This window comes from Beta vulgaris, chromosome 1 (genome assembly GCF_026745355.1).
Source record: "Beta vulgaris subsp. vulgaris cultivar EL10 chromosome 1, EL10.2, whole genome shotgun sequence".
Taxonomy (NCBI): Eukaryota; Viridiplantae; Streptophyta; class Magnoliopsida; order Caryophyllales; family Amaranthaceae; genus Beta; species Beta vulgaris.
This window is the reverse complement of record NC_079202.1, coordinates 60002838-60129169: the sequence shown is the minus strand read 5'-3', so window position 1 is coordinate 60129169 and position 126332 is coordinate 60002838. Positions and strand designations below refer to the sequence as shown.

At 34.6% G+C, this 126332-nt stretch overlaps 10 protein-coding genes and 4 non-coding genes across 25 annotated transcripts; 5 read left to right on the top strand and 9 right to left on the bottom strand.

The window, feature by feature from the left end:
• The first annotated feature begins 15725 nt into the window (after positions 1-15725).
• Positions 15726-20246, top strand: LOC125499385 (nicotinamide/nicotinic acid mononucleotide adenylyltransferase-like). Its single transcript, XM_057392378.1, has 4 exons — positions 15726-15879; positions 18998-19096; positions 19327-19412; positions 20088-20246. Exons 1-4 carry the CDS (start codon positions 15726-15728, stop codon positions 20244-20246), a joined length of 498 nt encoding a protein of 165 aa, XP_057248361.1.
• A 7468-nt stretch (positions 20247-27714) lies between these two features.
• Positions 27715-34112, top strand: LOC104886858 (nicotinamide/nicotinic acid mononucleotide adenylyltransferase). Of its 4 annotated transcripts, none has more exons than XM_010671388.4 (10): positions 27728-27982; positions 28344-28476; positions 29121-29194; positions 29425-29510; positions 30184-30267; positions 31721-31805; positions 31956-32035; positions 32230-32331; positions 32421-32479; positions 32564-34112. In XM_010671388.4, exons 1-10 carry the CDS (start codon positions 27943-27945, stop codon positions 32664-32666), a joined length of 846 nt encoding a protein of 281 aa, XP_010669690.1. In that variant the 5' UTR covers positions 27728-27942; the 3' UTR covers positions 32667-34112. The 4 variants fall into 4 exon arrangements, with proteins under 4 accessions (XP_048493960.1, XP_010669690.1, XP_010669696.1 ...); XM_010671394.4 differs by having other exon boundaries at positions 27729-27982; positions 28340-28476; XM_048638002.2 differs by having other exon boundaries at positions 27729-27982; positions 28321-28476.
• On the bottom strand, positions 33140-33949 carry LOC104886848 (nuclear transcription factor Y subunit B-9). Its single transcript, XM_019247990.3, has one exon. It carries the CDS (start codon positions 33947-33949, stop codon positions 33161-33163), a length of 789 nt encoding a protein of 262 aa, XP_019103535.1. The 3' UTR covers positions 33140-33160.
• Positions 34113-39744: 5632 nt separating the features above from the next.
• On the bottom strand, positions 39745-41774 carry LOC104886867 (delta(8)-fatty-acid desaturase). Its single transcript, XM_010671397.4, has one exon. The coding sequence runs from the start codon at positions 41342-41344 to the stop codon at positions 39992-39994; it is 1353 nt and encodes a 450-aa protein (XP_010669699.1). The 5' UTR covers positions 41345-41774; the 3' UTR covers positions 39745-39991.
• Positions 41775-52012: 10238 nt separating this feature from the next.
• Positions 52013-52896, top strand: LOC125499386 (probable membrane-associated kinase regulator 6). Its single transcript, XM_048648112.2, has one exon. It carries the CDS (start codon positions 52150-52152, stop codon positions 52777-52779), a length of 630 nt encoding a protein of 209 aa, XP_048504069.1. The 5' UTR covers positions 52013-52149; the 3' UTR covers positions 52780-52896.
• A 7878-nt stretch (positions 52897-60774) lies between these two features.
• On the bottom strand, positions 60775-60858 carry TRNAL-CAA (transfer RNA leucine (anticodon CAA)). Its single transcript has one exon. It is a non-coding gene; the product is annotated as a tRNA-Leu (tRNA).
• Positions 60859-60900: 42 nt separating this feature from the next.
• LOC104886871 (U11/U12 small nuclear ribonucleoprotein 59 kDa protein) lies at positions 60901-68614 on the top strand. 4 transcript variants are annotated; one of them, XM_057395472.1, is made up of 11 exons: positions 60928-61086; positions 61179-61335; positions 61447-61801; positions 61902-61985; positions 62885-62950; positions 63712-63784; positions 65204-65586; positions 66773-66813; positions 67450-67621; positions 67753-68088; positions 68407-68614. In XM_057395472.1, exons 2-9 carry the CDS (start codon positions 61181-61183, stop codon positions 67523-67525), a joined length of 1233 nt encoding a protein of 410 aa, XP_057251455.1. In that variant the 5' UTR covers positions 60928-61086; positions 61179-61180; the 3' UTR covers positions 67526-67621; positions 67753-68088; positions 68407-68614. The 4 variants fall into 4 exon arrangements, with proteins under 4 accessions (XP_010669708.2, XP_057251458.1, XP_057251455.1 ...); XM_010671406.4 differs by having other exon boundaries at positions 60901-61054; positions 67753-68614; XM_057395475.1 differs by lacking the exons at positions 67753-68088; positions 68407-68614 and adding an exon at positions 65661-65768 and having other exon boundaries at positions 60927-61086; positions 67450-67562.
• A 6779-nt stretch (positions 68615-75393) lies between these two features.
• On the bottom strand, positions 75394-75540 carry LOC125494574 (small nucleolar RNA snoR145). Its single transcript, XR_007270813.1, has one exon. It is a non-coding gene; the product is annotated as a small nucleolar RNA snoR145 (small nucleolar RNA).
• Positions 75541-76222: 682 nt separating this feature from the next.
• Positions 76223-76367, bottom strand: LOC125494575 (small nucleolar RNA snoR145). The gene has a single exon (XR_007270814.1). It is a non-coding gene; the product is annotated as a small nucleolar RNA snoR145 (small nucleolar RNA).
• A 42-nt stretch (positions 76368-76409) lies between these two features.
• Positions 76410-76503, bottom strand: LOC125494569 (small nucleolar RNA SNORD24). The gene has a single exon (XR_007270809.1). It is a non-coding gene; the product is annotated as a small nucleolar RNA SNORD24 (small nucleolar RNA).
• A 3277-nt stretch (positions 76504-79780) lies between these two features.
• Positions 79781-92154, top strand: LOC104886879 (golgin candidate 4). 6 transcript variants are annotated; one of them, XM_048638006.2, is made up of 16 exons: positions 79781-80272; positions 80560-80658; positions 83341-83469; positions 85391-85570; positions 85902-86040; positions 86121-86185; positions 86499-86663; positions 86774-86851; positions 86953-87099; positions 87735-88031; positions 88141-88206; positions 88860-89062; positions 89826-89880; positions 89975-90160; positions 90261-90624; positions 91044-92154. In XM_048638006.2, the coding sequence occupies exons 1-15, from the start codon at positions 80057-80059 to the stop codon at positions 90573-90575; spliced, it is 2340 nt and encodes a 779-aa protein (XP_048493963.1). In that variant the 5' UTR covers positions 79781-80056; the 3' UTR covers positions 90576-90624; positions 91044-92154. The 6 variants fall into 6 exon arrangements, with proteins under 6 accessions (XP_048493963.1, XP_019103546.2, XP_057251451.1 ...); XM_019248001.3 differs by having other exon boundaries at positions 91032-92154; XM_057395468.1 differs by lacking the exon at positions 91044-92154 and having other exon boundaries at positions 79782-80272; positions 90261-90845.
• Positions 91505-94104, bottom strand: LOC104886894 (reticulon-like protein B4). Its single transcript, XM_010671426.4, has 5 exons — positions 93651-94104; positions 93061-93241; positions 92812-92953; positions 92644-92713; positions 91505-92229 (listed from the first exon to the last, which is right to left on the bottom strand). The coding sequence occupies exons 1-5, from the start codon at positions 93943-93945 to the stop codon at positions 92060-92062; spliced, it is 858 nt and encodes a 285-aa protein (XP_010669728.2). The 5' UTR covers positions 93946-94104; the 3' UTR covers positions 91505-92059.
• Positions 94105-114646: 20542 nt separating this feature from the next.
• Positions 114647-115723, bottom strand: LOC104886898 (RING-H2 finger protein ATL67). Its single transcript, XM_010671431.4, has one exon. The coding sequence runs from the start codon at positions 115448-115450 to the stop codon at positions 114827-114829; it is 624 nt and encodes a 207-aa protein (XP_010669733.2). The 5' UTR covers positions 115451-115723; the 3' UTR covers positions 114647-114826.
• Positions 115724-124400: 8677 nt separating this feature from the next.
• Positions 124401-125424, bottom strand: LOC104886903 (uncharacterized). Its single transcript, XM_010671444.4, has one exon. The coding sequence runs from the start codon at positions 125232-125234 to the stop codon at positions 124572-124574; it is 663 nt and encodes a 220-aa protein (XP_010669746.2). The 5' UTR covers positions 125235-125424; the 3' UTR covers positions 124401-124571.
• Positions 125425-126332: the final 908 nt, after the last annotated feature.

The following is a 126332-nucleotide window of genomic DNA, read 5'->3' as shown; positions in this document are numbered from 1 at the left end:
ATTCTCTGAAACATATAAGATTGTTAAATGGGAAAAATAATAGTTTTGGATTGTATTTGCAAAGGATGGATGCCTTTGAAATTACCTATAATTGTTACTCTAGTAACCACTTTAGTGAATGCATTTTGATGAATGTGGATTGGATGTTGTTGTGCACTGTATGACCGTATCTAGACTTCTATAAAAGTTTGTCTATTTCTTTTACTTGATGAATGTTTAAAAGTTTTATTTTCAATCGTGGACGATTTACTATATATTGATTGGACTCGTGTAATCTCACTATTAACATTGTTGGCCAAACTTACTAAAAGTTTTTGATGAATGTAGAGTCTGGTTAGTTGGAGGAATATCCTCCTGATGTCCATGCTGCTGTAATTGCAGACATTACCTCAGTTGTTTAATAAATTGGTTGGAGTTTCTCGTCAAAAAAAAAAACTTATGAAAACGATCTTTCCTAAAACAAGATACTTTCGATGTTTTCTATCTATCAAATTTATTTATGATTATAGAACATACACTCAATTAAGCTATTTTGTCTTACAACGACTTAAAAGATATGAAAAACTAATAGAGAGAAGATTTCATTATGCTACGTTTTAGAATAATGAGGTAAGAGTACTCTCAACAACTTCAATGCCAAAGACCTTTTGTGCATAAGTATAAATAAACTTCATGTTATCATCTTTGTTAATGTTATACTGTATTGGTTTTAAAATTTGGAGATTCTACACATATGTGGAGAGAGCGCAAATCAACCAAAACTCTTAAGTCTTACCATGTCCCCTCTTGAACACTTTGATAAAAGTTATTAGTATCGCATAGCTAAAAGTTGTACATATAATTTGTTAGAATTAGATGAAGATTAATGTAGACCTAAAGCAAAATTTGAACTCACAGACTAAGATTTCATGGACATTTGACAATATAACAAGATCCTTGTGTGCTGGTCACAAGCTCAACCACAAATACTTTCTGTTTTGTAACTATCCTACTAATATGGAGTTCTAATAATTTAAGGGTCCACTTTATGGAGTTCATCAACCATGTAAGGACATTAACAAAATTTGGTCCTATCACAGGTAATTTACAAGAAAGCAAGGGTCACCAATTTTGTGGGGGCTAGTTCTGGATTTCTCTAAGCGTCTTCCTTCATATGCCAAATGATCTTGTTGCCATTCCATATTGGAGAATTAGTTCGGAAGAATAATTAGAATATACTACTCTTTTCAACAAAGAAAAATGAAAAAGGGATAGAATATGCTCTTCCTAGCTATTGCTGAACAAACAGAATAAGGGTTTATCCGGCATAAATTTTGTTGTTATACTTGGCGAATATGCTATTGTATTGGATTTAGGAGTCGTGTGGTTCAAGACATGGAATGAAAAGGAAATTGACACAGAAGAGGAGGATAATGGTAGCAAAAATGATCACATTTATTTATTTTTTGGTTCAAGTCAATGAATAGAAATGAATGGTAAACCATTACCACCAAGTAATGATTTTTGTTACTTAGGGGAGGGGTAACAAAATGGTGAAATCCATGATCATCAAGTATGGTAATATAGATTGATGAGGGGTTGAACTAGACAATAGAAAAAGGGAGCTGTAATTGATTCCGTTTATGTTAAGGTTTATAACCATCAATATAAAGTCTGAAATTAATATTGTTTAATAAAATTCATGCTTGGTTGGTATAATATAAAACAACAAAATTCAAACTTCTTGGAAGTGAGGGAGAATGATAACATAATCTCCCTTCTTAAGGGACCCTAATAATAGGGCTAATCCCACAAAAACTTATCATAAACTCAAGTGTACAATGAGCATGGTATATCCAAGACTATTTTTTTTTTACTCATTGCTTATTTGAAATCATCCAAATAAGCAAAATGTACAAAAAAAAAAGGATTTTTAATGAGCAAAATGTACAAAAAAAAAAAGTTTTTAATGAGCAAATGAACAAAATCTATACAAATATATTAAAAGGCGTGTGAAAACAAGAAACTGTGCCACGTGGCACTCTCCCTAAAGAGTTTTAGTTCATGTAATCCACGTACAATAAAAAAAAATTAAGAAATTGCATAATATAGGATTTGAGCCCAAAACCTCAAGTACATATACTAAAGTTTTAACCACTAGGCTAAGTTATATTTAGTGTTATTATCATAAAGTATTATATTAATAAATGAAATTTTTTCTTACCCGGAGAATAGCCCGGGCCTAATAACTAGTTAGTCTTCATTAAGTTTATCATGCACATCTTACACTAGTTACACCTATGTGTATGATGAATGAACTTTTAAATGTCACGAGGCCAAACTTTTACTACAATATGCCATGGGTTCCTAACAACTAATCTTAATAGTTGTTACAAGCCAATACTTTAACCATTATCTTATACTACCATCGTTTCCTAAAGATCTTCCTTGTTACTATTACTACGGATACCAGTGAGAATCAAGTTGTGTGGGTGGGTAAAGTAGGAGAGAGAAAGGGGTTAAGATACATAAACAAATAAAAAGGGGTTAAAGTAAGAGAGAGAAAGGGAGTAAAATTGAATTAATAATGTAATAATGGACCATGTGATAGGGACATGAGAGGGTAAAAAGGAAAAAAAAATTCCAAATAAGAAATAAAATAAAAAAGGGAAGATCTTTTGGAGACGCACTTAAACGGAAAGAGGGAAGATCTCTAGGAGACGGAGGGAGTACTCCATTTGTTCTTTATTAATTAGTTTACCCACTTTTATTTTAGGTCGTCCCTTATTATTTTATCCGTTTCTTGGGAAATTGTCCCATAAATTATTTATTATTATCTATACCTTTTCTATTTTTCGTGACCCACATTATTAACTCCAATATAATATGCAAATAAAATAATATTTTTTCTTCTTTCTATAACCCACATATTTATTTCTCCTAAAACTTTGTGCGAAAATAAGTTGATAAGGAAAATGTTTGAGTAACCCTTAGGGTTGCCAACCCGCTTAGATACATTATAATAAAATATTAATATGTATGTAATAAATGAGGAGATAAGAGATATAGAAATAATGTTTTAATGTATTCCTAACCAATGAAAATTCAATAATAAGAGGGTTGGCAACCCTTAGGGTCACTCAATCAATGTCCAGTTGATAAACCATATAAAAATCAAATGGAGTACTATTGTTTATGATATTTACCACTTCCTACGTCTTCCAACGGATTTGTTGAATCCCATTGATGAGCACATGAGTATCCCACATTGGAGAAAATAGGATAGACTAAACTACTTTATAAGCGTTGAAGTTACTCATCATATCACCAATTGGTTTTAAAGTTGGAACCTCTGTAAGCTTGTAAGTGGGCTAAACACTTCTCCTACTTATTGGAATACCCAAACCCATTTCATATAGTTTGAAAATTAACATGGTATCAGAGCTTGAGTTGTGAGTCTATTCTAAACCGGGCTTTTGATCAAGCAACTGGATAAGGGTTTACCTCGACAGGATGTCCAGTCCCTAAGAGGATTATTCCTAATTACCTTTCCAATTAGTTATAAATTCTAATGACACTCGCATATAGGGGTGTGTTGAATCTCATGAATGAGGACATGTAAGTCTCCCACACTGGAGAAAAGAGGAGACACTAAATTACTTTATAAGCCTTAAAGTTTTCCTCCTATCACCAATTGGTTTTAAGATGGAACTTCATTAGACTTGTAACTGGGCTAAGTTCTCTTCCTCGTTATTGGGTTACCCAGACCCATTTCGTGTAAACTGAAAAATAGCAGGATTTTTCATTTTTCCTTTTCAAGTATACTAATGCACGTTTTATATCATTAATATATTTAGTTCCATATTAATGAAAATTATAAAAGTTTTTTTTTGTAACATAATCATCGAGACGAATCAAACAAGACCCGCATAAGTTATTCCCCTATCACCAATTGGTTTTAGGATGGAACCTCATTAGGCTTGTAACTGGGCTAAGCTCTCTTCCTCGTTATTGGGTTACCCAGACCCATTTCATGTAATCTGAGAAATAGCATGATTTTTCATTTTTCCTTTTCAAGTATTAAATGCACGTTTTCTATCATAAATATATTTAGTTCCATATTGCTAAAAATTATAAAAGTTTATTTTTTGTAACATAATCATCGAGACGAATCAAACAAGATCCCGCATAAGTATTTTTTCTTACATATCAGAAAGAATTCTAAAGATTCTCTTTGCTTTGTATGACGCCGAAATAACAAATAGGAAATCGTTCTTGAGAAAAGGAAGAAGTATTAGAGTAGGAGTGAATGAAAACAATCTGAGGTTTCCTGTAGCATTTTTCCTTGCGAGGGTTTTTTTCACTCTAGGATTTTTCCTTAAAGGGTTTTTCACAGGGCCGTTCCTAAACATTATTAGGCCCGGGGCGAGATTAAAAATTTGGGCCCTTAAGGAACGAGAAATGGAAAGATATATATAATATAAAAATACTAATGAAATTTTTTCATTAAATAAAATCAATAAGAATAAAATCAATCTTAAAAATAATATTTAACCATACAATTTATTATAAAAAACATTGTCTCCGTGCATTTTTTTTTTGCCGCAAAGTTCCTTATGATGATTATGTAATCTGTATGGACGGTATGTACATATATATTGATGAAACCTGAAAGAAAAAGTTTTATTTTGATTTTGATTTCAAGTTTTGCTCTTTCCTGTTGTATGTTCATAAGTTCAAGTGCTCAACAAATTCTATGAAAAATCAAATACAAATATAAAAAGCTGGCCAGAAATAAATGATCAAATAATCAAATTACCATACGAAATTGAGATTTGAGAATTCAGATAAATTACCAAGTTCCCTAATCTTTAAAATTTAAATAAATCAAATTAACATATGAATTCAAAAATAAAATTGACAAATCGTCAAATTGATGAAGAAAAAATAGAGAATGAAATTACAATTTACAAACCTCATGAACTGTTGAAATCTGAATTGTTATTGTGAATACTACAAAGCCCAAATCACAAATCGTCGAAGTGCAATTACTAAATATGAGAAATTGAAAATTTAGAACAATGGATTCTTTGGATTTTGGAGATTATAATTGGAGAATAATATATTTTCAGTTAATTTGCAAGAGATTTTAGGGAGAAATAATCGGAAAAAAATTATAGGAAAAATGGTTGAGTCTGCCATTTTTGGAGGATGGAAAGAAACTGAAAGGGCGTGATATGCGGGATAGCGGGAGGTTAGGGGAAAGTTTCAGTTGTATTCTTCCTTCTCATTACTTTGTGCGTGTGTTTCTAAACTTTCCTTTTTTTTTCTTTTTTTACAAAAGCTAAGAGGCAAAACTAAAAAAAAAAACATTAAAATTTTTGGGCCCTGGGCGAGGGCCTCGCCTGCCCTGCCCCAGGGCCGGGCCTGGTTTTTCATAACCATGTATATCGCTAGTTTTTTTCCTGCTCTTTTGAAGGTCTTTCCTTATTTCTCTACCCTTCTTTCGCTGTTTTTAATGGGATTCGGCTCCAACCCTCTTCCGACTCGGGGTCAAGACGTTTTAAACAGAGTTGGATTTTTTTCAGAGTCTGCTCAACTTTTCCCTAAGGACCGATGTGGAATAGGGTTGGACCCGGATTGGATTCTCATCCCGTACGTAATACACAATATATAAGACCAACTACAATGTCGAGCTATAAAGGTTGTAGCATTGTTTGCCACATCATATTTACAAACTATAACATTTCTAATGTAAGCCACAACAATTTCTGATTTTGGTAAGTCCCACATGTCATCACCATTTCAACTATTTTTTGCATACAATTCATACAATCCTCAAAATATTACTTTCTATAAAAGAATATTCTCAAGAGATAAATCAAATGAAAGCTTGTTGTTTTCTACATCAACAAGTCTCCCAAAGCAACAAGGTAAGTTCTTGTTGCAAACTTGCAATGGTAGAGCTACTAGCTCCAAAAGTTGAAAAGTTCCAAGCAGTTTTAATTTGTACATCGCTACGGTTGCTTTAATGCGCGCCGACTTGAGTGCTTCCCTGTACTTCACCTAGTCCTTCAATTTTCAATTAGATAATGAAACATTTCTTAATTTACAGCCGCAAGAGATTTAACAAACTACTCTTAAATAACAAGCGACATTTTATTTTTCTACAGCGCTCATTTCCTAAATCATTCCAAAATTTAGCGTGTTTGATCAGGAACAATATACAGATGGGTGATTACATACAAATTCCTTATTATTAGAATGAACAATGATTTTTTTTACAAATATACATACAAATTCATTCACATAACCACTATCTATAGCCAACTACTAAACGAACCGATAGGGATACGAGCCAATAGACATAGTACCTAAAAGGCTAAAACCTAATATGGAGTTTTCTCCCCCTTAGAGCATCTACAATGGGTGGGTGGGTTTTTGTTGGTCTTTGTATTTTTTCCATTCTCTCTCCTTTCCTCCTTCTTACACCTCACATCCCACTAACTTCCCACAACTCATCTTTTTTTTTCCTCACAATGGCAGACTAGTTCTACTTGGCTTTTCTAATTCTCTCTTACTTTTGGTATATTCCATCATATACTCTCTTTCCTATTGAAAATGTTCTTATTCTTATATAGAGTAGATAATTTTTATTCATGTTTTAATTAGTGATATATTAATTAATTTATATACATTTTGAATAATTTAGGTAGGATAAAGTTATTAGAAAGAAAAGTAGGTTGTGAAAAAATATGATAAAATATATCAAATTTAGGCTCAATTTATAGATAATTTTTTTTATAGTTGTAATTTAATTTTTTTTTAAAAATTATAAGCTGATTTTATTTACTCTAAAACAAAAAAACAATCTTGTAAAAAAAAACAGCAACAATAAAGCAATATTGATACATATGGCAACACCCCATTTGTTGTTATGCACACCATCCAAGGCATGGTTGGTCTAGAATTCCAGACCAACTAATTCCAAGGGCCAATTGCTCCAATGGTAAAGCTAAGTAAAACTAACTTTACTTTTTGCTAGACCAACCAAAACCAACCCCATTGCTCATGCTCTTAGGCCCTTACAACTTACTGGGCTATTACATTCACAGAGAATTTGGACTCGTAAGTCGTAATTATGACCTCCATACTTCCAATTTTTCCCAATAACCAACGTAAACGTAAAGTACGCAACGAATAACTTTATTGGAAATAATGGCTTAAACAGTTTCTCTCTCCTCTTCGCCCATCAGACGACAGTCCCAACACCAGTTTCCGGTCGCTAATTACGTCGGCTCCTCGTCTCGCCTTCATCTCGCCGGTGCCAAGCGTGGCTGTGGTGGAGCTCTGCTCTGTGTGACAAGTTGTCATATTGTTAGTTAATTTTCTTTCTTTCTTAAAAGTTCTTTCAATTCGTTTTCTATTTAGCTCTAAATTATAATGATCTGTGAATTTATGGGTTTATGAATTGTGTGAATTGGGAATTGACAGAATTGTGAATTTAAAAATCAAAAGGGCGAATTCGTAATCAAAAGAGTGAATTTTTTGAATTGGGAATTTACAAATTTGTTAGTAAATTATAACTTGTTTAGTTTCTTTGGATTTTTCTTTTTACGAAGTTATTCCATAATTATGTAATGGTACCCCTATAATTATAACCCCGGAAAAGTTTGGTCTATAACAATTACCTCTTTTCATTTCAGTTTAAGCCTCCTTTTGGTTTCCATCACCTCATATTTGCGATTTATGTAACATGATGTGTGCTCCTTTACGAGTGTAGGAAACATGGACATTCCTCTGCCCCAGCCCCGTTTCTGAGATTTTGGAGGCCAAGGGCGAGCCTACATATTAGGCCCTGATTAAGTTCAAGTTTTTTGAACGTTTTATTTTTCGGTCTAGACCAAAAAATTAATTTTTTGGTCCGAAATTTTTGAAAGAGACGTTAAGATAAGGAGGTAAGTACTTGATCAGTTAATATGTCAATCAGAAAACCCAAAAAAAAAATTGAAAAGATGCACAATTAAATGATTAATAAAGAAATTTCAAATAAAGTTACAACCATCGAAAGACAAAGGCGGAAAAATTTAACCTGGACCGAAATAAAGTGATAAAAAATAATTGAAATTTATATTAGATAATATCAAAATTTTATTAAAAAAATTATGGATTAAAGGTCTATTCTTTTTAATTAATTTGCTTTGCATTATTTTAATAAAATATTATGAACTACTCTAAACTTATTCAGAACAAAAAACAATAGGGTAAAATTAAATTTATCATTTTGTTAATAGTTTAGATTACACTTATTGATTAGAGTAAAAAGACCGTTTCTCTGTGGATTCGACCCTACTTCCCTATCTACTTTAATTAGAGATTTAGGTTATTACTTTTGATTGGGTGATATGACTTTAGCCTGTCAGTTAGCAATCTATATTTGCTACATAAACTGTCTTATTCACGCCGCTTAATGGATTAAAATTTTTATCAACTCATAAGTGAGACAAGTAGGTTGCAGTTGCTTTTTTCATCACTTAACAAAGACAATGGAGGAAGAATATCAGATTGGACAACGTTGAATATTTCTTGTCCAGCACAAGTGCATACTCACTCTCTAACTATCTCAATAAATCCACAATCTAGTGGCTGTTTTGGCCTCCATAGATTAGAAACTCTATGAGAACTACTCACCAAGTAATGGCTTAAGGAAAACTAATAGTCTAGATATTGCAATTTCACAAATCAATCTGCTAACAGAAACCTTCTCCAAATCAAAATAAGATTCCAACCAAACTCTAAATAAAACCCAATCTGAAGATAAGCCCTCAAATTATCAACAACAACCCCAGAATTACTTCGAATTATTTATATTATTAAATTAAATGCACAAAACAATACATAAAAACAAGATTTTACAAGAAATTACTTCGAATTTGTGTTTATAACAACCAAATAAACTACTACCAACAATATCAAATCATCATAAACTGCATTTTTGAACAATTTCAACCAAAAATTTCAAGCAAATTAATGTACTTCAATTTAATTAATGTACTTCAAATTCGAACAATTTCACACAAATTCACAACAATTTGACCCATTTCAACCAAATACAGCATTTTCGAACAATTTCAAGCAAATAAATGTACTTCATTTTCGAACAAATTTCAAGCATACATATAGCAATTTCGTTCCAACAATTCAATAGGTAAACCCGCACTCACAATTTCGAACCACCAAAATTCACCTTCTTCAAATATAAAGGGCTGCCTGCTTTCCACGACCTACTTCTGAACGCCACCAGTAGCAACGTCCTTCGCCGGCGTCAATTACAGCAGCAGCAACAACGACCACAAGCCCCACGACCGCCGGCGGGAGTGATTTGGGCCGTCAAAATGTGGGAGGGTTTAGGTATGAAATTTGGGAGGGAAGAAAATTTGGGTTTTTTTTAGAGCAAAATCATGGATGAGGAGTATATTGAATTGAAATCGAGAAAGAGGAGGAAAAAAAAACCCTGACATTTCATTTCCAATTGGGGCGGCGGTTTGATTGGGCGGCGATTCAAACCACCGCCCATATCCTACGTTAGATATGGGCGGCAATTTGAACCGCAGCCCAATTGAACCGCCGCCCAATTATTTATTTATTTATTTTTGAATATTTTGGGGTGCGGTTTGGTTTGAACCGCAGCCCATATACAATTTCGAACCGCAGCCCAAATGCTTTTTTCTACTAGTGGACTCACACCGGAGCTGGACTGTCCCGCCTCATAGACTGAATCAGTGAATAATCTACGAGGTAATGGATGAGTAGGAGTCCAAAAAAAAGGAGGCACAAAAGACATGCTTGAAGCCAAATTGTGTAAACCATTTGTTGATATGGAAAAACCAGATACGGTAGGAAGAGAAGCAACGATTGATGCTGTGACTTGAGAAGGCACAACTGTACAAATAGGAACCATAGAAGGCTGTGAAACGCTGCTAGGTACATCAATGGTTGACACCGATGGAGAAGAAGACATTGAATCAAGCACGTAAAGGAGAACGTAAAAAAAATTAGGGTTAGGGTTTTTAGAAAAATTTGTTGGCTCGTGATACCATGTGAAAAATAATAATATGAGGTTCTACCCAATTAGGGAACCCTGACACTCATATATATATTAGAGGTGATCATGGGCCGGGCCGGGCCGGGCCTCGGCCAAAAAAATTTGCCCATTGGCCGGGCCTGGTCTGGGCCGGGCCTAAATTCGGGCCGAATTTTTGTGTCCAAAGCCCGCTATTTCGGGCCGGCTTAGCGGGCTTTTGCGGGCCAAAACGGGTCGGGCCAAAAAATAGACTGAAAAGTCATTTTTAGCTTGCCTAAAGCAGCCCAAAAACAAAAACAAAAAACGACCGGGCCGAAAAGTATGCCCAAAAATCGGCCCAAAAACGGGCCAGGCCAAAATGATCACCTCTAATATATACTACCTCTGTTTTTATTTAGTTGCAACGTTTTGACTTTCACGCTTGCCAATGTGCAATTTCAAATCGTTTTATCTCTAATTGTATGTAAGTAAAAATTATAAAAATTTGATATTATGAAAGCTTACATCGAAACGAATCAAACAAGACCCCAAATGACTATATTTTATTTAACATATAAATCAATAAATGTGGTCAAATAAGAGAACATGAATAGTGCAATTTGTCAAACGTTGCAACTAAAAAAGAACGGAGGTAGTATAAACGAGTAATAATACACAATTACAAGAATAACCTTAGGGTTACACTGTTACCAACCAAAACCCACCTTAACTCCGACCCAAAACCACCGAAGTTATATTCTTTGTTGTTTCCTTCTTCGTATCTTAAATCTTCTTCTCTTTATTGTTTTTATAGAAATTCTTTCTCAAATATGAGTAATTGATTTAGGAGGATGAAATTTATGTTGATGCAAAAAGTTGAGGTTGAAGGAGGAGAGAGAAAATGAAATTGGTGTTGATAAAAATGGTTGAAGTTAAAGGAGGAGAGAGAAAATGAAATTGGTGTTGATGAAAGTGGTTGAGGTTGAAGGAGGAGATAGAATGAATGGAAAAATCTGATTTTCTTGGTGAAATTAGCAAGGAGATTAGTTAGATTATAAATTTGATTGATGTTGGATGAGTATACTGATTGTTGGTTTAAGTTTTATGATAAGGGTACTTTGGTCTTTTTATTGAATTTTTTTTTACTAAATAAGGATAGTTTGTAACTTGTTTCACATAATTTTAACATCCCTTTATAGTTATTGTTGCAGATAAAAACTAACGGAGGTAGTATAAAACTATATTAGCCATTCAAATGAAAAATCTGCAGTATAATATTTATGTTAAAAAACAATTAAAAAAAATACAAACTACACATTTTCAATATCTAAAAAACTTGTAATTGAACAACCATATTAAACAAAGCACCACAACGCATAAAATACATATATTTTGGGTTCTGATACAAAATTAATAAAGGAATATTTTGCCATTGTGTTATATAGAATGGACATACAAGATACAAGATACAAAACTTTATTTTTATTAGGTAGTTTTTCACAAAATTTTGATTTTAATAGGTACTTTTTTCCAAAAAATTAAATATTGATTACTTTAGAGTTTAAATTGACTCATTACAGCCTCATTATTTATGGTCTTCAGGAAACTCCCATTGCCTTTTCCTACCAGCTCATTTTTAAACTAAAGAGATTTTGTTTATAAAACCTTAGTTTTATTGCAAACCATGAGAAAAAACGACTTAGATGATGAAAACAAGAACCTACTCCCAAAGCTCTTATTGGCAAAGCTCTTGCCATGGATAATTTGTTGCATAATAGCCATAAAAGCGAAGTAGCTGAAAGGTGAAGATTAATAGCAAAAGCAAGTTAGAAAATTTTTTTTAACAACAACAACAACGCCCCAATGCACATGTAAATTATTGTTCATAAACCACCTTTCCCACTCTTAAAAGGGTAGGATGATGCATAGTTTATAGTACTACGTACATCTTTTTTAAGTTGATACTCCTTGCAACTATACAAACGTTGTTCAGTCCGCCTTTTTACGATCTCCAAACCATCATATTATTGTTTTTTATTAGTAACTGATAACATCTGCAACATAAGAAAGACTTAAACAACACATTTGAGTATGGAGGTATTATCACTAGTCTAAACAAAAACTAATAAGAACAGTAGAGGAAAATAGAATCAGATAAAATAAATTGACAAAAATTTAGAAGTTTGCAAATTAATAACTATCATCAATGTTAAAAGGCATACGCACCTAAGGATTGCATCTACCAACTCCATATATCCGCCTAAGATTAGATAAGTAAGGTAAAAATAAGATAAAAGTCATAAAATATTTCTAGAACCAAAATTATCCTTTTATGCATCAATCTGATTTATATTGCCTCTCTTTTTGACTCTAACTATTTGACCTTCACCTGGAGCAAATGGGAATCATTGGGATGTCCTTCTATAATACCCTCAGGGGGTGTTTGTTTAGGGGGATTAGAGGGTGGGAATGAGATATTATATCCCCATGGGTATATATCCCATGTTTGTTTGAGGGATATCTAAATTTTCATGTGAAGGGGAATGGGATTAAACCCCTCTTATCCCACCAAAATAAGACATGGGAGGGGGCAGGTATTAAGGAGGGGGATTATTTCTAGTTATGTTAAAAGACAATTTACCTTCATTAAAATATACTTCACCAATATTGTTTGCTCTTCTTTTACTATCCTTCATTAAAATGGGTAAATTTGTAATTTAGCAATATATTCCCATTAAGTACCTCATACCAAACATGGGATAATAATATCCCAACATAATCCCACTAACATACCAAACAAGGGATTGGGATATTTTAATGAATTCCCACCTTCTAACTCCCATTCCCAATCCCATCCTCTAATCCCCAAACTTCAATCCCTCATACCAAACGTCCCGTCAGATTCACCAAACTCAGTAACAAACCAACTCATGGAGCCCGTCACAATGGGTTTTCCTTCACAATTCTTCAAAACACCTCAAGGATTAGATAACCACCTACAGGAATTACACTCCTTAGCATAGCAAACAACGGAAAATGAGAGGAAAAGGAAAACTAATTTTCATGGAAAATATTTTACACACTACCAAACGGAGCATGAATCCAACTGATTGTAACTGAATTGAAAATAAGATGGAGAGAACAGGCTAGGAATAATATCTCATTCCCACCCTCTAATCCCCCTAAACAAACACCCCCTGAGGGTATTATAGAAGGACATCCCAATGATTCCCATTTGCTCCAGGTGAAGGTCAAATAGTTAGAGTCAAAAAGAGAGGCAATATAAATCAGATTGATGCATAAAAGGATAATTTTGGTTCTAGAAATAATTTTATGACTTTTATCTTACTTTTTACCTTACTTATCTAATCTTAGGCGGATATATGGAGCTGGTAGATGCAATCCTTAGGTGCGTATGCCTTTTAACATTGATGATAGTTATTAATTTGCAAACTTCTAAATTTTTGTCAATTTATTTTATCTGATTCTATTTTCCTCTACTGTTCTTATTAGTTTTTGTTTAGACTAGTGATAATACCTCCATACTCAAATGTGTTGTTTAAGTCTTTCTTATGTTGCAGATGTTATCAGTTACTAATAAAAAACAATAATATGATGGTTTGGAGATCGTAAAAAGGCGGACTGAACAACGTTTGTATAGTTGCAAGGAGTATCAACTTAAAAAATGATTACGTAGTACTATAAACTATGCATCATCCTACCCTTTTAAGAGTGGGAAAGGTGGTTTATGAACAATAATTTACATGTGCATTGGGGCGTTGTTGTTGTTGTTAAAAGAAAATATTTCTAACTTGCTTTTGCTATTAATCTTCACCTTTCAGCTACTTCGCTTTTATGGCTATTATGCAACAAATTATCCATGGCAAGAGCTTTGCCAATAAGAGCTTTGGGAGTAGGTTCTTGTTTTCATCATCTAAGTCGTTTTTTCTCATGGTTTGCAATAAAACTAAGGGTTTTATAAACAAAATCTCTTTAGTTTAAAAATGAGCTGGTAGGAAAAGGCAATGGGAGTTTCCTGAAGACCATAAATAATGAGGCTGTAATGAGTCAATTTAAACTCTAAAGTAATCAATATTTAATTTTTTGGAAAAAAGTACCTATTAAAATCAAAATTTTGTGAAAAACTACCTAATAAAAATAAAGTTTTGTATCTTGTATCTTGTATGTCCATTCTATATAACACAATGGCAAAATATTCCTTTATTAATTTTGTATCAGAACCCAAAATATATGTATTTTATGCGTTGTGGTGCTTTGTTTAATATGGTTGTTCAATTACAAGTTTTTTAGATATTGAAAATGTGTAGTTTGTATTTTTTTTAATTGTTTTTTTAACATAAATATTATACTGCAGATTTTTCATTTGAATGGCTAATATAGTTTTATACTACCTCCGTTAGTTTTTATCTGCAACAATAACTATAAAGGGATGTTAAAATTATGTGAAACAAGTTACAAACTATCCTTATTTAGTAAAAAAAAATTCAATAAAAAGACCAAAGTACCCTTATCATAAAACTTAAACCAACAATCAGTATACTCATCCAACATCAATCAAATTTATAATCTAACTAATCTCCTTGCTAATTTCACCAAGAAAATCAGATTTTTCCATTCATTCTATCTCCTCCTTCAACCTCAACCACTTTCATCAACACCAATTTCATTTTCTCTCTCCTCCTTTAACTTCAACCATTTTTATCAACACCAATTTCATTTTCTCTCTCCTCCTTCAACCTCAACTTTTTGCATCAACATAAATTTCATCCTCCTAAATCAATTACTCATATTTGAGAAAGAATTTCTATAAAAACAATAAAGAGAAGAAGATTTAAGATACGAAGAAGGAAACAACAAAGAATATAACTTCGGTGGTTTTGGGTCGGAGTTAAGGTGGGTTTTGGTTGGTAACAGTGTAACCCTAAGGTTATTCTTGTAATTGTGTATTATTACTCGTTTATACTACCTCCGTTCTTTTTTAGTTGCAACGTTTGACAAATTGCACTATTCATGTTCTCTTATTTGACCACATTTATTGATTTATATGTTAAATAAAATATAGTCATTTGGGGTCTTGTTTGATTCGTTTCGATGTAAGCTTTCATAATATCAAATTTTTATAATTTTTACTTACATACAATTAGAGATAAAACGATTTGAAATTGCACATTGGCAAGCGTGAAAGTCAAAACGTTGCAACTAAATAAAAAACAGAGGTAGTATATATTAGAGGTGATCATTTTGGCCTGGCCCGTTTTTGGGCCGATTTTTGGGCATAATTTTTCGGCCCGGTCGTTTTTTGTTTTTGTTTTTGGGCGTGCTTTAGGCAAGCTAAAAATGACTTTTCAGTCTATTTTTTGGCCCGACCCGTTTTGGCCCGCAAAAGCCCGCTAAGCCGGCCCGAAATAGCGGGCTTTGGACACAAAAATTCGGCCCGAATTTAGGCCCGGCCCAGACCAGGCCCGGCCAATGGGCAAATTTTTTTGGCCGAGGCCCGGCCCGGCCCGGCCCATGATCACCTCTAATATATATATGAGTGTCAGGGTTCCCTAATTGGGTAGAACCTCATATTATTATTTTTCACATGGTATCACGAGCCAACAAATTTTTCTAAAAACCCTAACCCTATTTTTTTTACGTTCTCCTTTACGTGCTTGATTCAATGTCTTCTTCTCCATCGGTGTCAACCATTGATGTACCTAGCAGCGTTTCACAGCCTTCTATGGTTCCTATTTGTACAGTTGTGCCTTCTCAAGTCACAGCATCAATCGTTGCTTCTCTTCCTACCGTATCTGGTTTTTCCATATCAACAAATGGTTTACACAATTTGGCTTCAAGCATGTCTTTTGTGCCTCCTTTTTTTGGACTCCTACTCATCCATTACCTCGTAGATTATTCACTGATTCAGTCTATGAGGCGGGACAGTCCAGCTCCGGTGTGAGTCCACTAGTAGAAAAAAGCATTTGGGCTGCGGTTCGAAATTGTATATGGGCTGCGGTTCAAACCAAACGCACCCAAAATATTCAAAAAAAAATAAATATAATTGGGCGGCGGTTCAATTGGGCTGCGGTTCAAATTGCCGCCCATATCTAACGTAGGATATGGGCGGTGGTTTGAAGCCGCCCAATCAAACCGCCGCCCAATTGGAAATGAAATGTCAGGTTTTTTTTTCCTCCTCTTTCTCGATTTCAATTCAATATACTCCTCATCCAGATTTTGCTCTAAAAAAAACCCAAATTTTCTTCCCTCCCAAATTTCATACCAAACCCTCCCACATTTGACGGCCCAAATCACTCCCGCCGGCGGTCGTGGGGCTTGTGGTCGTTGTTGCTGCTGCTGTAATTGACGCCGGCGAAGGACGTTGCTACTGGTGGCGTTCAGAAGTAGGTCGTGGAAAGCAGGCAGCCCTTTATATCTGAAGAAGGTGAATTTTGGTGGTTCGAAATTGTGAGTGCGGGTTTACCTATTGAATTGTTGGAACGAAATTGCTATATGTATGCTTGAATTTGTTCGAAAATAAGTACATTTATTTGCTTGAAATTGTTCGAAAATGCTGGTATTTGGTTGAAATGGGTCAAAATTGTTGTGAATTTGTGTGAAATTGTTCGAATTTGAAGTACATTAATTAAATTGAAGTACACTAATTTGCTTGAAATTTTTGGTTGAAATTGTTCAAAAATGCAGTTTATGATGATTTGATATTGTTGGTAGTAGTTTATTTGGTTGTTATAAACACAAATTCGAAGTAATTTCTTGTAAAATTATGTTTTTTATGTATTGTTTTGTGCATTTAATTTAATATATAAATAATTCGAAGTAATTCTGGGGTTGTTGTTGATAATTTGAGGGCTTATCTTCAGATTGGTTCTTTATTTAGAGTTTGGTTGGAATCTTATTTTGATTTGGAGAAGGTTTGTTAGCAGAAGATTGATTTGTGAAATTGCAATATCTAGACTATTAGTTTTCCTTAAGCCATTACTTGGTGAGTAGTTCTTATAGAGTTTCTAATCTATGGAGGCCAAAACAGCCACTAGATTGTGGATTTATTGAGATAGTTAGAGAGTGAGTATGCACTTGTGCTGGACAAGAAATATTCAACGTTGTCCAATCTGATATTCTTCCTCCATTGTCTTTGTTAAGTGATGAAAAAAGCAACTGCAACCTACTTGTCTCACTTATGAGTTGATAAAAATTTTAATCCATTAAGCGGCGTGAATAAGACGTTTATGTAGCAAATATAGATTGCTAACTGACAGGCTAAAGTCATATCACCCAATCAAAAGTAATAACCTAAATCTCTAATTAAAGTAGATAGGGAAGTAGGGTCGAATCCACAGAGAAACGGATCTTTTTACTCTAATCAATAAGTGTAATCTAAACTATTAACAAAATGATAAATTTAATTTTACCCTTATTGTTTTTTGTTCTGAATAAGTTTAGAGTAGTTCATAATATTTTATTAAAATAATACAAAGCAAATTAATTAAAAAGAATAGACCTTTAATCCATAATTTTTTTTAATAAAATTTTGATATTATCTAATATAAATTTCAATTATTTTTTATCACTTTATTTCGGTCCAGGTTAAATTTTTCCGCCTTTGTCTTTCGATGGTTGTAACTTTATTTGAAATTTCTTTATTAATTATTTAATTGTGATCTTTTCAATTTTTTTTTTGGGTTTTCTGATTGACATATTAACTGATCAAGTACTTACCTCCTTATCTTAACGTCTCTTTCACAAATTTCGGACCAAAAAATATTTTTTGGTCTAGACCGAAAAATAAAACGTTCAAAAAACTTGAACTTAATCAGGGCACTAATATGTAGGCTCGCCCTTGGACCTCCAAAATCTCAGAAACGGGGCTGGGCAGAGGAATGTCCATGTTTCCTACACTCGTAAAGGAGCACACATCATGTTACATAAATCGCAAATATGAGGTGATGGAAACCAAAAGGAGGCTTAAACTGAAATGAAAAGAGGTAATTGTTATAGACCAAACTTTTCCGGGGTTATAATTATAGGGGTACCATTACATAATTATGGAATAACTTCGTAAAAAGAAAAATCCAAAGAAACTAAACAAGTTATAATTTACTAACAAATTTGTAAATTCCCAATTCAAAAAATTCACTCTTTTGATTACGAATTCGCCCTTTTGATTTTTAAATTCACAATTCTGTCAATTCCCAATTCACACAATTCATAAACCCATAAATTCACAGATCATTATAATTTAGAGCTAAATAGAAAACGAATTGAAAGAACTTTTAAGAAAGAAAGAAAATTAACTAACAATATGACAACTTGTCACACAGAGGCAGAGCTCCACCACAGCCACGCTTGGCACCGGCGAGATGAAGGCGAGACGAGGAGCCGACGTAATTAGCGACCGGAAACTGGTGTTGGGACTGTCGTCTGATGGGCGAAGAGGAGAGAGAAACTGTTTAAGCCATTATTTCCAATAAAGTTATTCGTTGCGTACTTTACGTTTACGTTGGTTATTGGGAAAAATTGGAAGTATGGAGGTCATAATTACGACTTACGAGTCCAAATTCTCTGTGAATGTAATAGCCCAGTAAGTTGTAAGGGCCTAAGAGCATGAGCAATGGGGTTGGTTTTGGTTGGTCTAGCAAAAAGTAAAGTTAGTTTTACTTAGCTTTACCATTGGAGCAATTGGCCCTTGGAATTAGTTGGTCTGGAATTCTAGACCAACCATGCCTTGGATGGTGTGCATAAGTTTACACCAACATCACCCGTTTCACTGATATTGGCAAAAAGTTGTTTTACATTACTATTGTGCTTATCACTTGGATTGTTTCTATGCAATTAAAAACACATGGCAATATAAGCCAAAGGTACTTGGTGTTATTAATAGTTGATAACTTGATATTTGACCAAATGTAAGGCTTCGCATATTGGACCTGTACTGAGCTCCTTTCTCATTTTTTTCCACTAGGGAGAAGACATATGTGGTTTTAGTTGCAACTGGAAGTTTTAATCCTCCCACTTTTATGCACTTGCGGATGTTCGGTAATGTCTTCTATGATCTTTCCATGTTGCCCTTGTTGATCAATCTATTATGATATTGCACCATTTTCTTCTTACGAGTGCCTAAGGATTTTAAAGTAGGTGAAGATTAGATTAGTTATGTGAAGACTCTACATTGTTCAGATTAGATTAATTATGTGAAAGATTCTATATTTTCTTAAGGTTTGAATCTCCTATCCTTTGTATACTGATAACCTCTATATTTTCTTTAGAGTTGGCTAGAGATGCACTGAGTTCTGAGGGTTATCATGTTATTGGAGCCTATATATCACCTGTGAATGATGCATATAAGAAGAGGGTATGTATCATTTTCTCACATGTGGTTGAGTATGTCTTTGGTAGAGAATCTAAATAGGTTTTCTATTGTATATTTGTACGTCTGATGCATCGCTTGGTGGCGTTTTGAAGTGTTAGGAAGGGCCTATGAGTGATACTGCCTTTCATGCTTTGGACAAAAAATAGTAGTCTGTTTATTCAGCAAAATGCCATTTAATGTTGTATGTGCACAACTGCTTTGATAGGACAAACTGTGAATGTGCAGATATACTTATTGAACTTTTCTATATTTTTTAGGTTAAAAACTATAAACATATTTGACTATCTTTAATTCATGAGCATCATCTATTTCTGTTACTATCTTTAATTTCAGAAGAGTGCTATGGTACGTATGTGACTCTGGAAATTTAATTTTGTAAAGCGTTAAAGATTTCTTACTGGATTTACCTCAAAAAAGTGTCTTCCAAAGGCTATCTTTTATTGGATTCAATTAAGGTATATTGGTAAAAATATTAAATTAACCATAAAGGTAAACGAAGCTCATTTCTTTGAACTGCACAATAAACTAGGAATGGCAATTTACAAGCAAACTTTTGTGGGCAATAATTAAGAACATTGAAGGTTCCTGTTTACTATTGCTGATCACTGGACCAAAGACTTTAAAAGAAGTTCTAATGTAGCGTTTGTTTTTCTGTAGGGCCTGTTATCTGCTGAACATCGTATAGAAATGTGTCAACTAGCCTGCAAAAGTTCAAACTACATAATGGTGGATACGTGGGAGGTAATCACCCTTTCAGCTCTTTTTGTGGTGCCTAATAATCCTACCCCTCAGCATATTTTGCACGTACCCCTATAATTATAACCCCGGAAAAGTTTGGTCTATAACAATTACCTCTTTTCATTTCAGTTTAAGCCTCCTTTTGGTTTCCATCACCTCATATTTGCGATTTATGTAACATGATGTGTGCTCCTTTACGAGTGTAGGAAACATGGACATTCCTCTGCCCAGCCCCGTTTCTGAGATTTTGGAGGTCCAAGGGCGAGCCTACATATTAGTGCCCTGATTAAGTTCAAGTTTTTTGAACGTTTTATTTTTCGGTCTAGACCAAAAATTTATTTTTTGGTCCGAAATTTGTGAAAGAGACGTTAAGATAAGGAGGTAAGTACTTGATCAGTTAATATGTCAATCAGAAAACCCAAAAAAAAAATTGAAAAGATACACAATTAAATAATTAATAAAGAAATTTCAAATAAAGTTACAACCATCGAAAGACTAAAGGCGGAAAAATTTAACCTGGACCGAAATAAAGTGATAAAAAATAATTGAAATTTATATTAGATAATATCAAAATTTTATTAAAAAAAATTATGGATTAAAGGTCTATTCTTTTTAATTAATTTGCTTTGTATTATTTTAATAAAATATTATGAACTACTCTAAACTTATTCAGAACAAAAAAATAAGGGTAAAATTAAATTTATCATTTTGTTAATAGTTTAGATTACACTTATTGATTAGAGTAAAAAGATCCGTTTCTCTGTGGATTCGACCCTACTTCCCTATCTACTTTAATTAGAGACTTAGGTTATTACTTTTGATTGGGTGATATGACTTTAGCCTGTCAGTTAGCAATCTATATTTGCTACATAAATGTCTTATTCACGCCGCTTAATGGATTAAAATTTTTATCAACTCATAAGTGAGACAAGTAGGTTGCAGTTGCTTTTTTCATCACTTAACAAAGACAATGGAGGAAGAATATCAGATTGGACAACGTTGAATATTTCTTGTCCAGCACAAGTGCATACTCACTCTCTAACTATCTCAATAAATCCACAATCTAGTGGCTGTTTTGGCCTTCATAGATTAGAAACTCTATAAGAACTACTCACCAAGTAATGGCTTAAGGAAAACTAATAGTCTAGATATTGCAATTTCACAAATCAATCTGCTAACATAAACCTTCTCCAAATCAAAATAAGATTCCAACCAAACTCTAAATAAAGAACCCAATCTGAAGATAAGCTCTCAAATTATCAACAACAACCCCAGAATTACTTCGAATTATTTATATAATTAAATTAAATGCACAAAACAATACATAAAAACAATATTTTACAAGAAATTACTTCGAATTTGTGTTTATAACAACCAAATAAACTACTACCAACAATATCAAATCATCATAAACTGCATTTTTGAACAATTTCAACCAAAAATTTCAAGCAAATTAGTGTACTTCAATTTAATTAATGTACTTCAAATTCGAACAATTTCACACAAATTCACAACAATTTTGACCCATTTCAACCAAATACGCAGCATTTTCGAACAATTTCAAGCAAATAAATGTACTTAATTTTCGAACAAATTCAAGCATACATATAGCAATTTCGTTCCAACAATTCAATAGGTAAACCCGCACTCACAATTTCGAACCACCAAAATTCACCTTCTTCAAATATAAAGGGCTGCCTGCTTTCCACGACCTACTTCTGAACGCCACCAGTAGCAACGTCCTTCGCCGGCGTCAATTACAGCAGCAGCAACAACGACCACAAGCCCCACGACCGCCGGCGGGAGTGATTTGGGCCGTCAAAATGTGGGAGGGTTTAGGTATGAAATTTGGGAGGGAAGAAAATTTGGGTTTTTTTTAGAGCAAAATCATGGATGAGGAGTATATTGAATTGAAATCGAGAAAGAGGAGGAAAAAAAAACCCTGACATTTCATTTCCAATTGGGCGGCGGTTTGATTGGGCGGCGATTCAAACCACCGCCCATATCCTACGTTAGATATGGGCGGCAATTTGAACCGCAGCCCAATTGAACCGCCGCCCAATTATTTATTTATTTTTTTTTTGAATATTTTGGGGTGCGGTTTGGTTTGAACCGCAGCCCATATACAATTTCGAACCGCAGCCCAAATGCTTTTTTCTACTAGTGGACTCACACCGGAGCTGGACTGTCCCGCCTCATAGACTGAATCAGTGAATAATCTACGAGGTAATGGATGAGTAGGAGTCCAAAAAAAGGAGGCACAAAAGACATGCTTGAAGCCAAATTGTGTAAACCATTTGTTGATATGGAAAAACCAGATACGGTAGGAAGAGAAGCAACGATTGATGCTGTGACTTGAGAAGGCACAACTGTACAAATAGGAACCATAGAAGGCTGTGAAAGCTGCTAGGTACATCAATGGTTGACACCGATGGAGAAGAAGACATTGAATCAAGCACGTAAAGGAGAACGTAAAAAAAATTAGGGTTAGGGTTTTTAGAAAAATTTGTTGGCTCGTGATACCATGTGAAAAATAATAATATGAGGTTCTACCCAATTAGGGAACCCTGACACTCATATATATATTAGAGGTGATCATGGGCCGGGCCGGGCCGGGCCTCGGCCAAAAAAATTTGCCCATTGGCCGGGCCTGGTCTGGGCCGGGCCTAAATTCGGGCCGAATTTTTGTGTCCAAAGCCCGCTATTTCGGGCCGGCTTAGCGGGCTTTTGCGGGCCAAAACGGGTCGGGCCAAAAAATAGACTGAAAAGTCATTTTTAGCTTGCCTAAAGCACGCCCAAAAACAAAAACAAAAAACGACCGGGCCGAAAAATTATGCCCAAAAATCGGCCCAAAAACGGGCCAGGCCAAAATGATCACCTCTAATATATACTACCTCTGTTTTTATTTAGTTGCAACGTTTTGACTTTCACGCTTGCCAATGTGCAATTTCAAATCGTTTTATCTCTAATTGTATGTAAGTAAAAATTATAAAAATTTGATATTATGAAAGCTTACATCGAAACGAATCAAACAAGACCCCAAATGACTATATTTTATTTAACATATAAATCAATAAATGTGGTCAAATAAGAGAACATGAATAGTGCAATTTGTCAAACGTTGCAACTAAAAAGAACGGAGGTAGTATAAACGAGTAATAATACACAATTACAAGAATAACCTTAGGGTTACACTGTTACCAACCAAAACCCACCTTAACTCCGACCAAAACCACCGAAGTTATATTCTTTGTTGTTTCCTTCTTCGTATCTTAAATCTTCTTCTCTTTATTGTTTTTATAGAAATTCTTTCTCAAATATGAGTAATTGATTTAGGAGGATGAAATTTATGTTGATGCAAAAAGTTGAGGTTGAAGGAGGAGAGAGAAAATGAAATTGGTGTTGATAAAAAGGTTGAAGTTAAAGGAGGAGAGAGAAAATGAAATTGGTGTTGATGAAAGTGGTTGAGGTTGAAGGAGGAGATAGAATGAATGGAAAAATCTGATTTTCTTGGTGAAATTAGCAAGGAGATTAGTTAGATTATAAATTTGATTGATGTTGGATGAGTATACTGATTGTTGGTTTAAGTTTTATGATAAGGGTACTTTGGTCTTTTTATTGAATTTTTTTTTACTAAATAAGGATAGTTTGTAACTTGTTTCACATAATTTTAACATCCCTTTATAGTTATTGTTGCAGATAAAAACTAACGGAGGTAGTATAAAACTATATTAGCCATTCAAATGAAAAATCTGCAGTATAATATTTATGTTAAAAAAACAATTAAAAAAAATACAAACTACACATTTTCAATATCTAAAAAACTTGTAATTGAACAACCATATTAAACAAAGCACCACAACGCATAAAATACATATATTTTGGGTTCTGATACAAAATTAATAAAGGAATATTTTGCCATTGTGTTATATAGAATGGACATACAAGATACAAGATACAAAACTTTATTTTTATTAGGTAGTTTTTCACAAAATTTTGATTTTAATAGGTACTTTTTTCCAAAAAATTAAATATTGATTACTTTAGAGTTTAAATTGACTCATTACAGCCTCATTATTTATGGTCTTCAGGAAACTCCCATTGCCTTTTCCTACCAGCTCATTTTTAAACTAAAGAGATTTTGTTTATAAAACCTTAGTTTTTGCAAACCATGAGAAAAAACGACTTAGATGATGAAAACAAGAACCTACTCCCAAAGCTCTTATTGGCAAAGCTCTTGCCATGGATAATTTGTTGCATAATAGCCATAAAAGCGAAGTAGCTGAAAGGTGAAGATTAATAGCAAAAGCAAGTTAGAAATATTTTCTTTTAACAACAACAACAACGCCCCAATGCACATGTAAATTATTGTTCATAAACCACCTTTCCCACTCTTAAAAGGGTAGGATGATGCATAGTTTATAGTACTACGTACATCTTTTTTAAGTTGATACTCCTTGCAACTATACAAACGTTGTTCAGTCCGCCTTTTTACGATCTCCAAACCATCATATTATTGTTTTTTATTAGTAACTGATAACATCTGCAACATAAGAAAGACTTAAACAACACATTTGAGTATGGAGGTATTATCACTAGTCTAAACAAAAACTAATAAGAACAGTAGAGGAAAATAGAATCAGATAAAATAAATTGACAAAAATTTAGAAGTTTGCAAATTAATAACTATCATCAATGTTAAAAGGCATACGCACCTAAGGATTGCATCTAACCAGCTCCATATATCCGCCTAAGATTAGATAAGTAAGGTAAAAAGTAAGATAAAAGTCATAAAATTATTTCTAGAACCAAAATTATCCTTTTATGCATCAATCTGATTTATATTGCCTCTCTTTTTGACTCTAACTATTTGACCTTCACCTGGAGCAAATGGGAATCATTGGGATGTCCTTCTATAATACCCTCAGGGGGTGTTTGTTTAGGGGGATTAGAGGGTGGGAATGAGATATTATATCCCCATGGGTATATATCCCATGTTTGTTTGAGGGATATCTAAATTTTCATGTGAAGGGGAATGGGATTAAACCCCTCTTATCCCACCAAAATAAGACATGGGAGGGGGCAGGTATTAAGGAGGGGGATTATTTCTAGTTATGTTAAAAGACTAATTTACCATTCATTAAAATATACTTCACCAATATTGTTTGCTCTTCTTTTACTATCCTTCATTAAAATGGGTAAATTTGTAATTTAGCAATATATTCCCTAATTAAGTACCTCATACCAAACATGGGATAATAATATCCCCAACATAATCCCACTAACATACCAAACAAGGGATTGGGATATATTTAATGAATTCCCACCTTCTAACTCCCATTCCCAATCCCATCCTCTAATCCCCAAACTCTCAATCCCTCATACCAAACGTCCCGTCAGATTCACCAAACTCAGTAACAAACCAACTCATGGATCCCGTCACAATGGGTTTTCCTTCACAATTCTTCAAAACACCTCAAGGATTAGATAACCACCTACAGGAATTACACTCCTTAGCATAGCAAACAACGGAAAATGAGAGAAAAAGGAAAACCAATTTTCATGGAAAATATTTTACACACTACCAAACGGAGCATGAATCCAACTGATTGTAACTGAATTGAAAATAAGATGGAGAGAACAGGCTAGGAATAATAATCCTATTTATATGATAATATTTAGAATTCTAACAGATTATCGATGTACAATAAGCTAATACTATTCTCATATGCATATTTATGTCAATGTATAAGTTCTTACTTTTTAATTGTTTGAAATTGCTTTAGTTAGATTAGTTTCATTTTCAATCAAAAATATCTCTTTTAAGCATATTATTTGGAAAATATTTTATGTGTACATTATATCTTATTATAAATTAAACAATCTTAAGTTTCCTTATTAGTTATTACACATAAATATAGATCAAGAAAGAATTGAATATTTTATAGTTAGCATTTTTTTAATAAGTAAAGGGTAGAACAGTAATTTTACGAGACGACACCGTAGCTCATCACTTTGCTTATATAATAGAGATAAACTCGTCAATTTATGTTACACTTTCGGGTGTTATGCATAAAAAAAAAATGAGTTTTGCTATTTGACGCCCTAAATTTTTTTACTAACGCCCTAAATACATTGTATTCTTATACGGTATTAGTACTTTACCTTTCGTGTTCCTTACTCGCATATTTTTTTTTTGAAAATAACATTAATTCATTGATTCAAAGTCATACGACATCTACAATAGAAATAGAAACTAGACAAATACATATGAAATTGAATAAATACAATTCTAATATGATAAAACCACGATCGTTGAATAGATCTAACATTTCTGAACACCCTCGTCTTTTACATCGTTGTCTGATGCAACCTTTTGCGAGGGGGTCTGTCGATCTTTTGTAGTTTTGAAGTAGAACTGGATTTAATTCAATTGATTGTAAATGAAGTCTTGACATCTGTTGCAACTCCGCACAAATTTCGATCAACAAATTAACATCTAGAATTACATAAAAACCCAAAAACAAAGTCTCAAAACTCTCACATGGAGAGAGATAAAACCCAATATATGGGTAGATATAACCCAATATATGGGTAGAAAAACTCTCAATTAGAGAGAGACTAAAAATTATTAGAAACATAAACATAAAAAACTAGTAACAAATGGAGAAAAGGGGGCTTACGAGTCCACTCATGGTACACCCGGGTGTACCATGAGCATGGTACACCCAGGGGCATTTTTGTAATTAACTAAAACTTTAATTTCCTAATTTGTTCTTTCCAGCAACTTTCACCACTATCATCATCTTCTTCCTCCATTTCTTCATCTGAATCTCCATGAAACCTTGAAACATGAACTGATTAACCGCAATTCGTATTAATCATCATCATCAACGGATCAATCTCTTTCTCTCTCCTCCATTTCATCTGCTTTCTAGTTCCAGTACTGTTCATTAATGGCGACGCGAGATTTTCGACTTTTTATTTTCATTCCAGTACCTCCCCTTATTCTCATGCTTCTTCATTTTCTCTCTCATGATTTTTCCCCAATTTTTTTTCGCCATTTTTCTTAATTTTAAGAAATTTATCATGATGATTGGGGGTTTAGGATTTTCGGACGCCATCGTTGCACATTTGTTCTATGTTGTTGTTTTAATCGTTGCTTATTTGTTCAATTGTTATGTTGTTGTTGTTGTTGTTGTTCGGTTGTTGTTGTTTCAATTCTTCTCTCTCCTCCTTCCAAATCTTTCAACAATGGAGATTTAAAATTCGCAAAATAAAAAAAAAAAAGAAATTTCCAGATCTGAAAGTGAGGAAGATGATGATGATCAAATGACAAAGATTGCTCATTTGGGTAAACGTGTTTGCTCATTTTCTTAAATGAGTAAAACTACTTGCTCATTTTACTCATTTGCTCATTTGCTCATTTTGCTCATTTGATCATTTGTTCATTTGCTCATTTGCCCATTTTGCTCATTTGGCGAAAATAGCCTTAGGTGTACCATGAGCATGGTATATCCGGGTTTACTATAAATATTTCCGGGGGCTTACCACCGCCCAAAAGGATGATGGTAGCCCTTAAATTGAAAATTAGGGTTTTTGTGGGGAGGAGAGAGAAGAGAGAAAAAGAGGTTTCCTTACTCGCATATAGTCTTAAACTACATAGGTATATAGCCTATATGCGAGTAACACTCCAAAAAAGCTCACGGTGCCGGTGCCCAACTCATAAGCAAATTGAATTCCTTTAGAACCTTTGGAATCTGGAACCTCTCATATGTCATACGCAAAGCTCGAATTGCAGAAGCTTGTTCCAGGTTCTTGTTTTGTTCCTTAGATGAATCTACTTGTTTTGTTGCGGATTTTGGTGTGGAATTGCGATTTTTGAGATCTACTTCATGTGATTATTCATGCGATTGGTTTTATGCTATTTGTTTCATGAATTCAACTTATTTTTTCTTTCTCATACATGCTATCTCATGTTTTTAGTGATAATTTACATGTTATAAACTTATGACTCGAGTTTCTGGTTTAACTTCTTATCTCATCTTTGTTTCATGGAAGTAAATGATAAGAAAATTTATGTTACAATTTGTAGATGCGCATATTTGTGTTCACTTGTTGTTGTTTAATTTCATGAGATTAATTTTTCAAGTGTTGTGGCTGGAAATCATTAAGGAATGACCTGTCATCCCCGGGCCCAGGGCGGCCGCCCCACTTGCCCTGGCTCAGGGACGGGCCTGCCTCTGCCATTGAATAAATTGAATGTGACCTCAAGTATTTTGGACGTTTCATCAGCCGGTGCAACCAAGTAAGCAAATGCTAACTTTACTAAATTTAGTACTCCCTCCGTCCCATAATATAGTGTCTACTTCATTTTTTGTGGGTTAAACTTTAAAATCTTTGACCAAAAATTCGATCTTGTTAGATGCGCCTCAATGTGTAGTTTCATAAATCAATTTTTTATATTTTTTATTAATACGGAATCGAAGATATTAAAGGTTAAAGTTACGTCTTGGAGACCGTGTAAAAAAGAAACAAGCACTATATTATGGGACGGAGGGAGTAATTTACTATGTTCAATTTCTTTTGTATTTCCTTCATTTGGTATGTGGTAATAATTTTTCTGCCATCAGTTACACATAGCAATGCAAGTCTTTCATAACTACCTCAATAGTAGGGGGAAGTTTTGAGTATAATAACAGAATAAGATGATTTTTTGATTGGTTGAGACAGTTACACCAACATCACCCGTTTCACTGATATTGGCAAAAAGTTGTTTTACATTACTATTGTGCTTATCACTTGGATTGTTTCTATGCAATTAAAAACACATGGCAATATAAGCCAAAGGTACTTGGTGTTATCAATAGTTGATAACTTGATATTTGACCAAATGTAAGGCTTCGCATATTGGACCTGTACTGAGCTCCTTTCTCATTTTTTTCCCACTAGGGAGAAGACATATGTGGTTTTAGTTGCAACTGGAAGTTTTAATCCTCCCACTTTTATGCACTTGCGGATGTTCGGTAATGTCTTCTATGATCTTTCCATGTTGCCCTTGCTGATCAATCTATTATGATATTGCACCATTTTCTTCTTACGAGTGCCTAAGGATTTTAAAGTAGGTGAAGATTAGATTAGTTATGTGAAGACTCTACATTGTTCAGATTAGATTAATTATGTGAAAGATTCTATATTTTCTTAAGGTTTGAATCTCCTATCCTTTGTATACTGATAACCTCTATATTTTCTTTAGAGTTGGCTAGAGATGCACTGAGTTCTGAGGGTTATCATGTTATTGGAGCCTATATATCACCTGTGAATGATGCATATAAGAAGAGGGTATGTATCATTTTCTCACATGTGGTTGAGTATGTCTTTGGTAGAGAATCTAAATAGGTTTTCTATTGTATATTTGTACGTCTGATGCATCGCTTGGTGGCGTTTTGAAGTGTTAGGAAGGGCCTATGAGTGATACTGCCTTTCATGCTTTGGACAAAAAATAGTAGTCTGTTTATTCAGCAAAATGCCATTTAATGTTGTATGTGCACAACTGCTTTGATAGGACAAACTGTGAATGTGCAGATATACTTATTGAACTTTTCTATATTTTTTAGGTTAAAAACTATAAACATATTTGACTATCTTTAATTCATGAGCATCATCTATTTCTGTTACTATCTTTAATTTCAGAAGAGTGCTATGGTACGTATGTGACTCTGGAAATTTAATTTTGTAAAGCGTTAAAGATTTCTTACTGATTTACCTAAAAAAGTGTCTTCCAAAGGCTATCTTTTATTGGATTCAATTAAGGTATATTGGTAAAAATATTAAATTAACCGTAAAGGTAAACGAAGCTCATTTCTTTGAACTGCACAATAAACTAGGAATGGCAATTTACAAGCAAACTTTTGTGGGCAATAATTAAGAACATTGAAGGTTCCTGTTTACTATTGCTGATCACTGGACCAAAGACTTTAAAAGAAGTTCTAATGTAGCGTTTGTTTTTCTGTAGGGCCTGTTATCTGCTGAACATCGTATAGAAATGTGTCAACTAGCCTGCAAAAGTTCAAACTACATAATGGTGGATACGTGGGAGGTAATCACCCTTTCAGCTCTTTTTGTGGTGCCTAATAATCCTACCCCTCAGCATATTTTGCACGTACCCTCTGATAGCAATGTGAGATCTTGAGCAACTTCCTTTGTTCAGTTTGCCACTTATCCTACGGGTATAAACCTCCATAGAACGTCTAGCATTTGGTTATGAACTTTGATGAATTTCAGTTTCCTTTTGTAATCAACTTACAGCACCATATGTGAAGTAGGAGACTTTGCAGGGGCAGGTGTTGGTCAACAACTTCTGTTCTTATGTGACCACTAAATTGCTACGTAAATACTCCTCAAAAATTAAAGTCACTATGTTAATACATATTTCTCTCCCTTGCTCTTCCTCTTTTTTTACTCTCTTAGAAAAAATACCCCACCCCTTGGTCCTGTACTTGTGGTGGCAGAAAATGTGTATAAATTATAAAGAAAGGGAATGGTGTGCTTATGCCTTTGAAGAGTCACTTGATCTTTTGCTTGTATTGATGAATGACTGAACTACTGAAGCAAAATATTTATTTTCCAAGGACAGACAAGGAGACAGAGGAAGAACTAGAAGATCCTAATATTGACTGGATTTTCGCCTTTTTATGTCTAGACGAACCTTGATCCTATATCTAATAAAGAACAAAAGATAACGAAAATGTCTAACCGTTTTCTGGAGAGATCTTGGTCTTACATCTGAGTAAAACATTAAATCCTTTTGAAGTAGACGTGTCAATGAAAAAAAGAGGAGAATGGTTGAGTAATCTGCTTGAAAAATAATATGTTATGCTTACGTGATTGGCTGAAAGTAATTTTTACAAGAAACTAAACCAGTTGAGAGAAGAAAGTTTTGAATCAAACCCAATGTATAAGTCAATTCGTATGAAGTAGAGTTGTTAAGATACTTTTATTGAAGTATTGCCTATGTTAATTGTTAAGTAAACCAAATCAAGGCTACCTTTTGTTCATCTGATCCCTCTTGGGCTTTCCCCTTCTATTGTGCTTGTTCTGTTTAATGCTTCCATCCCGAATAACTTTCTTACACTATTGAAATCTTATGTAGTGTTCGATTAGATGCCAACTATTTTAAATGGTTAGTTTTTTAGGGGGTATGTACATGAGACTGGGTCCTGCCTACATTTGTGGTTCCCAATGACACTGCCTCCTAAAAATCAAAGAAAAAGAAAAAAAAAATTACGAATAAGTTGTACTTGTTCGCCACTAGAGAGTCTAACTTCTGGGGATCTTTTTCCTCTGTAGTTTCTTGAAGTATCATAGACTAATAACTGTGAGACCGAGGCTATTGTTTTACTTTGGCGACTGGCATCAACTTGGAAATTTATTTTCAATAACCCATATAGTTTTGTATATGGCTCTAGATATTACTTCTTAATTGAAGGAGAGGGAAGACTGCTCAACTGCCTTAGGCAATCAAATGATTTTGAAATTCTAAACTGTTACAGGCAAAACAAGCTACCTATCAACGGACATTGACGGTTTTATCTAGAGTGAAGAGCTTTTTGTGCGAGAATAGTCTTGTTTCACCTGGTAAGATTTCACCTTTTGCTTTCTTGCCTTGAGCATTTGGCAATCGACGTGATTTTTTGATTTCTTGATTGAAAGGTCATTACCAGTTTGAATCTTTGAGCACCGTTCTCCTCTATAGCACCTGTTAATATCGTATCTTTTTCTATCCAGGATCTCTTCGGGTTATGCTTGTCTGTGGTTCGGATTTATTGGAATCATTTGGCATTCCTGGTGTTTGGATACCGGAGCAGGTATCTTTGGATGCCAATTTCCATTACTTGAAACAGAATGCAATGCTACTTGCTTAAGATTATTTGTCATTATGTGTACTTAATTCAAGTACCTTTGTGTATGTGTATCTGTATGAAAACCTTTCAGCCACTATGACTACAGTTGATGGCAATGCATAAATGACTAGCCTCTACTAACAAGATTTTAAATACAGGTCCGGGCCATAATTAGAGACTTTGGCGTGGCTTGTATTCGTAGAGAAGGGCAAGATGTTGACAAGATTATATCGAGCAATGAGATATTGAATGACAACAAGGTATGAAAAACTCTCTAGTTCAGTGCACTTCTATGGACGGACGTCTAATATTAATTTTGTTTCTTATTATTTCAAACTGATTGTAACAGAGTGGTATTAAGGTTGTGGATGAACTTATATCAAACCAAATTAGTTCAACACGAATAAGGTGAAATGATCTGTCTCAGTGACCCTTGGAAGACAATCATATTTGGCATTTTAAGAATCTTACATTTGTAATTATATCTTACAGGGACTGCATCTCGAGAGGGTTGTCCGTGAAGTACCTAACAGCTGATGAAGTGATAGATTATATACGAAAACATGACCTATATCTGCACCAATCAAATATCTGACTGCAACCCAAAACCACAAAATATACACCTTCATTTCTGCTTACATCCGACATGATCAACCAACAAGTGCTTGGGATTAGCTGGTAAGAGGGTTATTCCAGCTCGATAGAGGTCTTGGATTCAAGTATTTGGAGCGCAAAGCACTTGTTAGGAGCTTTACCCCCAATTGGACATGTTCTTGCTTGAATATGGATTTATCAGAGTCAAGTAGGCTTTAGATTACAGGTTGTTTCTTCACCATTCCACACGTGACATGATGGTTTTCAATAACTCATTAATTTGTTGCAGAAAGTTTTGCCTCTGAGGTTGTGCTTGGGACTAATTCTGAAACTTTTTGTTTTCCCATGCTACACATATTACGAAAGAGAACAGAAGATTGAAAATTATACACTGTAATTAAACGAAATATGTCACTTTATTTCAAGCATTGGAGAGCGATACGAAAGGGTCGAGATTGACATGAGGAGTGCAGCTTCTCCACCATCCAACAGTTTTTACTTGTAATGACCATATGGATTATAGAAGTCCAGCCCAGCCTGAGGAGATCCAGATGGACCTAAACTGTCACTGCTACTTGGATCACCACCGATTCCGAGAGCCAAACTTGGACCACTACCTTCACTGGCAGTAGCAGTGTACAGGTGACTCATACTAATTGGGCCAGAACTTGTGCCTGATCCATCATGGTAGTTCCCACCATTATTGGCAGAAGTACTAAACATAGCAAATTGAGGATGAACCACAGCAAAAGGAGGCAAAACATTAGTTGTAGGAGTAACTAAAGTAGCCTCAGTGCCTATGTTCCCGACACCACGCCTAGGGATCAGGGGAAGCATCTCGCTCTCACGGTATTTTTGGAGATATATCGAAAGTGGCTGAACATAGTGATCAAACCCGAGCCTGGACATTGCCCCTATAAGATCTTCAGCTGTTATGGTCTTGCGATGCTCGAGTTGACAAGTCTCATTAGCTTCACTGGTGATGAAGCTAATGAACTCAGAGACACATTCCTGTAGCATCTCCTTGGCCTCGTCCGCCACCTTTGCGTGTGGGGGTAGGGCCCGCCTCATGATCCGGACCACATTTGCTATGGGCATGTAGAGCTCATGTTCGCGAAATGGGGCTAACGAGGACTTGGAGCGAAGGATTGGGGTTGAATGATTGGTGCGTAAAGTAGGGGCCTTGTTGCCAATGTTATCCTGGATTTGAGAAGGGTTTGGCATTGAGCCTTGAATGTTGTTGGTTGTCCTGTTGAGTCCATTAGCATCACCCACCAACGGCATTGGACCTGAAAATTAACATTCAGAGAAGAGGGAATTATCTTCCTATAGGATAGCCTAAACACACTTGCCCAATTCCATACAACATGCACAAAAATTTCTGATTTGTTCAATAATAAACAATTGTTATGATAATAATAAATATGGTAGCTGAGTATTACATGCATATGATGTATCTTGTGTTTGTTGTCCACATTTATTTACATGCAGATAATTAAAGAAATCTTTAGCAATTAATTAATTTTTTAATCGGTTGAAGACATATTCAAATATGTTATTTACTGGAAAAGAAGGATGGTTCATTACTGATTTACTTTTTCTTGGTCTGTATGCAAAGTTCCAAATATTTTTCCACTAAAAAGCTGTTATGAGTTATTTCTTTGATATATATGAGCCACAAAAGCAATACAGAGTACAAAGAAGGGGAGGAAAAATTCGAACATGTGACTTGTCGATCACAACACCTTAATTTTATCAATCTTAACTATTAGGCTAAGACATCCTTGATTGTTATAACTTATAAGTTATAAGTGATAGATAACATTGAAGTAGTTTCTAAAAGTCGATACAATTTACGCTGGCAGTGCTTTTCATTAAGTAACGTCTCTGTAGATAAGGTCAAAGAAAGAGAAAAGAGTGTTTAATGAAACAAGTGAGAGATAAAGTAAGTGCGTGAGATTGGCGTGGACAAATAATGAGGTGTTGCACCTGAATTAGCTCGGTAATTAGTAGTCAGATTGGCGCAATCTGTCGTAATTAAGGATACGATTATATTCATAATCATTTATGATAGCTATGTCATTAAACTATTAGCCAAATTTACAAAATAAGAAATATAATTCAATTTTATTTTGAAATATAATAAGAACTCTAGATTGATTAGTACAAAAGAATTGGATACTCATTGACACCTTAAAAAAAGGAAATTGCAACGAAATCAAATGGACTAATGTTTTATATTTCCTCGAACATTATTATAAAAAGTTGCGCGTTTATTTTACATTACTTGGTTTATAATTCAGGGGCCATAAGAAAAATGTTAATTTTTGTAATAATTTATACACGCCTCGTTAAATTACTATAGACGCCTTCTTATATATATTTAAAAAAAATTACTAGATATGTCTAATAAGTACTTCAATAATCTCAATAATGCGCCAATTAAGATCAATGGCATTAGTTAACGTCACAAAAACTTACCTTTTGTTCCCGTAAGATAGAAAAACAAGATGTGAGTTTCAACGAGGATATGCAAGAATTTTTTTTTTGTGGCATGCATGCATGGATTTCAGGAAAAAAAAAAATGCATTAGCAAGAACAATGAAGTGAGAGGTAAGTTTGGTTTACCAAGTTGTGTTGGAAAAAGAGGTGCAACTCTTAGCTCTCTATGGCTTAAACTCTCTTCCAAATATGTTAGAGCATTTTGATCATCAGCAAGTGATGGGAATAATAGAGGAGTAATTTGCATTTATTGGCTATGTAAAAATTTCCTTCTTGTATGTCTTTATTTTCGGATTTTCTATTCTGTTTCTTTTGGAAACGTTTTTTCTCTCCTTATTCACAACTGACCTATACGTTACTTTAAACTAGGTCTATAAAAAAATTGTGATATGAACTTTTTTGACAAATGGCGTTTCTAATAAAGAACACAATGTTGTTGTATAAATATATTAGAGAAACTAAGGTAAGTATATAACTTGGTAAGTGAAAGTAATGATTTTTTAGAATGAAAAAGTAAGATTACATTGAACTCTAAAAGTGTAATTATATTCCTCCGAAAAAAATTGTAATTATATCATTACAAAACTTTAACCTTAAATTTGACAAGTAAATGCATTTGCTTGATGTAAATAATATACAAAAACACCTATGTTTCTTTTATGGTAACAATGAAGCTAGCTCAGTCTTATGGTTACGAAATACTAGTAGCTCATTGGCTATTACTTGGTAAATCAAATTGTTTTTTGTTTTTTTTTTTTGGGGGGGGGGGGAGGGGAGGCGGGGTGCTAGTAATTGTTTATTTAAGCTGTGGTGCTGTGTTGGATTAAAAAAACTGGACTGGATTCGGTGCACACTAACTTCTAGTGTGCACCGGGTTGGTAAGATATTAATTTAATATAGTGAGCTCTACAAAAATATAGTGAATTTATATACAATATAGTATATTATATTAACTAAAAACATAATGTGAAATTATATGCAATATAATGGGGAAATTATTTAAAATATTTTGACATAAAGGAAGATCTAAGTTGTGTAGTATATATCATGTACGTGTTCTAACATATGGAATGATTTAGTTTCTACCTAATATATTGAGTGTATGAATGATATAGTGAGTTTCTGTATGATATAGTGTCTCAATAATGAGTTTCTATATGATATAGTGAGTGTGTCTAAATAATATAGTGAATTTCTACATGATATAGTGTGTGTCTAAATGATATAATGGGTTTCCGCATTACGTAGTGGATTATTAAGTAATGATACGTTATTTTGCTTGGTGCACACTAATATTAACGTGAACCAGGTCCACATAAGTCAGATTGGTGTTCGATTATGTGAAACTCGCTCATCTGGAGAATTGCCATTAAGGGATATTTATACGGTCACAAATAATCAGTCTTAATTATATAGAAAACTAGACATATTAAGAGATAATATCTACACAAAATATATCATAAAAGTATGAGGTAAATAATTTAAATATATACTCTATCACAAATCTTTTCAAATATAGTATTATTTATAGACTAATCAAAGTTTTGCTTTCCAAATCTTTTGCCCCTACGTGAGAAGGCATGGAATACAACTGTGAAATGTGATGTAAATCATGTAATGATACAATATTACAATCACACGGTTGTCAAACAGAATCATACGTTATCAATCTGATGAACAAATGGACCAATGCTTGGGCCAAGTATATCAAAACAATTCATGAACTGAATTGTGATGACCAGAAAACCCAGCATAACAGGTGGGGTGTGAAAGTTATTCATCTAATCCAATCCGATTAGTAATTTGAATCGGATTTGGATTGAAATTTTTTGAAGAAAATGGATTTTCGGATCGGATTGAATTGAAGGTAATTGAATCCGAAAATCCAATATAACTAGATAGTAATATGTCTTATATTATGTATCACGATTGGACTTAAGTGCTTAACTGAATTTTTTTTATTAAAAAAACCTAGTCCATACCCCAATAGGCGTAACACTTCAACTCTTATCCTTATCCTGAGAGTATTATTGATATAGTGCAACATCATCATTTAAAAATATACTCTTTTCCTTTGTTATAGTGAACCTTTGGCTTCACTACTATACACCTGGTTTTGTGTCATAGTATTAAGCTTCCAGCTCGAAAGCAATATCATTCCAAGATTTCAAATGCCAAAAAAAACAAGAATACCTTCAAATTAATGGTCAAAGTTCAATTTTAGAAATTTGAATTATTCATATAATTCTAACTTTTTTTTTCTATAGCCACTAAAATATCTAGATACTTATTCATGCTTCTGAAGATAAAGAATTTTTCCACACAAATAAAGGCATGTGAATATGTGATGTGAGGTGTGAATTGGGAAGCTATAATGAGACTTTAATAAAAGGAGTGGGATTTCATGACTTATTTGAAATTTTTTAGCGCTGTGCACATGTACTTCTATGTCTTTGATGCTTTCTTTAACTTAATTTTTTTAATCAACGAAGTATTTTATAATTAGTTAATGCTTGTTTTTTCCATTTTTAGCTTCTTATATACAACTCTTAGGGCCGCATTTAGCTTTTTCCTTATAAATATTAAAAAACCTGTGTAGAAAACCCAAGAATAATAACTGAAATGCATTGCAACAAAAATATCTTGGAACTTGGAAGATTTCCTGTGTGCCTCTGAACACAGTTTTACTGATTTTCTTTCTTTTGCTTTATTAACATATTATTTGAAATCTCAATAGTACTTAACGGTAATCTGTGTCATCATTTCAAGAATGAAAGCGTGTCACCAATTCAAGTACTTCATCCGTTTCGTTTTAAATGCAATAAAGGGCTATTATTTGTAAGATATAAAATATTCATTTGTTGCGTTTAAAACGAAACGGGAGAAGTATGAAATTTGACAATCCTTCCCAACAAGATTAGAGTAGTAGTTAGTACAATATCATGCTATATAGTACTACCTCCGTTCTCTTTTAGTTGCAACGTTTGACAAATTGCACTATTCATGTTCTCTTATTTGACCACATTTATTGATGTATATGTTAAACAAAATATAGTCATGTGGGGTCTTGTTTGATTCGTTTCGATGTAAGCTTTCATAATATCAAATTTTTATAATTTTTACTTACATACAATTAGAGATAAAACGATTTGAAATTGTACATTGACAAGCGTGAAAGTCAAAATGTTGCAACTAAATAATAACAGAGGTAGTATATACCATTTGATAAAGACTTAAGATGAAAGACGGCTAAGAAGCTTGTGTAAAACACATTTTCCCTCCTTCTCCTTGGTCCAAAGCACGGCGAGTCGGCGAGGGATCCAATCTAGCAAATGGACATTGAAATCATGTTCTACATGCTAAGCCCTTCGAATTTTCGTCGTTAATAACCTAGTTCCATGCATCAAATTAGCCGCAGCAACAGTTACTGTTTCGTCTTTAAATCTTGCTTAATTGAAAAACCAAAATTCATATGCAAATTGTAGGTAAATTACCTACAATTTGAAGAAATTAGCACTTCAGAGTGGCACACAGTTTTGTTGAGGCTATCCATCCATGATAGCTGAAAGGTGTGGTTATTAATCCAGCACTCCAGCAGCATGTGGCTGTTGATAATTTCCTAATATAGGCTGTAAATGTGTGCTGTTAAAAGTCCTATTCCAATATCAAGTGATATGTTACCGTATCTTTTGTGTGGTTCTAGTGGTTTGACGTGAGAAGCCAAGAAAGTACGCATAGAGCTGGCAATTACTAACCCAACTCAATAACCCGACCTAAAAATTGAAGTTACTGTATACCTTCATCTCGACAAGCGTCCATTCCGACCCTTTTTCGTTCCCACAAATACCTTCCTAATTTTCCGGTGTGTCGTTCCACTGTCACAAATTATGTCTACCAGCCCTAGCTAAAAGTCTCCATCTAGCTACTAACTATGCTTATCATAACAGATATGTCTATTACACCTTATTAAAAGTCACTATCAAACTACTAATTAAGCTTAATATAACAACAAAATATATCTATCATTTCTTGCTAAAAGTCTTCGTCAGCTACTAATTAGGCTAATACTTATACCAGCAAGTTTTGCTTGATTTTCTAAAACACCCTTTTTTACTTGCTTACTTCATTACATGTCTCAATTCATGCCTTTTTTTTGGTTTATTTGATGTATATCCAGGACAGGAACAAGATTAAACATATATGGAATACACACTTCACGTCGACATGAACATGATGCTAGCCCAGAGCCAGCTGACAGATGGGACCGAAAGGGAACAACGCGTTCGGGTGTCAAACCGATGCGCCGCTAAAGCTCCTGAGCTAGACATCAGGAATGTATGCAGCATAATTGCATAAATCAGACAGAGAGTCTGATTTGTGGATAAGAGCTATACAATCCAGTTTCTCACTGAATGAAGCTTACCTCCGATTTTCGATGCTCAAGTGTAAGAAAGTAATTTCTCATTTTTCATAATCATACAAGCAAAGGGAAAATAAATGGACTCTGCCGCACCCAAAAAAGGGGAAGACACATCCTACATACTAGTATCGATCGTAAACAGCATTACGATTATAAGTTATAATAACTAATAATGTTTTCATTCTCATAAAGGAAAATAGATAATAGATACATATATATGAAGTGAGATTCCTAAAAGAAGTGGATCATGGGAGCTGCAACAGCAGATAAAATGAACAAATCCTCTACTCGAATGTCTTAGAGATCAAACAACCATGAAGACATAGCATAATAGAAAACAAAACTTGTATGGGAATGGCATCAAGCCATCAACCATGGGTTTTGACATCAGGTGGTTAATGGAATCAACCATGGGTGTTGACAGCTTCCCATAGCAAATTCTTAGGAACGGGATTGGTTAGATCACGAGCTTGAAGAGCCGCATCCCTGAGGGTCTTGAGAGTCGAAATGTTAGCCTCCCAGAAAGTGAGACTCCTGTAAGGCATATTGTGCTTCTTGCATAAATCCTTAACCACAGGGGAAACCTTCCTGAGATTACAACGAGGTAAACGAGGGAACAAATGATGTTCGAGCTGGAACTGCAGCCCGCCAAACAACCAATCCATATAAGATGCAACATTAATGTCAATCGATCCAAAGGTTTGTTTCTCGACCCAATCGTTCCCCTTAGGCTGACCAACATAAACATCCGCAGAGAAATGGTTCAAGGTAAATTGGATGTGTTGGAACGCAGTAACCACGAAACTTGAAAGCACAAACAATATCCTCTCTTCCCAAGTAGGCAGGCAAGAAACAAGGAGTGGATACCAAGTCCAAAACACCATGATCCCCATTATGTTAAGACCCCTATTGATGATCTTCCTGTTAGGGTTGAGCAACAGCAAAAATGTTTGCACATACAGATTAATCCTAGCAACAACCATCACAGGATAATATGTCATATGTTGGTAGCTCACAAGAAACCTTGCAACAGGATCAAAATCCATCTTCCTTCCATAGAAAACTGATGTCATATTGTGGAAGAACTTTGTCGAAACGGCGAAAACAGGTATGTGTTGCAGATCTGGGTCATTATCTAGGCTATTACACAGAATGTGGTGGGCATTGTGAGTCCATTTCCACCAAGCCATACTAATTCCAGTCAAACAATTACCAGTAAGAATCTGAGCAACCTTATTATAACCAGGTGTTGCCATAATCTGATAATGTCCAGAATCATGACCTAAATAAGCACTCTGAATCCAAGCCATACCCAACAATGCACCACAACACAGATGCACTAACATACTATCAGAGTAAAGTACACCCAAAACACACAATGTAAACATAATGAATATAGATATAAAGATGTAAATAACACCATGACCTTTCTTTTCAAATAAACCCATTTTAGATAAATCATTATGAAGTCTTCTGTAATCTTTTGACATCTCAGAAACTTGATAATCCTTCAAATAATACCCATTAAAGAATTTATCAAGAAGATGCCATGTAGTACCTGGGTGATATGCTATGAATGCATCTGTAACATCATTCCCTGCAAGTGCTAGGAGTGGAATGTCTCCACCTGGGTGTTCTTTTGACCAATTTGTAACATCATATATTTTTCCTTGAATTGAAATCCATAGATCTTCTGGTTTGTTGTGAACCTTCAATTCTTCAGATGTGATGTATTTTTTTGTGGGTTTTTCTGCCATTGTTAAAATCAAACAAAAACAATGCAAGATGAAATCTTTATCACTTTTTACCCAAAAAAATCACAGATTTATTTGAAACTTAAGTTACCCAACAACAAAAAAAAGGACTTTTGAGTTTTGGGTTAATGAGAAATCAAATCAACCAAAACAAAGCAACCCCATTGGTTGGGTTTGATTTAGTTTTGATTAGATTTGAAATCTTTTTTTTTTTTTGTGGGTGAAACTAATCAAAGAAAAGCAATTTCTGGGATTGAAAAATCTGATTATTTTTTTTTTTTTGGTGGAAGAGCGAAGTAGACGGCAAAGCAGAAGAAAGGTTAGTGTAAGGCTAAGAGCATAAGTATATACCCTTTATAAAAAGGAATTATGGAAGTTTTCAGAATTTTAAGGGGAAAAGGAAATATAGATATGTTAGGAATATAATGATAATAATTGATGTGCTGTATGCCTGTATATAGTTTATTTTATAATATTTTTATTAAATTTTTTAAAATATAACAGATGTGGGAGAATAATTTGCCAAATCTCGTTGCAAATAGAAAAAAAAAGGAAATTGCTACATCCAAGCAAATCGATGAGTCATGTAATCACGACCATAGGAAATGGACAGGGATTATGGACACTGTTTGGACGTTTGGAAAGTCGTTTTGAAAAGGTGTGGACTCAGTATCACGTTTGTGTTGATATTTTATAAGGGGCACTTTCCTAAACCAACTGGGATTCTATGTCCTAACTCCCTATATTATTATTATTTCGAAAAAAAGTATTATTGTTACAAGTGTAGAAAAGCAAAACGTCTTAAGTGGATTGAATTCACAATAATCTATCGTGCATTTAAGTTCTAGAACTAACTATATTATATGAACTGACTATATTATAAAGAAATCGAATATATTATATGAAAACTAATTATATTACAAAATTGACCATATCATACAAAAACTAACTATATAAAATTTGATTATATCATACAAAAACAAACGAAAATTGACTATCATATAGTTTTCGATTCACAATAAGTTATTGTGAACCCTGTCCATTCATTTTTTTTAATGAAAGTATTTGTCTTCTAAAATAACCAGGTAATAGTTAGCCAAGAGTCACACATATAGTAACTAAATCACAATGATTCAGTTCAATAAAAAGAAAAAACAATGGTTCAGAGAATGTCAATTACTTATCTCATCCTATAATAAGGATTCACAAATATAGTAACTACTTGTAACAAATATTGAGTTCAAAACTTCAATTTTGTTTACAAGATAAAACCTATTCTCAATTTTTGACGTGGTTTTTGAGATGCATAAGGGTTGTTCTTTTATTTTACTCTAACCTCCCGTTTTCATTAACTGCAATTAGGGGTGTACACTAGTCCAGGACCGGATCGGGCAGGAATCGGCTGGACCGGTTGACCGGATCTGCCTTTTTCTTGGATCGAGACCGGATTGGAAAAATTTTGATCCGGTCAGAATTTTTCCTGTCCGGTCTCGGACCGGAATCAATATTTTTAAAATTTTTTAATTTTATTTTATTTAAATATATTTATAAATTAGATATATAGTAAAAATTAATATTTTTAATAACAATAATCCTAAAGTAATAAATAGTAGGTTTTAAATTTCTACCTTTTTTAACATATAAGCTTTTTTTACTAAAATAATAGAAATTTGTGGGTTTGGATCGAACTGGACCGGAAACCCGAATTTGGGATTTTTTGTGGACCGAGGACCGGACCATAATCTCCGTTCCGGTCCAAATTTCGGTCCAAACCGGCTTATGCATACCGCTAACTGCAACACCACCCATATGCTTCTCAAAAATCACACCGAAAATTGAAAATAAGTTTCATCGTCTTACAAAAAAAAATTAAGTCTATGGTTTTTTACTTTTGCAAAGAATCTTTAAATTTTAAAAGGTTTTTTTTATATAAAAAAAATTGAACTTTTAAAAGGTTTTTCAGGCAAATTTTCCAACTTTAATCTTATACTACATCTGTTATATTCGGTTGCAATACTTACTATTTTGGACAATCTTTGTTTCTATCTTTCTTCTCATTACATGGGTCCTTTTTCTTTATCTCTTTCTATCTATCTCCTCACTTTAATTCATGTTCATCCCCCTTTGTGACTAAATCTGAACAAGGAAATTTATGAACCATAAATGATATATGATGATAAATTTATATACATTTTTTTCAAAATCTTTTCTTCACTTCTCCAACATATTAAAATCTCCTATTCATGAACAATCTAGTTTTTTTTTTTTTAATTTTGTTGGTAAGGATTAAGGCTATGTTTTGTTTAATTTATTTAACTCATTTTTTTTTAAAAAAATCAGTTTAATTAAGATAAGTTTAGGTAAGATATAATAAGTTGAATAAAACGAATTAAAATAAAATAGGATAAGATAAGTTCAAATAAGATGATAGAGAAGACAAGTTCAGATAAGATAAGTTCAAATAAAATAAGATAAGATAATATAATTTGAGATAATGTTAAATAATTTCAACTTAAGACAGAATCAGTTAAATCAAATAAAGCCTAAAGACTGAAAAGGGTATAACCTTTAAGAACCTATAAAATATCCTGTAAAAAAAAACCCCAAAATATAAAAATATAAGATATTTTGAAATGCTAAAAAGTCGGTAGCTATTTCAATTGACAGCACAATTTGCTTCTCGAATTATATATTTAGTCTTTAATTTAATGTTGAAATTTCGCATAAATTGGGAGATATTTTGAATGTTGTTGGTAAGCTTCCAGAAAGGACCCAATTTCAAATGACTATAGTTGATCGCAAGCATGAAGCATCCCCTTCAGTCTTCACCATGCATCTGATTCTGATGTAAAGAAACAGTCTTTTCTATTATGATATGCTAGGATGTAGCCATGCATGTAGGAAGCTTATAAGGTCTTAGTAAAGTTGATAAAATTACAAAGATATTTTTAAATTTGTCAAGACATGCATGATAATTGACACTAGCGTGTTCCACGAAAGAGGTGGTAATCGTGTATGATAAATGCTTTGGAGGAACCTTCCTTCGCTCTTGATGGTTTGATAGCAAAACAAATCAAATCAAAACAAAAACAAATTAACTTTTACGATTTAACCCATGTAAATATTTGGCAGAATGAACTGTAATTAAATTATTATCTTGTGAGATGAAACATTGCCATACATAAAGCACTTCCAAATTGCCATGTTATCTTGTGAGATGAAACATTGCCATACATATTATTTTGTGAGTAGTTTTTAAGCTCGAGCTATGCTCCGAGTACATAGTGAAAATTTTCATTTATTAATATTTCACTATAAAATGATGATACTAAATATGACTTAGTGTAGTGGTTGAGACATTAATAGATGAGCTTGTAGTCATGGAATTAAATCTCATGCAATGTATATTCTAAGTTTTTTTTTTATTGTATGTGTATTACATGGATTAATAAAATCTAATGGAGAGCTAGCGCCACGTGACACCGATCCTTGTTTAGGAACGCCTTTTAATATATTAGTATAGATTGTGATCCCTCATCTAAGTAAAGTTATGTTGGAATATAAAACTTAGTATTTCTAGATGGCATTAGTATGAGATTGAAGGGGTCAAATGCAAAAACTGTGAGTTATTTGGTTAAACAAAGTAATTCATTCTAAAATCATAATTATTTCAAATAAATATTTATTTATTTTATTTTATGTCATTCCATTTATTCCATACTAATTTAAAGATGGATTATTAAAATTCAATTTTCCTTTGATTTATTCTAAAATCATCAACAAAATGTTATGTTTCGAAATGATAAAACGACAGTAGAATAACCTTTAAAAATAAAGCAAATAAAGATGGCTAAAAACTTGCACATTGTAACGTAAAAAAGAGTAAAGAATAATATCCAATCTCAATATGTTATTTGTTTGTACTTTTGTAAATATTGGTGTATATAATAAAATTATGACTATACATCATCAAACATGAGTTGATCTTTCAACAAATTTCATTGCCACTCATATATGACCATTGAAACGATTCCGTTAGGCCGTTAACACAAAGTAAAATCGATATATCATATATAGAGGTGGACAAGTGACTAAACTAATTCATGCATGTGTTTTGTTTCTAGAATTCTAGATGAAAAGTATCCCCTAAATTTAAACCAATACAAATTAAAGAGGCTATTCTTTAGCAATATTTTTGGAAGACATTCAAATTTCAAATTATTGGGCAGGTAAACAATATTCTAATTTAATGCCTTACTACGACTTAAGTATATATATGTGGAAATAGTCTTATATTGAGACTTATGTCGAACTTGGCCAGGCAGGTAAGAACATTCAAATTTGGAATTTGAAAGGGATTGTTTTGTTTTCTTTTCTTTTTCACAAATGATGGAACTTAACACTTAAGTATATGTAAAACGTTCTCTTAGTCAGTAAGTCACTAGGCAAGATGACATGAGACAAATCAATGAATCATATATTGAAATGAAGTCGTTGGATACTTTTCATGGTCGTTAATAACGGTTTGATACATTCTTCTAAACTCTGATAATCTGATATAGAGATTAGAGATATTTCGTTCCGTACGTAGTTAGTGTTAGTCTGTCACATTTTGACGTAATAATCGAGCTAAATGAATTCATGATCGACGAGGTGTCCACGTACTCGATTGGACCGATTACTATTTTCTCCTTTGATATATATTCTAAATTTTAAGTAGATTCTAAAGTGTATTACGTTTACCATCTACAAGTAATATGGTGTATACTTGTAGTATGTTAAGAAATTATTCCATTTTAACACCAAGATAAGAGATATAATACTACCTCCGTTCTTTTTTAGTTGCAACATTTGACAAATTGTACTATTCATGTCCTCTTATTTGACCACATTTATTGATTTATATGGTAAAACAAAATATAGTCTTGTGGGGTCTTGTTTGATTCGTTTCGATGTAAGCTTTCATAATATCAAATTTTTATAATTTTTACTTACATACAATTAGAGATAAAACGATTTGAAATTGTACATTGGCAAGCGTGAAAGTCAAAACGTTGCAACTAAATAAAAACAGAGGTAGTATATAAAAAGTTATAAAGCCGCCCTCTTTTTTCTTTTTTTTTCTCTCAAATCCTAGCTTCCCCTATCTTTTTTCACCAATTAGGAGCTGTCAAGGATGATTTCATCTATAGTAAGCCCCTATTTTTTTCCTTTTATTTTCAGTTTTTAGTTCATTTATTTCTTGTTTTGTTTATTAATAAAATAGTCTCTCAAACCCTATTATGGGGTTTTTTAGTTTCTGTTGTGGAGATCTCCTTCTCCCCTGTGGGAGTTGTGAATATGGTTTTTTTGTCTTCAGGTAGGAGAAATTGCTCTCATTGTTTGAAGTTCGACACTAAACATGAAAGTATTGGAATCTCGTATGCGGTCAACATGACTCGATCAAAAATGTTCTTCCCAAACTATGTCATAATCATAGACTTTCTCATCAATAGCTGCTTGATTCAGCAAATACAAGGGGGTTGCGCTGTATTGCTCGATCTGGCTAATTGTAGTTTCTTGGAAGATGAATTTGATGTAACCTTGTTTGATTGGATTTTGTTTTTCTTTAATACCTATTGTAGATGTCGTTTTACCTTCAATTAATGAAATTTCTCGTTCAAAATATATATATATATATATATATAAAGCTATAAATGAAAAAAAAAATATAAAATGAACAAAAACATAAGTGAACAATTTCGTAAAATAAGCAAAAAGTGTAGTTCTCACATATTTTACTGTAATTTTTTTACGCTTAATCACGAGAGAAGAGTGTTATTTGTTGCGATGGGGTGCATGCATGAGCAGAGATTTTGTCTCCCTAAATAAAAACATTTGTAATCGTTGTGAGGCTTGGAATAAGTTATACTTCCTCCGTTTCTTTTTACTCGCTACACTTCTCATTTCACGGGCTCCTAGGCAATTTTTGGAGAAGAAAGAGGTAGAGAGTAAGAAGAAAAGGAACCCATGTGGGAGGAGAGAGATAGAGAGAATTTATTGCCCAAAAAAGAAGTGTAGCAAGTAATGTGAAACTTCCCATAACGGAAAGTGTAGCGAGTAAAGAGAAACGGAGGAAGTAGCTATCAACTCCAGTATGGCCTGATTTTTGTGCGGGATTGGGCAGAATTTTTTGGCCGCGATCGATTTTTCATTTTTTTTTGCTTTGGCGAGCTAAAATAACCTTTTAGTTTATTTTTTGGGCCAATTCGATTTTGACCCGAAAAATCCGCTTATTTTGGTCCAACCCGGCCCAGCCGATCCGGCCTATACCTGGCCCATGATCACCTCTAAAATAAGTATGGGTTAGATGACATTATTCTTGAATTTGATAGTCAAGGTAATTCTGCACCTTTCCAAGCCGTCTTTTTGCTTCTCGCACTTGAATTATAGGTGAATATTTTTTGTTACCAATTCCTTGTACTTTTGGTATATTTTCTCATGGTAAAAACTAAAAAGGATGAAAATAGTGAAATACGGTTGCTCACCCCAATCTGATATAACTAGCATTTTTTGCACGCGATGTGTGCTTGGATTTTTTTCAAAATAGAAACTCGATTTTTTCGATGTATGTAAAAGTCAAAATTTGAACATTAGACATACAAAGTATAATTGTTTTTATTTACAAAATTTAATTGGTTTAGTCTCTGTCACTTAAGTCTCTCTCCAGTCTTTTTTTTTTTTTTTTTTCTTTTTAAGGTCAAAATTCTATGAACAAAATAGAAATTTTATTGAATTTATCTCTGATTTCTAATATTATAATTTTTTTAGTTGATTTTGAATTAAGTACACTACTTCATATATTATGAAGAAAGTGGACACTTGGATTTCAAGTCAAATTTTTGTGAGTATGTATTGACGTTGTAGTGTATTGGTTGTAGTTTGTAAGTTAATCTTTTGGTTTTTTTAAAGTTTCATCATTTGAGTGATTTGTGTAATGTAAATTATACAATTCTATGATTTTAGTTGACTTGTGAGTGATTGTTATAATTTTATTTCCAGTATTTTTATTTGAATCTCCCTTTGGTTTGTAAGTGGATTTGTAATTTAGAAAAGAAAAGAGATAAAATAGTCTCTTTATTCGGGGACACCGTAGCTCCCCCTTCCCTTATATAATAGAGATATGTTGTACTTTAATTCTTGAACGATATTTTACATAAACCTTTTTACCTTGATAATTAATCGCTATAATATAATTGAAAGAGATATGTCCAAATATACGTAAGAGTTTCATTATATATTGGAAACACTATGAAAAAGTAAATAATTTTTTTTCCTCGTCTAACTTCTAAATTATAATTTCACTATAAATACACCTCAGTTTTTTTTCCTTGTCTAACTTTTAAATTTTGTTTGCACACACATTGATATTTAAAAATTTCCATCATTTCAAATTTGGTCCTTTTCTAAATTTTAACACTTTTACCTTCAATTATATTTGAAATGAGATTTTGATTTTTTTCATACACAATTTGATATTGGAATTTTTTTTTTAGAAAAACAAAAATCGTTACTTTTTGCAAATTAATTTAGTTTTTTTTTCTGAAAATGGATTTTTGCAAAAAATTGTTTGCAAAAAGTTTGATATTGTTTTGTTTTTCGAAATTTATTTCTGAACATGGATTTTTTGCAAAAGTTTTGGGCAAAAATTTAAATATTGGAATTTTTTTTTAGAAAAAACTAAATTAGTTTTATATGAAAATGAATTAAATTTAAGTCTGATTGTATAAAAGCCCTTTTGAACTCATTGTTGTCATCTCCATTTTTTTAACTACATAACAGTCAACTAATTTCCTATTATTTATTTCAACTAATGTGAAATAATTTGGAAGTTCGCAAATTATGCCGATGGATGAATGTGTGATATCACCGTCAAAATCTTATGTTTTTCTCAAATTTGTGTTTATAGGTAACCTTTGTGAGTATTTGTAAGTAAATTTTTGTAGTAAATGTTTTTTTTATGTATTGATGTTCTAGATTATTAGTTTTACTTTGTATGTTAATTTTAAGTTTTAATAAAGTTTTTTGATTATTTGAATGATTTGCAACATGATTTTCTTAATTGTATGAGTGATTTGTAAAGTTTCTTCTTTTAAGTGATTTGTGAGTGAGTGTTGTAAGTTAATTTTCGGTAGTTTTTTTTGAGTCTCGATTTTAATTTTGAGATTCCTTTTGTAATTTAGAAAGGGAAGGGGGCAAAATAGTCGGTTCAAAAGAGGACACCATAGCTCCCCCTTCCCTTATATAATAAAGATTTGGAGTAGGTTGAACAATGATGTGAGAATCATTGCCCTCGAAGAAGCATGTCATTAAGCATTGATTGATGGACACTCAATCACTCACTCACTGGACTAACACCAATTGCTCTGGAACTAATTCTGATGGGCCTAAGTTGGTAACAAAATGTGGCTTGAGAGATTGTAAAATTGTAATAGACGGGCTTTATTTCAAGGAATCATTATTCGAAGACTTATCCATTAATTTGGACCAAAGTCTCATCAATCTATGTTAACATAGTTTTTAGCTTCTTTCTTGTTGGGCCTTGGCTATGTCCAAACCCAATTCATACATCCTCAAGTTAAATCTTTTTTTCTAAAATTTAAAAAAAAAACTTCAAGTAAAATCTTGATCATATGATTCTAGACTCCTAGACCCTAGTGGCCTACAGGGCATAGGCCTCATTGCTATTTGTAGGTAGTGTTTCCTTTAATATATATTTTTCTTGGTAGAAAGAGGAACATCGATTGTGTAATAACAATACCCGGTATAAGTATTGGTTATCCATTCAATGGATCACCTAATTTTAAAGATATTTTCCTACACTATTGTTTTTCTATAAAATAAAGTTTCATACAAAATGGGAAAGGGTCCGACATAATACAAATGCTATATCTTATAAAAGAAAAGTGGAGTAGTTTTAAGTTTTGTTTATTGTTTTCTTGACCTACATCGATATTGTTTAATCCGACCTATTAATAAAGTTTTCTCCGCTATAAATCCATCTAGTAATCAAACCTTTCACCGACGACCATTCAGGTTTTTTTAAAGATGTGGTTGTAGAAAGAGATGTGGTTGTACTACTATTATGTTTCCATCATTATTATTGATCTCTCTTTGGCTAGTCATAATTCATAGAACTTTATGTTGATGAGACCACTTCTAAGTACACTAGACTAGACTATCTTCCCTTTTATGTAAATGATGGGCCCTATAACACATGCTTGCAAGATTCTTCCCTTAAGACATTAGACATACACGAACAATGATGCATAAGGTCCAGAACTCTATGCTAATTTTTGTGACTTTGCACGAGACAACTTGGATATGATTTTTATTTTTTGAGATTATTTTATTTCCTCCTAGAGAACCATTGCCAGAAACTCAAGAAACTATCTTTCAATTTCAACACACAACGTCATTTCTCAGCTAATTAGCTAAACATGTTGCAGATAAGGTGGTACCATCTTTGTTTTCTTTCTATTTCTTTATTTATTTTCCTTCCCCTCCTTTTTCATTGAGGAATTATATTTGACAAAATCCCCTTATAATATCCAAAAATTCAATAGAATTATCTCTTTTAGTTGTTTCATTTTATCTATTACTTCAGAAATGACAAACTACTTACATAACAATTAGACAGCTAACACTCAACAATTTTACCATTATGCTTTTAATAAAAGGGTTATGCTATATGCAGCCCTTAGGGCTGCATATAAGACATAAATACATTGCTTAAAATGGAAATTAGTTGTCAATTTATGACAAAAGTTTGCATTAATTTATGTAATAAATGATCAATTAATGCTCGTTTTTTCCATATTTAGCTTCTTATATGCAGCCCTTAGGGCTGCATTTAGCTTTTCCCTTAATAAAAACAAACTACAGTAATAGATATACATTAATAGATTTTTAGCTTATTGTTTTTACATATAAGCATTAAATACATTTCTTTAAAAGAAAACAGTTTAAGAATTCAAGACACATTTTCACATCAACTGAGATAATAAATGCTTGATTCAATATGTTATTTCCATTTTAAGCACCTTATCATTTTATCATTGTTATGGTTGTTTAAGAATTTCAATATTTTATCATTTTCCTTGTTTTTATTCACTATTTATCGACCAAGAACACCAAAAATTTACCAATATATCTTTAATGAAACAAACTATAGAAAATTAAAGCATAAATATAACACGCTTTTACTCGTTTTTTTTTTTTTTGCCTTAGATATAATATATGTTTATATGAGAAAGGCTTGGTAACAAACAGTTTGAGTCCAAAAAAGACTCAAACACCCAAAATAAAACGCAATGGTACCATTATAACCTGACATTGGTATCAAATTGTTATCAGGACTGGTACCAAGGTATCAATATTTTCGGAGAATGGTACCATTATAACCTAGCATTAGTACCAAGCAAATGTCAGCCACACGCGCGTGAAATCTTCCAACGCATAAAATGACCAAATTACCCCCGTTTGAGTCCCCTAAGAGAATCAAACGGTTGGTTGCCAAGACAAGCTCATGTTTATATAGGCTTCCCTTCAATAAATGTCAACACTCAAACCAAGAACTGACAAAATCTATGTCTTTTCTTGACGACCCTTCTACATATCATGGAACATTCTAAAACTGTACCTCCATATATTTACCACCTTGAAAATTGTGGTTCAACACAAGTACACAACCACCATAGTACTATAGTAATAAGTGTAGTTCTCCCTTCTTTTTCTCCTAAAACATAGTACAATTGAGTTAACTAACAATGGATACTACACAACATCTAGCAACAGAGAGCTTTTCATACAGTTGGTTAGCTACGAAATCATCATCCTCAGAAACAAAATCAAACCAAAACATCTCAAACAACAATAACAATGAAACTATCCAAAATTTCAATTTCGATATTTCAACTCCAAAATCCAACTCTTCATCCCTTGTTCATGCTGATAAACTCTTCTCCAATGGCCTTATCCTTCCTCGATCCTTCGACGCCGCGCCTTCGAAACCAAGAAACAAGTACAATGCTTCTTTTGCATCATCATCATCTCCTTCTCCATTGCTTGTTCATTCCAAAATCCATGATCCATCGATGTCGTCGCTTCGAGGAATGTTTATAGGGAAATGGTGGAGGAGTAAGTTGATTCCTAGGAAAATTTTAAGTAAGTATATCAAATGCTTGATTCCTATGAAAGAATCAATTGGTAGAGTTGATGATCATGTGAATAGATTAGCATGGGAAGTTAAGAGTTGGAGTACTAATAATACTCCTGTAATTGCATCTCCTATGAGATCAGAAACTACAGCTTATTGTTCTGCTTGGAGTGACATTGATGAGAGCTCTGTTCGTGAAGCAATTCTTTATTGTAAAAGATCTAGTAGTGGTTTATGCTAGGTTAAGTGTTTTTGTACATTTTATTTGGTGTTAAGTTTTAAGCATGTACTGTATATTATCTTAGAAGATTGTTATTTTTCCTAATCTTTGGATTTTTTTGGGGGGTTTTGTGTTTAATCTGATCATGTTATGCTTCCATTGGAGAGGACTACTTACATGCAGGTGTGACTGTGGCATAAGATCAAGTGTTTCTGACTTTCTTCACTGATCCATTTGTTTTTTTTTTGTGTCCTCTGAAGGGATAATATGTGCATATTTGAACATTCTTACAGTGGTTTTTTTTAGTAAATAGGATATGGAGAATGATCCTAATGTAATTTTTAGCAGGTTAAATAATCCGACTTAATAGATCAAAATCCCTTAGGAATAAGGAATATAATTAGGGATACTTTCATCTGTAAAGAGCTTATGGTGAAGTTTGACCAGAAGACCGTAAAGTCTTTAGCAAGGATGAAGCTATAATGGGTTTGTATCACGAAAACGCGTTTATGTGCAAGCAGCCAAGCCTAGTTATTAAGAGTTCATAAGAGCAACACAACAAATTCAGCTTAATAAGCTCAAAATATCATTAAAATTCAACTAATTTGTGAGCGTAACTTAATGTAAAAATTTCAAGAACTCGCCACATTTTATTAGCTTTAGATTGCAAGCAATGGATGATGAACTTAACTAAAGAACTAACCTAAGATGAGTCTCATGTAAATGTTGATAGTCAGGTTTGTCATCTTCAAAAAGACTATTTCTTTTATTAAATACTATTATTATCTATACTACTTACAAATGTGGTATTAAGTTGTAATAATACAAATCAATGAAAAACACACAAGTTTGAGATGGATTCTTATCATCCTAGACTATTAGGTACACAAAATAGCAGCATTAGAGTCTACCCTCTCTCAAGGGTTCAATTTAGGCATAGAATTAAAGATAAACCCTCTACTCTAAAGTGTTGCTCTCGTGATTTAAAATCTGACCTCCTTCTCGCGGGTCATTATATAGTGATAAATAATAACACTAGACTAAATGTCCTTGGATCATTACAATAGATATTAACGACTGATAACCTTTGTCCTATCTGCCAAGAAAATCCTGAAACTATTAACCATTTATTCTTCTCTTGCCATACCATTTCTCAATATTGGAATTCACAACCTATACGACAAAAAATTCGAACTACAGTACCACAAGATCTTACTCAATGCCTTATTAACCTACGTTCATACCCAAAAGCATTACAATTATTTTGTTATAATCTCTGGAGTATTTGGAAGGAACGAAATTTACTAGTATTCGAAAATAGCACACTTAATCCTAATCGAATTTACTATAGAGCTTGGCACCTATATTTGGAATGGAATACAAGAACTATGATGGATTTTTCTTTTACTATATCTAACCTTCCTCCTCGCAGGTATAATAAATCAGTTGCAGTCAAATGGATTCCACCACCAGTTGGTTATTTTAAATTAAATTTTGATGGGTCAGTTAATGGCGCTTTAGCCAGCTGCTGGTGCGATCATCCGAGATTCTACTGGGCAATCTGTGGCTGCTCAAATATACCGTTTTGGTCAAACCTCATCTCTTGTGGCTGAAGCATGGGGATTAAGAAATGGCATTCTACTTGCCATTCATCATAATATTCAAGATTTATACATAGAAGGAGATAACCAAGTTGTTATAAGAATTCTGCAAGGGCAATACGATTGCCCATGGAGCATACAGACTCTCATTGAAGATATACGAAAGCTCCTTACTCAATTCAGATTCTATACCATTACTCATATTTTCCGGGAAGCCAATCGAGTAGCGGATCTTCTTTCAAAAAAAGGTCACATTAGTTCAGCCAACGTAGCTGACATTGATCCGTCCGCTGATCCTGATCTTAATAAAATTGTAACCCTTGATTCGTTAGGTTTCTCCCTTGAGAGAAGGGTGCCCTAACTCTTCTCATGTACCCAAAAAAAAAAAAAAAAAAAAAATAGATATTAACATGAATTTTTTTTTGTAAAATTACATTGAAATCAATTATCAAATATCATCACTATTGTTTATTACTGCTACCTAATCTGGAAGGTTCCTTACTTCCTTTTCTTTCATATGGAAGATTGAGGCTTTCAAGTGAAGGGTCCTACAGAGGTTTGTCTCCTAATGTTAAAAATGCAGCTTTTGATATGGTATTGTAATATTGCACCTTTTGATTTGGTCCAGCCCTCAGCACTCCATAATTAAAAGACACCTTTTATTTGTACAATTGGTGCTTGTATTTTAGCTACCTTGCTATACCCGTTATGTTGGACTTGGGCCTATAATTGTCTATCTTGCAAATAATGATGCAGTCATGCAACCATGATGCAACTCTTATCAAGTTAAATATTTGTAGACTATGGTTACTACTGAAAAATATAAATATAGGCATAATAAGTTAAATATTTGTAGACTATGTAGTATTACATTTACTTAATGGATAATTTCTTTATATTAAAGTAGGAATATGAAGCCCTAAAGAAATATAGTAAAATTGGAAAATGAAATGAAATAAGCAAAATTAATTAAATATTTTTTAAAATAAGCAATAGATAAATAATAATTACATTCTTTTAAAAAAATGTATTAATTATATTGGTGAACTCGTGATTGTGTGTTAAAGTTCTAAATTAATACTATTTTAGTATATATATATATATATATATTGTCACATAGACAGTGCAACCTGTTACAGTAGGATAATTACCTCCACTGTAGGAATCCCGACTACAAAGGTTATTTTATTAGGTAATAAGTCATAGGTTAGCTTATTATTTGCGAACGTGAAAAAATGTTGCAGTATTAAAATCAAAAAATCCTATTGATGATTACTTCAGAATTGTGATCAAATATTATCATTAAGGTATAAAAAACATAAATGTATACCAAGTATTCATTGGGTGGATAAAGAACATTACCTAATTGCAGGAGATTTGTAGAGTATTTCTTAAGCCTAACTAGATTATTACTTCTATGAATGTAGACTACAATCATTATGTCAAACTATTGAACCAACCAAATGTGCTAAATTAGGAGTTGCACATCCTTCATAAGATAAGAATTAGTATTAATATGGTCTCTTGTTTTTCTTGTGTTCTGTTTTGAATGTCTCTCTCCATTGATTGATTCCATCTCAATTCTGAAGAGGGTGAGACAACGTCCTTGGCTTGGGTGTGGTGAGTGCGGTGACCACCATATTGTTCTCTTGCTGTAACAACAAAGTAACCCTTAGCCAATAGGTATAGAAGAGAGAGATTGTGTATTTGTGTGTGTGTGTTATAACCGACATTATCTTGCTTGGAACCAACCTAACTTTATGTCCCTAGCTATTGTAGCTAATATTTTCGATTTTGCTGTCCCTAATTGGGGCCATTGGGCTATTACCAACCGGCCACATAGATAAGGACTACTGGACTAGTATTTGAAATATCTCATTTACTGATTTATGAGGACATCACTATTCACTCTACTCACGGGGTCGAGGTGAGGTGTATTACAAACTTCTACTAGATCATTAAAAATTAATTGTTTTGTTGAATTAGATTTTATCATATATTGAATTTTATTAGTAGTGGGTAAATTACTCATTAAATCAACTAAGTTTTATCCGATTTTTGATATCACGATTTTATTTTATTATTCTTTTCATGGTATGATCACTGACCAGTATGTCTTAAGTTTGATTGGTCATACAGTCAAATCAGTATACGCACTATCAATGAATTCATATGTACTTATTATTAGCCCTATATAATAATTAACAATAATCTTATTATGAAATTGGTAATTTTAGGTAACCTCATATATACAATAATATCATCCGCCTCATTTATGGTACTTAGGTCATGTTATTTTCGTCCAAAACTAATCTCAACTTAACTGAAGTGAAATTGTGAGAGAAAAGTAGTTGAACTAAACTAAGTTAAATTGAAACTGTACCAAGAGAACAATGCCTCAATAACCCATATAACAACATCAATTAAGAGTAATCTAATCTTATATCAATATTATCATATCGTATGTAGCTAGCCTTTAAAGAAGAGTTCACAAGTTAAAGCACGAAACAACATTCTGCATGAGTAAACATGTAGGTTAAGTTAAGGTCCCACAACTTGACATCACGATATCTAGGTCTTTTTTTGTTATTAGAAAAGATAATTAGTACGAAGACCAACTCCTATTAGGCTACTAACCTGCAAGACACACCAATTCAGTGGTTGGGTATAAAACTAAACGGTCCAGAAGTAAATGTCCAACATATTATTGGGATGAGAATTCGAACCATAGAAAATGTCCTGCAATTCGGGGTGATACTCCACTGAGCTTGCACCTCTACCTCCATTAGTCATCATAACATCTAGATAAAATGGGTAAACTAAACTTCCACATTTAGTTTCCTATATGTCTATTATGCTTTCTTTACAATCAACGGAATTGAGTTTCTGAATTTGTGATTTATGTTACCACATCAAATTCATGGCGGAGAAGATTACATGCACAAAACTTGATGCGAATAGAAAGATAGGAGGGGGACCAAGGACAAGGCAGCGTGATCATGTTGGAAAATGCAACCAAATATCATTGTTAGTACCACATAAAGGAAGGGCAAAAATTTACTCTACTCATAAGATCTAATTTCTCCAAACAATTGTTATGATAAGTTGTACATCAATAATATGGCTTCATGTATGAAAATATGATGGTTAAGTAAGTCAAAGTGTTCGACGTGGAATTCACGTGTGGGTTGCATAAAGTACTGAAGTATGTCCGAGCAAATCCAATCTCATGGGCCATCAACAAGTCACTTGGTCAATATCTTGGTCGATATGTTTTATGAAGAAGCTAGCTGATAAAAGTAAGTCATTATTGTGTAACCATGTAAAGAGTAATTAGAACTTAGAATACATCGAGATGGAGTGTTAGTCACATAGAAGATAGATGTAATTGCAAGCAACGGTTGTGTTTGGAGTGTTTGCATTGACTGCCTTCATGTTCGTTTTGTTGAGTAGGTATATAGGTACATAATGTGAAAAATTGTTTGATTGAACGTGAAAAATTGTTTGGTTGAGTATGAGTTGCTCGACAAACTAATCAAAAAGGTTAGGTAAACAAGGTCAATTAAAATTGAGCAAAAAATACAACAACGCAATCGTATATAAGCTATAGTGAACAACTTAGATTACGTCTTTTTTTTTTCTTAGAATGAGTCTTTATATTAGATCTCTTGTTTATATTTGACGAGGAGAGGCATTGGAAACTCATAGATGTCAGATCAAGACCATCTCTCATGCAAAAGACTTTAATTAATCCCATATATATCATAACCGTTATTGGACGAATTTTTAATTTATAGAAGACAACATATTTATATGTTTGAAACTCACAATGTTAGTGTATTGGGATTGTCTAAGTTTCATATCATGGTCAAACCGTCAAGATGTTTTGCGTATACGTAGATCCAGGAAATAATATTCATGATGCCGGCATTATAGGAATATTGGTCCCTATTGTGCACCTTGTCGTTATTTTACGTATGGGCCATTAATAATGAGCCTGGGAGTGTTCTCGTTGTATCATAGATGGCATGTGGGCCTAAAGATAAGTACAAAGAAATGGATAGATTTTAATCTACAAAATGGTAGAAGTGTCCTACCTTCCTTAGGACACTTCCGGCCACTATAAAAACTCAATGATTTGAGTCAATAAAGTACGTTCACAATCTTTAGCATATAATATTTGAGAGCTACCGACTTTTACTTTATCGACTTAGGCATCGAAGGAACTAGGGTTGCTCATTGGTCGAGATGAGCTTGAACTATCTTCTGCTCGACTTGTGATTGTTTAAGTTTATGTGAGGTCGAGCCGAGTTCGATGCTTAATATAATCGAGCTTTGACCAAATGTTAAATGAGCCGAGCTCAAGCTATTCATGAACAGACATGACTCTTTATCATCCCTAGTTTTTACATATTTTATTTGTTTTTCCTTTTTATATATTTGAGATTTAGGTTTTCTTTTGGACAATGAAACTATCAACTTATTATTGTCTGATATGTATGTTATTATATTCATCTATATAAAAATATAATCGAGTCTGTTCACAAGTTTTAGAGTCGAGCTCGGCTCATTATAATAGCTCACCCTTGGAGGTGAAGTTAAATTTCTAATTTTCCATTATTGGTAACCCAATAAGAAGGAGAGTTTAGCGCACTTTCAAGTCAAGGAGATTCCATCCTAAAACCATGTTGAAACCCATTAAGTGCCCACTTGTGAGTGTCCCACATTGGAGAAAGAGGAGAGAATAAACCACTTTATAAGATAAGGAGTTACTCCTCCTATCACCAATTGGTTTTAGGATGGAACCTCCTAACTTGTAAGTGAGCTAAACTCTCCTCCTCCTTATTGGGTTACCCAGACCCATTTTCATCTAATTTGAAATTTAACAAACCAATTGGTGATAAGAGAATTAACTCCAAAACTTATAAAGTGATTTAATCTCTTATATTTTTCGAATGTGAGACACTCACATGTAGTTATCAATGAGATTCAATACTCCTTAACTCCCACTGACAGAAAATTCCTTATTTGTTAGATGAAAATGGTAAAAGGAGATGGTGATTAATTTTTCCTGAGTAGCAGGTAGGTACAATACAATTATGAGAACGTATTGTGTCGGACTCGTCCGACCATAATCTTGGTCGGACGACTTTCAGGTGGTTCCAATTTTTTTTCAGTTAGTCTTAATTTTCTTTCAGGTAGTCTTAATTTTTTTTCAGGTAGTCTTCATTTTGTTTTCAGTTAGTCTTCTTTGTTTTTCAGTTGGTTTTTGTGCTTCAGTTAGACTTACTTGGGTTTCAGTTGGTCTTTATTCTTTTTCAGGTAGTCATCATTTTTTTTCAGGTAGTCTTCATTTTGTTTCAATTAGTCTTTTTTTTTCCAGTTAGTCTTCTTTTTTTTCAGTTGGTTTTTGTGCTTCAGTTAGACTTACTTGGGTTTCAGTTGGTCTTTATTCTTTTTCAGGTAGTCTTTATTTTTTTTCAGGTAGTCTTCATTTTGTTTCAGTTAGTCCAACTGAAAGAAAACAAAGTCCAACTGGAAGAACACAAAGTCCAACTGAAAGAAAACAAAGTCCAACTGAAAGAAAACAAAGTCCAACTGAAAAGAAAATAAAACACTAACCTTTGCTTTCTCTCACTTTCTCCTTCTTCTTCATTCCTCTTCTGCCAGCTTAACAAAATTGTACGTACAACCCACTGTATATTATTTTCGTTACAAGTTTGCAATAGAAGTGCTAGTTTAGGCATATCTCTTGATTGTCATGGTGTTGGTATTTTATTGTGAGCCGACGATTCTTTCAAGCTATGGCCATTGTTATTGGTTCTTCTGAAGGCAGATTTAGTCTGTACATTAACAATTGCAAGTCTCTTTGATATCTCTGGAAGTATTGTTATTTCTGAGTTTGTAACTTGATTTTGACTTGCAATTGGTGTGTTGTACACAAATGCAAGTCAGTGAAATCTATGTAACATTTTCGAGATAATGAACCTGTAGAATGGCGTAAACATATTCTCTTCTCTAAGTTGGCGTAAACATGTTCGGAGGTGAATTTGGTGGGTTGTGAAAGAATTTGGGGGAAATTGGAGGTGAAGAAGAGATGTTTAAAGAGGAGAGAGAAAGATGATGGGTGAGACTGAGAGGAGTAATGAAGATTGCGAAGGAGTTGCGTAATTGCCATGAAATTGAATTGATTGTGGGAGTAAGGTAGTAGCAGGATGCCCGTCAAAAAAAAGTAAGTCGCAGGATGAGAGGAGAGAACTGGGCTCAGCCCGTCTGACGAAAATATTGGGTCAGACGGTCTGACCCAATACTTTCACTACAATTATGGGTATATGCTTATATACTACTGGTATCTATTTCTAAAAACTCGCATGTGAACAGTCGAGGAAAAAAGTTAAATTTGCCCAAAAAAAAATGTCAGAAGTGGGGTTCGAACCCACGCCCTCATACGAGGACCAGAACTTGAGTCTGGCGCCTTAGACCACTCGGCCATCCTGACAACTGATGTCTTTTTCCCACACATATAGTATTTCAATTAACAAATCAATCACCTATTTGCCTAAATCAAGGTTTTAAACACCAAAACAGAAATTGCTCCAACCACCGCGGTCGACCTCCACCACTACGCAACGAATTAGCGACGCCGCCACTAGCCGATATTAACACCACTACCAAAATTACAAAATATTTTCAAGGTTGAAATTCTCTTTAATTGAAGAAAAATCATGTTAGTTTTTCTTCATACTTGGGAAAAATGGCGTTTTTTTTTTGTATTTTAGCAAAAACTAATTGATCACTTCTTGTTCTTCTTCTCTGTAGCAATGAACCCAGTTCAGTATCAACCAATGGCACCTTCTCAGCAATGGGGCCCAGTAATTCCTCCTAACCCACCTCCTTCTAGAACTTTCTGGAACCACTTGAATATACAACGCCATCTTAAAGACTTACATGAAACTCTCTTTCTCGCTAATTCACTGTAAGTTTTTACTTTTACTTCCCTTTTTTTTTTCTTTTGTTATTACTCATTTTTTCATCAGAATATAAAAAGTTTAGAGTTTTTTGATGGGTTTTTTTTAATCATTGGTAGGAAAAAAGAGTTGGAGATGATGATGAAGATGAAGGAAGCAAAAGGGTATATTGGGAAAGGAAATGATGGTGTTGATGGATCAATTGATGGTTTAGAATTGGATGAATATTTAAAATTTTTTGAGGATAATAAGATTGATTTTGATGCTCAAGAGTTGATTTTAGTGGAGGTTGCAAATGGGGTAATGTCAAAATTGAGGTTTTTGCTTGAACCATTTAGGGTTGTTACTGATGATGGGATTCCATGGGAGGAGAAGTCTTCTGTTGTTAGATTGAGGGACAAGATTAACAAGTCGAAACGTAATAAACTGTGGAGGAAGAAGAAGAGGCGGCGTGTAGCGGAGTTGCTTGCTAAGGTTGGTGTATCAAGTTGATTATATATTTATATGTGTTCTTTTAAGGTTTTGACATGGAGTGTAAGCTTTGTTTGTTAATTAATTTTGTTAATGTACTTAGAAAGGGGAGCAATTTGAGAAACTCAATCGAGAAGCTGATGAATGGAGGGCTAAAGAAATCGCCAAGGATATGGCACAACAAAAGGTATCATGTGTTGGATTCACTTGCTGTATAGATAATGGTCTGTGTTGGTTCTTGTTGTCCTTATGACTTTTCCATATTGAGGGTTGTGGCATCTGATGCTTAAAGTGAACATTCTCATTGCGAACCTTATCGTGAATTTGATGATGAGATACCCCTCATGAAGATGAATTTGGTATGTAATTGTGGGTCTTTGCTGATGGAGAAGGGAGAAGTACATGGTTTAGTCTAGTTTCCTTAAGTTTCTGCTTAAGGGTTTAACAGATATCAACTCCTGTGTTTCTTAACATTAGAACTCGTGTAAGTACTAGAAATTAGTTATCATTTAGAGATCATGGATGTCTGAAAAGTTTGTGTTTTAGCATTAAACTCACTGTTTTTGACAGACTGCAGACATGACATATATCACTATGATTAAAATGGAAAACGTATCATGTAAATCACTTCTTTCGTAGCTTTGTATCTTCGGCTTATTTGATGGAGAATATCAAAAGGCAGATGGTAGTTTTACAAAAGCTGATTTTGCGTTAGTCATATTATTAATTGCATGATTCAGGATCCTTCATTGCTGCAATTCTTGTTGGACTTTACTTTTAAGTTATAGTATCAGCGTTCTAGCGACCTTTGTCTAAAATAAGTTCACTATTGCATGCAATTGAGCTGTTTAAGAGATGCTATCTGCTAAACTATAACATTTACTTACCATCTTCATAGTTTTAGGATAGTAGCCCACTCTGTTGTAGCAAAATTCTTATTGTTGAACTCCTCAGAGGATATTGTGCTTTTCTGTGAACAGATGGCCAATGCCGATAATTTATGATTATCTATCCTGCCACTTTTTATGTGATTCAAATTGATTTGGAATGGGACAGGGATTTTATTATTAACATGACCATTTGCAGGTAGAAAAGATGAAAGGGATTGCAAAACAGAAGGCTAAAGAGGAGAGGAAGAAATTGAAAGCTGAGGTGAGAATATGCATGTTTAGAAGCATTATAGTCGTATTAATTCATCTAAACTTATATAGTTGCTATCCCATCGCATGCCACTCACTGTTTAGAACAATCCTCCTTTCTGAAATGGCAAAACTTAGTTCTTTTGGAAATTTTCTCATTGCTTGTTGGGTGATTTACTTCTTGATGGTTTCTGTTGATTGGACTGATATCTTTTATTACGTTATCATTTACCAATTGTTAGAAAGCTTATATTATACTGTAAACGAGCCATTATTAGATTATATCCCTCATCCCTATTGGCTATTTCACTATGGTCTAGGCATAGTTTGGTCTGCAAATTTTTGCAATATCTTTTAATATTTTCCCTTCATTCCTCACCCTTCTACCACTCCCCTCTTTCTTTTTTCTCATAGATGGCGCTTTCCAAATTATTTAATCTCTTGATATAGGTTCCCTATATCCACACAATTCAGCTACAGTTATATTTTGGATAGTTTGGAGCCTGGTTATTGAGTAACTTAAAGTCAGCCTTCGACACTGTTACATGGATTCTTTTTGTCCAAGTTTTTGTGGCTGTTCTCTTTTGGAACTTTACTGCAAGAGTACATAAGAGAAACCTTTGCTAGGCTATGAGAACATTGGCAAACATCCTGTGAAGACCCATCAGGGAATTGACATGGTGCATACATTTAGCATTCAATTCTATGCTTGTTATGTTATGGGAATATGCTTGTAGTCTTCCATTTTTCTCATTTTTAACAACCTTGTTTCAGCTTGACCTGGCGCTGATGGTTGAGAAGTTACAAGAATTGCGCTCTATCAGAATACAGAAGCTGAAAAAACAAGGTATGTGCAAGGATTTCTAGGGAATGTCTGACTTTTTCTAGATCCTCAAACTTCCTTGAGCTTTGATCACTTACACAACCAGATACACCAAAATGCTTAGCAATATTTTTGCAAGGTTGCTGTTTGCCTCTTTAATTGTACCTTGATTAGTAATCTAATTAATTGGAATCGACAAGCATAGTTGCTGGCTCATTCACTGACTTTTCTATATCCTGAGGGAGCTGCTCGATGTCAAATGGGAAGTAGGTAATCATGAAGCCGTAGCTTCCCCAATCTGACTGCATTCAAGCAGTTTTAGTGATATATATTTATAAAGTTGTACAGTGTCTTCATTGCACTACATTCATAGGTTAGGTTTTGCTTTCAATGTAGGAGTCATTTGGCTTGGGGTAATTAAGGAAGCGAAAGGGAATTGACCTTCACTCCCTTTGTGAATGCTTGGATAATAATATTTTTCATTTCCTTTCTCCACATATTGGGATCATGCTGAATCCCTCCTTAGTGATTGATCTCTCCTCTCCATGAGATCTGGAAACCCACATGGCCACATCGGGGAATCAAATAGGAGGGAAAAGGACCAGCTAGGGTTACACAAGCACGTGGCATGCTTGTGATTACCCCATTGCTATATTCCGGTTGACCTCTCGTAAACCTAACAAATTATCATGCTTCCATTAGTATTTGCCTTACAGGCTTGCACAAAGTAAAAGGAAGAAACATATCAAATACATCTCAAAGAAAGAAATTTGTTTCAAAACCTCAAGCATCCGTTGAATCAAAATGAAGAATAACGTAAACAACTTAAACTATAACTCTTTTAATTTATTATTTAAAAATAAGATGTATAGTCTTGCAATTAAGACAATGTTGTGGTTGATGGCTTTGTCTGTCGTTGGAGGCATAGCAGGTTTATGGTGGTTGCTTCATATAAGGTGTAAATCTGGGTAGAAAGTTGTTGCAACTTGCAAATTCTGGAATAATGTCTGTAAAAAGAAGTTGGTGGTGGTAGAATTGTGGTAACTGACCTCCAATTAATACACCCTTGTCAAGAAGCCGTTGCAACAAGATGGATGCCACTCATGCCAGAAGAGATCCCTGAAAGAGGTTGGATGTTTCTGGAGGATGGTATAGGCTTTCATTTATCTAGACAAGTTGTAGTGTGTAAGCAGGGGAATAGAGCTTGAAATATCGAGGACAATGGATTTTCTCAATTTAACGGAACCAGAATCTGGAGAGAAACCTTTTTCCCCGTCCCAACTGAAGGAAATGTGTGATCAGGGGGTTCTGATTTACTTCCATACCTCTTTTTTCAAATAATAAAATTAAATCTCGAGTCCTTTACTCTACCTTAAATGAAATAGCCCTATTCATGATTGTATCGTAATATATGCTGACACAATAGACATGACAATCATGCAGGGCATTTTCTTCCTGAAGAAGATGACAAGTTTCTTGAGAGAGTTCAAGCTGCAGTTGAAGAGGAAGAGCGACAAGCAAAGGCTGCTGCAGCCACAGATGCGGCCAAGGATGCTATCGCTGCTGCTGAAGAATCTAGAAAAGTTACCCAGGGTACCAAATTAGATACAGAGGATGAAAACAGCAAGGATGATGGTGAGGAAAAGGAAGAACAGAGAAGTCAGAGCAAAAGTGGGCTTGCCTCTCATGCATCCACTAGCAAAGACTCTGAGAAACAAGGCTTTGATAGGCAAAACCATGGTGCATATGACTATGTGGCTAATTTACCACCGGAGTTCTATCATTATTACCATGGAAGTACTACTGACATGGGTACTCTTATTGAGGTAATCTACAATACATTCAAGTGTTAATACTTTCAAGTTTCAACAATCATTTTGAGATCATCCTTTTGTAATAGGTCCTGTGAACTCAGCATGCATAGGTGAAATATTCAAGCGAATAATGAGGGTTTCGCAGGATCTTAGAGCTTGCCTCTAGTCTGTTGTGCAGCTATCCAATGCTGATTGTGAGTTTGTGACCGAAAACTGAGGCATGCCAGATAAATGTAGTAAATCTTGATATAGTGTACGTGCATTTCCTAGGCTGGGGCGGGGCAAGTCCTTAGGTCTTTAATAGGATAATATCCACTCTGACTTGACCCAAAATCCTAAAAGCCTACCTTAAATTTCTGAGATACCGGTGAACCAAGCATCATGAATGCACAAAAGGTGGATTTTGGGTCTCCAGGGTTACTCTTGTTACCTGATTGGGATTGAGACCCATTATGGAGCTGGATTCAGGAACCACTAGCAGCATGAGCAAAATCTTATATACAATGAATTACCTAATAAGCTCTTCTCAGATAGCCTGACTGAAACAGAAGTTCTCAAGATCACATAAGTGAACAATGGGATTCTAGAGCTGAGATTGAGCAGGGGCCACTTGCCATTGTTGAAACCTCTATGTTGCTTATGTTTGACCCGAGATTCTTCAGACTTCCATGCAGAGTCTTATATGAGAAGGCAGGGACCTTAGGGCCATGTGAGATGATACAAAGGGAGATTGAGGAATGTAAGTTATGACACCTATATACTAGCCTGATCGGTAAATGTGATGTCGATGGGGATTTTAGATCCCTACATGCTAACCTAGTTGGTAGCTTGTGCTAACCTCCACCAGTCCTTTTTGTCCACGTTGCGTTGTTGAAGTTATACGATTTCTGCCACGTAGGTCTGGTATGGGATAGACAATAGTCTTAGAGATTTTTCAACTTGTTTTTAAAGTTACAATTTCATCTAGGTGGTGAATGCTGCACCCTGATTTCTTTTAGAAAGTATTATGGTATATAACCCTCAGAAAAATAAAAGGATTGTGTTAATACCATATATCAATAATTTGTTACTTACCTTTTCACTTCAAAGTTCAAAGAAAGTGAATTTCCTTGTTTGGTGTTCCCTTGTTTTTTTACCCATGCGAATATGTACAGTGTTAGCATTTGACATTATTTGCTTCCAAATCACTTTTTTCCAGGTTCGCAGAGCATGGGATGCATATATAAGACCTGGTGGAAGGTAACAATTTCCCTGCCCCTAATACTTTGTGGTTCTTTCGTTCTTGAGGAACTTTGTGACTGAATTTTTTTTATTCTATGTTTATGGAGTATAATAATGATGACTCGTGCCAAACCAGAGATTATGTTACCTCTGCTTATACTTTGAAATATGTTTTTGAGCAATAGGGAGAAACACCTTATTTCAATAAATCTAAGAACCTTAGATCCTTCTAAAAAGTTGCTGGTAAATTTTCTTAAAACTATTCAAGGTACAAATCCTTATAGCCTTTTCGTTATCACTTATCACTATTTGTTCTTTAGCTTTAAGTTAGAAAACAAAAATTGAAAAAGTTGTTTTCAATTTTCTGTTGACAGATTTTCAAAATAAAGATGATTAGTATGACTACTTTTTATGTTCATTGTATTACTTATATAGTTATGTTGTACAACTTATAAAGAAAACTTTCAACTAAAAACTCAAAAAGTCGCAGTCTGGTAGTAATACAGAATGGGTTCCATGGTTTCTTAATTCAGCTGTGCTACCCCTTCTCCAAATGCATGGCAAAAATATCTCGTGCTGGTTGCATTTATTGCATTGTGTATTTCTTCAATCGTCTGCACACTAACTTGTAATCCTAATTTATACATGTTTTAGTCGGATTCCGGGCCACTGGGTTCAACCACCCCCTCCAGCAGACGATGTATGGGCATCATATCTTGTGCAGCGATAATGATACTCCAGTTCCAACAGTAGCCTAGTAGATGGCTTTGTATTTTACAGAACAAGTGTTGACTTTCAGTACTGGACATCCTTGATGAACAGCGAGGTGAGATCCATCGTCTTGTGGGCTTCTGGCTGCTAGACGCTTAGACTTTATTGGATATAGATACTTCATTTAGACTTTATTGGATATAGATACTTCATACTTGTATTAATACTTTTTTTCTGCTGTGACAGTGTTTGATGTATGTTACAACTATTCAGAAGATTAAGCTGGGGTCTTCATGTTAATTTAAAGCACAAACCCAGGTAATTTTATGATCTTGGTTGAAGCTGAACTCCTGAGACATAATACCGGTGAAGAAAACTGTCGAAGCAATGTACATATATCATTCCTTTTATCTCAATATGTAGACATTTGTTCATTGTCACTTTTTAGTAGTTATCAAATTCAAGTCCCATATATCATTCCAGCAATCTTGTATACCCCTTCCAGCTCCAATATGTAGACTCAAACTCAAATGCAAGTGTTGCCAGACGGCCCAGAGCAACTTCAAGCTCGAAAATAAAGGGGTATCCTTCGCAATATCCTTTTTGCAAAATAGTACTCCCTCCGTCCTCTATTAGTTTACCCGTATTCCTTTTAAGGGTGTCCCTTATTAGTTTACCCCTTTTTTTTGCTGTTTTTGGAATGGGGCCACAAACTTTTCATCACACATACATTCAACTTTAATATAAAATAATAATTTCTCTTTTTTTCTATGTCCCACAACATTATTTCTCCTAAAACTTTGTGCAAAAAGAAGGGGTAAACTAATAGAGGACGGAGGAAGTATTATGTATACCATATTCGTTTTCTGACGTATAAAAATGTATCTTTGTTGAAAACAGTTGGAACTTTGAAGGGATATATAGATGGGATATATAGATTGCAACTTATTGAAATTCTACAGGAGAAGAGGAATACATGTGAGATATCTTTGCTTTTCCAGGAAAGGAAATTTACACGTTTATTACACTTTCAATGATTCTCATATAATGAAGTTCCCTTTCTGTGACAAATAATTATTCTATTGATACTTATCCTTTCTACTTACAACTCTTTGATCATAAGTTACAGAATTTGTCATCTAACACTTCTCGGCAATCTCAAGTGGAATTCCTAATGCATCGTTTACAATAAATGCAATGCATAGTACAATTCCTAATGCATAGTACAATTTTCAATAGAAAAAGAAGACTGAACTAAGTGTCCGACGTTTTCTATCCAATCTGCTGTCATATTTGCCTCTCGGTAGATGTGTTTGATAGTCCAGCTATTGAAAGAATTTAGAAGTTTCTTGATGTTGTTAATGGTCGGAGTAATTTGCCATGGAGGAGGCTAAATGTTGTTGACTGCGTTGACTACTAGAAGATTTTTTTTTTTTGAGGGGGAAACATGTTAGTTGCTTATAATAAATCAATTTCCGCCAAAGCTAAAATACTTTGGGGAAAGGAATCAAACCATACAAATTCGGAATCAAAAACAATGTCCCATCTAGCAACTAAGTGCGCTACTGTGTTTCCCGATCTCTTAACATGTTTAATAGAAAAAGAATTAAAACCCCTGCTATAGCATCATAGAAATGGAAAATGGGAGCCAAGCCATGCACTTCATTATTAATACACCTCACCACCTGCTCCGCATCACTTTCCACCACAATATCTCGGAAGCCCAGTTGGCCCGCAACAAGAACCCCAAACCGGACAGCAGCAGCCTCAGCCATGACGGCATTCCATCTTGCACTGCACCTACAGACCGCCATACCCACCACCAAACCCGACGAGTTTCGAGCCACCACCCCCAATCCTACTCCCCTGTCCATAATGATGTGCGCATCAACATTCAGTTTAATACACCCACCCACTGGAGGAATCCACTTTGTAGCCGTTGAAGGGGGAGAAGAAGAAACCCCCCCCAAAAACCCGACTCGCATATACCACATAATCTTGCGCCATCTTGGTCATGCCCCGAGCTATCTCTAATGGACCTGGAGGTGTTGTCTCAAAAACCGACAAATTCCGGGCGTACCAGGCAGCCCAGCATAAGGAGGAGAAAAGCATAAGTTCGGACTTACTAACCTGAGAACCCATCCATTCCAGCATCTCCGCAAAAGAGGTTAAGGGAGCTTGTGTCAACAGGTTTTTAAACTGGCTACTCTCCCAAATAATGCGAGCGTGTGTGCATACAAAAAGAGTGTGGATAATTGATTCATCATCACCACCATATACTGGGCATGTTGCATCGTTGATGATGTGTCGAGCCTTCAAGCGCTCCTTCACCGCCAAACCACCCTTCCTAGCCCGCCATAGAAAGTGCCGAAGCTTGGGAGGCCCGTCAATGCGCCACAAGTGCTTCCATTTTTCAACTTCCTCCACACCTTGCTGTAACTCCCATGCACGCAGGTGGCCACGCCTAGCAATCCAGTAGCCCGAACGGACTGAAAAACAGCCATTAGAATTTGGCCACCAGTAAAGCTCATCTCGCCCCCACTGCTGCGAAAGAGGGATATCTCTTATTGCTCGCCCATCATTCGTCTCAACCAAATCGTTCATCATATCCACCTTCCACCTTCCTTCCTCAAAATAAATCAAATCCGACACCCTTAGGGATGGGTCCACTACGGTCCTTGGTGTGGGAACTAAATGAGAGCCATCTCCAGGGAGCCAAGCATCCTCCCACACCCGGATATTTGAGCCATTACCTACCCTCCATTTCAGTCCATCAAACAACACACTTCGCGCACCCCAGATACTTCGCCAAGAGTAGCTAGGGTCAAACCCCCTCTCCGATTCCATAAAGGTTGAATTTTTGAAATATCGAGCCTTCAATATGTTGTGCAATAGAGAACCCGAACTATGAATGAGTCGCCACCCTTGCTTTGCAAGCAATGCAAGATTGAAACTCTTCAGATCCCGGAACCCCAATCCTCCCATCGACTTTGGGAGACATAGAGACTCCCAATTGTGCCAGTGTAACTTCCGCGCTGTATCATTTGATCCCCACCAAAACCGAGCAAAAAGAGCATGAATCTCATCAATCAAGCCATCAGGTATCTTAAAGATACTCATCATATAGGTAGGAATAGCTTGCGCTACAGCCTTAATCATAATTTCCTTTCCCGGCTTCGAAAGCAACTTCTCTTTCCATCCCTGCAGCTTCTTCCATATTCTTTCTTTTAAACATGCAAACACAGCTTTCTTAGAGCGACCAATAACTGTCGGGAGACCCAGATACTTTTCATGTCTCGCCACTTCTCGAACCCCGAGGATACTAATAATCTCCTGTCTCCTAGTAGCATCCACATTCCTGCTAAAAACTACTTCTGTTTTGCTAAGATTAACTTTCTGGCCCGATGCCCTCTCATATTTACTGATTATATCAGCAACTCTAGAGCATTCTTGCAACGTAGCTTTAGCGAATAGTATGCTGTCATCTGCAAAAAATAGGTGAGAGACCCTTGGTGCACCACGGCATATCCGAACACCATGAACAAGATTTTCCCGGGCCGCTTTATCAATCAACATCGAAAAAGCATCAGCACAAAGAAGAAAAAGATAAGGAGAAATTGGGTCACCTTGCCGTAAGCCTCGAGACGGAGTAAGAGCACCCTCAATCCTTCCATTAATTTTAAAAGAAAACCGTGTGCTTGACAAGCAACCCATGACACGCTGAATCCATAACGTACGAAACCCTAAACGCTCCATTACACATGCCAAAAAATCCCACTCCACCCTATCATACGCCTTACTCATATCCAGCTTTAAAGCAATTGAACCCTCCGCTACCTCATTCCTTCTTTTCATAGCATGAAAAACCTCAAAAGCTACCAGAGCGTTATCTGTAATCAATCTCTTTGGAACAAACGCGCTTTGCTGAGGTGAAATAATTTTGCCCAGAAACAATTTCAACTTATTTGCCAGAACTTTTGAACATATCTTATAAATAACATTACACAAACTTATAGGACGAAAATCACTCATGCAATGTGGATCAGTACACTTAGGAATCAGCACAATACAAGTTCGATTTATTGCAGACAAGTCAACACCACCCCGCCACCAAGATTTAACAAAAGCAATTATATCAGGACCAAGAACATGCCAAATTTTCTGATAGAATAAAGCGTGCATACCGTCAGGCCCCGGTGCTTTGTTAGGGTGCATCTGAAAAAGAGCAAGTCGAACCTCCTCCCCCGTGGGCTCCAAATCTAAGACCACATTCATCTCCTCCGTGACACATGCATTTAATCCTGCCAGAGCCTCCTCAAACCCCGTAGGGTTACCACACATAAACAGCTTATCAAAGTAGTCCCCCACGATGGCTAAAATGTCATCTTCCTCTGTTTGCCATATGTTATCAGAATCCATGAGGCCTCGAATTTTATTGCTCCTTCGCCTTTGACTTGCTTTGTGATGAAAGTACTTAGTGTTTTTATCGCCGTCACGCAACTCATTGGCTCGGGCACGCGCATACCAGTATGATTCCTCTAGTCTATGCAACTCATCAAGCTCCCTCGAAAGGGAATTACACCTCTCCAGCATGTCAGCATCCGGTACCTCACCTTGAACTTCCTTCAATTTCTTCTCGGCTTTTTTAATTTTTTTCTTCACATCTCCGAAAGTTTTCGCAGCCCAAGAAGAAAGCCGTTCCGCCACTGTTTCAATTTTCCGAGAGATAGCTTCCCCATCCCCATCTTTCCATGAGTTCGCCACCACCCTCTCACACTCCTCACTAGACAGCCACAATGATTCAAATCTGAACAACTTGCTTTTCCTCTCTCTCGGATCTCCGACACCCGCCTTGAGAAGGATTGGAGCGTGATCGGATTTATATATGGGTAGATGAATAACCCTCCACCATGGAAACAAACCACACCATCCTTCGCTACCCAGAAATCTATCCAATCTCTCGCGCATAAAAGTTGCTGGAGTTCTCCCTCTTTTCCACGTAAAACAAGACCCCGTGAAGCCTAAGTCACGAAGAGCACAGCTATCAATCGCTCCATGAAACGCATCCATTTGACGTTCTCCTCTAGTAGCACCTCCCTCCTTCTTCGACAAGGAGGTTATTTCGTTAAAATCACCAAACATGACAGTCGGAACACTTCCTTCGTTACATAAACTCGTCATCAGTTGCCACGTCCTATACTTATTCATCGACTCCGGCCATCCATAAATCCCAATTGCCTTCCAAACCACCGCACCCACATCATTTTTAATTAAAGCTTCAATATGATGATCCGAACACGAAGAAATCTCGACGTTGATATCACGCCACCACAAACCAAGTCCCCCCGAATTACCACTACTACTTAGACATAAACCTTGAGTAAACCCACATTTATTTCTAACCTTCATCAAATCATTCGAATGCAGCATCGTTTCCATAACAAAAACGATGTTTGGCCGATCTCGCCAGCACCACGTGCGGAGAGAATTAACTGTCCAAGGATGGCCAAGCCCTTGGCAGTTCCAACTTAATATATTCATGGCTCTTCGCGGGGTTGGGCCAGACCAACCGCCGCTACTTCGACAGAAGCAATCTCCTCTGCCATCTCAAATCTAGGACGTTTCCCCCCATCATCTACTACCAATCCATCTGCATCCACTACCACAAAATCTTTTTACCGTTTCACCAACAAAGCAGAATCAATATCCATATGGCTATTCTTTGGCCCCCCCTTCACCTTAATTGCACGAGCCTTCTTATGCTTTATAGAGTTAGCAGCCTTAATGTCTCCAGCACCAACATTAAAAGCCAAGGGTAAAGAAGTTTCATGTCCAATCATCAAATTAATAGGACCATTAATGATTGGAATATTAATGGTCCCCCCATCACCTTTAGCTTGCATCGGGAACACCACGGATGGGGTCACATCTGCACTGGTCCCCTCCACTGCACCCTTCGACAAGTCAACAGGTTTGTGTTCCCCAGAAGGCATACAAGCTAGCTCTAAAATGTCAATTGCCCCAGATACAGGCGAAACCTTATTTATCTCCACTCCCACCACATCCACAGGATTAGCCTTTGGAGGAGAAAGATGTGTCATGTCATCATCCCCCTGGGTTTCACCCCGTCCCAACTCCTTATTGCCATTCAACAAATCCCCCTCACCCCCTGAAGGAGTATCAAAGTAAAGAGTCCTACAACAGTTTAGAAAAGCCTTTGTCTCCTCCTTCATCTTAAGCCTACCCCGACGCGGCGATGCTCGTAGCCACGACCCCCACTGGCGCTCCGTTTCCCCTTCCACAGCCACTCCATCACAGTCACGTTCAATATGACCCAGCAGACCACAAACATAGCAAAAGGTGGGAACTCTTTCATATTTGATTTCCAAAGAAGAAACCGTCCCCTTGTAATTACGGAACCGGAGAATTCTGCGAAGAGGTCTAGAAATATCCAGCATCACCTTCACCCGGGCCGAACTATCCCACTCCACTCCATCATTGTCAATCTCCAAAACATTCCCCACACTTCTAGCAAGATTATTAACATGTTTATCCGATCTACAATCAAGGGGTAGGTTATATATCCGAATCCAGAAAGGGCTAAAATTCAGTTTAATATCAGAGGGCTGCACACTCCCCTCAATTTCATCAAGCAGAACAAGATGTTGATCGAAAGACCATGGCCGTCCATCTAATACCTTTGCCCTATCCCTCGCCGTCGCAAACTGAACAATAAACAGCCCATTCTCAATAACCCTGAAAAGAGCCGTCTTTGAAATCATCCATATCTGGTTCATAGTCCTCTTAAACGCTTCAAAATTATAGGGTCTCTTCGATAAAACCCTCCCCACAATGGACAACGAGATATTCGAGTCCACTGCTGCTGTAATACCTTCGTCAAACAACACAATTTCTTCCTCATCCTCCGTAATTTTCAAATTCGAGCATTTAGAGATAATTTCCTCAGCCATGTCGACTGTAATCCAGTCCCAAGAAGGACTCCAGGCTCGAAAAATCGAGTAAAATCGCTCAAACCCTAGAGAGAAGGGAGAGACTCTTTCTATGTTTTTCTTTGACTACTAGAAGATTGTCACCCTCAATGTGGATATCCTGAATACCTTGTTGATGGGCTCCTAACTTTATTTCTTCTTATCTCATTAAGATTAAGCTCTTTTCTAGGCAAGAAACAAGGGTGAGGGAGTTTATTTCTTTCTTTTTTCTTCTTTTATTAAGGTCATAGTTCATTTCTTCGGACAAATTATGGGACATACATTACCAATCAATTTCTTCCTAGTTCCTCCCATCTAGTAAAGACAAATTCGGAGCACGGTCTTGAGTCATTAAATCGTAACTGCTCCTCTGAACTTAGTTCCCATTAGACGGCATTAGTTGATTTGGAATTGAGAAGATTAGTTCTAGGTGAAATTTTTCATGTGAAATTGTAAATGTCTTTCAATCAAAGAAGTATTAAAATAGAGTTACTAATTTGTTTTTTTACTAACATTGCTTTTTAAATGCAAATCAAGCGAAAGTTACATAACAAGCCATAATGTCCAAAGTCTTACATTCTCTTGAATTTACTGGTTCATCCTATAAATTCATCCTACAATTATATTTCTCTGAAATTCAAATTTTATTGATCATTTAACCAGTTTATGTAACATTTTAATCAATTAAATGAATGAAATTGGTTTTGGTCAATCCCATAGGATTAGCGTTGTATGTTCATAATCATATCCTCTCATATCTCGGCAACCTCCATTCTCCATAACCATAAGTTTCCAATGCTCCAAAAAAATTACTCCATCCTAAAATATAGTTTCCATTTCCATTTTTTGTGTCCTAAATTATAGTAATAGGACCAAATACAAAATTCTTAAAAATTATTAAAATTTTGCCAAGGGTTCGAAGATGATCCAAATATTAATGATTTGACATCCAATAGTTCGGCTATTCATCTGCGAAGGGTTACATTTGATGTTAGAGAGGTCTCTATTATAGAGTGTCCTTACCTCCCTGCTGGGACCTTCACTTATTTAAGTACCAAAAATTATGATTATTATGAAATTAAGTGACTTCCAAATGGAATTTTATAAAAAAATTTATTCAGAATAGCAAATATTTTCTACAACACTAATTTTCATTTTTCCAAGGAAAATCAAGCCATAGTTTTCATATCTTACTATGTCATAGTACTTGTTGACCTTTTCTTATTAAACCAAGTAGCCTATGTAGTACATATATTTTTTTAGGTCATGTACTCATATCCATATACGTGTCCGATACATATTATTTTCTATCTCCTTACCAGTATTTACTGGTATCTGTTTATGTGCAACTTGCTTGTTATTTTCTATCTCCTTACCAGTATCCTATGTGCAACTTGCTTGTTATTTTCTATCTCCTTACCAGTATCCGTCTATGTGCAACTTGCTTGTAACAAGGTCCGCGATCTTACACTCTGAATTCATATGTAACACTTTGTTCAATTCAAAAGAATAATATTGGTTTTTGTTCAGTCCCATAGGATTAGCTCATTAGCTGTATGTTCATATCCTCACATATCTGGGAAACCCTATGTTATATTTTAAAATAAATACTAGATAAAATAACACTATTAATTCACTTTATCGCCATTATATAAAAAAACACTTTTATATTTTTTATATGTACACAACTAAATGTATTAGTGATCAAGGAAGCGCATTTAGTTGTGTAAAATTTTGCCAAGGGTTCGAAGATGTTCCAAACATTTACGATTTGGGCATCTGATAGTTCGGCATTTCATCTGCGAAGGTTAAATTTGATGTTAGAGAGGTCTCAATAATAGAGTATTCACCTCACTGCTGGGACCTTCGCTTATTTAATTACCAAAATTAATGATTATTACTACAAAATTAATTGACCTCAGAGATCTTGGTGATATATAAATCATCAAATGGATTTTTTAAAAAAAAATCCATCAAGAGTAGCAAATATTTTCTAACATCATCGGCCAAAAAAATAATAAAAATATATACAAGATTTTTAAATTTTGTTTATATAATAGCATAATGTATCAGGAAAAGATTTCTAATCAATTTTTTCACAGAATTAACTGTGAAAAAATATCAGTGGGAATCCGTCTTTTAACTTCATCATTTATCATTATGCAATTCAAACTTAATACTCAAAAATACAAACTAAAAAATTTATCTACCTTGTCACCGAAAATTCCTATGCCTTCAAATAAATTCAAAGGAAGAAAAATCGGAGCTAAAGGAAGACTAATATATATAAATATATATCGTATTTTTCAATTTAGCCTAACGATAGATTCATCGAAATACATTTGATAAAATCGAAGAACTTGCAATATTAGGCAAAAATGATAATAATATTTACTAAAATAAAAATTTATGAAAAAAATGAGACGGATCCAAATAAAATAAATCGAATCCGGCAATCTGTTTTCAAGAAATTTGATATTCGAAGGTAAACTTGGATGAAGAGTGCATTGAAATTAGCACACTTACCATAGGTGCCTTCGAGAGATTATGAAAATCATAGATTTGGAAATAATTAAAGATGAAAAAATGAGGAGAATGAGAGAGATGCTCAGTGAATACGAACCATGTAATCTTATTATCATGTAAACAAGATGAATATCAATTTGATATTTCATGTTTTCTCATCACCGCATTCTCCCAAGATTTAAGTAAATTGATAGGCGGCGTAGAGAAACCCTAATGCGTTAAATGGAGATGATATTATTGGTTTGACAGTGAGGTTTATATAGGGATGAAAGGAGAGGGAGTGGAATGTAAACCCTTGGGCCTTGATAAGGCTGGATACGATGGGTTTGGGTGTCTATTGGGATTTGGGGGGTGTAGTGCTAGTACTCATTTGGGATTATTGTGGTGATTTTAGGGTATTGGTGAATTGTGTGTTGATGTTGGTACATTTTGGATAGAGCTTGCGATTTTTGACCCGATCTGATAATTCGACTCAAAATTATTGAGAGAAATTTAAATTTGAAAAACTTAAATCGACCCTCATTTGACCCAATAATTATGTTTTTTTTTTATAATGATGTACGTCCAAAAAAAAAAAAGAAGGATGTAACTATCTAATTAAATAAAGAATCAAGGATATCTTGACCTAGTGGTTAAGATTGAGGTGTTGTATTATAAATATTCTCTGTGAATATAGGTTACAGGTTCGAATTCCCCTTCCCCTTCTTTGTACGAAGATTTACAACATAGTAAGTTACTTCACCCTCAACTAAATTTTTGAAAGAAAAAAAATCCTTGATCTAGTGGAATAAATTGATTTAAAAGTTTAAAATTCCTAATTTATTAGATGTAATTAGCAACTAATTTAATATTTTACATGTTTTTACACATATCGCGTGAGGTTTGTAGAACAATATGTCTACTCATTACTCAATAATCCGAATTTAAATATTACATATCTTGAACCTCTTAACAACCTATTTCATTTTTATTTTGAGGGAAATCTGTTAAACAACCTATTAATTAGAAAAACACAATATAAAATAAATGACCTAATAGTTAAAGACTAAAGTTTAAATGGAAGCACAAACAAAACAAAATTGGAGGCTAATCATGACAATAAAACATCAATGAATATTGAATACCACTATACTAAGGGTTAGAAAGGAAAAGGAAGAATGATTGTATCAGACTTTTTTTTGGGGTCAAATCTCGTATTAAAAAGAAATTTTCTCCACCCTCGCACAAGACACTTATTCGGAACCCTAACAAGTAATCCAACCTCCCTCACCGCATTGAAATATTTGTTTTCACCAAGATATGAACCTTAATGTCCCAACAGATGAGAAATACGAAGTAATAAAATTATATCCAATGATTCTTGACAACTCTATCGGAGTTAATACTTAGGCTATGTTTAGTTTACCTGAAATTTTATGATCTTAACTTATTTTTTCTGACCTGATCTGATCCGAACTTATTTTTTATGATCTGATATGATATGATCTGAACTGATCTAATTTACAAGATCTTATCATTTATAAAAAAATATATTATTACTATTATATTATTACTTTGTAATTCATTATTATGCAATACATTATAAGATCTTCTTTATAGTATTACTATTATTATCATTTATTTCTAGTACAACTTTTACACAACTTTTAATAATAATAATAATAACAATAATGATAATATTATAAGAACAACAATAATAATTATAATCATAATAATTATTATTATTACTAAAAAAAATTATATAACTCAAGTCATTCATTTATAAGAGCACTTATACAATATTTCACACTTTCCCTTTAAAAAAATGTTTCACACTTGAGAAGTCGGCAGGCTCAACTTTTTTTTTTCATATAAAATAAAATAGATATACAAACAACTATGACTTGCGCATAAAAGAACTAAATAGCGTGCAACTTCAAATAGTTAGAGAGATTTGGAATTCGGTAGGAAGAGGTGTACCAAATCTAAATTTATAATTTGTAGCTCACACTAAGCTTATTATTAAATGTAATCCGAACTTAGTAGTTTCGTTGACATGGATTTGAGCTATCATATTATATATATTTCTTATTTTTGCGTCAATCTTATGTTCTTAACACGCGACTTTTAATCTTCTATTATTTGATAACAACAAAATAACTTAATATAATGATAACAATGACATTTATAATGGTAACAACAAGATTAATAATAATTACCAATATTAATAATTAATAAGTACAACAACAATAATAATCCTTTTGAACAAATGTACTAGTAAATAATAATACCCCTTTGTATTTTTTTATCTTTCTCACTTAGAATCTTGACACTATTCACAATTAGAGAGAATCTTTTAGATTTTTCTCAATATATAAGAAAAAATATAGTCATGTGGGGTCTTGTTTGATTCGTCTCCATGTGTATTTTATTAATATTCAATTAGTATATTTTTTACTAATATATAATGAAAGATATTTAATAGTAATAATGAGTTTTTAAAGATAAGCATGATTTGATCTGAACTTATTTTTTCTGATCTGATCTGAACTTATTTTTTCTGATCTGATCTGATTTGAACTTATTTATTCTGATCTGATCTGATTAGATCTAAAATAAGAAAAAATAAGGTGAACTAATTAGATCTAAAATAAGAAAAAATAAGGTGAACTAAATAGTCCTAAACTTGACTATTAAGACGAGGAAATCGATCGTAATTCATACACCAAAATTGCCTTGTAAGGCAAAAAAAAAAAACAGTAACGAGCCAAACTGCCAAAGTGAAGAGAAGACCCGTATTTCAACAATCACTCCCAAAATCCCAATTCCAAAGTGCCAACACCAAAACGTGCTTTCTTACCCCATTAAAACAACAATTACTATTACATGAATACACCTGTAGACTACACACCACCACGCTTCTTTCAGATCTATCATCCTCTCTCCTCAAATTTCTCATACCAAAATTCAAACGTTCTCAAATTCCCCGCAATTTCAAACTTGCATTATCAATTTTATGTCATTGAATCTCTTTTTTGACTGATTGAAGTTCAAAGATGTGGAGTTCAATTGCTAATTTGAAAGAAAACCTAAACAAGATTGCTCTCGATGTTCACGATGATGATGATGATGATGAAGACGAAGAGTTTTCGATCCATGGCCGCGATTCTCCGTACTCCGATCGCCGACGTTCTCACAGTCTTGCTCATACCAAATCGGCGTCGAACTCTCCGATAATGTCAAATGGAACCGATTCGCCTTACGTTTCTGAGGTATTCGAGCTTTGCTCTTCGCTTTTCTTTTCAATTCGATGAATTCAGTAGTGTATCACTGTATTTTGTTGTTATTTGATCACGATACTCAATTTTGTAGTTGATGTTTCTTATTTTTGCTGAAATATGGTGCTGACAAGAAATTTAGTAGTGTATTACTGTATCTTGTTGTTATTTGATCAATATACTTAGATTTTGTAGTTTATGATTCTTGTTTTTGCTGAAATATATTGTTGAAATGAAATTCTTACTTTTGTTGATAATGTGGTTACTTTTGCTGCATTTAGATTGAGCGTTATAAAGCGGAGATCAAGAAGCTTAGAGAATCGGAAGGCGAAATCAAGGCGCTCTCAGTTAATTATGCAGCTTTGTTGAAAGAAAAAGAAGTACGTATTTGTGTTGCGTTAGTACTTCAGACCTCAATCTTACTCAGCAATTTTTCTTCTACTTCATTTCTACTGAATGTTTTGATTTTCTTCTTGAAGCAACTGTCATTTAGTAGGATTTAGAGAACTACTTAAGGATGGAGAAATGGAGATAATGTTTTATTTATTCATTCATAAGTGATGTAGGTTTTGCTTCTAGATGGAACAGAGATATTGTAGGTTTTGAATTGTAAGATAATGTCCATCTTGTGCAAGATATAGTGTTATATGTTATCTTCAAGGAAGAGGAGGATTCATAGTGAGATGTCATGTCCAGATGGATTGCCCTAATTCATAAACAAGAAATACATGCAATTGGACTTATCATTATTGACTTTATCCACTATGTGAATTCATAGTGAGTATTTTAGTATGTCATGACCAGATGGATGGTCCTAATCCATAAACTAGAAATACACGCAATTTGACTTATAATTATTCACTCTATCCACTACGTAAATGTATTTGCAATATTTATTGAATCAGTTGTAATTAAGGATTCCACCAACTCAACTGTTCATACTCTCCTTGACAAACTAATGTAGTTATGTAGAATAATTACATATATATATAAAATTTATGAAGCGTGTTACCGACTTCTCTTTCATCCACTTCTTTACATGCACATGTTCATGTGATTACAGTATTCATTCAATGTTTCTAAGACATGCTCACATACACTCTGATAAATGTGCACATGATTGTGCTTTGTTATAGAAGTAGTATTCAGGAATAAATGTAATGCACTCACGGTCCGTTTGGTAAGAGACCGTAAATGGTGGGAATGTTAATGCATTATAGTATAAATTTGTACTAGAAATCCAATGTCATTACCTATGGTAATGCTACTCCGTCCTAAGATTTCCATTTTCTTCCTAAAATTTCATTACTATCCATTACCACTTGGAAAGATGGTATTGGTTGTTAATGAAAATTTATAAAGGGAAACTCATGTTTTGTGATAAAGTTTCATTCCCATGGTCATTAACATGGGAACTTTTTTACAAGTTTACACTAAATTTCATTACCACTACCACTATTTATGACCACTAACCGAAGGGGCTGTCAGAGATTTATGAACAATTTTTGGTGGTAAGACACAAAATATAAGGAATGATAGATCCTTTAGCTACAGTCAATGGATATGCTAGATTACCAGGTCTGACCCATGGTATTGAATTCCAGCCACATTTTAAAGATTTTGGAGCTATTTTTTTGCACATTTAAGCGAATTTTGCACATTTAAGCGAAGTCAATTCTTCCCATATAAAATGGTGAGCAGGTGACTGATATGATTTGTCATGGTAAATTTTGGAACAAAGTTTGAAGTCGTATTTTCTCACCATCTACTTGTTAAACAAGACTGTTTAAAAATCATCTTTCGTACATTCAGAGTATATATAGGATGAATCCTAAAATTATTGTAGTTAATGGGGGCCTGGGGGGTAATGTTAAAAAGCTAGCCGGAAAGTAGTTGTTCTAGTGAAGCTAGTTTCACCAACTGCAGTGAGAAATTAATTTAGAAAAGGGTGGAATCACCAATATGACCTGAACTGCATAAGCAGGCTGATTAGTTTGCTGAAAGACATTGCTTTTTTTTTTTTTTTGACCTGTCATCTTGATAGCTTGGTTAACGTTTCAAATCGAACTACCAATATCAGCTGAGTTATCAGTTCTGGTTGGCTTTTGCTAAACTAAGTTTTATGTCAATCTAGTCCTAAAAATCATGACCTCCAAGAAGTTCCATTTCTTCCATCGTTAAAAAATGCTAATATATCTGATATGAATGTATGCGCAGCATTATGGAAGTATGAATAAGTACTCTAGTTACTTACCTCCCCTGGCCCCTCACAGGGCCACGCCACCAAAGAAAATAATGTGGTGCGGATAGCATATCTGCTAAGTTATAACCATGGAGAAAGGGAATACTTCTTTTTGGAGTTCTTTTTTGTATTGATTGTTCAGGGAGTAATTACCTTATGGAAATATCAATTATTCTTGGGGAAAGTATATGAATATTAATGCCTTGAATACTTAAAATTATTGATTTTTCAGAGAGTAATTACCTTGTGGAAATATCAATTACCTTTGAGGTCTTGTTCATTATTATTTTGTATAATTACTGATTGGATCTACTATAAAGGAGAAGAAATGCCAGATTGTTTACAAGCAGCCGATTATGTAAATTTTCCATTCCACAAACTGTTCATGGTTCATGTGTTTTCTCAGTATTAGTAAAGGCTTTGTGTGTGTGTGCGTGCGTGCGCGCGCGCGTGTGTGTGTGTGAGAGAGAGAGAGAGAGAGAGAGCGCTTGATGTTCCCGTAGTCTGCTCATTGCTCAGCTGGAAAGAGTGAAAGTGGCTGATGAAAATTGATTTATGTAACTAGATTCTTCGAGCCACAGTCTTTATACCAGGATTGTGCTTCTCATCTTCCTTTCTGATGTTTATCAACCTGTTTGCTATTTACCTATGAGTTATATATCTGTTAATTCATGTGGTTTCGCCTTGTCCCAAAATCTTTTCGTCTATTTTCTGTTGTCTACCTGTTTTTTTGAGCTTTTATATTTCAACTGTTGCCACTGTGTACCTTTAGCTTGTGCTAATTTGTTTGATAGTAGAATACTTCGAATTGAATTGACAGGATTATATAGCCAGATTGAATCAAGAAAATGGCTCTTTGAAAGAAAATCTGGAAGTAACAAATGCTGCCCTAAGTGCAACCCGACATGAAGCTTCCAGAACATCTACGAGTAGTATGAATGTGACGAAGGTAATTTCCGAGGATTCTCCATCACGTAAGGGTTGAATGGCTAGGCCATTCTTCACCATATAATGCTTGATACTTCATTTCAAATTAATCGCAACATGAGGGGGTGGCATAAGTGTGAAGGAGAGGCAAGAGATAGACATATTTTTAAAAGTGGATCCATGTGTTGAGGAGAGAAATATAGAGAACCCATTAATAATTAAATTAATGTTGCAACTAATTTGAGTTTTCCAGAAATAAGGAAGTGTGGCAGCTAATTTGGAACATAAAGTATTATGTTTCAATCTGTCGTATTTTGTTGCTTTTCTTTGTTTGATTGTTTGTAATACTTAACAAAGCCATCAAACATAAGCAGCTTATGTGCTTGAAGTTGTGTCTGAAGCCAGCTTTATCCTGTAAGAGCTGCTGTTCTTTTGTCACCTACTGCTGTAGTTTGTGACAATTTGTACTTTGGTAATTTCTGTTTTCAGTGAACTTTTATTCAGTTTTTTTCCTTGTAAATTGTTATCAGGCTGATAGAGTTTAGTAGGAAGGAGGTGCAACTTAAAAGGAGGAGAAAGGCTAACAATTTGGAGAAGAATGGGAGTGACAGTGAGGAAATTAGAGGAGAAGATTATTACGAGGGGACCTCAGGAATTAGTTGAGCATGTCTATGAAAGTATGAATCAGTAGTATATATTTGATATAATAATTTTTTTTGACATATCAGAAAAACAACTTCCCTTTTAAAGACTAGGAATACAAGAATGACAACTTCCTGAATCCTGGAATGATATAGTAAACTTAGAATCTCCATTATGTTCCTAAGAAAAATACAGGATCCCTTATATTGTAACTTTTTTTTTCTGAAATAGGTTATTCAGTTAAAGTTGTTTGAATTACTGGTGGATGAGACCAGAGATGTGTTCAATGGTAAATAGGAGCGATGGAGGCAAACATTAGAATCTTGAGGTTTTAAGCTAATTCAAATTAAAACTGAGTAGATGGAGTGCAGTTCTAGTAATGAGAGGGAGGCACTTGAGGATATAGTAACATTGGATAGTACGGAGTCGCCAGTAAGTGAGTATTTAAAATAATTTTGGTCGGATTTACATAGGAATGAAGATGTTGACCAAGATGTGATATCATATAGGATACAAATACACTCAAGATGATTGAAATAGAAGAGCAACCGTGACTTTGTGCAAACGTAGTGTACCTTTAGGGTTGAAAGGTAACATTTTAGGATGTCTGTTGGAGTTGCATTGTGAGTGCGGGGCATCTAAGAAACATATGAGGAGAATGGGGTAAGCTAAGATGTGTATGTTGAGATGGATGTGTGGGTTCACCTTAATAGATAAGAATTGAAATGAAGAAATCTGAAAGAAGATTGGAATAGCAGGTTTTCAGGCTAAGATAAAAGCGAATGAGCATATGAGATGTCAACTAGATGATGCACCGGTAATGGTTGTAGATTATGAAGATTTTAGAAGAAGTCGGGGGGAGAACTCAGATGGAGAGCCTTAAGAAAGATATGAAGAAATGGAGGTGAGTTATCTATGTGAATGAGCATGGAAGATGAAATCATGACTCATGCAACCGACTCTATCCTATTAGAATTTGAAGCTTTGGCATTATTGTTGTTATTGTGGATTTCTTGCCATCTTTATTTGCTCTGTATCATTAGCTAAACATCTTTTTCCTTACCCACTCTCCATTTTTCTATTTTGGGGGTTGGGTAAGGAAGTGTTTTATTTGCTTACAACTTCTAGATTACAGTACAAGCTTGTGTACTATTTTGTGTCATTTCAGTTAGGGTCTTAGAGATAGATGCCTTTCTCTTCTTCCTTTCTGCTGGCCTATTCTGTCTATATATCTTATTGCAATTCCTTTCATCCTCTCATCATTTCTTCTAATTAACGTACCAGTGGACTGTTTGATGTAGGGAAGTGGAGAAAAATCTCCTAGCCGGCAGAACAAGCATGGAACCCTTGTTAAAAATCGTTCTGGTGGATACCACTGGCAAAATGGTGTTGTCTCTAAACAGGATGGGAACAGTAATGGATTTGTACTTACAAATCAAGTTGATTCGCCATCCAGTTATCCAGATTTGGGTCATGAAAAGGTGATGCACATTCTGTTCTACATGAATTTCACTCATGCACATATTGCAAATAATCTGAGCTCTTACATACAAGTATGAGACACCCGGAAGATAATTTACTGCATCTTCTCTGGCCAGTTTTTCTGATTGCACTTCATATCTAGTGCTGGCAAGATGATATCCTGTCCTCAATTCTTATCAATTTCTTGTTAACTGACAGTAAAGTAGAAGAGTATGACATGGAAACAATGTGCTTGTAGATCTTGGTGATTGCTACATGTTCTTTTGATGATTATGTCCATTTTTGCTTGTACTTGTAAAATAGTATTGACAAAGAATAAATGATTTCTAGGAGCTTGCAGATATGTTAGAAGAGAAAAACAGGTTGCTGGCTGCTATGCAGAATGATCATGAGTTACAGATGAAAAAATTGAGTGCAGAATTGAATAAAGAACGCGAAGTATTGTCAAATACAAAACTCAAATTGCAAGGTTTCTTCTGCATATACAACATCCTCTCATCTCTACTTTTGCTCAAATTACTTGTTTGAATTAATGTCTGTTGTTTTCAGAAGAAGAAAAGGTGAGTGATTCCTTAACAAAAGAGCTCAAGGCGTTGAAATCAGGTCATAATGAAGTAAGTTACAACATTTTTTTTGTTAGGCTTCATTCTTCTAGTCATGATTTCCAAACATTGCTAGAAAATTATGTTGATTGTCTTTAAAGTTTAAAACACAGACTTGAAAGTATTAAAAACATGAAGTAGTTTTGGTGTCTCAGCTTTCTATTTATAGACTCCATAGAGTTGGTTTTAGTTAATAATCTACTATGTGGATTGCTTTTTTTTTTTTAATCTTAATACCTGACGGCTGACTGCATTAGCATTGGGGAATATTTTTCCTTTTTTTGTTTATGACTGGATGTTGTGTTAATATATGCTGAACTGGCAGACATCATCTGAGGCGAATAAGCTACGCCAAGAGCTAGATGAAAAAGAATCGGAAATAAATCGTTTACAATTGGAGCTCCGTAGAAGAGAGAATGAAGGAACAAATGATGCAGACAGTATGAGAAGAATAATTGCAGGTGTGGAGAAGGAGAATGCTGAGCTAAAGGTTGATCATCTTTTTCTCTGCATTGTTTGTAAGACGTACAGACATTAGATTTAACTATAAGATCACGCATAATAGTAAAAAAATTGGGACTAACATCTATAAAATTCTAGATGGAGAAGGAAAAACTTGAATCTGTACTCAAAGAGACTTCTGGAAGAGGCACAAAGCAGTCTGGCAATTTGGATGAGGTTGTACCTGTGGTTTTCTATGGTTGTTATGCCTTGAAAACCATGTATATATTCATTGTGAATGTTTCACTTACAGAAATTAATATGTATTGTACATATAGAGTGCATATGCATCAGCGAACGTCCCTGGTAAAGTTGAGTTGGAGCATTCTCTGCGACTGATTGAGAAAGAACTTAAAGAAACACGTAGAGATAGGGATAAAGCCAAGCAGGAGCTTGCTCGTCTGAAGCAACACTTATTAGACAAGGTAGGGCACTTCCAAAGTTTTACCTCTTACTATGAATTTGTTTGTTAGTAGTACTGCAGAATTTTTTTGGTGGTTGAGCTTTTTATAGATGCATTTCTTAGAATTTAATGGGATTCACCACTACTTACATAAAATATCGTGGCTATTACAACATTGGTGAGCCAACCTATCAAATTCTATGGGTACTTTTATTATATAACTCTAATTTCTGGATGGACTTGTCACTTGTCTCATTTGTTTCCATCATATCTATCAAGTCTAAGAAACTTTCTGGTTATAGTTTTGCACTGATTTGACCTTCCTCTTTCCTCTGATGCAACTTGACTTTGTTAAATTTTTCAGCAGAACTGCAGAGCTATTGTCCTATAGACTGTATGTTGGTATTCTATTGTACTAAATCGAAATTTCAAATAATGTGCAATTTTTCTCCCCTGTTAATATCTGGCATTATGTGGCTATTATTGAACTTATTGATTTACTCACTGCCGTTTAGGAATTGGAAGAATCAGAAAATATGTAGGAGGTTATGAAAATTTTAGCTGCAATTTTACAAATAGTTTGCCACTTTTCTGCTTGTTAGTATCTCGCATCATGTGGCTATTATTGAAGCTATTTGTTTGCTGACTACCATTTAGGAATTAGAAGAATCAGAAAAGATGGATGAGGATAGTAAAATTATAGAGGAACTTCGGCAGCATGTTGAATACCAGAAAGCAACGATCTCAAATTTGGAAAGAGCCTTGGGGCAAACACGTGCAAGTCAGGAGGAGATCAAAATGATGAATGACCATGAATTGCGGAAGTCTAAAGAAGTAATTGAAGACTTGAAGAAGAAGCTTACTAGCTTCATGAGTGCAATTGATGCCAAAAATACAGAAATTCTGAACCTGCAAACTGCTCTTGGACAATACTATGCTGAAATTGAAGCTAAGGTCTTTACTGTTTCCAAATCCTTTACTTTTCTCTATATTATGGGTTATGTGCTGCAGAATGCAATTTTTAAGATTTTTCATGCCCTTCTCGTGAAACATCTCTTTACAGGAGCGTCTAGAAGTTGAATTGTCACTATCTAGAGAGGAGTGTTCAAAGCTTTCACAACTTCTGCAGGTATCTGTTCCCATGTTGATAGCCTCAAATTTCTTTGGTGTCATTCAGCTCAAATTGCAATTATCTGTGTTTTTTTTCGCAACACTGTAATAATTTAGTTGATTTTTTAAAACTTGGTGCAAGCCACGATGAGTCTTGACATTCTGTCGTTAAACTTGGAATTTTCTGTTCCATATTGACTAGCCTAGATTCACTTGTGCTGGACTCTGGTTTGAATGTTAACATTGTATAGACAACACACCAAACCTGAATTTGTACTCCTTTTATCTATTTTTTTCTTTCCACTTCCCTTTTTTGGATGTTTTCTTTTTCCTTTTGTTATTCCCACATTTATTCTTCTCTCACAAAAATAAGCCATATGCTTCCTTTGACCCCTCACCGTCTGAGTAACTTCCCAAAGCAAACTGGGAATAACAATATGAGATGAAGGGCGTTAATGCGATTAAAACTATCATTTGTTTCTATCACATACAAAGGTATGACAAGGGGTACCGGTTGTTTCAGAAGTGGACTTGCCGAACATGCTTTTTCTAAGACTTGCCAATAAAGATCCTAATTTCATCATTCTTGCTGTCCAATATTACTCAGAAAGAGATTAGATAAGTTTTTGCCACTTCGTTTATCACGTAATAAAATGCTACATGTGCTTTTAGGATTCAAAACAGCAAGTTGAAGAATCAGACAAGGAGAAGGAAGAACTTTTAGTCAAGCTTGCACAAGCAGACAAGATTGTAGCAGACTGGAATAATCGGGTAAATAAGCTTGAGGAGGACAATGCTAAACTACGGCGGGCACTTGAGCAAAGCATGACAAGTCTCAATAGGATGTCAGTGGATTCTGATTTTCTAGTTGACAGGTTAGCCTATTGGAAATATGAACTACTTTTCTTTGGATCTTTACTCTAATATGTGATATGGTAACTATTTTTTCAAGAACAACCAAACACATCTAAACATGTCAGTATCAAAGGCACAAATACGCTATTGCAGTCATGTTGACCATTCTTATTACAAACGACTAAACGAGACATTTGTTTTCATTCATTATTTACTTTTTGCATTAAGGTTAGTTTTTTCACCATGGATAGGATGTATCCCGAAGAGGTAGTGGAAGATTGGAGGGGACAGGATGCATTTGACTTTAGCGACCTCATATTGTTGGTTAACAATGTGTCTTAAGTTGGTCAAGATTTAGACAAACTCGGGAATCGTCGCCTTTTGCTTGCCCATAATAGGAGTAAGCACCCTTATGCTTTTTCAGAGACTACTCAATCAACTTGTATGGATATGAAGGGATGATTCTCTTGCCCAATCAAACCTGAGCATGAGCTTCATGCTTTTGTGATGTTTCTTATTACGAATAAGAAATCTCTCTCTTTTTCCTCCCCTGCTTTGTGCCTTGATAGTAAACATATTCATTACCAATACCATTGGGACGAGAAGATCAGATATCCTAATCTCTTAACTACCTTTTATGACCTCCATCAGGAAATATCTACCATACACATTATGCATGTTGCTCTACTATTTTTTTTTTTGGTATTATATCAAATTTTGAATTAACAATGGGTGTGAATGAAAATGACAAGGATTCCATTTACTCATTTATGATCTTATCAGGCGCATCGTCATCAAATTACTTGTGACATACTTTCAGCGAAATCACAGCAAAGAGGTTCGTTTTTTTTATCTATCTAAATCTTCATTTTGGGGCGACCTTAATTCTGTTAGTTTTCTTATTTTGACTGCTAATGGTTGCAAATGAGCAGGTTCTTGACCTCATGGTTCGCATGCTGGGATTTTCAGATGACGATAAGCAGAGAATAGGTGCCTCTCAGCAAGGCGCTGGAAAAGGTGTAGTGCGTGGTGTTCTGGGATTCCCTGGTCGCCTTGTTGGTGGCATCATGGGTGGAAGTTCTGCAGGGACACCTGCAAATATGGCTTCAGATGATCAGGTAATTGGCTAGTTGATTCATACTAAAGTCACCTTTTCCACTCCTGGAGTTTTCTCTCAGCTTAATGTCATATGGTCCTTTTTTTTCTTTCTAAATTCAGTCTTTCGCGGATCTATGGGTTGATTTTCTTCTTAAAGAAACTGAAGAGAGAGAAAAGAGAGAGTTCGTGGAACCTATTGAAGGGTCCAAGAGTGCTCCTGCTAGTGGCAGTAGTCCAAGTACCTCAGCTGCTCAATCAGCCTTGCCGGACCGAAGAGGAGGTACTAGTGGTCGTCCTCCTATCTTTAGTACCACAAAACCATCTATTGATACATCAAGATCAGCATATACCTATCAGAGCTCTAGGCCATATGACAATTCTGGTTCTGAGTTTTCAACAGTTCCTCTCACGCCCTCAGGCAAAGAGTTCTCGTAGTTTTGAGGCTGTTACCTGAACGCAAATGATGTGTGTAATTAATCAAAAGGTAAAAAGTTTTGCTCCATTTTCTTGGTTTTGGTTGTGTAATGTTGATTCATTTATATATTGATTCAATTGCAAATATAATCGTCATTACATTTACCTTATGTAGATTACAAAACCAGAGGTCATATAAACTTATGAAACAGTTATCTCTTGTATACTAATTGCATTTGCAAACTAGACTATACTTTTGTGTTCATATCAAGTAACTAGATTCTTCTCTCATTGAATCTGAACAATGAAATCGAAATCGTGATATTGTAGGAGTCGAATCTTTGTAACGTCTTGTTGAACTCTGCTTGCCTTGAGCTGCCTCGTGTACATGTCGACTGATGTCATATATGAGTTTTATCGTTAATTCGTGATCATCTTTGTCAAACCATTCTGACGATGTGGTAGTAATGTTGCCAGTGACTTTTTCAGTGATGAATACATTAACTCGCCAATACACAAATTACACATCGATGACCAGTACGAGGACATGGCTATTGGCTACGAGTGGAATACAATAGCGACATGCATACCAGTGACAAGACAACTTAATGATTAATACGTTAAACTCCCACCACCTGTGCACAGATCGCTTTGAAAGATCTCCTGTGGTCCATAGTGCATATGCGATGTCGGTAACTGTACCAACGATACTCCCTGATACCGTAAGAGTACTTTTCGCTATTTACGGATTATATATAGACTAAATTTCAGAGAGATACTTATTAGTTCCTCAATTATCATTGATTGATGACACGAAGTTGGGATTTACCATACAATTTAACAATAATAGCTCACGCCCAACAATTTAATCAAAGCTTATCTTCATCATTAATATTTCAGTGCTTCGGGGTCACTAAAATATAAAAAAAAAATTGGTAGAAAGAGAACACTATCCAAACTAAAAATTTCATAGAAATTAGTGTATGAAGAGTTGCCAGAAATAAGAAAAGACTGTAAATATAAAGAGAACTACTACCAAACTCTAGTAGGAGTGTATAATATGGATAGCACAGGGACAACAGCAGATCATTGCTGTGAGACTAATACATCACAATTACAACATTAGCAAAACCTATTACCTATCCAAAAGCAAAGAGAACCATGTCCACAAATAAATAAGATTATGTAGCTCTACTGTGCTTCTAATTTCTCCTGTAAACCAACAAATTGTCAACAACAACCAAAAACAAGAAAATTGCCACAAAGCTTACAAAATCTGGTAACTTCTGAGCTAATCCCGGCAATAACACTATCTTAGGCCACAAAAGTCAAATGCAAATAGCCAAAATGCAATAGCCAAAATGCAATAGCCAAAATGCAAATAGCCAAAATGCAAAAGCCAAAAGGTGAGGTGAGTAGCACAATGGATGGACCTTCAGGTAAATAAAGAGTTAGGAACCTTATCCTAACAATCGTCGCACAAGGCTTGTTTAATGTCTGTGCCTCTAATCTGCCTTCTTGTTCTTCAAAGGTCCTCTTGGAATCTTACTTATGTACTTCTCATTTACCACACCATAATGTTTCTTGGCTTCAGCCATTGCTTTCTCCGCAAAAGCATCAACCTTGTCCTCATACTTCTCGTAAAGAATAGGGATTGTGTGCAACAATACAAAATCTGTGGCATACACAGAAATGAAGATGTTCAATATCATGATCATAATTACATATTCACAAACCGTGCTCTTAAGGCCCAGTTTTGTAAGCCAACAATCTATCGCGATAATGGTAAAGAATTTAAATGTGATTCTGTGAAACATAAGTCAGGTGCTAATTGCCTATAATTATAACAATGTTCATTGTCACTCTATCCTTAAGATCCTCTTTTTCTAGAAATTTTAATTCTCATCCACTTCTAGTTGAGAAGTGTATCAAATGGTAATGAAACTTTGTGGAGATTAAGAACATTCTTCATTTCCATGATTGTTGACATAAAACTTTCTTTACAAATTTACTAAAAGATTCATTTATATTGCCTTCATTCATTACCAGCTATCAAAAGAACAGTAGATGCTAGGGTAAAACCACTTACTTATATAAAAGAGGGTTATGAAGCCGCAGCTCTTGCCGACAATGGACAATATCCACAAGCCTGCAATGACCTACAAACAACAAACAAAATATTCATGTAAATCAATTAAGTATAACCTAGCTTCTTCAACATAACCATCAGTGAATTAATAAAGTAACCGATTCATACAGCAAGGAACTTCTTCAAGTCTTTTCCCATAGCAATGTCGTGCAACATCGCGAGTCCTCGATTCAACTCATGCCTCAGTCCAGCAACAGCCTCAAGGATTGGCTTCTCTGGCAGAATAACCTCTGGAATATGAGGTGGAGACCTATGATTCAAACAATCAATCATCATAAGTTCAACATTTTAATAAAAATTCTATTACATAAGTAATAAACTAGTTCACGAAAACGGCGTGGCATCGAAGATAATTACTTGTTAATAAAGGTGGAGGCATTAGCCCATAAAAACAGGACTGCAAGAGAGAAAATCAAACTGTGGCAAATGAGAGTAAGAAGGTGATATTCAAGCAACTCAAAGAGAATCCAGATCGCAGTAGCTGATGCCAACACACTTCCTGAGATCTTCTTGTTCCTCCACAAGAACACATCAGCAGCTGCACACGATTTACATTCATTTCAGTATTTCAAATTCATCACATGATTTTAATATCATTTCTACTTCAAATCAAGCTCTAAATGTACACTGATTACACCTTCAGATTATAACCTCGGCATGAGCTAAATAGCTAATTTGTAAAATCAATTTCAGATTCTAAACTCAGATTGTTCGATTTATATCAACTCAAATTTCGCACATCAAATCAAGGAAAAAGAACCGATTAAGCTTGTTATAGAGCATAAAATTTGAGCTAGGTATTAGCAAATCGAAAGATTTTTAACATGTAAAACAAATCGATATTGTTCAAAAATAAGCTTCAATAAAGATTTAAGCTCAAAATTTGAAGTAAATCAAGATCATACTAAAGCAAATTCGAATCAGAGAGAGAGAGAAAGAGTGCGTACGTTTACCGCCACCGAGAACTTTGTGAACAGGTTTCTCACGGCCAAAGAGACGGTAGATCTTAGCTTGAACAGAAGAAGCAGGAGCAGCAGCAGCAGTAGGAGTAGGAGGCGACGTCGTCTTCGGCTTATCAGACTCAGAATCTGAGGAAGAAGAAGAAGATGATGAAGAATCTTCATGCTTCTTCTTCTTCTTCTCTTCATCGTGACTTTCATGAAGGTGAAGTTTCTCAGCGATCTTCTCCATTAACGTTTCTCCTTCATGATGAGGAGCTTCATGTTCACCATGTTCCGCCATTGATGCTTGAAAAGCAAAGATTCAGAGAAGAGAGAGGAAAGATTCTCGGAGTTCTGGAAAGTGAAAAATGAAGAAATTGAGGGTTTTAAGAGAGAGAAAAAGCGGGGTTTTATAAAATGTTGGAATCACGAGACGGGTGATGGGGGAGAGAATTATGGCCGTTGGATTAATGTGAGGGAGTGAATCGGTGGTTGTTGTTTAATGGAGTAATGAGGGAAAAAAGGATTCAAATTTCAAAAAGTAAAAAGGAAAGAAAGATGAGAGAAGTTTTGTATTAAGAAAAGAAAGATTAACGGCGTTAGTTGACGACTGTGTGAAAAATCAAAATGGGGTGCTTATAATCAATCTCGTCGTTATTAGTTTATCCATCTATTTTACATAGAGTTTTAGAAGAAAATTAATAAAAAAGTAAAAATATTATTTTTTATTAAAATTGAATATGTGTATTATAAAAAGTTAAAATAAGCTCAATAAAAATAGAAACAAAAATAATAAGTAAAGTACTACCTTTGTTTTTTTAGTGGCTATATTTTATCATTTAGATACGTTTCTTTTTAGTTTATACATTGTCAAATATTTCTACTTTTGGTATATGATATTCTCATATAATTTACTTTTATAATGTTTGAGTTATGCTATATGTAGCCGTTAGGGTTGTATATAAAACATAAATACACTACTTAAAATGAAAATAAGTTTTGAATTTATGGACATCAGTAATAAATAATCAATTAATACAACTTATTTCCATTCTTAGCTTCTTATATACAACTCTTACGGCTGCATGCCTGCATATAGCTTTTTCCATATTGTTTCCATCATACAAAAAACAACTACTTTATATTTTACTGTTCTACTTTGGAAGGTCTCACATTTCTTTTTGGTCTGTGTGCTAAAATAAATGTAGCAAATAAAAAAGACAGATTTAATAAAATAATAAAAAAGAGAAAGTTTTGTTATTCTTGGTGTGGTGATGAGGGTTAGATTGTGATTGAAATTGACGGTGATGTAGGTGCCGACCGTGGGATGGTGGAGGCCACGTGGCATTAAGATGGGCAGTTGAGCACCTTGGATTTGGAATGAACTTTTCTCATGAGTCATGACGATGGACAAGTCAATTTTTTTGGAATGTTCGAGATGGTATTTCATATCGGGACTTTTGGGGTAATTTTGTAAATTTGGGGTGACTTAAAGGATATTTTTGGAATATTATTTGTAAGATTGGAAAAATCTCGTACAATTTATGAGTGATGTTGGATTGAGAAATTTAACTAAAAAATGTATTATTCCAATTCAACTCTTTGACACCAATCATCCACCGTATTCGATAGATGTCTCTATTAAACATTTGAGTGTAGGTACATAAGAGGATGTTGTTAGGTCATTTGCTAATTAGATACATATATGAACTTTATAAGGAACTAATGAGATGGATGGTCTCATGGATTTCATGATCAAGCTTTACATGGTATAAAAAAAGATGTTATATTCATTTTCGCATTAGGTTATGAGTATGACTATCATTCATCCGACATACTAATATATATTGTTACGAAATAATAACTTTGTCATGTGAAACCATTTTCATGTTAGTGATATCACTCTTCAAACCAACTTAGACTAATGCCAACGAATCTTACTTGGTGCTATTGAATCATTTCAATAATGATAATAATAAATTACTATGCTTTTCTAAACCTTGCTTGATGCTATTGAATCATCTCAAAAATGATAATACTATATTATTATATTTTTATTTTGAGTTAATTAATGATATTTTGATGTGGGACGATGTGAGATATGTTGGTTCTTTATTATGTAATTTGAAAAAAAAAAAACAAATCAATTGAACAAAAAAATTACCAGTGTATTATTCAACGATATTAATGGCCTGTAACATGTGTTTAAATTGTGAAAATATCAAACGAACTCAATAAACAATCCATTTTGATTATGAATCCTATCGGTATATTGTGAAACAAGTAGACAACGAAGAAGAATCTTAGACATGAAGGTACTCATGCTCCACTTCAGTTTTGATAGAGTATAAATCTATTTTTGGGGCCTCGAAAGCTTAAGCTGATGGTTGAGGCCCCAGGAATAGATTTATACTCTATCACGCCCCCTCACGCAAGAGCCCTTTGGGCTTGAAGTGTGGATGTAGCACAGGCTACCCTCATACATGAGGTTAAATATTCCACTGAGAAAGGAGGGGTGGATGAGATTCGAACTCGCGACCTTTTTGTCACGCTGGCTCTTGATACCATGTCAAAGGACCAACTGAAACAAAAAGCTTAAGCTGATGGTTAAGGCCCCAGGAATAGATTTATACTATATCAAGTTCGTCCTTTTGCATTGCCAATTATCTTGCTCAATAAGTTCAGAGGTAGTATCGTGTTTATTGAATGAAACTAAATATGAAATTTTATACTCCTATAATGCTTGAAGGAAATATGGTAATTGGTTAGTGTTACTAAATGATGGCAATAGTAATGTTATTTAGTGTAAATTTCAAATTTGTGATGATATTTTTAAGTTAATTTCCATAGTAATGAAACTTGATATCAAAACATGGGGTTTCCTTCATAAATTTTCATTACCACTCAATACCACATTTCCATACGGTAATGAATGATAATGTAATTTAGGAAGAAAATAGTTGTTTTGGGATAAAGTAGCATTATCATGGAAGTTGACATGAAAATGTCTTCACAAATTTACACTAAAAATCATTTCCATTATTACAATTTATAACTACTAACCACACGAGCCGTAAGAGTGAGTCAATGACTATACTCAATTATTCTGTAATTAGCAGTAATCATATTCCCTATATTTGGTCGTTTTGTAATCATTGGATAGTATAACCCCCATTTTTTTGGATTTAACTGAATAACGCTGAACTGAACTAATTGAAAACTGTGAGAGGAAACTATTAAACTAAACTCAAATTAATTGAATTGAACTAAACTAAAAATAAGTTCAGAAGAACCTGACCTATATATACTTCTTTTGTTCCGAGATTCATACTAATTATTTATAATTTTCTTAAGTCACATTTGTTTTTGACACTAACTCGCAAATCGCAATAGATGTATGAAGAAAAAAAGAGTAATGAACTTGCTAAAAATTGAAGAAAATACGGAGATTCGCTGCCCACTGCATCATGTCAGAATAGAATCTGAATGATGCACAAACATTGAAGAAAATGTTAAAAGCAACAAAAAGTTTAGTCTTCGGAAACCAAAGTTAAATCTAGTGACAGTAGTACTAAGAATTTAATGTTTACCAACAAATGTATTGTTAGGGGTTTGGAACCTTGTAATTTAAAGTTTAATAGAGATTTTAGCTTATTGACTACTCAGAATAGTGATTCGCAAAGACAGTTGTAACTATTGAGTAGAGTGACCAGAGTCTAATACAACGCCGATTTTATATTGGGGATTTTTTTGTAAGGCTTTGTTTTTTTGGATTGGGAGAAATAGAGAGAGAAGTTATGCAAATATATCAGAGAGTATTGTATATTGCATTGATGTTCGGTGTATTCACAAATGGTAGTATTTATAGGCACAAAACTTACTGTGTATTTGCATAAATCAACAAATACGGCGAGAAAAACCTACCATGCATTGAATGCATGGCAGTGGAATTCATTGTGCTCAACAGTGGAATTGGTCATTCCACTGTTTTCACAACACTCCCCTTGAATGTCCACTGATAACTCATAACAGATGTTGTCCTATTTAGAATGCTGTTAGGAAAATTCCTGTGGGAAAAATCCATAACTAGGGAAAGGAGTATAACTATAATATATCCTTATATGCTTAAAATTAACTGCCTCATTAAAAACCTTGTCAGGAAAAACCCAGTGGGATAAAAACCTGATCGAAGGAAAAAGAGTGCAGTGCATATAATACTCCCCCTGAATCTAGCATATATCATGAAGATGACGCATTCCAATTTTTCGGACTAATTCTTCAAATTTCTTCGCCGGAAGGGATTTGGTGAATAAATCTGCAAGATTCTCACATGATTGGATTTGTCGAATGTTGATCGTCCCTTCCTTTTGGAGGTCATGAGTGAAGAAGAGCTTTGGTGATAAATGTTTAGTTCTGTCTCCTTTGATGTACCCTTCGCTTACTTGGGTGATGCATGCAGTATTGTCTTCGTAGATGATAGTTGGATATTGTTGTTATTGTTTCCATCCCGCATTCTTCTTGGATATTCTTGATCATTGACCTTAGCCATACACATTCCCTTCCAGCTTCATAAAGAGCAATTAATTCTGCATGATTTGATGATGTGGCCGTCAAAGTCTGCTTGTGATTTCCAAGATATTGCAGTACCTCCATAAGTGAATACATATCCGGATTGAGACTTAGCCTTTTGTGGGTCTGAGAGGTAGCCAGCATCTGCATATCCAATGAGTGACGCATTGGGTCTTGACTGATAGAATAATCCGAGATCTTGTGTTCCTCGAAGATAACGTAATAAGTGTCTGACTCCATTCCAATGTCTCTTGGTTGGTGCATTGCTGTATCTAGCTAACAAGTTTACTGAAAAAGCTATGTCAGGTCGAGTATTGTTAGCCAAGTACATTAAAGCCCCAATTGCACTTAGATATGGTACTTCAGGACCAAGAATCTCCTCGTTCTCTTCTCGTGGTCTGAATGGATCATCTTTCTCATTCAGGGAACGCACTACCATTGGAGAACTTATTGGGTGGGCTTTGTCCATGAAAAAACGTTTCAGGATTTTTTCTGTATAGTTTGATTGATGGACAAAAATCCCATTTCTTAGATGTTCCATTTGCAGGCCAAGGCAAAATTTTGTCTTCCCGAGATCTTTCATCTCAAATTCTTTCATCAAGTATTTTGCAGTTGCTTCAAGTTCTCTAGGAGTTCCGATAATGTTCAAATCATCGACATATACAGCAATGATCGCGAATCCTGATTTAGATCGCTTAATGAAAACACAGGGACTGATTTGATTATTTTTGAATCCTTCTTTCAATAGGTATTCACTAAGACGATTATACCACATTCTTCCAGATTGTTTTAACCCATAGAGTGATTTTCTCAATTTTATTGAGAACATCTCTTTGGGCATGCAATTTTCTGGTAGTTTTAGTCCTTCAGGAACTTTCATATAAATATCTGTGTCAAGTGAGCCATACAAATATGCGGTCACTACATCCATCAATCTCATTTGCAATCCTTTCGAAACTGATAAACTTACCAGAAATCTTAGTGTAGTTGCATCGACTACTGGAGAATATGTCTCATCATAATCAATCCCTGGCATTTGCGAGAAGCCTTGGGCTACTAATCTTGCCTTATATCTAGTAACCTCATTTTTCTCATTTCGTTTTCTCACGAATACCCATTTGTACCCAACTGGTTTTACACCTTTTGGTATTTGGGTTATTTGACCGAATACTTCACGTTTTTCAAGTGATCTCAATTCTGCTTGAATTGCCTCTTTCCATTTTGGCCAATCTTTTCTACGGCGACATTCATCAACTGTATTTGGCTCTACATCATTTTCATCGTATGTCATTTCAACCGCTATCGAGTAAGCAAAAATTTCATTCAAGACAACATCTTTTCGATTCCATTGTCTCTTTGTAGAAACATAATTAATTGAAGTTTCATTGTTGTCTATGCTTTCATGTTCCTTTTCTTCTGGAACACGTTTCTCTTCATTTTTGTTTTCATCATGCTCTGTTGGGAGATTTATATTAATTTCGTTCGTTGTCTCCCCTTGCCTTTTCATTTTTCTCGGTTTTAAATCTTTAGAACCGGGTGGTCTGCCACGTTTTCGACGTGCTATTGACTCATTTTCAATTGCCTTATTGTCATTAGGAATTTCAATCCGTTCCGGAGCATTCGCAGCAGGTACATGTGACTTTGTCACTTTCTTAGAATCTGTGAATGCATCTGGCAATTGGTTTGCAATACTTTGCAGATGAACAATTTTCTTGACTTCTTGTTCACATGAATTTGTTCTCGGGTCCAGAAACGACATTTGCGATGCGTTCCATGTAATTTCCGATTTTATATTTTGTGGGTCCACTTTCTCTCCCCCTAAGGATGGGAATACCGACTCATTAAAATGACAGTCGGCAAATCGAGCCGTAAATAGATCACCAGTTGTTGGCTCTAAATATTTGATAATTGATGGAGATTCAAATCCAACATATATTCCCATCCTTCTTTGTGGACCCATTTTAGTACGTTGGGGCGGAGCAATAGGTACATGTACAGCGCACCCAAAAATTCTCAAATGTGAGATATTCGGTTCTCGACCAGATACTAATTGTAATGGTGAGAATTTGTGATAGGCTGTCGGCCTTAATCTTATCAATGTTGCCGCATGTAATATAGCATGACCCCAAGTAGTAGATGGCAATTTTGACCTCATTATTAATGGTCTTGCAATTAATTGTAGTCTTTTGATTAATGATTCAGCAAGACCATTTTGTGTATGTACATGAGGTACAGGGTGCTCAACAATAATCCCAATAGACATGCAATAGTCATTAAATGTTTGGGATGTAAATTCCCCAGCATTGTCTAATCTTATTTTCTTTATTGTATGATCTGGGAATTGAGTTCTTAATCGAATTATTTGAGCCAAAAGTTTTGCAAATGCAACATTTCTGCTTGACAGAAGGCTCACATGTGACCATCGAGTAGAGGCATCAATTAATACCATGAAATAACGAAATGGTCCACATGCAGGATGAATAGGCCCACAAATATCTCCTTGAATTCTTTCTAAAAACATTGGAGATTCAGTGGCAATCTTATTTATAGATGGCCTGATTATCAATTTGCCAAGTGAGCATGCAGAGCATGTTAATTCATTTGACCGAGGAATTTTGACATTCTTTATAGAGTGTCCATTTGAGTTTTCAATGATTCTATGCATCATTCCTGTGCCAGGATGGCCTAATCGGTCATGCCATAGAGTAAATGATTTTCTATTATCTAACTTCTGGTTAGATATCATATTAATTTCAATCGGACGTATATCTATGCGATATAGTCCCGAGGAAATTGCTGGCAATTTTTCATAGATGTATTTCTTGCCATTTTCTCTGCCGTTAGGCATATGAATTCCTCTTTGTTCACGTCATTGTTTCCAAATGGTAACCATTCTGACGTACATCTTTGAAACTTATGAGGTTCCTTCGAGATTTACTCGAATATAATGCGTCATTAATTATCAATTTTGTCCCATTTGGAAATATAATGCAAGCTTTTCCAGAGCCTTCAATTAGCTTGGCTGTCCCAGAAATTGTACTAACATTTGCTTGGAATATTGTAAGTTTTGAAAAATACTCTTTATTTTTCAATATGGTGTGTGTTGTCCCACTGTCCAGGAGACATTGTTCTTTAGTTCCAACTTCTGATGAATTCATATCTTCATAAATAATAAATACGATGATTAGTATAAGAAAAATACGTATTTTTATTAATAATAAAGGAACAAATACATGAAAGTGGATATTGAAGCAGTTTAAATAAACTAAGCACATTAATCGATTGTGATCTAAACAAACTTATTTTCAACTTCAGCATCATCCATAAAAAAATCTGAAACATCAAGGCTGGGCATGGATGTAGTGGCTTCATTAACAAAGTTTGCTTCAGCATTTTTTCCTTTGTTTTTTATTGAAGCTTGATATAGATCTACCAAATGTTTGGCAGTACGACATGTGCGGCCCCAGTGCCCGTCATGCCACATCTATGGCAAGTATCATTTCCTTTATAGGACGTCTGCCTTTGATTTCCAGATGATTGTCCCCAATTTTTATCAGAATGTTTAAAATTATTATTTCTTGGGGAAAATCGGCCTCTTCCACGTCCACGCCCTCGGCCACGGTAATTACCACGTCCTCTCCCACGACCGTTGTAATTACCGCGTCCACCACTATGTATAGCATTTGCTTCTGGTGGATTAGAGCTTTCTATGCATTTATCTCATGAGTGGCTGAAGACCCCGTAGGTCTAAGATTATGATTTTTCAGCAAAAGATCATTATTTTGTTCAGCCACAAGTAGTACTGAGATTAGCTCAGAGTACTTTTTGAAAGCTCTGAACCTGTATTGTTCTGCCAATATGATATTAGAGGCGTGGAAAGTGGAGAGCGTTTTGTTTATCATTTGCTCTTCTGTGATGGGATGATCACAATATCTTAACAATGATACAATTCTAAACAATGTTGAATTGTAATCACTGACCGTTTTAAAATCCTGGAACCTCAGATTGGTCCAGTCATAATGTGCCTTTGGGAGAAGCACATTTTTGTGATGCCCATATCTTTCATTTAGGCTATCCCATAGTTCTTTTGGATCATCCACAAGTAGATATTCACTTTTTAAACTTTCATGTAAATGATGTCTAGGAGGACTAAGGCTTTTGCCTTTTCTTGTACAGTGCAATTTTAACTGATGCGCTGTTGTAGTTGCATCCCCTTGTTGGGTTGTCACATCTTTATTGTATGTTCCAGTCCTTGGGCCTTTAAATTCATTTGGGCGTCCACCGTCCATTCTAAAAACTTTTGCCCAGATAGATCTAGTATGTTAAATTGTCTTTTCACTAGATCTCCCATTCTTTTGACTACAAATAGGTAAATATTTGAAATTAGTAATGATGATAAATCACATATATATATTATCTCCCCCTGATTTATATCATTATTATTATAGATAAATAATACAAACAAAAAAAACAAAATAGCGTACAACAATAATGAAGCTAAGCAAAAAAAAACAAGAAAATACCAAAAATAGAAACAAAATACAACAAGTGAATAAAAAAAAACTTCCTAAAATGCACTTAAAGACAAAAAAAATGATATTCATGTGCATTTTTCGCCATTCTTCCGGGGGAAATTTTTTTTTTTGTCTCCTATTTATGTATTAGGAGATATATCATTAATGCCATGAGGAGGAAAAAGAAACCGGCTATAAGAAATAAGTAGAGTTTTATTTTCCTAAAATCCTCTTCAAAAGAGGAAGATGAGGGTGGAGGACGGTTGTCGTCGGCGTTAAACATGGTGGCCGGAAGGTTGAGGAAGAAGGAAAAAAAATTTGTGGGTTTAGAGAAAGAAAAATCGGAAGAAGATAAGGGATATGTGGTGAAAATGGGGATGGTAATCCGCTTTTATAGAGGGTTATCCCTAACTGTGCAGTTCATATACAGTTAAAAAATATACAACGCAATAAAATTCTAATATTGACAAATATATATTAGAGCATGCTAGTAAATTGGTAATATAATATATGTAACTATAAATGCAAAAAAAGTAGAAGATTAGAGACAATAATATATAATAATGTTCTGAATGCTTGTTCCCTGCATACATACGACATTATTGCACATATAAGACATAATAATGCTATCATTCACTAGGCCGTCCATATAGGGGCAATAAAAAAAATTAACCTGTCCATATAGGCGGTTTAAGAGCAGATAAAATAAAATAACGTAAATAAAATGTCCTTGCCCTCCATGAAGGTGGCGTTAAAATTATTTGTTTTCTGCGTTAGTAGTATGGTGACGTTTACTACTAGTTTCTTCCTGTTCATCTCTATCTCTTTTATTACTGGGCGGAGGTTGATTTTCAGCTGGTTGTATAGGAGGGTTATTATTGGTGTTGGGAACAGGGGTTTGTGGGTTTTCTCTGGTATGAGTATTTGTACCGTTGTTACGGTTACTGGGTCGGGGCTGTATTACAGTTCCCCTCGCTGGGTTGGTAGTGAATGGCACATTGTTTCGCTCTATCCAAAAATAAATACCCGAGACAGAGACATTGTGTAAAACAATGTTAATCCCGTTACTTTGTTGGTCCATATTCGGGTAGTAAAAAGGTTGGGCTTGGAAAAAAATTTAAACTTAAAAACAAAATGGATGTAAAAATTTTAAAGATACCTTAAAAAAAATTTCCGGTAGAACACTCGTGCTGATAACGTGTTGTGAGAAATAGAGAGAGAAGTTATGCAAATATATCAGAGAGTATTGTATATTGCATTGATGTTCGGTGTATTCACAAATGGTAGTATTTATAGGCACAAAACTTACTGTGTATTTGCATAAATCAACAAATACGGCGAGAAAAACCTACCATGCATTGAATGCATGGCAGTGGAATTCATTGTGCTCAACAGTGGAATTGGTCATTCCACTGTTTTCACAACAATGTTTACCAACAAATGTATTGTTAGGGGTTTGGAACCTTGTAATTTAAAGTTTAATAGAGATTTTAGCTTATTGACTACTCAGAATAGTGATTCGCAAAGACAGTTGTAACTATTGAGTAGAGTGACCAGAGTCTAATACAACGCCGATTTTATATTGGGGATTTTTTTGTAAGGCTTTGTTTTTTTGGATTGGGAGAAACGGAACTGAACTGAATCGAATTGTGAGAAACTAAACGAAAGTGAACTAAACTTAACTATGAGAAAGCTAAACATAAGAGAGTGTATTAATAGAACTGCAAGAAACTGAACTGAAAATAAATCCAAAAAAAAAAGTCTAACTTCACCTTCAAAATAATACAAGTTTGTAGTCGGGCCATGTAATTTTTTTGTTTCTAGGAGCGAAATCTATAAAACATATTATATTCGAAAAAAAGGATAGAAGTTAACTCAAGTGGATAGAGCGCTCCCCTTGGCCATCGAGGTCAGGGGTTCGATCCTCACTCCCAGCATTATACTGGAGTATTTACTTTGCATGCTATGCATGCCTTACCAGCCAATGTGTTGGTATTTCCTACAGGCTAGTAGCCTTGTAGAGATTAGTCCTTGAGTTGACTTAATTTCCTAATAAAAAAAAATATTATATTTGAAAAATTTAGAGGATAAGGCCTCTGTTGCCTTTAAAAAGTATTGCCTCAACAGAATAACATAACCATATATACCCATATGGAATTTCATTATAAACTAGTTTTATCAACGTATCATTGTAACTATTTTTTTTTTGATCGTTTTATTTCATATCAATCCCCCAAACACAGGGCTTAGTTACACTTTGAAGCGCATAGAATTCCAGAGACTATCCATTACATTGCCAACTCAAGAAAAAAACTACTCTCTTAAATCCATGCTACAAAATCTAAACTTCTAAATAATCCATGCTTTGCGAAAGCGTCTGCCACTATATTGGAACTTCTTCTTTGATGAGAGATTGAGATTGAGAGGCCTCTTCCTGGGGCTGACCTAATATAGTTTAGTATGAAATTTAAGTTTCAAGGGCCTCCCTTCGACTCCGAGCACCACTTAACAGCATTACATGAATCGGATTCTATCATGATATTGTGGGAGCGAAATCTATCACAGTTGAGAGTAATTTGGACGGCTCGGTGGACTGCGAGAACTTCAGTTGAGTTTATTTCCATTGGTGGGATTGGGCATGAGAAAATACATAGAAAATCACCTCTAGAGTTACGAAGAACACCCCCTATCGCAGACCGGAGCATAGATGGGTTATGGGAAGCGTCAACATTCCATTTTAGGATGGAGGAAGGGGGGGGACCATAGTATGAGAGGTTTTTGAATAGAGCAGGGTTGGGTGAAACTTTTAAACATAGCCCGGGTATAATAATTAATTATGAATTAAAAGTTTGTAAGATGAACTGTATCATCTTAGAGAGAGAAAATGTAACTCTCAAGTATTTTGTATTATCTCAGAATGATATTTACAATCTATGAGAGTATTTATATGCTTATTTACAAAGAGTAAACAACAAGCTACATAACAAACTCTAACCACCTTCTAACCAACTTACTAACAGAATGTAACAAACTATTTACATTAGTATATACTGAGCTACAGCCCCCCCTCAAGCTGGAATTGGAGAGACATCAGGAAAAACAAGGCCAAGCTTGAAAAGCAATAACTTATGATGAGAGGCCCCAAGAGACTTTGTTAACACATCTGCTAGCTGTAGGTGAGAACTAACATGATGAGTTGCAATAAAACCAGAAGCAACATTTTCCCTGATATAGTGAACATCAATGTGAAGGTGTTTAGTTCTTTCATGAAAACAAGGATTTGCAGCAATATGTTGTGCAGCTTTGTTATCACAAAACAAAGGTATAGGAGTAGGAATAGAAATATGTAAATCAGAAAGAAGATTAGTGATCCATGTGAGTTCACTAGTAGTGTGACTCATGCTCCTATACTCAGCCTCAGTAGAGCTTTTAGACACAACTTTCTGTTTCTTGGTCTTCCAAGATATTAAAGAAGTACCAAGAAACACACAATAACCAGTAAGTGACCTTGCTGAATCAAGGCAGGCACCCCAATCTGCATCACAATAGGCATGAATTTGCAAGGTAGAATCAGCAGAATAAAAAAGACCATGATGTAGAGTGCCTTTGAGGTATCTTAGAACATGCTGTGCAGCCAAGAAATGAGATGTTCTAGGAGCACTAAGGAATTGACTGAGCTGTTGAACAGCAAAAGATATATCTGGTCGTGTCATGTTTAAGTACAAAAGTTTCCCTATTATCCTTCTGTAAACTTCAGGATCTGGAAGAAGATCACCAGCTTGAGTACTCAGCTTCAAACCTTGTGGAAGTGGACAATCTGCTACTTTACAATCAAGCATAGCAGTGTTATGAAGAAGATCCAAAATATATTTTCTCTGATTGAGAAGAATGCCAGTAGAGTCTCTAGATACTTCAATACCAAGGAAGTATTTGAGAGGGCCTAAATCTTTAATTGTAAAAGCATCATGTAATTGTGTTTTGAGTTGTTGAATGCATGAAAGATTAGTGCCAGCAAGCAACAAATCATCCACATAGGCTACAACAATGATGTAAGAATCTCCTGTCTTGAGTGTAAACATAGAATAGTCATATTTAGATTGCTGAAAACCCAAGTGTAGAAGGAACTTTGTTAATTCCAGATTCCACTGTCTGGAAGCCTGTTTGAGGCCATAAATGGACCTCTTTAATTTGCAGACCTGGCCTGGCTTGGCTTTGGTATACCCCAATGGTGGATGCATATATAAATCTTCATCAATATAACCATGTAAAAAAGCATTATTGATGTCCAGTTGATGAAGTTCCATTTGACAAGCAGCAGCAATAGCCAATACAGTTCTCACTGTTGTGAATTTGGCAACAGGACTAAAAGTATGCTTGTAGTCTTTACCTTTGATTTGTCTATCTCCTCTGGCAACCAACCTGCCCTTGCACCTTTCTATAGTCCCATCAGGGTTGAATTTGGTTTTAAAAACCCATTTACAACCAATAGGTTTAGTATTGGGAGGTAAATCAACAATATCCCATGTATTATTAAGATCAAGAGCATCTAGCTCTTTATTCATAGCTTCCACCCATCTAGGGTCATTTTTAGCTTGAGCATAAGAAGAAGGCTCAACATGAGACAAAACATTTGCTAGACTGGCAAAGCTTGTAGGAGAAAAATGTTGTAATTCAGGACAAGTGAAGACATTAAAAGAAGAAGAGAGAGAAGAAGAAGGTAAATGAGAAGAAGGAACAACAAAATCCTTTAACTTTGTAGAAGGCAGTTTATGTCTAATAGATCTTCTCAGTGGGAGAGCACCATTCATAGAAACAGAAGTATGATCTGTAGGGGATGTATTAGCTGTAGGAGAAGAAGTAGGAGGAGAAGTAGTTAAAGTAGGATGAGAAGAATGATCAGTCATAGAAAGAGGAGAAGAAATAGGCTGTGTATGAGAAGGAGAAAAGAAAAATGGAATGTCATCATCATGAATACCAGGATTCACCATAGGTGATGAAATAGAATGAGTATGTTCTGAAGAAACAGAAGAAGATTGAGCAAAAGGAAAAACATGTTCCTGGAATTTAACATCTCTACTTAAAAAAATTTTGTGAGACTCAAGATCATAGAGCTTATAACCTTTTTGACCATAAGGGTAGCCTAGAAAAACACATTTTCTAGCCCTTGGAGCAAACTTGTCAAAAGTTTTAATGGAAGCATAACAAAGACAGCCAATGACCCTTAAATGATCATAAGAAGGAACAAGTTTCATGAGAAATTCATAGGGAGTCTTCCATTGTAAAACAGAAGAAGGCATGAGATTGATGAGATAGGTGGCTGCCAATAAACATTCACCCCAGAATTTTGTAGGAAGAGAAGCATGAAAAGTAAGAGCTCTAGCAGTTTCAAGTAAGTGTTTATGCTTTCTTTCGACTCTACCATTTTGCTGAGGTTTACCAGGTAAACTTCTTTGATGAATGATGCCTTTACTAGCAAAAAGATGAGTACAAACTGCCTGAAAAATTTCAGTACCATTGTCACTTCTAATAATTTTAATAGAAGTGTTAAAATGATTCTCAACATAGGCAATAAATTCTTGTAACAAAGTAGGAACTTGGGATTTGGAAGAAACCAAATGTGTCCAAGTAGTTCTTGAATAATCATCAAGAATAGTTAAGAAATAACAAGTTCCAGATAAAGAAGGTTGCCTATAAGGACCCCAAAGATCCACATGAACTAACTGAAAAATAGCACCAGCATGAGAATGTGAAACAGTAAAAGGTGTACTATGAGATTTGGCAAACACACAAGGTTCACAACAAAAATCTGATGTATTATTAGGCTTATAAGGAAGAGACAGCTTAGACATTGTGTGAGTTGACAAATGACCTAATCTAGCATGAAGAGTACTAAAATTAGGAACAGAAGTGCCAACATGAAAGCTTTTATTAAAACAAGAAGAAGATACATCAGAAGAAACAGTAGGCACAGAACTGAATTTGTATAAACCAGCCTGTTGAGAGCCAATAGCCTGAATTTCTTTAGTTGTAGGGTCCTGAAATTGATAAGAAGAAGATGTGAAAATAGCAAGCAAATTATTTTGGGATAACAACTTGCTAACAGAGAGAAGATTGTGTGTGAAATCAGGAATAAGTAACACATCTTTCAAGATGATTTTAGCAGTAAGATGAACAATGCCAGTAATGTAAACAACTTTAGTTGTACCATCTGGTAAACCAACTTTGATAGGTGTAATCAAAGATGTAAAAGAAGTATATAAACTTCTATCCCAGATCATATGATCTGTGGCCCCAGTATCTACAATCCAAGCAAATTTGTCATGAGATTGTGAAACTGAATTAACAGTAGAAACAGACATAATACCTGCAAAATTCACAGATGAAGTGAATTCAGAAGGGGCTTGATGAGGTTGTCCTTTCACCATTTTAAGCATTTCCTTGTAAACAGCTTGTACTAGAGCAGAATCAACTTGAGCAGAAGGTTGATGTGAATGATTAGAAGGAACAATATCTAAAGGAGTTGCACCAAGACATTCTCCAGTAGTATCTCCAACATGTGCAGCTAACTTTGAAGTAGAACTAGTAGGAAGAGACTTGTTCTTCATGTTAAGAAACCATTCTGGATATACACCAGTCAACTTGAAACACTGATCCATGGTGTGACCAGATTTTTTGCAGTAATCACACTTCCTACTAGCCTTGTCATATTTAATCCTTTTACCATCTCTCCTCTCAGGTTGAGAAGGATGAATATGAGCATTATTATGTTGAAAACCAGACTGTTTCATAGAATTAAATGCACTAGTCTGTAGAGAAGTGTCTTGCTGAATATTCAGTCTAGTTTGCCTTTCAACTTGTAACAGCATATAATAAGCTCTATTTACATTAGGTAAAGGATCCATGCTTAATATGTTTGTGGTAACAGTGTCATATCCTCTATCTAATCCAACTAAAAGCTGAATTAACTTTTGTTTCTGATCAGCAGCTAGAACTTTCTTTAGAATACCACAAGTACATTGAGCTAAAGCACCACAATCACAATCTGGAAAGCCATCTAACAATTGTATTTCATCCAAACACGTTTCAATTTGGAGTAATATTGAACTATGGAATCTGAACCTTGATGAATAGAGGAAAGATGTTTATGTAATTCAAACAATTGTGGTGCATTAGATTGGCCATACCTTTCAAGAATCTCTTCATACAACTGATTGGCAGATTATTGAAGAATGAAACCTTCAGCAATTAGTTTATCCATAGAATTCAATAACCAGGATTGAATCATGTAATCATTGCACATCACTTTTGTAATTCTTCAGAATCACTTGGAGGTCTTGGAGTTTTCCATCAATGAATGTTAACTTGTTCTTAGCTCCTAAAGCTAATCGAATTCCTCGATTCCAGGTTAAGAAATTATCTCCATTGAGTTTATGTGTACCTAAATGCTGATCAGGTTGATCACCAGAGCCTAGGAAATACTTATCAGTATATCCTACAATGTTATTCTGATTTTGAGAAACAGAATTAACAGAAGTTTCCGTCATTGTTAATGAATCAAAAAGAATGGAAATGATAAGATCAATGAAAATTGATGCAAGAATAAGAAGAATTCAAGAATTTGAAGAAAATTTCTGGAGATTTAAGAAGAATAATCAACTTTAGAAATGTTGATTCTGTAGAAACGAGAATTTCTGGAAAAAAAATGATTTCAATTTCACAAAATGAATGAAATTGATTCAAGAAAATCGAAAAATCTTCGATTAATGCTAAGCTCTGATACCATGTAAGATGAACTGTATCATCTTAGAGAGAGAAAATGTAACTCTCAAGTATTTTGTATTATCTCAGAATGATATTTACAATCTATGAGAGTATTTATATGCTTATTTACAAAGAGTAAACAACAAGCTACATAACAAACTCTAACCACCTTCTAACCAACTTACTAACAGAATGTAACAAACTATTTACATTAGTATATACTGAGCTACAAAGTTGTCTTGGACGATTTTAACAAATTTTGGGACAATATTTAACCGTCTCCAAAAACTATCACTAATTGTTGCTAGCAGGTTAAGGAGACCTTATTAGCTTCAACTCCCATACTTATTAAAATGTCATGGTATTTAATTGGACCTAAAAGTAAGTTTTAGGCCCAATGCTTGATAAAGCTTGAAATAGATCCATGCGCTGAAAATATAATAATCCAAGAGAATGGGCTTCATATCTACTAAAGATGTGCTGAAGCTCTGGACGAATCCAAAAAAATGGGCTTCATATCTACCACAGATAAGCTGAAGTTATGGACTAAAGTTTTATATTTTACGTGATTTACTTTTCCGACCAAGGGCCTTTTCCTGGGTACAAGAATTTCCAACCAGGTTGACTACATTTCAGTAGTATAACTAGTATGAATTCTAAAGTCAACTTAAAGTCTACTATTGACCCATCTGAAATTTTCCCGCTTATTTCGTATTTTCACCCGCTTAATAAATACTCCCTCCATTTCATTTTAATCTACACACTTACACTTTTCACGTATGTCAATACAAATTGGAGAACAAATATCTTTAGTTTTGTATTTGTAAAAATTATAAAAAGTACATATTAATAAAATACATGTTATGATGAATCTAACAAGATCCTGCATGACTATATTTTCATCCGTGTATAAATCACAAATGATGGTAAAAGTGAAATTTGTGAATAGTGTAAAATGTCAAAGTGTGTAGATTAAAATGAGACGGATGGAGTATGGGTTAAGCCATACACCCAGGAGTCCGACACAGATTACTACTCTCTCTTTGTTTGTCAAGGATCAATGATTCAATTCTGATTGATAATTACTTCCTAAAATATAGTGCTTGTTTATTTTTTGTACGGATTCCAAGATATATCTTTGAATTTCAATATCTTTGATTTCGTATTAATAAGAAGATATAAAAAGATAATTTTTTTTGTAGAGAGCACTTATGGCGGATGATGAGAATTGATTCCAAGATCTCCTGGAATCGGGAGGAAAGCTCTAACCATTTGAGTATAACTCTCTAAAAAGTTGATATTATGAAATTACACATTGAGGCGAACCTAAAGAAAGAAACAAACACTATATTTTTTATGGGGGACCCATGGTAAGATGAAGGATGACAAGCCGGAACTTCTCACAAATTAACTCGGCCTGTGGTTTGCGGGAAGACACTTTAAAACTGGGGGGATGCCGAAATGGTAAGGGGCAACTCTCTCCTTGCCCTTAGTTGCCCCTAGTGGAGATCAAACCCCGAACCTTGAATTTGAAAGGTTCTTTACTTACCACTAGCCAAGCTTAACTTGGTAAGTCTTTGCACATATACATAATGATACACTTGGTATAATTCATTTATTGAAGTAAATCATTAATGTACTGTTGTTTTCTTGATTTTACGTTAGTTACTCATACATATTCAATAAATGTCATTTATTTATTTTCATTTTAAAAAAAAAAAATCAAGATTTTATTTCAATAGTATTAATTCTTTATCACAGTAATTTTTTTCACCAAGTAAAATATTCTACACATAAACTCGGGCATTAACTGTCCAGACCACTCACTAATTTCATAACAAAGTAGTACTTGGTCCAGTGGTTTGGTTTGTATTTCACAATTTTGAGGTTGTGGGATCAATCTCCACTAGAGGCATTTTAGGGGTGAGAATTTCTCCTTACCATTCCCCTCTACTCCTAAAAGGCCTTGCCTGCAAACCCGGACTGGGTTGACCTGTGCGAGGTTCCAATCCGATTAGGAGGCCTTCTTACTTTTAAAAAAACTCACTAATTTCTAATTTCATAAGTATTTAAAAAGAATTAACCAATGTGCTCACTATGTTATCGTCTTTCAATAAAAAGTTGTCGGTTTTGTAAGATTGATAGCAAAGATAGAAAAAATTTTGAGTTTAAAAGTTCGTAATTTCTAATTTATTGTTAATGTATTATGCTAATAAAAAATATGAAGGAAATCGAGATAGGAGATCTTGAGATTAGTGTTTAGAGCTTCTAAACCCTTTTTTTGGTGTCTTCAGTTTCCTCTGTGAGAGAATTCTAAATTGAGGAGCTCAAGTGCTACTCTTGTCACAGAAGTTATACCCAATTTCTAAGCTTTTCAATTTTAAAGTCAACTCTTTTCCATAACATGTAAGCATATGTCTCCAATAAGTTAATAATAAAATAATATTATCATAATCTCTGGATCTTCTTTGACTATAGCAGAAGAAACCATACGACGACGACCTAGAGCATACACTGGAATCAAGATAAAAAAATTAAATAAAATGAAAAGGAGGTCAAAAATATAAAATTACTTTCTCCATTTCATAATACTCGCTACACTTTTTATTGTGGAAAGTTAAACGTTACTTACTACACTTTTTTTATGGGCAATAAACTTTCTCTATCTCTCTCCTCTCACATGGGTCCCTTATCTTGTTACTCTCTACCTCTCTCCAAAAATTGTCTAGGAGTCCGTGCATTGAGAAATATAGCGAATAATATAAAACGAAGGAAGTTTATGCTCACAAGGAGAAAACAAAGGATATAAAACACATAAACATCACAATCGGGTATAGTTCCAACCAAAAAAATAAAAAGATATAATACAATTATTGAATAGAAGAATCAGAATATCACAATTGCACATGATTTGATATGATTTGATTTTATAATAAAAATAAAGAGTATAAAACCGTTCTTGTATCACTTGTATACTAATGCATCTCACAAAAAGTCAATTGCAAAAGAAAAGTATTTCATGTCCCATGATCATAATTCATGCATGCTATTGTAGGAACAAGAAGTTAGATTATGCAAATAGTAGTTCATATGTTGTACATGGTTTTGTACTATGCATGGTATAAGAATGTTCCAACAAACTCTCTTTGCCACAATTACCATGTCAATTATAAATTTATTGATCAGCTTATTCAACTATATAACATTGTGAACTTCACAAATTATTGCATGCGCCAAGAAGTTTTCGTTTGTAAGCTCCATTAATACGAGACATAAAAAACTTTCAACAACTATCTATCATCTTACTTGCATGATCTCGTATTATATAAGTGTTGATGTGAAAACACCGTGGGAAATGCTATAACGAGTATGCAATGTAAGTATTGCACAATTTTGAACTGATTTCAAACTAAAACAGCGAAAGCTCGTCTAATTAAGTAAATTATAATTAGCATACTTAGAAAGATTGTTACCAATTAGATATACCTATAGTCCTATACCAAGAGTAGTATGTAGTTCCTTCTAATTAAGACCAAAAATCTACCATTATTCAAAGCTCCCAACTTATGAACAAGAACAACCTAATTCTAACCATACTTATTGTTTCTCATAATAACACCCTATAATTAAGACTAATGACAGAATGAACAATCTTTTCAGAAAGGAACTTAATTTGAAAAAATTCCAAATCAAAAAAGGAGATTAAAGAGGAATTAAAGTCAAAAAAAATTGACTTTTTTTCATTAGTAAGCATATATTCCATTTCAATCATCTCAACAAATAATATACGGTCAAAATCAAAATGTTCTGATTCTCATACACAAAAAATCGCAATGATGCGATGGTCATATCATATGGAATTTGCTGCAAAAGGAACACCAAATGACCAAATAAGAACACTATTAAACTAAAATAAAGAATTCTTTTGTCATTCTTCTTTCTCTTTTTTTTTTTTTCTCCTCTTCACCTTTTTCTTTTTCTTTTTGTTAGGAATATAGAGAACAAAGCATCTCACACTTTAGGACAGAAACCACTGGATTTCGAGAATGGAAAAAGTTGAATTTCCGCTATTTTGAAGCTTTATTACTACATACTTCCTCCGTTTTAAACCATTTGCAAAACTTTGATAAGAGAACTGTTTTCGTGTTGCGAGTAATATGAAACCGAGGAAGTAGAAATTTGCGTACTTCGTATTAGATAACTACTATTTAGATAAAATAGACAAAAAGAAAGAAACAGTAAATCAACTTTGTGTTTACATCTGCTCTTGTTTGGATCAAATCAATCAATCACACAGTTTTCCTAGTACCTAAAAATGAAGATTTACAAAGTACAAAATTAAGCAGAAGAAACGACAGTAGACCTACGACGATTATCAGCGTACTGAGAAAGGGGGACAACCTCAGCTAACGGCGTAGAAACCGGCGTAGGTAACGGAGAATTCCGACAAACAGGACAAGAACCGTTAAGTTTAAGCCAAGCATCAAGACAACACAAATGAAAAAAATGCTTACAATCAGGCATCATCCTTAACATCTCACCTTCTTTATAATCACACAAACAAATTGAGCACATCAAATTATCACCATTACTATAATAATTATTATTATTATTATCCTTACTTTCTAGATTCTTCTTAAAGAATTGAAACTTAGGGTAAGAATTTATGACAGCACGATCAAGTCCAACGACGCCGTTTGAAGCTCTGTTTTGATTTTCCTCGTCGTTGTCGTCGTCTTCAGCGACAAAGATGATACGAGGTACGATGATGGCGTTGGAGTTGTCGGAGACATGTTGGCGGATGATGCGGCGGCGGTTGGCGCGACAACAGATGTAAGAAGAGAGGAGGAGAGCGGAGAAGAGTACGAGGAAACCTAAAGAGATAGCGATGGCGTAGCCGAGTCCGAGGTTTTGAAGAGAGAGAGTGAAGTGAGGGGAGGAAGGTGGAGAAATGGCGGACATTGGAGGAGAGAGAAAATAAGGGAGAGTTTCATTTTTTAGGGAGAGAAAAAGAGAGGTGAGATGTGGAAGAGGAAAAATTGATGAGTTTGAGGGAGTTTAATTTTTTTAGGAGAGAGAAAGAGAGAGGTAGGTGGAGAGTCCAGTTGCTGCATTTAATTGTTGGTTTGGGAATAGCGATGCCCATTTAATGGGGGGTGAGGGAGGGGAGGTTGAAGAAATGAATTAAGGGACTAGAGAGTTTGGTTTATAAAGGTGTGACTTGTGAGAACTAATTAGGGAGAGAGAGTGAATGAGTATGGAGACTATATACAAAATACATGCTCCAATCTTACCCATATTAATATTCGACATATTTGAGCGGGATTAAGAATTGGGTTTGATTCAAGTGGTAAGTTTTCCCGTCTTTCCTAACAAGGTTTAAAGTTCATTTTTCATTCCAGGCATTTGATTGGGATTTAAGGGGGGAAGGGGGAGGGGGAGAGGGTTGGAGGTGTCTGACTTGTAATGGGCCTCTGGGTGGGGACCTTGTGCGAGGGCAGCCCAAAGGAATTTTTCTCACCAACTTTTGAAAAATATTCGAGTGAGATCAAATTCCACTAAAGGTATTGTAAGGGTATTGTTTATATAATTGGATCGGACTAACCTGTGTGAAATTCAATCGGTCCAATAGAACACTTCTTCATTGCACATGTTTGAGTCTTATAGTATGTATAATGTTCTCGTGAGTACATAGGGTTTTTTTATTTAGACCGGCTCTATTGGTTATTTTACACAACATAATGAATCAATTCTATTACAAGCCATGACTATTAAAGGGTATGGATTAGTAGTCTACCGTGTTTAAGGTCGCATCACGTATTAATGCACATCATTTATATATAACTAAGCATTGGGAGATTTAGGATTTACGTATGTGTTGTGTATTTTTATCAATATTTTATATATACTTTTTTATTATTACTTTTTAGATTAGTAAAAAGAAGGATTGTATTGGTTTGTAAACTTGAACGATTCAAGTAATTAATCAACCAGACGCAACTATATAGACAAAGCCTTTTGTGAAATGAGAATAAAGGAGAAAGGGAATCTCCACCCCAAGAAAAACTTACTTCATATCCTTTTAGTTATGGATAGGTTCCTCTTAAAATATATTTTGAATTCTCACCGACTGGATAATTTTGTTAATTTGCATTCCAGTTTCGGTTGTTTTATGAAACTATGGTGTAAGTGACTATTTTGCTAATCTAATCCCTAGTTTGTGTTAAAAAAGATTTGTTTACATAAGCAGTTGAAATTTTGTATTTGTTTTATTAAAATTTTATGATTGGATGAAATGCTTAATTGAGATCTTACACCATACCAAATATGTAGAACCCTAGCCTCCCTTCTCCTTTTCTCTCTCTAAAACCCTAGCCTCCTTTACCCATTCTTCATCAATTAGGGGGCAGCCATGGATGTTTTCATCCATGGTAAGCCCCTTTTTCCCTTTTATTTTCAGTTTTTAGTTCATTTTCTTGTTTTGTTCAATAAATTAGTATCTCTTTATGAGATTTTCTCAAACTCTTTTATGGGGTTTTTAGTTTCTGTTTTGGAAATCTCCTTCTCCCCTATGGGAGTTGTGAGTATGGTTCTTTTGTTTTTAGGTATGAGAAATTATTCTCATTGGTTGAAGTTCGAGACTCAACATGAAGAATTAGGGTTTCACAACTTCTGTAAAATTATGGAAGACTATTGGAGTACGTTCATCCCAAAATTTCCGCATTTGCAGATCGTATGCCGAACCAGAGCGAACTCACAGATTGCATTGCTTCAGATGAAGATTTTTATTAAGGCAAAATTAAGTCAAATCTGCGATGTTTACATTTCTAGGATGATATGTATTTCTATTAGAATTTTGTGTTTTTCATAAATGACTTGTAAGTGCCGTTTGGCGAAATATTAATGAAATCCCTTTTCTTTCAAAAAAATAAATAAATATGTAGAGACTTATATAGCTAAGTATGTTAGGAACAGTTTTATAGGGTTTTTCTTATTACTCAGTAACAAAATCATTAGAAACTAATTACAGTAAACTTAATATGTGTGCCACAAACTGAAATGGCTGGAGAGGGAGCTTCCTCTATTTCAAGTGGAAAATGATTGAGTTTGATTACTAATAGCAAAATTACCAACCATAATTCACCAAACAAAAGTTATGCAAGTAGACTATCAAAGTGACCAATTTGGTTTGTTGCTTTTTAGACGAAGAGAGAGATAAAAATATGCCTTACATAAAAAGCTATGGTGGCACTTTATACCGATCAAAGTGGTGGGTGAGTAGAATGGCAGGATTTAGTGATTGACTAAGTGTCTCATTCGTCATGTACTCGTTGCCGTTTGTTATGCACATTTGAACCCGACACACTAGCTATAGTATCATATCTTCTTGTTTCGGTTCGGAATTCAGAGGGAGGGAGGATAAGCAAACAATAATTCTTTTCTCGCATAAATAAATCTCATAGAATATTAATTTTCATTAATTAAAGTTATATGATACTCCTTTTATAATTGCTGAACAATAACATCGAAAACAAGTCTAACAAAGACAAATAAAAATCTTTAATTGAATAAATAAGAACCTAAAGATTTAGATTTGACACTTCGGCATATTCTCGAGTCTCCATACAACTTTTCATGAGTGTATTCGACGTTCCATAAATTTGAGAAGAAAATTGTTAAAACGTACGCAATAAACGAAATATTAAAGAACAATTGATTTTAAAAAAAGTATAGCGTAGTTCACTAACAATGTACTATTAGCTACGTCCACATGCAAATTAGAAATAATTTTCATTACGATTTTTCACCATATACCCCTCACAAATTTTAAAAAAAATCACCATATACCCCAATGTTTTAGATATTAACCATTTTTCTAACGGACTTTAACTCGCCATTTGCGAACTTTGCCATTATTAACCTAATTAACCCCTCCCTTCACCCTAACCCCCTAACCCTAATGCTCTAATTAACCCAACCCCAGCCCGTAACCCTAGTGTCCTAATTAACCTAACCCCTAACCACCACTGCCTCCCCCGCCCCATTTTTGTGGCAACCCCCCAGATCGCAAGCCCCTACCCCCACCCACACCCCCACATCCCCCTACCGCAGATCACAGACCGCAACACAATAATTCTGATCCTACTTGAAAACATTGGTCTTCCGACTCTAGAATTAGAAAATGGCATAAGAGAATGGTATTGCAAAATAAAATCCTTACACAATCATAATATTTACAAGGAATTTTTTAGTGTTTTTTTTTAAAAAAAATCACTAATATGTTCTTTTTTTTATTGTAATAATTATCACTTTGGGTAGTTTCATATTTATTGGAACAATTCCACTTTTGGTGAAAAAAAAAACAACAATTGACAATATTGCCCTTATTTTATCTTACTAAAACAATCATTAATTACTCACTTTGCTTCATAAAGTTACTTTTACTTTATTAAAGACGACTTCTCTCTCCAACTTTAGTTAATTTTTTTTTGGGTCCCTTTTTGGGAACCCGTGGTAAGATGAATTTCCTCTGGGTTGCCCTCGCACAAGGCCACTCATCCATTGGCCCAACAAGCCTCAACCCCCTCCCCAACAATATTGAAATTTTTGCTTCCACTAAAATTTGAACCTTGGTCTCCCATGTGTGGGAGATAGAAAGCCATACCATTAGATCCAAGGGTCATTGGTAATTTTAGTTAATTAAAGTGATACCTTTATGCTAAAATACATACATTTTTCACTTCTTTAAAAACCATGCTCAACTTGTTGTCGCAATAGAAAAAGAACAAAGGAATTACTACTTTGTTTATTTTATACTTCCTCCGTCCCAATAATATAAGTCATGGTTTTGTTTTTGTACGGGAATTAAGGTAAAGTAGAATTTGTTTTATTTGAATAAAAAGATTTATTTTTATTGGGAAACACATACATCGTTATTTTATTTTTAACAAAAATTAAAACTGAACATTAATATTGCATTGTTTAATCTATAGAGGAGTTCAATGGGGTAAAAGATTCAAATTTTTCATTAATAATGGTGCATTGGAAGCTGAAACTATGAAGACATTTTGGAAATTAAATTATTTTCATGAGAGTATTTTGGACATAATTATTGATTGAAAATAGAAATAAAACTTATATTTTAGGACGCTTTATAAAGAAACAAGACTTATATTATGGGACGGAAGGAGTATAAAATAAAAAGTTGAATCTCTAAATCATGTTTTAAATTTATAATTTCTTACTATTTACTTTGCTTCCAAAATAATTTTGGCCATTTCCTAATACACATTCAAAAATCTCTAAACAGAATTGCACCTTTCCTTATATCTTTGGTGGTGGATGGTAGTAGAGTCAATGTCATACATTATAACGATTTATGAAATTCAACATAGAAATTATTATAGGTTATACCACTTTAATTTTTTTTAAAGGTAAGGAAAATGCGCCTTAATCGGATTAGAACTTTGCACAGCTCAATTCGGCTCGAGTTTGCAGGTAAGGTACCTTGGGAGTAGGGGGAATGGTAAGGGGAAATCTCCACCCCCAAAATGCATTTAGTAGGGTTTTACCCACAAACTCAAGATTGTGAGATACAAACCAAACTTTTTTTTTTGACGGGAGATACAAACCAAACTACTAGACCAAGTACTATTTGATATAAGCTACACTACATGTTATAAACTCTTCTACATTTTTATAATTTATAATATAGACTTACACTAACATATACAACATACAAGTACTAATTTTACAATTGACAACCCGGCCTCGTGATAAAACTAGAGAGAAAGAAATCAATAAAAGTAAATGAATTCATTTTAAAAAAATTATCGCACTAACTATATTTATTACGTGTTCCAAAACATGGTACTTGATTTCTATTTTTGGATGTTCAAAGATATAATGATTGTTTTTATTGAAATACATCTTTTTAATTAAAAGGAGTATTATTTTGACTCTTTCATGACAAATATCAACCCTTTAGTTCTAAGCATTTTATGGTTAATAATATTTTAAATAAGCTATAATAGTATAGTGGAGTGATTGTTAGATCTCTTTCTATCATACTTGAGGTTGTGAGTTCGAATTTTCAGGTTAACAATATTTTTTTTCACTATATGAGAAAAATGTGGATAGAATGTTTTTTTTTTTTTGACGTGGATAGAATGTTGTTGGATGAGGGATGGTGACACGTGGTACATATACGTTTTTAGGAACACTTTTTAACTAGTATTTGGGCTCGAGCGTTGCCCCAGGTTAGTATTGTGTTTCCAAACTTGGTATGCATGTTTTTTCATTTCCACTACAATATATTGAGGAAAACTGAACATTTAAAAGATACATATATAATAATGTGGACACTGAAAGCATGATTAAAAGTTGATTGAGATTGTAATTGTGTCATGTATAATAGCAAAAGGTCACGTGTTCAAATCTTATTGCAAGTTAATTTTACTTTTGTTAATTAACATGACTTATATACATATCGGACAATTCTAGTAGAGTAATAAAAGTGCCACGTGACGTGTATAGATTAATGTAATGTGAAAGCATGCTGATGTAGTCATGCACTCATGCGTACACAATCAGTACAAAGGACAAAGAAGCCCATTTCTTGACTAATTTTGAAGTTTGATTTTTTTTTTTTTTTTAAGAGGTGGAAATCGAATACACACTCTCACAAGTCACACAAACAGTTCCAAGTCAAACATCGAATGTGGACTCCTATACGTACTACTACAGAGGAGCGAGGATCCATCCCTTTCCCCTTATTTAGTTTCCCATTTATTGGGCCTTGACATGAGCATTTGTGGTCACATTCTGGTTTTTCTGGATTAGTTCCTTGCCTTTTCAGTGGCCAACTATGGTGCACGGAAACAAAAAAAAGGGATACGAAAACTACATAAAAATGGGAAACAACATATTCAAATATATGAAAAAAGGAAACGGCTAGGAAACGACGAATAAAAAAATTATATGATACAAACTATCAACTTAATAAATAATAATTTTTTTTTGAGGGGATAATAAATAATAAATTAATACTTCATAAAAGCTTGATTTTTATAGATAAGAAAGTATAAATAAGCCAAATACATTTTTTTTAGCTAGAAATTAAAGAAAGAAACTTGGAAGGATCCCAATTAACGGGCCACCCTCAAGCATCCTCACGGATGTTTTTGAAAAAAGCAATATCAGGAGATTCAAACCAATAACAGAGATTAGTAATGGAATGGCCATGATGTGCCATCCAGTCGGCTGCAAAATTAGATTCTCTAAAAACATGTTGAACATTATAATTATCAAATTTTCTCAAGTCTTCCGCTGTATCATTAATAAGAGCATTAATAGACCATGGAATTTTACATATTCTTTTGATAGCTTGAATAATAGAGAGATTATCAGATTTATCACCCTCAATAGTAATATTTTTAACCCCTAGAAAGAGAGCTCCCCTAACACCTTCTCTTAGACCCTAGGCCTCAGCAACTAAAATAGAATTATTATCAGCAATGGCTTTAGCACCACCAAGCAAAAGATTCCCCATAGTATCTCTAATAACAAAGCAATAAGCTATACTACCATTCTGCAACTTATAACCATCAAAATTAAGTTTAACAAAATCAAGATGAGGGGGGAGGGGGGGGGGACCAAATAGTATTAGGCCTAGGCTTTTTAGCTTCTTTAATAGCTTGTTGACTATAACCCAAATTGGAAATATTAGAATCGGAACAATCTAGATTATGCATATAAGCTTTAATCATAGCCCCTAGTTTGGCTGGCGAAAAGCTTTTCTGACGAAATGTGATACAATTTCTAGCATACCAAATAAACCACCAAACAACAACATAAAAATTGAGGTTCTTAAGAGTCAAACTAGACTTAAGATTGAAAAAGTAGTCAGTAAAAGAGAGATCATTATTATTAGTAGGAAGGGAGGAAAAATCCCATTGCAATTAACTAATTTTAGAGAAGCTAATTTTGCGGGAGTGTTGGGAAGAAAGAAACGGGCTATTGGATTTGCGGGAGTGTTTACATTATTGCTTTCATGTTGTTCTTTTTTCATCTTTTCTCATTATACAAAAGGGAAACATCATTTTTCCGTTTATTTACCGTTTCTCATAAACTTTCAAAAACAATAAACATTTTCTCATTTTGGACATGTTTTTATTCATTTCCAGAGCGTATCACATGTGTGTCATGTCGAATCTGGTCTCGAAAACCTGAAATTATTAGATCAGAGGCGTGTCTGTGCTTCATGGCTCAGGGTACTAAATGTTTATGTCCCCTGCTGATTTAATGAAACTTATCCCACACATATTGTAGATAGGGGTGAATTTGTTCGGATAAAATCCAAAATTTAATCCAATCCAATCCGAATTAGTAATTCGGATCGAATTTGAATTGTGTTGTGTGGATTCATATTGAGATTTTTTTTAAAAATTGGATTTTCGGATCGGATTTGGTTGAGGGTAATTGAATCCAAAAATCCAATATAATTGAATAGCAATATGCCTTGTATTATTTATCTGGATTTGGGCTTAAGTGGTTAATTGATTTTTTTTTTTTTAAAAAGCCTAGTCCATAGCCCAAAAGACACAACACTTCAACTGTTCCCCTAAAACCATAACTGCACTTAAATTTACATTTCCTAAAATCTACTAGTGTGAGTTTTTAAAATTGACATATTTAATATAAGAATGAATAATCTTAATTTTATTATACACCTTATATATCATATGAATTCTATATCTATAAAACCAAAAATTGGAAACTGATAGTGATGTCGAATGTGTCACAAATTAGTGAAGTAATTCAATTAGTAATTCATCAAAAATAGAACACTAATTAACTTACTAACGCTAATTAACTTACTGGTTAACGTTAGTAATTTGAGTGTCGTTGGCAATCTAGTAGTCAATATATATCGTTTAAGAACATTATTAAAGTACTCATATTTTGTTATGTACATAGTTATTGAAAAATCATACTATCGAGTCATTATAATTTGGCATCCAAATTTGTTTGTCTCATATATATAGAGTTTGAAAACCCGAGCAAATAAACTTATATTTTTCTATAGTTTAGTATGAAACTAGAAAACGCGAGTAAATAAACACATACACTTCGAAATGCGGATACAAAAACGGAAACGGGAGTTCATAATGACAATCTACCCGTGAATGCTGAAATGTGTAAAATTTTCATTTCTACCACAAATACACAACTTCCACGAAATTTCCACCTATGCTAGAGTTTAGAGATGTAAATGGATCGGGTTCGGGGCGGGTGGAGCTTCACCCGCATCCATCACCCGCTACCATCCGCACCACCCGATCCATCCATCACCCGGAAAAATCACCACCCGAATCCATCCATCCATTTACTTCCGGGTGAACGGATGGATCGGGTTATAATCGGGTGAAATTACCTCAAAATAATGCTAACCATAAAATTTCAGAAAAATAAAGTTTCAATCGATATAACCATAGATCCACAACCACAATTCAAATTAAGTTCAAAATCACAGTAATTTGCATATAAAAATTAGGAAAATTAGGTTGGGCATTGGGCTTTTAGATTTGGACATTTAGTTGGGCCTTGAGGATTGGACCCAAAAAATGTTTTTTTTAAATAAACGGGTGATGGGTCGGATTAACGGGTTGGGTGATGGATGAAAATTGTCCACCCGAATCCGATCCATCACCCGCATCCGTTAATCCGTCACCCGTCCACCATCCGTTTAAACCGGGTTTTTCACCCGTCCATTAGGACGGATGGACCGGGTGACCGAGTGGTCCACTGGATATTGCCATCTCTACTAGAGTTACAATTTTAAGGTTTTAAATTTAAATTTATATATACTATCTAAACTGTTCAGGATTATTTGAAATTGTGATTTGTAGCCTTAATACTAAGCTCGATAACGAAGGTTATGATAATGTCTTGAATTGGTGTCAAATTAGATCACTTTTTTTTTTTCGTGTTTTTATTATTTCGAGTTTCTAGAAGTCCAAGAAAAAAAATAGTAGAAACAAAAGAAAACACATCACACATATGTTATTGTACATTGCTAAATTTAGAGGGCAACATGCCTTTTGCAACTCTGATCTTGAATTTCCTGGCTAGTAATATTATAAGCAACAGTACAATTCATCTCCACAACAACATTTCTCTTGATAATCAACAATAATTTCACTCTTCCAGGAACTCTAGTGTAAGTATCCATACTAAACAAGCCAAAACCAATATCTCTACTTAAATTGGGAGCCAAAATAATCCGTTCTGTTATGATCTCAACCGTCACATTCATCCTCATCGTACGCCGGGCCCGGGCCTCACCTGGCGGGCCATGAGCCAACCCGACCATAATTCCCCTATAGTATATGCTCGATGTGGTGTTACTGAATTTGAACGTGGCCCGGTTCGGGTTCTTGACCGATACATCGGCTGTCATCGAGATATTAGACGGCCCGACGGGCCGGAAACCCGACCCACCATTGGTGGTGGTACTTAGGTTGACTTTGAGGGTGATCTTATTTAGTGTCATTATTGGATCCTTCACCTTGAAGATTGTTAACATGAGTATTACAACTATGATGGTTATGATGATTATCAGGAGCAATAATGTGCACATGGCACATAACATAGAACGGGTGCAACACCGTGGTTTGATGGATCGAGTTGGTGTTGGGTCATGGGTCGGGCTTGCTAGTGGGCGGGCCTGGTCTTCCACCACCATGGCTTGATAGTTGAAGTATGTGTTGTGTATAGTTGTATGAATCAAAGCAAGATCAAAAGTCAAACTTGAACAACTTGTAGTGCGCTCAATAAAATGGTGATGAAAGGTTGGGAGTATTTCTATTTCTTTTGGAGGAGTGGTTGAACTTTACATGAGATTGATTTTTTTTTTCCTGAATCTGGAATCAAACTTGATATAATGAATATATTTCTAAACTTGGTGGCTGGTGTCCTGGTGGTATAAGATATACTTCCTCCGTTTCTAAATAAGTGCAACATTTGCATAGTGTTTACTATTCACAGTTTGAACTTTAATTAGCTTTGGTGATTTACATTTTAGGAAAAACATAGTCATGTGGGATCTTGTTAGATTCGTCTGAATGTGAATTTTTTTGATATCAACTTTTATAATTTTTACTTATTGATAATTGAAGATATTAATGGTTAAAATAATGCATTGGCAAACGTGAAAACACGAAACGTTGCACTTATTTAGAAACAGAGGAAGTAGCTGATATTGAACCTAGACTACAAACCTCTTTGATTATAAGGGAGGCATGGGTTTTTGATGGTGGGTGACTGGTGAGTATGAGCCGTAGGTGATAGTCTAGTTGGTATTGGTATCATTTTCGATTTCAGCGGTCATGGGATCGAGTCTTACCCCTTGCAAGGAGCGATTCCCAATTTCCTTCATTCCTTGTAAGGGACTTCATCTTACCTTTGAAAAAAAAAATTGAAAGAGTGTTATTACCTTTAAAAAAAAATAGATTTGATAAGTTTTCAGATTAATTCAGATAAATTAAATGCTTCGACAAGTTCTAATAAATTCCAATAAATTCTGACCCCTTATAAAATAAGCTCAAATAATTTTAGATTAGTTTGAATGTATCAATATATGCAATGTACGAATTACATTTTCTCTTTATAAAAGTTCTATTTTTTTTTTATCATACTAGTATCTTTTTAAAGGCATTGTACTAGTACGTACTTCCGTTTAGTAATTAGTTAGACGATACTATTGGTCAGTAGGATTGAAACGGCAGTATCAGATTATATGATTGTAAGATCCTATAAAATTGGGTAAAATAGTGAAAATTAC

Bases quoted from the DNA above. Each gene is read 5' to 3' on its own strand.
- LOC104886848 (XM_019247990.3), bottom strand. From the start codon at position 33,949: ATGCCGTTGGTGGGTGATGCTAATGGACTCAACAGGACAACCAACAAC.
- LOC104886867 (XM_010671397.4), bottom strand. From the start codon at position 41,344: ATGGCAGAAAAACCCACAAAAAAATACATCACATCTGAAGAATTGAAG.
- LOC104886879 (XM_048638006.2), top strand. From the start codon at position 80,057: ATGTGGAGTTCAATTGCTAATTTGAAAGAAAACCTAAACAAGATTGCT. The intron at 86,041-86,120 runs GTTTCTTCTGCA...TGTTGTTTTCAG, and splicing joins TACAAAACTCAAATTGCAAG to AAGAAGAAAAGGTGAGTGAT. The intron at 86,664-86,773 runs GTTGATCATCTT...ATAAAATTCTAG, and splicing joins AGGAGAATGCTGAGCTAAAG to ATGGAGAAGGAAAAACTTGA.
- LOC125499386 (XM_048648112.2), top strand. From the start codon at position 52,150: ATGGATACTACACAACATCTAGCAACAGAGAGCTTTTCATACAGTTGG.
- LOC104886871 (XM_010671406.4), top strand. From the start codon at position 61,181: ATGAACCCAGTTCAGTATCAACCAATGGCACCTTCTCAGCAATGGGGC. The intron at 63,785-65,203 runs GTATGTGCAAGG...ACAATCATGCAG, and splicing joins ACAGAAGCTGAAAAAACAAG to GGCATTTTCTTCCTGAAGAA. The intron at 66,814-67,449 runs GTAACAATTTCC...TACATGTTTTAG, and splicing joins TATATAAGACCTGGTGGAAG to TCGGATTCCGGGCCACTGGG.
- LOC125499385 (XM_057392378.1), top strand. From the start codon at position 15,726: ATGTCTTCTTCTCCATCGGTGTCAACCATTGATGTACCTAGCAGCGTT. The intron at 15,880-18,997 runs GTTTACACAATT...ACCTGTACTGAG, and splicing joins TTTTTCCATATCAACAAATG to CTCCTTTCTCATTTTTTTCC. The intron at 19,413-20,087 runs GTATGTATCATT...GTTTTTCTGTAG, and splicing joins ATGATGCATATAAGAAGAGG to GGCCTGTTATCTGCTGAACA.
- LOC104886894 (XM_010671426.4), bottom strand. From the start codon at position 93,945: ATGGCGGAACATGGTGAACATGAAGCTCCTCATCATGAAGGAGAAACG. The intron at 93,242-93,650 runs GTACGCACTCTT...AATCGTGTGCAG, and splicing joins AGTTCTCGGTGGCGGTAAAC to CTGCTGATGTGTTCTTGTGG. The intron at 92,230-92,643 runs GTAAGTGGTTTT...TGTATGCCACAG, and splicing joins CATAACCCTCTTTTATATAA to ATTTTGTATTGTTGCACACA.
- LOC104886903 (XM_010671444.4), bottom strand. From the start codon at position 125,234: ATGGTGGTGGAAGACCAGGCCCGCCCACTAGCAAGCCCGACCCATGAC.
- LOC104886858 (XM_010671388.4), top strand. From the start codon at position 27,943: ATGTCATACGCAAAGCTCGAATTGCAGAAGCTTGTTCCAG. The intron at 28,477-29,120 runs GTAAGCAAATGC...TTTTCCCACTAG, and splicing joins TCATCAGCCGGTGCAACCAA to GGAGAAGACATATGTGGTTT. The intron at 31,806-31,955 runs GTAAGATTTCAC...TTTTCTATCCAG, and splicing joins GAATAGTCTTGTTTCACCTG to GATCTCTTCGGGTTATGCTT.
- LOC104886898 (XM_010671431.4), bottom strand. From the start codon at position 115,450: ATGTCCGCCATTTCTCCACCTTCCTCCCCTCACTTCACTCTCTCTCTT.